The 141,121-nt window shown below is 53.2% G+C and overlaps 2 protein-coding genes and 2 long non-coding RNA genes across 12 annotated transcripts; all 4 read left to right on the top strand.

Moving 5' to 3' along the window:
* Positions 1-37,328: 37,328 nt before the first annotated feature.
* LOC113898682 lies at positions 37,329-56,217 on the top strand. Of its 5 annotated transcripts, none has more exons than XR_003512719.1 (3): positions 37,329-38,538; positions 40,417-40,525; positions 46,785-47,678. It is a non-coding gene; the product is annotated as an uncharacterized LOC113898682 (long non-coding RNA). The 5 variants fall into 5 exon arrangements; XR_003512717.1 differs by lacking the exon at positions 46,785-47,678 and adding an exon at positions 40,897-41,726 and having other exon boundaries at positions 37,330-38,538; XR_003512716.1 differs by lacking the exon at positions 46,785-47,678 and adding an exon at positions 55,937-56,217 and having other exon boundaries at positions 37,331-38,538.
* Positions 56,218-66,834: 10,617 nt separating this feature from the next.
* On the top strand, positions 66,835-74,009 carry LOC113898681. Its single transcript, XR_003512714.1, has 3 exons — positions 66,835-66,925; positions 70,547-72,191; positions 72,414-74,009. It is a non-coding gene; the product is annotated as an uncharacterized LOC113898681 (long non-coding RNA).
* An 11,767-nt stretch (positions 74,010-85,776) lies between these two features.
* On the top strand, positions 85,777-120,276 carry UNC93A (unc-93 homolog A). 5 transcript variants are annotated; one of them, XM_027552040.1, is made up of 10 exons: positions 85,778-86,036; positions 91,130-91,233; positions 98,476-98,605; positions 103,201-103,382; positions 104,435-104,664; positions 106,575-106,700; positions 108,601-108,815; positions 112,866-113,001; positions 114,010-114,141; positions 119,529-120,276. In XM_027552040.1, exons 3-10 carry the CDS (start codon positions 98,519-98,521, stop codon positions 119,792-119,794), a joined length of 1,374 nt encoding a protein of 457 aa, XP_027407841.1. In that variant the 5' UTR covers positions 85,778-86,036; positions 91,130-91,233; positions 98,476-98,518; the 3' UTR covers positions 119,795-120,276. The 5 variants fall into 5 exon arrangements, with proteins under 5 accessions (XP_027407842.1, XP_027407841.1, XP_027407844.1 ...); XM_027552041.1 differs by lacking the exon at positions 91,130-91,233 and having other exon boundaries at positions 85,777-86,036; XM_027552043.1 differs by lacking the exon at positions 85,778-86,036 and having other exon boundaries at positions 90,685-91,233; positions 103,206-103,382; positions 104,604-104,664.
* An 8,612-nt stretch (positions 120,277-128,888) lies between these two features.
* TTLL2 (tubulin tyrosine ligase like 2) lies at positions 128,889-137,733 on the top strand. The gene is made up of 2 exons (XM_027552185.1): positions 128,889-129,171; positions 136,009-137,733. The coding sequence occupies exon 2, from the start codon at positions 136,027-136,029 to the stop codon at positions 137,611-137,613; it is 1,587 nt and encodes a 528-aa protein (XP_027407986.1). The 5' UTR covers positions 128,889-129,171; positions 136,009-136,026; the 3' UTR covers positions 137,614-137,733.
* The last annotated feature ends 3,388 nt before the right edge of the window (positions 137,734-141,121 follow it).

Below are 141,121 nucleotides of genomic sequence, written 5' to 3'. Positions count from 1 at the left end.
TCTGAGGTTCGAGTTACAGGCGCGTTTGAATAGGCCACGATCACTCCTGATCCTCCCCCCGGGTCAGCACATCCTGGTTCACTGACTCACGTGCTGGGAACTTGTGGGGGGTGGGTGATGTCAGTAGGTGAGAGAGTGTCAGGCCTGGGGAGGCAGGGGGGCATCGCAGGCCAGCGCTGGACTGTCAGAGACTCCAGAGGCCCCAGGGGTGGGGGTGGTGGGGGGACCCCCGCTGGGGAGGAATGCGGCACAGCACAGCCTTTCTCGTGTTCTGGGAGGTTGAGAGTTGGAAACGATAACTTTGCAGAGACAGTTTATTACAAAGTACTTTTACATCTTCCGTCTCATGTAACCTGCGATGTAGATACTATCATTCCCGTTTTCTAGATGAGCAAATCGAGAATCAAGAGTAAGTGGCCTTACCCCAGCTCCTCCAGTGGGGCCAGTGCTGCAGGGAGATGGCCTGCGTTAGGGCTCCCCAGGGAAAGAGCCAGTGGGCTCTGGGTGTGTGCGTGTGTGCGTGTGTGCGTGCGTGCACACGAGGGGGCGGGGGCTGTGGGGCTGCCAGGCTGAAATGTGTGGGGTGGCTGCTGGGCTGCAGGCCCAGGAAGAGCAGGCATCCTGGGTGCAGTCTGAAGGGGTCTGGAGGAGAAGCCCACCTTCTCCCGGGACTCCAGTCTTTTCCTCTTAAGCTCTTCGACTGTTTGGGCGAGGCCCACGGTGTCTGGATGATCAGCCGCTCTCCTCTGCAGGTTTGACCGTTAATCACACTTTGCAGATACACTCACAGACGTGCAGACTGTTGGCCAGACTCTGGCACACGGTCTACCCGAGTGAACACACAACCCTAACCATTCAAGGGTCCCCAAGGCGGTGAAAGCAGACCAGGGAGACACAGGGCAGGAGGCTCCAAGCCGCCCCCTGCGGGGAGCCCTTCAGAGCACGGGCTTGAGCTGAGGATGTCAAGGCCGTCTGCTCACAGCAGTGTTGTGGGGCCGTCCTTCTGGAAAAGCCGCGAAAGGGTGAAGCTGTGAAGGGCGCACTGCCCCTGGACACCCTGTCCCTGCCCCCGTCTCCCCTCTTTTGAAGGTCTCGCTCGGCCTCTTCCTGGAGCTCCGGCCGCCGGCTGGCATGGGCCCGTCATTGTGCAGAGCGCGGGATGGGCAGGGGAAGGGGATAAGTACGGGGGAGGCTGTCATGACCACACGGGGTGGAAGTTTGTGGTTTCCAAGAAAGAAGGATGTCCTTTGGTTTACTCGTGGGCTTGTCTATTCATTCATTCATTTCTTCAACAAATATGACGTCTGCCACCGCCCAGGCACCGGGACCCAAATATTAGCAGGAAATGAGGGCTCCTGAAAGGATGTTTTAAAATCAACTAGAGGCTAATTGGCCAGGCGTTCCTGGGTGGGGGCAGGAAGTCTGAAGGTTACGGGGTGGGTACAGCAACAGACTCTTCCCGAAGAGCACAAGGGGTCAGGAAGGAGCCGCAGAGTCTCGGAGCAGGGAGATGCCGTGTGACTCAGGCCGGGTCTGCAGGCACACCTGGCTGAGCAGGGAGCCGCTCTGAGCACAACGGCCCAGAAGGGCCCCCGAGTCCAGCCCGGCGGCCCAAGTGGGCGGGACTGGGTCTCACGGGTCTCACGGGGGTCGACTCCTGCGGGGGCTTCAGGTGACTCGGTGCTAAAGGATCGGCCTGCAACACGGGAGGTGCGGGTTTGAACCCTGGATCAGGAAGATCTCCCGGAGAAGGAAATGACAACCCACTCCAGTATTCTTGCCTGGGAAACCCCACGGACAGAGGAGCCTGGTGTCCATGTGGTCACAAGAGCTGGACACGACTGAGCGACTAAACAATGGCAACAACGGCAGTTCAGGTGGACGAGCTCTGAAACCCTGCTGCCAGGGATCGTGGAGGACCCCGAGGACAGTCACTGCCGAGTGCTATTCACCGGGCGGCTTCAAACAGCAGACGTGGATTCGTCTCCGGTTTCGGAGGCCGGACGTCCCGCGTCAAGTTGTGGGCAGGCCGAGACCCTCTGCTCTGCCTCCTGCCCCTGGCGGGGCATCCCTCGTCCCTCTTCGGTGCTCCCTGCCTGTAGACATGCCGCTCCTGTCTCTGCCCCGTCTCATGGGGCTCCTCCCTACCTGTGTGTCTTCTCTTCTTTGGAGAACACCAGTCACACAGGCCAGAGGCCCCTCTTACGGGGGTGCGGCTCACTGTGACCTAACCAGTGACAGCTGGAATGACCCTAGTTCCAAGTGAGCCTGCAGCTGAGGTCCTGGGTGGGAGTTGGGTTCTGGGGACACTTTGGTTGGCACGTGTGTCAGCAGCGTCACTGAGGCTTATGGAGATGCCAGGAGATTCGTTTCTGCTCCTTGTGCTAAAAATGACCATGTGGGGGAGGGGCGGAAAGTCAGGGACTTGGTCCCAGAGCAGGAAGCCCCCCACCCCGCCCCGTCCTGCTGCCCGCTGGGCTGAGAGCCTGGGGGAGACTGACCGGCGGACACAGGCTGCTGTCCGCTCAGCGGCCCGTGGGGACTCACCTCCAGGAGCAAACAGGGGCTGTGGATTCATTAAAAACACCTGGAGATGGACGCTTTTTGAGTCTAAGTTTTCCAACCCATCCAGAAGCTTGACTACAATTTTTGCTTTTTTAAAAATGAAGTTTTTTGATGTCGTTGTTGTTCAGCCGCTCAGTTGGGTCTGACCCTTTGCAACCGCGTGGACTGCAGCACGCCGGACTTCCCTGTCCATTTGATTTTTAAAGTCTTTGTTGAATTTGTTATAATATCGCTTCTGTTTTGTTTTGGATTTTTGGCCACAAGGCACGTGGGATCTTCGCCCCTTGACTGTGGATTCAACCCACAGCCCCTGGACCGTAAGGCAAGGTCTTCACCATGGGACCACTGGGAAGCCCCCTATAATTTCCACATTTTACACAGAAGATTGGCACGGATGCGGGGAGAGTGGAGGCGTGGTGAAAAGGAGGCAGCCTCGGGCCGTCACGGCTGCTGGAGACGGGGTATCGAGAGCCCCGAGGACCAGAGCATGAGCTGGGGTGGCCCTCCCGGGGTCTCGGGGCCCAGGGCAGACAGACTGAGGCGGGTCCAGCGCCCTGTCTCCCTCCTGGTTCCCCAGCATCGTCCCGACGCTGCTCTTCTGAGGCCAGGCGGCGCTCCTGGAAGCTGGTCTGAACGCGGATGGCCCCATGAGCGTCCAGGCTGGGGATGCCCGCTCAGCACCCTCACCCCCTTGCTCCCTCCTGGGCACCAGCAGGGATTTCTTGGAGACTGGAGATCGCTTTGCAGCTGGCCAGAGGGCTGTCTCTGACACCGCCTCATGCTTAGCCTCTGGGTTAGCTGGGGGCACAGGTTTCTTCAGGAATGAAGCTCCCCACCTCGGCTTTTCCTGTCCCAGTAACTAATCACTGTGCCCTGAACTCTGTCACCAGCTGGACGGGTCTGTAGGAAACGGCATCGCCTTCTCCTTATAACTGGGAGCCCCCTCCTTCTGACCTACAGGTTAGAAGGTTAATTGAGATTTCTGTGTTTACAGTCTAATCTCCACGTATAAGGCGTGCTAAATCTTTATCTCTTTCAGCTGGGCAGTGCTTCATTACTTTTCCAAAGGTAAAGCCTGGTGTGTTCAGGACGAATTACAAGGCAAGAATGTCTGTGATAAACCCACGAGGGCAGAAAACAAGGATGATTTATATGGGGTGGAATGACAAAGACAGACCAGGCAAGTGCGCCTTGAATTCCAGCCTTGTCAGGACTGATTGTTTTCGTCTTTCTCAAGTACTCAGTGACTCATTTCACAAGGATTTTAGCTTCATTTTTGTGTGTGCCACTCAAGAAATCAGAAGGATTTTTAAAAGTAAACTGCTTTAGATGCAAATGGAGTTTTTCCAAAAATTAAATAATTGGAAGGGGATAAACAGCACTAGAGACATACACTGTTCATGTATTTGGAGATGTTCTTTCTACTATTACTTTCTTTTTGCCAACCTCAACAGTGGGTTCTGCTGGGAGGACTGGTGTCCAGGGAAGCAGAACAGTTAGGGATGCAGTCTTTGAAATCAGTCCAGCCCTGGCTCAAGGCCTGGAACTAACATTGACCAAAGGATGACTGTGGTCCAGTCATGAATTTCCTAAGCTTTATTACCTTATTTTTAAAAGGCCAGGTCAATGTAGAGGGTCTTTGTGAAAACCAGGTAACACAGTACATGTAAAGCATGGAGCATCAAGCCTGGCAACAGGGTGTGCTCATGCCATAGCGGGGTCCTGGTGATGGTGTTGATGGTGGTGGTGATGGTGATGATGGTGGTGATGGTGGTGATGGTGGTGGTGATGGTGGTGATGGTGATGGTGGTGGTGATGGTGGTGATGGTGGTGGTGATGGTGATGGTGGTGGTGATGGTGATGGTGATGGTGGTGGTGATGGTGGTGATGGTGGTGGTGATGGTGATGGTGGTGGTGGTGGTGATGGTGATGGTGGTGGTGATGGTGGTGGTGATGGTGATGGTGGTGGTGATGGTGATGGTGGTGGTGATGGTGGTGGTGATGGTGGTGATGGTGGTGGGTGATGGTGATGGTGGTGTGATGGTGATGGTGATGGTGGTGGTGATGGTGGTGATGGTGGTGGTGATGGTGATGGTGGTGGTGGTGATGGTGGATGGTGGTGGTGATGGTGGGTGATGGTGTGGTGATGGTGATGGTGGTGGTGGTGGTGATGGTGATGGTGGTGGTGATGGGTGGTGGTGATGGTGATGGTGGTGGTGATGGTGATGGTGGTGGGTGATGGTGGTGGTGATGGTGGTGATGGTGGTGGTGATGGTGATGGTGGTGGTGATGGTGATGGTGGTGGTGGTGGTGATGGTGGTGGTGATGGTGGTGGTGATGGTGGTGATGGGTGGTGGTGATGGTGATGGTGGTGGTGATGGTGGTGATGGTGGTGGTGATGGTGATGGTGGTGGTGGTGGTGATGGTGGTGGTGATGGTGGTGATGGTGGTGGTGATGGTGATGGTGGTGGTGGTGGTGATGGTGATGGTGGTGGTGGTGGTGGTGGTGATGGTGGTGATGGTGATGGTGATGGTGATGGTGGTGGTGATGGTGATGGTGATGGTGGTGGTGATGGTGATGGTGATGGTGGTGGTGATGGTTGGTGATGGTGGTGGTGATGGTGATGGTGGTGGTGGTGGTGATGGTGTGGTGATGGTGGTGATGGTGGGTTGGTGATGGTGATGGTGGTGGGTGATGGTGGTGATGGTCGGTGGTGATGGTGATGGTGGTGGTGTGGTGTGATGGTGGTGGTGATGGTGGATGGTGGTGGGTGAGTGGTGATGGTGGTGGTGTGGTGAGTGATGGTGGTGGTGGTGGTGATGGTGGTGATGGTGTGGTGATGGTGGTGGTGATGGGTGATGGTTGGTGGTGGTGGTGATGGTGATGGTGATGGTGGTGGTGATGGTGGTGGTGTGGTTGGTGATGGTGGTGGTGATGGTGGTGGTGATGGTGTGATGGTGGTGGTGATGGTGGTGGTGGTGGTGATGGTGGTGGTGGATGATGGGTGATGGTGGTGGTGATGGTGGTGTATGGTGGTGATGGTGGTGTGATGGTGATGGTGTGGTGTGTTGAGGTGGTGATGTGGTGGATGGTGTGATGGCTGGTGGTGATGGTGGTATGGTGGTGGTGATGTGATGGTGGGTGGTGGTGTGATGGTGGTGATGGGTGATGGTGGTGGTGATGGTGATGGTGGTGGTGGTGGTGATGTGGTGGTGATGGTGGTGATGGTGGTGGTGATGGTGATGGTGGTGGTGGTGGTGATGGGTGATGGTGGTGGTGATGGTGGTGGTGATGGTGGTGATGGTGATGGTGATGGTGATGGTGGTGGTGATGGTGATGGTGGTGGTGGTGGTGATGGTGGTGGTGATGGTGTGGGTGATGGTGGTGATGGTGGTGGTGATGGTGTGGTGGTGGTGATGGTGGTGATGGTGATGATGGTGATGGTGGTGGTGATGGTGGTGATGGTGGTGATGGTGGTGGTGATGGTGATGGTGGTGGTGGTGATGGTGGTGATGGTGATGGTGGTGGTGATGGTGGTGGTGATGGTGGTGATGGTGGTGGATGGTGATGGTGGTGGTGATGGTGGTGGTGATGGTGGTGATGGTGGTTGGTGATGGTGATGGTGGTGGTGATGGTGGTGGTGATGGTGGTGATGGTGGTGGTGATGGTGATGGTGGTGGTGATGGTGGTGATGGTGGTGGTGGTGATGGTGGTGGTGATGGTGGTGGTGATGGTGGTGATGGTGGTGGTGGTGATGGTGATGGTGGTGATGGTGGTGGTGATGGTGATGATGGTGATGGTGGTGGTGATGGTGGTGATGGTGGTGATGGTGGTGGTGATGGTGATGGTGGTGGTGGTGGTGATGGTGGTGGTGATGGTGGTGATGGTGGTGGTGATGGTGATGGTGGTGGTGGATGGTGGTGGTGATGGTGGTGATGGTGGTGGTGATGGTGGTGGTGGTGGTGATGGTGGTGGTGATGGTGGTGATGGTGGTGGTGATGGTGGTGGTGATGGTGGTGATGGTGATGGTGGTGGTGGATGGTGGTGGTGATGGTGATGGTGATGGTGGTGGTGATGGTGGTGATGGTGGTGATGGTGATGGTGGTGGTGGTGGTGATGGTGTTGGTGATGATTGTGATGGTGGTGGTGATGGTGATGGTGATGGTGGTGGTGATGGTGGTGGTGATGGTGGTGGTGATGGTGGTGGTGATGGTGGTGGTGATGGTGATGGTGGTGGTGATGGTGATGGTGGTGATGGTAGTGGTGGTGGTGATGGTGATAGTTCTGATGGTGGTGATGGTGTTGGTGATGATTGTGATGGTGGTGGTGATGGTGATGATCTTGGTAATATTGGTGGGGTGATGATTTTGACAGATTTAGCATCTATACAAGACCTTGAATTAAGCCATCTGCTGCCATTTTATTTCTGTTGTATCAGTATAAGTTTTTCTCTTTCCAATTAGTGTCGTAAGGATAGGTCACCTTTTACAGCACATTTCACACTTCCTACCACAGACAGCATCCACGTTACACAGCCCTTGTCATTTGTTGAAGAGCAGAACTCGTGCTGCTGTCCTGTTTCACTAAGCCCCTTGATTTTCCTCATTTTCCCGAATCCTACCATGCCAGAGTCTCTAAAGATAGCCCCAAGTGTGGGCCCTTTTGGGGGCATTTAATACATATTGAGGGACCCCTAGTAGGAGGCGGAAGAGGAGGGAGGGTTCCTCTGGAGGAGTCTGCTTGGCCGGTGTTTGCCTCACCGTTTTCTGAAGTTGGCCCTCTCTTGTCTAATGTGAAAGAGCTTTGACCCCGTCGGTGTCTGTGACGCCCTGGCTGAGTGGGTTCTTCTCACCCTGGTGGGTTGATGGAGACCCTCTGAAGTCAGCGGCATCACTGCAGTGAGGGCTGACCTGTCCACTGTGGAGGCCACTTGGGTTTTGCGCTGTGCTGGGGCCAAGCGCACCTTGAGCCCACAGAGTAGCCGGGGCCTGGCAGTGGGGCCTCCTCGATCTCTCCTTGTCCTTGACCCCCCGCCCTGCCCCGACCCCTGCTGTCTGCTCACCACATCCTGTGTCCTTTGCCAATATCCTGAGCCTCTGTTGTTCAGAGGCTGCTGGGATCACGGTGCTTGATTGACCGCAACCTGGGGTAAAACACATTCTCTTTCCTTTTTAAAGAAAATGATTTATCAACAATATTAAAGGAAATAGGAAGAGACAATCGCTGTTAAACAGTCTATGTTCACTCTCAGCCTACACCCCGTCTCCCATGGTAGAGAAGAGTGACCATAGCACCCAGCTGTCCCCCACCCAGGGGTCTCTCTGTGACCGCACTGGGAAGAAGCCTGCATGGGGAGGAGCAGCCTTCTCAGCCCTGCAGACCGCCCCCAACCCTGACCTTGGGGCAGGAGAGCCACTGAGAGGAGTGGAGGGACCCCCTAGCCACGGCCTGGGCGGCGCACGTCGGGACACATCCTTCCTGCTGTTGCTGCGCTCCACAGTCGCCATGCCTTCCCCCACTTTGCCACCATCTCCAGATAGAAGTGCCAGGGGTACAGGAAGAATGTGCCTAGCCTTGGGGAGAATGTATGGTGGTACGTGTCATTTTGTTTTGTGTAGGTATTATTCCTGCTCATCGTCCCAGGGAAGAGTTAAAGAGGCTTACACAAACAGACTGTGTGTGTGTGTGCTTAGTCGCTTCAGTTGTGTCTGACTCCTGCAACCTATGGACCGTAGCCCACCAGGCTCCGCTGTCCATGGATTCTCCAGGCAAGAATACTGGAGTGGGTTGCCATGCCCTCCTCCAGGGGGTCTTCCTGATCCCGGGATCTCCTGTACTGTAGGCAGATTCTTTACCGCTGAGCCACTGGGGAAGCCACATACAGATTACCATAGGGTAAAAGTGAATAACTGAGGGGAAAGGAAGCATAAAAACAGAACTAAGCCAAGGCTGAAGGCTGGATCGCTGGCCTGCATTACTGTTTCCATCACAGTAAACCTGCCTCCTCTGTGGGTTTTGTGGGAATTCCCACTGCCGATGAAATCGCTCTGAAACACCGACCTGCGGTGTGTGGGTCTCCTTGTTTCGGCGGGCAGGTGAGTCATCGCCTTTTGTCTCTTTGCTGAGAGAAGGTTCCTTGAGGGCAGAAGTTGTGCCTTGCTCTCACCCCAAGAGCCTGACAACACAGCCGGCCTGTAGGCCCTGATCACTAGTGTCTACGAGAGCAGACGGAATAAAAATCACCCTCTGACACTGCAAGTGGTTCCAGCCTCTGCTCTCCTCACTGGGCTTCCCACACTGGGTGAACAGGTGTGACGACACAAAGGCGGGCGTCAGACCCAGGCTCTGTTTCCCAGGTTTTACGCCATCGTCCCATGTCCAGGTCCCTTTCCTCTTGTGTTCAGAGGTGTGCCCCGGAATGTCTCATTCTTTTTTGCCACCACGGCCATGGGTCACAGTCCACCATTCCCGTTTTCCTGGCAGATTGCTGGGCACAGTGGTAACACCATGTCTCACCCACTTGAAGACATACATTTCCCTCAACTCTACTGTCTCCAAAATTGGATGTGTCTTATAGTCGATGGAGAGGCATTATTTAACTGACCCTTATTTTTTCCTTTCTTAGCGGTGCCCCAAATAATGGTGAGTCATGGAGCTGACAGCTGCCCGAGATCCAGAAAAACTGTTACTCATGCTTGCTGAGCGTCTATCACACATCGGCCATGGGTCTTCATGTTCTAACCGCTGGACTCCTCCTAGCAAGCCTGCATCCCACATTCGGTTACTGTCCCGGCCCTGTAGACAGTCCCAGGCAGGGAGGGGAGAAGGAAATTCCTGTCTTCACAGGTCCCCAAGCTGGGACATGTCAGGGCCAAGATTTGAACCTAAGCCATCAGGTACCAGACTGTAAGTAGTGGTTTTATTCAAAGCCACTTCACAAAGGTTTTTCTCAGGACTTTTTTGCATCCATGGCCTCACCCGTCATGTTGCAATGTTGCCTAGGCTCGATAGTGAAGTGAGAAAAAAATGCAGGTGCAACTCGGATGCAGCGAGATATTCTGCAAGTGTGTAGCTGGATTGTAAGTCTGTGCTCAGAAAACTTTGTGAGATCCAAGTCAGATGTTGAGATGGTACGGCATGCCTTGGGCTGTTCCTAAGGTGAGACAGAAGCCCCGTGGAGCTGGCAGGGAGCTGCCCTAGAAGCCGGGCTTGCCCGGATTGCAGGAGGAAGGTTCAGATTCCTGCGTGCAGGAAGCGTGAGGTCTCAGGGGCCTCGGGGAGCCTCACCCCATGTGACGTAGCTGCCTCGGATGTCACGGTGCCCTTGGTGACCATGTTTGCAGGCTCCGGGGGGACGAGCCGGGAGACCCAGGGCCGCATGGTGGCTAAGCGCCTGGACTCAGGCAGCCTGGATCCAAACCCCAAGTCTGTCGTCTGTTCCCGCACACTTCTGAGAGGATGTTGGGCCTCTCTCTGTGCCTGGGTCTCTGGGCCTGTACAGTGGGAGTGACCATGATGTCTTCCTCAAGGTCGCGGTGAGAATTCAGTGGTAAATACACCCACCGTCCTTGACTGGTCCTGGTCCAGCAAGATCTGCACGGCCATGCCCATCACCGCCCAGCCTGAACTGTGGCTCCTGCTGCCTCTCACAACATCTGCACGGCCATGATCACCACCGCCCAGCCTGAACTGTGGCTCCTGCTGCCTCTCAGACCGGAACCAACACTGTGCCGAGCCCGCCCCTGACGTCCTCAAACTCCTCGCTGGTTATCGGGTCATCTCTGTCTCCCCCTCGACCTCCTCACCGACCCCTACACCCATCCATCACTGCCGAGGGTGGGGGTGGGCATTTTCCTGATCACAGTGGGCTCTGTGGGCTAAGATAAATCCATGACATGGTGTGGTTTGGTGTTAATTTCAGATCCAGGTCCCACTCTGAGAGCTTCAATCCCAGATGATGGTTTAGTTTAACTGGGAAGAGAAGCTGCTTTTTGTTCTTACCCTCAGCAGGTGGGACATGAACGCTGCAAAAAGCAAGAACTGACTGTGTGTGTGGACAGCAGGCAGTGATGCTGTTTACAGACTGTCTTTTATCCACGAGTCACATCTGTGGGCAACAAGCCCGTGTGGAAGGTAGCCCCAAGGGGGTCATAAGGGCTCTGCTTTCTGGAAATCCAAGCCCTCCTGCCACTGTATTGGGGCTGTTCTGCGTGGTCAAGGGCAGCAGGGAGACAGGTGTGCCTGAACGCAGAGGAGCCCCCACTTTGGGCTCCTGGATCAGGTGTCCAGGGAAAGCAGATGCCATGCACAAGGCATACAGTACTGAGAAGAGCACCCAGACAGCTGCTGAGGCGGACAGACAGCCCCGCTTGCCGGCGATGAGAGGAGAGGAAATGTGTGCCAGGCTCCCTCCCCGACCCCGACAAGAGGCTCCGGAAACTCTCCGGACTTCCCGAGTGATAAGAACAGAGGGGACCTCTTCTGTTCTCATACTTGATCTTTGACCCCAGCCCCTACACAGAATTTCTAAGCCTCTTAGAATTTCCTGGGCGATGGGCGTGTCCTTTGGTCTAGGGAGGTGGCTCCAGGTGGGCATGTGGGTGGAGGCTGGTCACCAGAAAGACCCAGCCCGGACGAGAAGCTGGGAATTTTCAGCTCCCCCAACTCCTTCCCTACAGAAGGGCTGAGAACAGAGCTTGTGATCCATCGTGCCTGAGTGATGAAGCCTCCCCAAATCCCAGAAGCAGAGGGGTCAGAGAGCCCCCAAGCTGGTGAGCACGTGGAGATGTGGGGCGCAGCCCCCGGGGAAGGTGTGGGACTCTGGGCCCTTCCACACCTGCCCCACACACCTCTTCCATCCAGACGCTTCTCTGTGTCCTTATCACGTCTTTCTATAATAAACTAGGAAAGGAAGCAAATCTTTCTGGGTTCTGTGAGCTGCTTTAGAAATCAATCAGACCCAAGGTGGGGGGCGTTGGACCCTCCTGCCTAGAGCGGGTCAGTGAGAATCGCAGGCAACTGGCATCTGAAGGGGGGATGGGGGCGTGTGGCAGGGGGGCAGTCTGCAGGACGAGGACCTTCCCCTCGGGGTCTGCTGTGCTCCAGGCCATGTCAGAATCGAGTTAAACTCGGGACACCCAGCTGGTGCCAGAGACTGGCTCCTTGTTGTCGTGGGGGGAAAACCCTGCATGTGCACACACACACACGCACACACCCGTGCACACACACGCATCACACACGCATCACACACACACACGCACACACACGCACGCATGCACACACACATCACATACACTCACACACATGCGCGCACACACACATGCACACACATCACATACACTCACACACATGCACACATGCACACGCACGTACACACATCACACACGCACACACATACACACACGCACGCGCACGCATGCACACACATGCACACACATCACATACACGCACACACACGCACACACATGCACACATGCATCACATACACAGATCACATACATGCACACACATGTGCGCACACGCGCGTGCGCGCACACACGCACATCTCACACACATGCACATGCACACATACACACATGCACACGCATCACACACACGCACACACATCACATACATGCATGCACACACACGCACATGCACACGCACGCACGCGCACATGCACGTGCACACACACACACGAGAACTGGTCACAGAACCCATCCTGGGAGAGGGGCTCCCAGCCCCAAACAGCCCGTCAGATGACTACAGCCCCGCAAGCCTGAGATGAACACCCCCAGTACAGGGCCAGGCTGCTGCTGCTGGACTTCTGACTCATAGAAACTAGAGACGGTGTTCGTTTCAGTTCAGTTCAGTCGCTCAGTTCTATCTGACTCTTTGCGGTCCCGTGGACTGCAGCACGTCAGGCCTCCCTGTCCATCACCAGCTCCCAGAGTTTGCTGAAACTCATGTCCATTGAGTCAGTGATGCCATCCAACCATCCCATCTTCTGTCATCCCCTTCTCTTCCTGCCTTCAATCTTTCCCAGCATCAGGTGCTTTTCCAATGAGTCAGTTCATTGTATCAGGGGGCCAAAGTATTGGAGTTTCAGCTTCAACATCAGTCCTTCCAATAAATATTCAGGACTGATCTCCTTTAGGATGGACTGGTTGGATCTTCTTGCTGTCCAGGGGATGCTCAAGAGCTTTCTCATTTGTCCCTAGAGAAATGCAAATCAAAACTTTAGTGAGATGGTCTTTCATGAACCACCAGAATGGCTTAAAAAACAAAATCAAAACCAAATGTGGCTGAAGATGTGGAGAAACGGAAAGCTCCCTCACTGGAGGCAGGAATGTAAACAACACAGCCACTTTGGAAAACAGTTTGGCAGTTTAACAGTTAAACATAAAGTTCCTACGTGCCTGATTGTCTCCACGCTCAGGTATCGACCCAACAGAAAGGAAAACACTGCCATTAGCCATCAAGAGTGATGGATAAACAAGATGTGATGTAGTCATACAATGAACTATTGCTCAGCAATAAAAAGGATTGAGTATCCGATACATGCTATCACACGAACAAACCTCAAACATGAGGCCAAGTGAAAGCAGCCAGACACAAGACCCCACGCACTGCAGCTCCATTTAGATGAATTGTCCTGAAAAGGCAAGGGAGGCGGATGGGGGTTAACTATAAACGTATGTGAGGAATCTCGCTAGGCGATAGACAGGTTCTAAAACTAATTTATGGCAACAGCTGCATAACTTAGCAAAGTGACTCAAAAATTACTGAATCACACACTGGAAATAAGTGGATTTTATAATGTGTAGAACATGCCTTAGTAAAGTCACTGTAAGAATCTGTTCAGGGATGTCCCTGGTGGTCCAGTGGTTAAGAATCTGTCTGCGGGGGACACGGGTTCCATCCCTGGTCCAGGAACTAAGATCCCACGTACCGCAGGGCAACTAAGCCCGAACCCGGCAAGTACCGAGTCCCACCCACTCTGGAGCCCTCGGGCCGCAGCAGGAGACGCCACGGGCGCTGAGAAGCCCTCACGTGGCAGCTAGAGAAAGCTCACGAGCCTCGACGAAGGGTCAGTGCAGCCAGTGAACAAATAAATAAAATGGAAGAAACTGTTTTAAAAAGACTGGTCCCAGGGATTATGTTTCCCACTAAAAGAAGTTCAACCTAGGATCTGATCATTTCCTCCTCATTTGTGAGTACATCATGTGACATGTTGCTGCTAAGTCACTTCAGTCATGTCCGACTCTGTGTGACCCCATAGACGGCAGCCCACCAGGCTTCCCCGCCCCTGGGATTCTCCAGGCAAGAACACTGGAGTGGGTTGCCATTTCCTTCTCCAATGTGACATGTTAGTCATCATTAAAAGTAAAAACAGGACAAAAAAAAGCAGTGGGCTTCCACGCCAGGTAAGTGCCCAGTGACTCCAGGGCCTCTGTTGTCTTTGGCTGCGGGTTGGGCGGGGCCTCCAGGTGTCGGAGGGGAGCTTGGGGCCGGCTGCTCCCGGAGAACACAGATCAGGCTCCCCAGACCCGCCTTCCCTGCGGACCCCTCTGCTGGGAACTCTGGAGCCTGGAGGGTCGGGGCAGGAAGGGGGCCTTCCAGAGGGAGGGCTGTCCCCAGGCGGGTGGTGGAGACCCCGCTGGGCTGGACGCCCTGCCCCTCCCCGGGTCGTACCCCAGCAGCTCTGTCTCGTCACGGGGACCTGAGCAGAAGTGTGGTGTTAAAGAAGCAGCAGGCTGGCCTGCAAGGTTAGAGCAGCGCCTTGCCCGCTCCCCGGGGGAGTGAGGAGGGATGCGGGCCTGGGCTTCGGGCTTACCCGCCACGTTTGTTAAAACTCAGGTCTCGAGGCTCCGGTCCGTGGCTTGTCTTTGTCCATCGTCAGATCAGGAAAATGCGGGGTTTCTGCGCCAGGCAAGGTGTGGAGGTCCTGCCCTGTGCCCCGGGCCCCCGCGGCCCCGTGCCTCAGGCTCTGCTGCAAGGAGACTCGGGGGCAGACCCCTGGCCTTTGTCTTGGGGTCAGGGCTGTCTATGCAGGTCTGTGCCTGTGAGGGGGCTCCTCCTGGCTCCCCCTCCTGCCAGGACCCGCCCACCCACGGGCTGGGGATAGCGGTGACCCTGAGCTCAGAGCTCTTCACAGCCCACATCACAGCCGGGCCAGCGAGGCCCAGGACAGGGGCCTGCAGGACCCCGACGGCTGTCACTTCTCCCAGGCTGGTGAAACCTCTGCTTGGTTCAGGCTGAGGTCGAGAGCCTCGTCTCTGGGGCAGAGGCGTCCTCTGTTATAAATCCTGGGGAAATGGCTGCTGATGCGGGGTGGGAAACTCGATGACACATAGGCCAATGCAACACCAGGCTCCTGCAGCTCTGTGGGGCCGGGGTGGTTCCCGCCGGCTTCCCGAGGCCGGAGCCCCCTCTCACAGCCCTCTGAGGGCAGAGCCCAGACTTGCCGAGGCCCGAAGCCCCCTTCAGGCCCAGACTCTCTTCCTGCTGCAGGGGCAGTGGGGCCCCGAGAGAGCCGTCCATCTAACGCGGGCACCGTGCAGAGGGCTCCCTGTCACGTGGGACGGCTCGGGCTGCCTGGCAGAGTGAAAACCAATCGTAAACCAGGAGACCCACTGTCGTGAGGAACCGCAGGCCAGCCGCCCGCCTGCCTGGCCATTCGGGGGAGGGTGGCCTCCTGCCTTCGGCGCCCCTCCCGCCCTGGAGGCCCGTCTGACCCTTCGGCACCAGAGCCCATGGCTCCTGTCCTCCCAGGCCTGGCTCCGGCAGCCGCGCCTGCCTGACCCGAGTTTCTGAAGCGCCTTCTGGGCTCTGGGCCCCTGATGGCCACTCTGTGCTCACCCAACTCTCCCTACCCCATCAGCTGCCCTGGGCCCCACAACTGCACCCGGATCCACCCGGATCCACTCAGATCCAGCCTGCATGTCGTGGGCAGCCCAGACCCGAGAAGCAGCCTTTCTCAGGAAGAGCGTCCAGGGCCTGCACGGGGGGAGGGAGGGCCCCCAGCTTCGCAGGCAGGCAACCCTGGGCTCTGGGGCTTCCTGCGGGACCCCAGCCCTGACTCCTGTTCTTGAAACCAAGCCCCCAGGGACCCCCGAGGGACCCCTGGCCAGCATTATACCTACTTTGTCACTAAACCATTTGCCTAAGTTGAAATTCTTGACCTCAAAGAGAAGTGTAGGACACGTTCTCCTTTTCCTTTACTGAGAACCAAACCCAGAGCCTGCAGAACCTTCTTAGGGGCCAGTTTGCAAACTGCGTGGGCAGCACCCCTGGAGACAGAGCTTCCAGCAGCAACGTGATCTTTTCTCAGTGACGGATCTAATGACCAGCATGTTGTCCTTCAGAAATAACCGATTTGGGAAAATCTGTGGGTTATAAAAAGAAAGTGGGAGCCCCACCAGAACAAGGACAGGGAGCAGAGCCGGCCAAAGTGCCGCTCAGGTGGAAGCTGCCATTCGCTTGAGCTGACGCTTAATTAAATGGACTCAACAGCTCGGGGCTAGGTTGACGGCCCTCGTTCGTAGAGCTGCGTCGGGACAAAATGTAAGAAGCACTAACACGCTAAGCCTTCCCAGTAAGACCACCTGCATTTTTGATCCGAAAGGAGACGGATGGAATGAGCGGGTGTCCAGCACGCAGACCCGTCACCTCTGGCTGCAGCCTGCGCCATTTCTGTGGATTTCAGAATGCCCGTGTCCTTGATGACGAGACCGCTCAGCCCAGGTCTTCAAGCTCCGGCTTTAATAGCATGGGCTGAATCCCGGCAAGGGAGGGCTGGAGGCTGAGTCCCACCCTGAGCCTTGCGAAGTGTAAATCCATCTTTCAGATCCAATGGCTCTGAGGCTTCCCAGATGGCGTAGAGATCTGGTCATCTCCAGAAACAGCACTCTAAGGAGACCGCGGGGCGCTGAGTGACGAAGGCCTGGACACCCGGCGGGTCTCCCAGACTCGCCTCGAGCATCTGTGCACACACGTAACTGGCTGCCGGAAACATTCTCTTGGATTTGCAGGGATTTCAGGCAGGACTAAACCCCATGAGAGCTAGGTAAGGCCGGGGTGGAGGGGAACAGAGGTGACAGGCTAGCTCCTGGGAGCTCCACCCAGGGACTCCCCCCGACCCCTTACCTGTGGGACACTTGCAGAGAGCTGGAAGGAAGCAAAGATTAGAGGAAAAGACTTGCGGGAAATCCCCCAACAGTTACCACGCTGACCCAGACCAGTAAACACGGGAATCAACAGGCGCTCCTGGGCCCTGCCCCCACCCCCGCTCCCACCCGCAGTGGCTCATGCAGGCGTATGTGCGGGGGTCAAGCCGTGCCAGGCGCAGGGCACCGCTGCCTCCCACAGGGGGCCCAGCCGTGCCAGACGCGGGGCACCTCTCTCTCCCATGGGGGTCCAGCCATACCAGACATAGGGCACCTCTCTCCCACTGGGACCCACCTGTGCCAGACGCAGGGCACCTCTCTCTCCCACGGGGCCCCCCCTGTGCCAGACTCGGGGCACTGCTGTCTCCTGCTCCCTCAGCCCACCCCAGCCCATCCTCACCTGGCTGGCGGGTATACAGTTGCCCAGGTAAGGACATGGGTACCTGACTTCTGGTCTGCTGAGCCCATCACCCTGGTGTGTAAAGACGTGTCAAGCTCTAGAAACACCGTTAAGTGCAAATAACTATTTTTGGCTCAAGGCTGGGAAAATCTGTCATGCACGATGAACTCTCCTAAGCGTGACATCACAGGGTCACTTCAGACACGTGCCAGGGTGTGGATCCCACGCCCCACTTTTGGGTGCATGGCAGACACCCCTGCTCCCCTGACAGCGCTCTCTGCAGCGACAGCCCATCAGATGCAGACCTGAGAGGTAAGGCCTCCGGCAAATAGACGCCCAGAGTCAGGCCGCACAGCTGAGCCCTGCGGGGCAAGCACCATGGGCTCCCCGGAGTCTGGGCCATGGCAGGAGAGAGCATTCAGAGGGAAGCAGCCAGGGTGTCCCGCCCCGCTGGCAGGTGTGACGTGAGGAGCTACACAGGCCCCTGCAGCCTTCTGGACGATTCTGTGCCCACTGGTCTGCAGCCGTCCCAAGTCTCCAGAGAGCACTGAGCAAGCACCCCGCCTGGAAGTGGGAGCAGGGGGACTCATCCCTGCGCTTCCTGCCGTTGCCTGCCCTGCTACAGAGACAAAGACGTGCAGGTCCCGTCCGCCCAAAGCAGGGACACACACCCTGGCTGGGAGGGCGACGTCTGCGCCGGGTGGGAGTGGGCGCAGCAGCAGGCCAGGCCGTCGGTGGGGACCTTGAGCCTCTGAGCTGAATCGCAGAGAATGGGCTCAAGGGGCCCCATGTGGGATCGCAGCCGCTTTCCAAAATGAAAAGGTGTGTGTGTGTGTGTGTGTGTGTGTGAGTGTCTGTACACCCTCGCCTGCCTGGAAGCAGAGCAGCTGGCAAAGCACATGCCTTGGGGACCGCGGAGTGAGTGGTACGCTTTGTCTGTCGTCAAGCTTTGCTCACAGGAGGCACTGATTCAAGCGGCCTGGCTCATCTTGACCTTCCTGTTGCCATTTCAGAGGACTTCTAAGGAACTGGGTATGTTTTTAAAAGTGTGTGTGTGTGTTTCTTATTAAGAACTCATAAAATGAGTAATTTTTTTCCCAAAAAGTAAGCACTGGACCAGCCTGTGATCACTTCTGGGCTGATTCCTGAATGTGGCTCCAGCTCAGAGCCTAGTGTCTGTGAACTTAGCCTCAAAGGGCAGGTGTGCATGCTCAGTGTCCGACTGTTTGCAATCCCATGGATTTTAGCTCACCAGGCTCCTCTGCCCATGGGGTTCTCCAGGCAAGAATACTGGAGTGGTTTGCATGCCCTGACCCAGGGATTGACTTGTGTCTCTTACATCTCCTGCATTGGCAGGCAGGTTCTTTTACTCAGGCAGCCCAAAGTGCAGGAAACACCCAGAACTGCCTTCTGCAAAAGGCCACCACTCCAGGAGGGATACAGTTCACGCTGGTTAACCAGCAGTTGAATTAAAATCTTCCCTCCTACTCCCTTATTAGGGAAAAGAAAGTTTTCGAAAATATTAAGTTTTACTGATAGCCCAGAGCAGGCAGACTCTCAAGGATCCCATGGTCAGGTTTTCAGACATCTGGAGACATCTGGGGGTGTTTTCACAATAATGGGGGTGAGGCAGCCCTGGGGACCCTGGACCTCCTGCAGAGAGGGGCATGCTGCAGAGGGAGGGGTGGGCCTGCCAAACGCCCATGGAGCTCCTGATGAAAAACACCAGCATTTCATTGAAAAAAGGAGTAAGGCAGAACAGCAACAGCAACAACAAAACCAAGAAAGAAAGAAACCGTCGTCTTTCTTTCTCAGCACAGGAAGCCCTGGCAGTGAAACCGTCGTCCTTCTTTCTCAGCACAGGAAGCCCTGGCAGTGGGAGCCCTGGCAGTGGGCAAGGCCACCGTCCTCTCTGATGGGCCTGGGCTGGATTTCCCCTTCCCCACCCTTCCTGTTGGGAGCCCCGTGACAGCGCCACTGTGCGGCCACCTTCACCCAGGACACGAAAGCTCGGCCGCAGCCACTGGTGACGGCCGCAGCGACACAGCTGGACGCGAGCTGTCCTAGAAGAGCCAAGGAGACTCCACTTCTACCCGCTCCGCTCCACCAAGGCTGCAACTGAGTTGGGAACGGCGACGGGTGGTGCAGGCCCCGAAACCAAGCTCCTCCCGTGAGAAGGTGGACGGTCCCGAGCAGCCTGCTCAGCAGGTGTTCAGAGGGACGGGAGGAAGCGCAGAGAGACGAGGCAGAGACGAGCGATCTGTAGAGAAGACGAGGGAAGCGGGCGTAAAAAGGAACGAAACGATGCTGTTTGCAGCAACATGGGCAGACCCCGAGACCATCACAGGAAGCGAAGGACGTCAGACGGAGGGGAGGACTATCGCTCCGTGCCACTTACATGCGGAACAAAAAACGACACAGAGGAACTCATTTTCAAAACAGAAATAGATCCGCAGACGCGGAAAACAAACAGGGTTGCCAAAAGGGAAGGGAGGGAGGGATACATTAGAAGCTTGGGATTAACACATGTGCACTACTGGATATGAAATAATCAACAAGGACCCAGTGTATAACACAGGAAACTGTAGTCAGTGTCGTGTAATAGTCTGTAAGAGGAAAGAATCTGGAAATAGATACACGTTGGCATGTATAACTGAGTGATTTGCTGTACGGCTGAAACTAACGCAGCATTATACATCAGCTGCACTTCAATTTAGAAAGCAGACGGTGGACTGCTGACCTGTGACAGCACAGAGCGGGTGCTGCGCGAGGGTGGCCTCACAGGGGAGAGGCAGTGCCCGAGGAGAGCTCCCAGTCAGGGCGGGTCCTGGACGCCCGAGGGTTTGCTCCGAGCAACGTCCGTGGGCCGTGAGTTGTGGGCAGAATGACGGCCCGAGGAGACCAACACTCCAACCCTGAACCTGTGGCTCTGGGACCTCACCAGGCAAAGTGGGGTTTGCAGATGTAGTTAGGTCAAGGCCCCTGAGGTGGAGACATCGTCCTGGATTATCTAGAAGGGCCCATTGCCATCAAAAGGGTCCCTGTAAGCGGTGGGGAGGGTTAGAGCGAAAGGAAAAGCACAGTGTTGGATGTGAGAAGGCGGAAGGACATCAGGGTCTGTGAGCCAAGGAGTGCAGGCGACCTTCAGAAGCTGGAAAAGCAAGGCCTGCTGAAATCAAGTGCGACTCCACGCGGGAGGCTCCTTCCTAACAGGAGTGTCAGCGCTGCCCCGGAGATGAACACCGGAGAGGACATAAACGTCAGGATCTCAGTTCCCATGACTCGCGCGCCCCCAGCCCCCACCCCACCCCGCCAGTCGTTGCTGCTGTTGTGACGTCTCCCAGACACGCTTTTACTTTCTCATTTGGAAACAGTAACCAGAGGCTAGTGAATAATCTAATCACGTCCACGAATCAGCGCTTAACAGGCTCCGGGCCAGATGCCCCTCACTCCAGGGTTTGCAAGGACATCTCATCCTTTGTCTCCATGGAGTGCAGCCTGCGAGCCCAGCTCTGTACAGAGGTGCAGGTCTGTAAAAGGAGGAAGCGTGTCCTGCCCTCGGTGTCTGATCAATCGACCAGCTGAGAAGCAGGGCAGGGTGGGGTGAGGACTCAGCCAAGCGTCCTCCCGGGGTGCAGAGCTGGGGGAGAGGCAGACGCTGGAGGAGGAGGATGGTGTGAGCCGTGCAGGCAGAGGCAGCCCGACTGGGGCACAAGGGAAGCAGCAGAGGTCATGCTGGGTGGGAAGGGCTGGAGGACCCAGCCCGAGGGCAGCTCGCGGGGAACCCATGGGGGCAGTCCTGGGCTCCTAGGAAAGGATGTTCTGTTTCTCTGGCTTCCATAAACAATTGAGGCTGGTGCCTGCTGACTTGGGAGCACCCAGGAGCCTAGGACAACGCCCTTCAGAGGCTCACGTGCACTGGATCACCGGAGATCTAGGTAGAATCCAGCTGGCCTGGAGATTCTGCCTCCAACAGCATCTCGAGGCCGAGGCGGCTGATCTGTGACCCCAGAGAGTAGGCAGCCCATCGTGGCAGCCTGCTCCATGTGTCAACAAGACACTGAAGCAGGAGAAACTTCAGCCATGAGACTAAGCCACCAGAACCACCCGAGATCCCTTGAGACCCACACTTCCTGCCTCTCCAGTTGGAAGTCCCAGTTGGTGGAAGCCCCTGACCGGTGACACAGGGCCCCTTCTCGGCTCAACTCCCAAGCCTCCAAATCGCTTGAGATCCTACCCCCAGCCCTGCACCCCCTGCACCCCCTGCCCCGCCCCCGCATAAGCCTCACTGCTCTTAGGAATCAACTTCTGAGAAATTGAAAATACTAGGGAGATGTCATTTCCAGAGTTAATACACCATAGCAGCAATCAGGACTTCTCAGCCTTGGCTCCTTGCCTAGAGTCCAGTGAAATTCACGTGTTTCCTTTCTTTAATTAAGAAACTTCTAGAACTCTACAGATGAGTGCCCCAGAGGCAAACTCCAAAGGAAACACCTCTTTTGCAAAAGTAGCCGAGAGCCAGCTCGGAAGCCTGCTAGGGAGGAGGAGACACAGAGGAGGGGCCTGGAGGAGATGAGGGGCCATCTTCGTCCCCCCAGTCCCCCCTGAGTATCCTCCTGCCTCCCGCCCAGCCCACAGGGCCTTTCTGGCCAGGCCGGGCATGCAGCTGCCGCGGAGTGGCCTCTCCATGAGTCCTTGCCCACCTGTGGACAGCTCCCTCTCCCTGTTCCGCACATTAACGTGGGGTCCTGGATTTAGGTCCACCTGGGCTTCGAGCTGTGTGACCACAAGCAAAGTGCTGAACGTCTCTGAGCCTCTGTTTCCTCACTTGGAAAACGGATCTAATTTTATTCCATGCTTCATAGGATTACTGAGGGGCTTCCCTGGTAGCTCAGCTGGTAAAGAATTTGCCTGCAAGGTAGGAGACCTAGTTTGATCCCTGGGTCACGAAGATCCCCTGGAGAAGGGCATGGGGACCCACTGCAGTATTCATGCCTGGAGAGCCCCGTGGACAGAGGAGCCTGGCAGGCTACAGTCATGGGGTAACAAAGAGTCAGACACGACTGACTTAGCACAAGCACAGGCTTACTGAGAGAATGAAACTCCAGTGGAATTTAGAGGAAGCAGAGTCCTCGATCTGAGGCTAACTTTCAAGGCTTTGAGGCTCTCTGAGTCTACAGGGCAGCTAAGCTCAGCTCATTCCGTATGGAGCTTGTGACTCTCGGAGGCTCCCTTAGTGGGACCAAGAAAAGACAAACCAGAACTGGGTCCTTATACAAGGTTTCCAATATCTCTGCACTGCCATGATGGGTTTTGAGAATTCTACCTTGGAACTCAAAAACAAAGAAATTATTTCAAGTGGATCTGCCCCATAAGAGAATTATTGAGAGAAAAGATTAATGTTCTGCAGCCATCCAAAGTTATCCACCTAAAGGCTAGCAAAAAATGAAAACCGGCAGTTGAGTCAATGCGTGGTTGAAATTTATTCTTGTCAGCTCATTAGCTTAGGTTAAACATGTGTTTGGTAGATTCAGATCTTGGTGCCCAATTTGTAAAGAATGTGTACAGTTCATAAATGGCTTTTTTTTTTTTTTTTTCTTTTTACAGGACTTAGAGCCCTGGGATTTTAAATGGTGGCAAAGACTTCACAGCTTTTACCTCTTCGCCTGTTTGTTCTATTATTCGTCCTGGTCACACGTTTTGATGGTGAAGGCATAGAGAGCAGAGCCAACCCCAATTATAATTGGGTCCCGGTGGGAAAACACACCCGTCGCTGTGCTCTGCTTCATAATGAGGATTTCATTAACAGATTTGGGAATCCTGAAGCCTGTCTGGTGGAAACCAGGCCAGAGAGCCCCTCCCGCCAAATCACTGTTTTCCTGCGGTCTGGCGGGCTGGCTGTAGTGCAAAGAGCCACACCCTTTCTCTTCCCTAGTCTGCACCCCCGCCTCCCCTGCACATCCTGTCTGCCCCTAGATAGATGCTTGAGTAGGGTCAACCCAGCCGCCCTGGGCGAGTTGGTAAGATCCACTCCTTCAGCACCCAGGGGAGAGGGAGGCTCTGCAGAAAACAGGCTTTGTTCTTTTAACAAAAGCAGCAGCAAAGAATCAGTCATGAGACTGTCTGTATAACACCCCACCTCCCAGCGCCTTCCTCCTGGAACCCGCTCACCCTCAGCCCAGAACCACAGCCCAGATCCACAGTGGAGCAGGCTTCCAGGAGCCCGCTCACCCTCAGCTCAGACCTTCAGCTCAGACTCACAGCAGAGGAGGCCTGCCACCCTCCACAGACCTATAGCGGAGCAGGCTTCCTGGAGCCCACTCACCCTCAGCTCAGATCCACAGCGGAGCAGGCATCCTGGAGCCCAGTCAAGCTCAGCTCAGACCCTCAGCTCAGATCCACAGTGGAGCAAGCCTCCTGGAGCCCGCTCACCCTCAGCCCAGATCCACAGCTCAGACTCACAGCAGAGGAGGCCTGCCACCCTCCACAGACCTATAGTGGAGCAGGCTTCCTGGAGCTCGTGCACACTCAGCCCAGAACCACAGCCCCGATCCACAGCGGAGCAGATCTGGAGCCCGCTCACCCTCAGCTCAGACCCACAGCAGAGCAGGCCTGGAGCCCACTCACCCTCAGCTCAGACCCACAGCGGAGCAGGCCTGGAGCCCACTCACCCTCAGCTCAGACCCACAGCGGAGCAGGCCTGGAGCCCACTCACCCTCAGCTCAGACCCACAGCGGAGCAGGCCTGGAGCCCATTCATACTCAGCCTGGATTCACAGTGGAGCAGGCCTCCTGGAGCCCAGTCAAGCTCAGCTCAGACCCACAGCGGAGCAGGCCTGGAGCCCACTCATACTCAGCCTGGATTCACAGTGGAGCAGATCTGGAGCCTGCTCACCCTCAGCTCAGACCCACAGTGGAGCAGATCTGGAGCCCGCTCACCCTCAGCTCAGACCCACAGCGGAGCAGGCCTGGAGCCCGCTCATACTCAGCCTGGATTCACAGTGGAGCAGGCCTGGAGCCCGCTCACCCTCAGCCTGGATTGACAGCAGAGCAGAAGACTGCTTGCCCTAAAGCTGGCCTCAGCTGCCAAACACGATGTTAGGACCAAGAGCACAGGCATACAGGTGCTTCTAAAGCCAGCTTTTGCTCTTGAAAGAAGCCTTCTCTCATGCCATATAAAGTACTCAAGATGGTTCCAGAAAACAGGCTTCAAGAGTTCAGCCGTGGCCTGAAAGGGGAGCCTTCCATCTCCGAGGATTGCCTCTCCCATTGCCAACAGCGAGCAGCCTCTGCCGTGCCCTCTCGTCCACCAAAGGCAGCTGGGCCTCCCAGCCGCTCAGACTTGTTCGGCTTGTTCCCTCGTTGAGCGGACAGTGCATCAGTGTGAGCCGTTAAACCATGCATCACTCTTCGTGGCTGGCTGACTGACCAGCGCGTCACCCATTTTCCCGTCCATCCCTTCCTCCTCTGCATCTTTCTCCCCCTCCCCACCCTGCCTCGTTCTTCCATCACCCCTCCCTCCATCCTTCGGTCTGTCCATACATCCATCCGTCCATCCATCCTCTCCATTATTCCAGTAAAAACTCAAGCCGGCCTGCCAGTGTTGCTAGAACTGTTCAGACACTTGGAGAGAGGCAGAGAAAGAAGATAACAAAACAGGGCAGGGAAAAGAAAAATGGAAGAAGAAATAAAGAAAAGATAAGTGAATTTACTCCAGTTATTTTATTAGAAATTTTACTATGATGCATAGCATAGCAGTAAAAATCAATGAGCAAAGATCAGATGGTCCAAAAGATAGCTCTTCATATTTGTGAAATAAATCTAAGCTTGTTTTGTTTGTTGTTTAATCGCTAAGTCAGGTCCGACACTGCGACCCCATGGACTCTGACCCCAGGCTCCTCTGTCTGTGGGATTTCCCAGGCAGGAATATTAGAGTGGGTTGCCATTTCCTTCTCCAGGGGATCTTCCCAACCCAGGGATCGAACCCACTTCTCCTGCACTGGCAGGCGAATTCTTTACCACTGCGTCAGCAGGGAATGATGTAAGCTACAGCTTCCCTGAGATAACACAGCAGGTGACCGTGGCGCGTTAGAAGGAGCAAGCAGCAGTGCGGACCTGTAGGAACCACTGGCAGAGGTGAGCCGCCCTTGTGTCTGCACAAGGCCCCAGCTGGTGTGCTGGGTGGGGTCTCTGCTGCAACCCCCAGCCTCTCTAGCCGCCCGAGCCCGTCTGGGGAACCATCGTCTGGGAGGGCAGGGCCGTGTCCCCCCAGCTCTGGGAGTGGACACACCGCCCGCCTGCTCTGCGTGCCCTCCACCCCCAGCCTTGTGCGCGGGTGGCAAACGGTCACGTGACCGAGCCGTGCAATCTGCTTTCGCCTCGGGCCTTTGTCTGGAGCCGCCAGGAAGGAGATGAGGGAGGAACCTGGAGTCCAGGAGGGCATCCTGCGGAGGTAAGTTACTCAAGAAGAAGGAGAAACAGACCACTGGGTCATAAAGACGTCACCTGAGCTTCTGGACCCAAATTCGCCCAGACTCTCAGCTATGGAGCTGAGGTCTCCCGCTCCCTTTGCTGACGTCAGCTAAGCCGGGCTCAGCAGCTGGCAGTCCTGGTTGGTTCACACAGTGAAGGGGGGCTCCCTTGCCTCTGTCTGAGGGGGTCCCTCAGCAGTGGGGAGGGGTGCAGAGGAGGGCAGCTCTTGCCCCCCACTGCTCTGATGCAAGCCTCTGAGGTCAAATCCAGAGGTGCCCACGCCTCTAGAGAAGGGCCCTGGGACAGGAGCCCGACCACACCTAACCAGCAGGGCTTGCCACCCTCAGAGGCCCCTGCTGAGCCCTTCAGTCGCTGGTACTTTTGTGGGAGTCTCATTTGGTGCCTAAGGGACACCTGCTATTTTGTAGCCAAGCATAGTTCCAGCCCCTTAAGGTAAAAATGTCAGAGGTTAAAAAATTCACAAACCCACAAGTAAGCATGTCTCATATCTTAGCTCTGGAAGTCTTAACTGTTTGACAGCCTAGAAAACTCCACCTCCACAGAAATAACGTTTCCAATGTGCTCTTAAGCCAACGATCGATGGTAGGACTAACTGCCCTCCAGAACGGGAGAGACGGTTTTGTTTTATTTTTGGAAGCAAGATATCAGGGATTATATATACCTTATCTTAGTCACAGTGATTTAAGCAGCAATGAAACATTAATTTAATAAATAATGGAAATCCTATTTTTTACTTCCCTTTTATTCAATAGGCTGTCTAAAGTCTCTGAAAAATGTCTTCTTGGAATCTTCTCAAACTTTGTGAAATATAGCACCAACATTTTCAGAGCATTTTTCAACGTGCCAGGCATTATACTAGGCCCTTGGATTCCAATGAAAATATTGCCACTGTCTCTGCCTCCAAGGGGAAAACGGCTTAGCAGGAAAGGGGGTGGGAGGGGGCTGGACATAACGGATGTCGGTCGCTGCAGGATGGAGTGGTGGACGTCAGGGCACAGGTGGGAAGGCAGACTGTGGAGCCGGGCCATCAGGGACCTTCTGCTAAACCAGAGCCCCTCCGGTGGGACTCTTGACACAAAGTGGCCAGTGCCCCTATGAATGCCTCTGAGTCCAGAAAAGGTGATTTTTATTTCTCTCAGCTGTTAACTGAAGCTCTTCGCCTACCAGGAGGGGCCGACAATGGAGGAGTGTCCAGTTACCACCCTGGGCAGGCAACTTCCCCATCACACCTCTGCTCTGAGCTCCTGGAGAAAAGCAACTTCCTTATTTCCTGTGCCGACAGCAGGAGGCTCTGGGGGACGCGTCTGAGGGCTTTCTGGGGTGGTGAGCTAGGGGTAGGGGGACTAGAGGGCATGTATTAAAGCACCTTCGAGCCTTTGAACACAGCTGCATCTTCAAAGGCACCTGCCGAGGATCAGGGGCCCAGAACAACCACAGCTTCCCGCCGAGGAGAGAAACCCTCTTTGTACTAAAATCTACGGAGGCAGTTTCTGTGCGCCCCAAGGTGTTTCTTTCGGTGGTCCTCCTAAGTCTGGCTCTAGGATGTCTGTTTTGTGTAATAGATGATAGATTCCCCAAAGTTAAAAATAAATCTAGCCTTGATCCGTTAAAAGAGGGAATTCTTTCCTAAAGTGTCCAATTCTCTTACATCCAATTTTCAGAACTGACAGATTCAAAATCACAGCAGCAGAGCTTTGTAAAGTTGTCGACTGACATTTACGAATGGAATATTTCCGAGCTGATCACGTTCTTCCTTTGAGTTCCGAATCCTTTCTCCCACACTCAGTAAGCAATCATCGGCGGGCATTCTGACTGCTTGTCAACTCCATTTCTTCTTCGGTGGAGCAGCGGGAAATCGTCGCCAAGCAAAAGAGATCCGTCCTCACGTTAATTCACGTTGGAACTGAGTCATACACAGCTTTCCGAAGAAAATTCTGGAAATAGCTTCACTTTCATTAATTTTTATTTCAGAGAGTAGCTGATTTCCAACGCGTGTTACTTTCAGGTATACAGCAAAGTGATTCAGCTACACACGCGCTTATCCATTCTTCTTCAGATTCTTTTCCTGTAGGTTATGACGGAATATTGAGCGGAGTTCCCCGCACTGTACAGTAGGTCCTTGTTGATTATTACTTCACATATAGTAGTGAGCACCTGTTAATCCCAAACTCCTACTTTACCCCTCCTTCGCTTTTAAATAATAATATTTATTTTAAAATCCAAAGTAGCATTAAAGAGAAGTTTGTAATCTGCACGATTATTGCAAGGAAGCATGGAAAGTGCTCGAGCGGCGTGATCTGCTTTCTTTCCTTTACAACCAGGAGGGGGCATTCAGAGGGAATGTAAATTGGAAAGGCTTCTGGGTTTGCCTTGGGGTCACTTCTTATTCACCGTTGTTCCACTCTTAGCATTTACGCAGTTGACGTTCAGTAGCTTCAGGAATTAATGGATGAATGAGCCGCTCCAGAGAGGAGCAGACCAGAAATGTCAGCAAACAGAAGGCGGGCTCAGAGCGCGAGGGCATGGCTTTAACAAGGAAGTGGCGGACTAGCTCCCGACTCTGAGACCAGAGGTAGTCAAACCTGCTGTAGAGAAGACTCGACACTTACACACCAACGGGGAGAAGCCGGGGGACCTGTATGACGCAGGGTCCGACAGCTTGATGGAGAAGGATGTCTTGGCTCATGGTCATTCACCACATCACAGCTAATGGTATGTCCGACTCTGCGACCCCATGGACTGTAGCCCTCCAGGCTCCTCTGTCCAAGGGCTTCTCCAGGCAAGAATCCTGGAGTGGGTTGCGATGCCCTTCTCCAGGGGATCTTCCCGACTCAGTGACCGAACGTATGTCTCTTTTGTCTCTGGCGTTGGCAGGCGGGTTCCTTAGCGCCGGTGCCCCCTGGGAAGCCCTGACGGCTAATGGTGGTGGTCGTCATTAGGTGCTTATTTTTATACCAGATGTTAAAAATGCAAAACAAAGTAATTTTGAATTTCTGATGGATAAGACATTTTCCCTAAATGGAATCTTACATTTAGACTGTGATTGTTGAATATCATTGAGAAAGAAATATTAGCTGCCAGGCAATGGCACCCCACTCCAGTACTCTTGCCTGGAAAATCCCATGGACAGAGGAGCCTGATAGGCTGCAGTCCATGGGGTCGTGAAGGTCAGACGCGACTGAGCGACTTCCCTTTCACTTTTCACTTTCATGCATTGGAGAAGGAAATGGCAACCCACTCCAGTGTTCTTGCCTAGAGAATCCCAGGGACGGGGGAGACTGGTGGGCTGCCGTCTATGGGGTCACACAGAGTCGGACACGACTGAAGTGACTTAGCAGTAGCAAAACCTTACAGGTCTTATGAGTGAAACAGAATAATGAATTCCTGTACAGTAAGCAAGGACTCGCTGCCCATGGGCTGGCTGCTAGCTGCAGATCTAGGACGAGCACATGTGGGAAGTATTAGAAACTGGGGTGGAGACGAGTCATGGAGAAGAAGGAACATGCTGGAGGAGAATCCACGATCCACTCACTTCCTGGTCCCGGGCAGTGCAGGTACCACGCCCTGGGTTTTTGGAAGTTTTCCTTTAATGAGGATTAATCAGAGCCAAGGGGGAAGGAAAAGATTCATTTGATTTTGTCACCAAAAGATGTTTACATGAAATGTTAAACATTTGAAAATAAAAGCTCACCAACGTATTATCAGATTATCAACAGATTATCAGACCTGGGATCATCTCTACTCCCTGGAGAGATAGTGGGGAGTTCAGTGGCAATAAGGGGAGGCCCAGAAGTGTTGTGCTGGGGTGCTTTCTCCAAAGACCCTGAGAAATGGATGCACTGCATTTTAGAACTCAAATGGGTGACAAGAATGAGAAACACTTCTTCATAAAATAACTGTGATATGCTTGACTTTTCTCGTGCTACTTGGATGATTTGTGATGGTGGGTGGAGCTGAAAATGTGAACAGATGTTTACTCAATGGAGACACTGATGGTCACTGCCTTTCTAATGCGTCCATCCATTCAACCATCCACCCATTCATTAATTCATTCACCCATGCATTCACCATCCATCCATTGATTCATTCAATAGACATCAAGCACCTATTAGGAAGGACAGGCAGGTGCCTTCATTTCGGGCTTTGTCACTCTCAGCTGAGCTGACTTTAACTCTGATTGACCCTGACACAGGGTGCAGCCCACCTCCTCCAGCATCACAGCTGCTGCTGCTGCTGCTGCTAAGTCGCTTCAGTCGTGTCCGACTCTGTGCGACCCCATGGACGGCAGCCCATCAGGCTTCCCTGTCCCTGGCAAGAACACTGGAGTGGGTTGCCATTTCCTTCTCAAATGCATGAAAGTAAAAAGTGAAAGTGAAGTCGCTCAGTCGTGTCTGACTCTTAGCGACCCCATGGACTGCAGTCTACCAGGCTCCTCTGCCCATGGGACTTTCCAGGCAAGAGTACTGGAGTGGGGTGCCATTGCCTTCTCCGAGCATCACAGCAGCAGAGAGCATTGGCAGCCAGGTAAAAGGAAAGGATGCCCCCAAAGGAGTCCCTTCTTTTCTTCTGCTGGAGCCGCAGGCTAATCCCCGGGGGACAGTGTTTGCAGAAAGGGCTCCTGGCCTCCCTGTGGAAGGGTCACTTCGGGGTCCAGTGGGAGCTGTGCTCCTCCTCACTTTGACTTTTTCGTTCATTCATTCATTCATCCGTTCATTCATTCCACAAATGTTTACTAAGTCCACAACACTGTGATTTTATTTGCTGAAAATGCCAAAGTTAATAGCAATACGTTAGTTTTAAAAATAGCCCATAGCAGCTCCTGAGCAGAAGAGAGAGGCCCTGTGTGCCGAGCTAGTCAGTGTTTGGTGGACCTGGTTGGCTGGCTTATTACAGCAACCCTAGGCAACCGGAGTCCTTCTGGAACCTCGGCCGCCCTGTGCGTGGCTCGGGGGACAGGGGGACGGACAGGTCTCCTGGGGAGGGTGGGAAGGGGTCACTGCCGGCGCCGTGCCGACGTCTACCTCTGCTCGGGAGACGGGGGGCCGCTGAGAGCCAGCACCCACCACCCAGGTGACATCCGAGGAGAAAAGCCACGGTCCCGGAACGTGCTGGGAGCTCCGAGGCAGGGCTGGGGTGGAAGGAGTTTGAGGAAGGAACAGGGCTTGAAGGATCAGTTCTTTGTGTCAAGGACAGAGCACATCCGTGCTTTCTCTCATGTTCGGAGATTCTTCCTCTGGTCAGGGTTTCCAGAGAAAATATAAGACACCCAGCCAAGTGTGGATTTCAGACGGACAAGACGTAAGTGTGCACCAAACAGCCCCAAGGACATGTTCACACCAGACGTGCATTTGTTGCTTATCTGAAACTCACATTTAACTGCACGTCCCGTATTTTTCATTTGCTAAATCTGGCAGCCCCACCCTTGGTTTCACATTTATTCGACGAGTGAGAAATGCGGCACTAGGAGAATAGGAACCAGGCGGGGGTTTTTCCTGGAGGTGATTCACCATATTGTGTGGGGTTGTATTTAATTTCTGTGAGCTTTGATTTTTCAATAAATGGAAAATGGAGGCACAAAAACACGTGCCTCTAAGAAGCTCCTAAATCCATCACAAGGATGAATAGAAACAAGGTGGGTGGCGGTTCTCTGAGCACTCAGGGAAATCGCATCTTGTAATCAGAGGTGTTTGTGCCAGGAATGCCTGCAGACGCCGCGTCCCTGGAGTGTTGGCTGGCATTTTCAGCCGCCACTGCAACCACGCAGCCCTGGGAGAGCGGTTATGCCCTAACCTCCCACCCCAGGGACCGGAGCTCAGGCTCTGCTTCTGTCTGCCTTCCCCCTCGGCCCCCGGCTTTCTCCCTCTCCTCACCAGTGTGTATTTAACACTTTCATACATTGAAGGAAATCCTTGAACAAGCTGGGGAGAGACGCCACGTCAGATTTAATGTCACGCTGATGTTGCTCATCCGCGTGCACTCAGAAATGTTCAGTTCCTTGTATCCAACCACCTATTACACGTCCGTGTTTTTATGTTTCAACTCGGAGAGAATTTAATAAAAACGGCTAGTTTGGTGGACAAGTGTTCAGCTCCCTTGCTACGACTGATTCCCTCGAGGGAAGGGGCCCGTGGGCTTTGGTTGTCTGAAGCCCCTTGCTCTGGCATCTTTCTTCTCAGTTCTGTCTATCCACAGGACCTGAATTTAATCAAAGGTGGTGAGCAACAGTGGTTTCTGGTTCTCAAAGCTCAGGAAATGTATTTCATTTCCTTTGGAGGTAGATCAGTCTTACCAAAACAAGGGGTGGCTTTATGATCACCAGCCAAGCTCAGCAGTGGAATCTTAAACAAACAAGAACCTAATACGCTATGGGTCACACGGCCCACTTTTTAAAGAAGGCATTGCGGTTACAATTTTTTAAAAAGCAACTGGAATTTTTATGGTCCTTTATTCAAAACAGTAGTTACATCACCATGTCCCCTATCTGCTATTTCCTGAAGACATTTATAAGACAGTGATGAAACAGGTGATCCAACTTCTCACACGGGAGATCAGATCACATGTAGACTTTGAGTGGCAAAATTGTAAAAAAACCTTAGCGACGATCACAGATAGAGGCTACATAATTAAATCCCAGTTTCTGCTGGGATTGGTATTTAATAAGTCAACTAAAAAGTAATAATCATCGTTACTAAAACACTTTTTAGAATTACTTGTCCTTTTTTATAAAACAAATTCAAATAGACTCACTTGCCCCTCCTCCAAATTTTTTTAGTAGTGTATATCCTTTGGTTATTTTACTTGTATTTCTTCACTTCCTTCCATAGAAACAAATTTCTTGTTTAAACACCTCCATTGTTAGTAGCGACCTTTATTTCACATGTTCCAACAGTCGTTGCTGTGTTTTTGCCATTCTGAAAAATAAACCCAGAATTCCAGGAAATCAGCAGAGAAGAGAAGCCCTTCCATGCATGCAGGTCGACCTCGTTGCAGGAGGGTCTGGTTCTATACTTACAAGCTCCCAAATTTCCCTCTTTTCTTTGTAAATCAAATGATATTTTGCATATAAAGAGGTTCAGTTCTGTTCAGTCGCTCAGTCGTGTCCGACTCCTTGTTGTAAAAACCTGTAGAGGATTCTTTGGAAGAGCAAATACTCTTTTTTTTTTTTTTTAATGTGGATTTAATGTTGTTGCTGTTGTTATTCAGTCGCTCAGTCGTGTCCAGCTCTTTGTGACCCCTTGGTCTGCAGCACGCCAGGCTCCCCTGTCCTTCACTATCTCCCAGAGTTTGCTCAGATTCATGTCCTTTGAGTCAGTGATGCCACCCAACCATCTCATCCTCTGTCGCCTTCTTCTCCTCCCGCCCTCAGTCTTTCCCAACATCGGGGTCTTTTCCAATAAGTCAATTCTTCGAATCAGGTGGCCTAGGTTTTGGAGCTTCGGCTTTAGCATCACTGATTGGAAGAATATTCATTCTTCCAATGAATATTCAGGGTTGATCTCCTTTAGGATGGACTGGTTGGATCTCCATGCAGTCCAAGCGACTCTCAAGAGTCTTCTCCAGCACCACAGTTCAGAATCATTTCAGGTGCTGAGCTTTCTTTGTGACCCAGTAAAGCCACCTCTTCATTCGCCTGTGCGTGCCCTTCTGTGACGTTTCTCGTGCTCTCTGGGAAAGGAGGCACCCATGCTGGGCTTGTCCTCCTCCGTTTCCATCATCAGACGCTTCCACCGGGCAACGGTATCTTTTACAGATGCTCTTCCAAGAGTATAGTGTCCAAACCCCAAACTCCAGACTTGTGTTCGAGGATTGGTCTGAAAATAAACCAAATATTTAAAATCCAGAGGAGCTGGGATGTGAATCTCCACAAATACAGCCACAGGTGTTGCTACCTCGGGGTGAAGCATCAAGCGTAAGGTGAAGTGGTCGCGGTTTCAATGCAGTGGGAATTCTACCCTGAGACTGCGTCCCCTGAGTGTCCCACCAAACTTCTGCCCGTATTCCGTGATTTCTGAAACAGACTATGCTATGCGAAGTCACTTCAGTCGTGTCTGACTCTGTGCGACCCCATAAACGGCAGCCCACCAGGCTCCCCCGTCCCTGGGATTCTCCAGGCAAGAACATTGGAGTGGGTTGCCATTTCCTTCTCCAATGCATGAAAGTGAAAAGTGAAAGTGAAGTCGCTCAGTCCTGTCCGACCCTCAGCGACCCCATGGACTGCAGGCTTCCAGGCTCCTCCATCCATGGGACTCTCCAGGCAAGAGTACTGGAGTGGGGTGCCATCGCCTTCTCCGCTGAAACAGACTAGAGGTTCTTACTGTCACACAGTAGGCGAACGTGGTTTCTGGACAGACGTTTCTGCAGCCCATCTTTTTTGTTCTCTGGTCCCGCTGCGTCTCCTTGATTTCCATCTGGGTTCCTTGTCCTGCTCCAGCCATCATCTCTGGGGAAGCGAGGGTGTGATTGCTGACTGCTCCACGAAGCTGCAGGACGGACAGTCCCTCCCTACACAAGCCCAGGGGCCTCATGGACTTTCAGACGTTGAGAAAGCGCCTGGTATTCTTACTCGATCTGCCAAGGTCAGACCGATTCTCCTTGTGTTCTCGAAGATAAATAACCGAGGCACGACAGGTAAGCAACCTGCTCCATAAATCAAGGCTCGTTGCTGATCAATACTCCTGTTGATGCAGAATCCAGACCATCAGAAAGAGAGGGGGCGTGGCTAACTGCGGTACAAAGATGATGGTGTCGGTGAGGAGGCCCCAGAGCCGTCTGCCGTGAAGCTGGCAGGGAGGGCTTGGCCACGCCCACCTGTGGGTCTTCACAGAGCTGGCCGGACAGATGCCCCGGGCATATACACTGCACTGAGGTACATTTTTGAGATTGTGATGATGTTTCTGAATCATCGAATTCTATGAGATTAAACAATTTTTAGTGTCTTATTAGAGTATTTAACAAATCCTTACAGCTTAATTACAATGCAGGAGACCCGGGTTCGATCCCTGGGTCGGGAAGGTCCCCTGGAGAAGGAAATGGCAATCCACTCCAGTACCATTGCCTGGAAAATCCCACGGACAGAGGAGCCTGGTAGGCTACAGTCCATGGGGTCGCAAAGAGTCGGTCACGACTGAGCGACGTCACTTTCACTTCCACTTTACAGCTTCATAGTTAGGGACCCTTGCAGCATTTAGGATGACTTTTTACTCAACACCAAACTTGTTGATGCAAAATTTAACAAGGATTCAAATGAGATTTTTTTTCACTACAGGAATTACTTGAACATTCAAGTCTTAAGACTCTCAGGAGTTGTCTTTAATCCACAACTCTCCCCCACGAAAATAATTTATTTCTGAATTGAAGGAAGCTCAGTGACATTTTTGCACTTCAGTCATGGTCCACTAACTGCACCTCATGAACACGGATGCCCGCTGAGCCCGCTGGCGCCTGAAGGGCGGCTGCGTTCTTTCACGTTTATGACTTGGGATGATCCTGGATACATCAGTTATAATGATACCCAGAAAGTAGGTGCATTTATTTTGGAAACAAAATCAGTGACTCCAGATAGAACATTTACTAATTTTGACTGTCTCAAACAGAAACAAAAATTATGGGTCACCTTTAGGGTATTTTTATTGCGGCGAAACTGACCCATGAAATTGTTCGTTCAAATTACTTTATGTGTGCTGTAGAAGGGGCTTCCCAGGTGGTACTTGTGGTAAAGAACTCACCTGCCAATGCCGGAGACGTAAAAAGACACGGGTTCGATCCCTGGGTTGACAACATTCTCTGGAGGAGGGCATGGCAAATCACTCCAGTATTATTGCCTGGAGAATCCCACGGACACAGGAGCCTGGTGGTCTGCAGTCCATGGGGTCACAAAGAGCTGGATGCGACTGAGCGCAGCACAGCACGCAGTGCAGGGGACAGAATGAAAGGAGACTGTTTATGAACGAGGGCCTCATCTCAGGTTCAGAATCTCTGACAGCGATGATCTGGACACATTTCCCGGGCTGGAGGTGGGACGAGGATTCAGTAGGAGGCAGCTGGACCCCCGTGGGGCGTGGACACTGAGAAAGCTCAGAAGTCACTGCTAAGCCTCCTCTTTGCTATGGTTACAGAAAATAAGAGCCTATTTTGAGAATTACAGTAATTTGGGGGAAATGTTTAAGGTAAAGGGAAATAAATTGCCCTTCTAAAAAAGAATCTTACAGCGAATCAGGAACCAATTTACAAACCATCATAGCAGCTAACACCCAAGAGAACTTCCTCCAGCAGCGCAGCTCCATCTAAGTAGACAGAGTCATCCCGTGGGCTGGAGAGAGAAGGTTCGGGGAGGCTGAGCCGGGCTGCGAGGGGAGAGACGAGGAAGGCAGAGAGCTGAGAAATACAGGAGAGACGTAACCTGGGCAGAGGCTGAGAACGAGGGGGGCCCACTGACCTGAAAAGTCAGGTTTCTGGAGGAAGTTTGCAATGTAACACTGGAAATGGCAATTCTCCTAAAATCCATCTATCATTTTAATGAAAACCCAAGCAAACTCCCACCGGGGTATTTTGTGGGTCTTTACAAGCTGTTTCTAAGAAAAAAGAATTATGAAATATTAAAGGTCCAGGAATAGTCAACACATGCAGGGAGAGGGGCCCCGACTACCAGACACCAGTATTTATTATGAAGCTGATGAAAGGACACGACTCAGAGACTGACCGACATTGTGGGGAAGACAGTGTGGAAACTGGAAATCCACAGCTATAGGAGCTTAGGGTCCTCGTGGTTCAGAGAAAGAAGAGAGTCCTGAGCAGAGATTATTCCTGTGGAAAAACTAATGACCTTGGATCCCTAGTTTACAGGGTCTATAAAGCAATTCCAGGTGGTTTAGGACACGTCTAGAGCAAATCCTTTAAGGCTTTCGTGCAACATACAGGTGTATTTCTTTCTTCCTATCCTGGGGGTAAGGAAGAAATTCCAGGTGGTTTAGGACACGTCTAGGGCAAATCCTTTAAGGCTTTCGTGCAACACGTAGGTGTATTTCTTTCTTCCTATCCTGGGGGTAAGGAAGAAATTCTTATATAAGACTCAACAACAACAACAAAATATATTTGATTATATGAAAATTGGAAGGTCTGTTCATCTTAAAGCCACATCGAGAAAGAACACACAGACTACAAAGGAAGAAAATATTCTCTGTGCACTTGAACTGAGAATCAGTGTCAAGAATATATAAAGAACTAAAAGCAATAGTAAAATGATAACCCAGTAGGAAAAAAGTAGTGGCAAAGCTCTGCCAAGCATTTCAGAGCAGAGACAACACAACATTCAGCGAGGACATTGAGAGGTCGCCGCCCTCATTAGTGGTCAGAGAACCACACACCACAGTGTCTGATTCATGGGTGGGTGGAGGGGCAGGGGAGGGACTGCTCGAGAATTTTTGTGAGCTGCGTGAGTTCCAGGTTCCCAGCTGCTGCGGTTTAGAGACTAAACTCTAGTAAGGAGTGACTTAAAAACAGCTCTTGAAACATACAGAACACAGGCAACAAAATCGGAACCAAACATTCCTCCTCAGACACACACACACACACACACACACACACACACCCTGCTAACGCTGTTGGATGAACACATCAGGAGAACCACAGACAAGACTCAGGACAGCCTTGCCTGTAGCTGGGCAGCTGGGGGTGGAGAGCAGAGGGGTGGGGACGGGGGAACACAGATGTGAGCTGCAGTGTGGCAGTCCTCTGCTCCAGTCGTATATGTCTTGGGTGTTAATCAAATAACTAACACCAAATGAATAAATAAAATACAAGACGGCTGGAGAGACAAGCGTGAACGGAAGGCAGGAAAATGTCATGACTCAGGGGCAACGGTTAGTTCCATTGTATGAACTTGAATTCTACTTAAAAACACACCAAAGAAACAAAAACACATTGATGCCAGAATTGACAGCACGTGAAGACGTCTGCTGGCTCTCGGCAGGGTCTTGGGGAGCCAGTTCCAAGCTGGAGGCATCCAGGAACCCTGCTGGGAGATGCTGGGAGAAGCAGAGGCAAAGGCGTTTTGTATGAGCCCGGCCTGCCGTCCATCCAAGGCAAGTCACCACCCTGATCCAGTAAGGCTGATGCCCCTGTGAAAGTGGATGTCTGGACGCAGGGGGAGGACGGTGAGAAGACCCTGGGCTCTTGGACTCCAGGCCTGCAGGCTGGGAGAAGAGACATTTCAGTGTTTGAGCCCCTCCCATCCGTAGCATTTTGTCAGGCAGCAGCAGCATCCTGAGCTGACTTACACGGTCACACCTCGTGACGTCACCACAGGGGCGGGGCCTTACAGCTGGTAGTGTGAGCTCCCTGCCACCGCCCCCTGGTGACTGAAGGTGGAAGTTACCTCTTTTCAGGGATGTCAGCCCTGCGGTTTGCAGGCTGGGCCCCAGGCCACGCAGGGGCTAAGTGTCACATGGGGATCTGAGCCGGGTCTGCACCTCCAGGTCCCAGCTGGCTTCGCTCCGACAGTCTGGGGTTGTTTCCTGAGACCGGCGGGGAAGTGCTGGTGCCTGGGCAGGGGGAGGGCAGTGGGGGAGGGACGCAGAGGCAAGGCTGAGGTTCTCCTCCAGGCCCTGGTGGTCTCTCTCAGCCCAGCCACGGCTTCTGGACCCTCTGGATCCCAATTCAGAGTCCACTGCTGGTGGTCTCTGCCCCTCTCCCCCACGGCTCATCCTGGGAACCCTGTTCAGATGGACCCAAACTTCCAGGGACGGTCAGGGCCAGCCGGACCTCCGACTGTTCCCTCGGGCGGGTGAGCACAGCCTGTGACCTGTGACCTGTGACCATAGGAGCTTCCTCCCACACCGGGAAGCCCGCCTTGCTTTCCGCAGTGGAAGTTTATAGCTCTCCAGACCTTCTCTCTCAAGCTCGAGTCTCCAGACTACAATCCCCGTCTCCAGGAGGGTGAGTTAATTTAGCCTGACGCTCTCTTTTTACCTTCCTTTTTTGGTTGGCTAACTTTTTCAACTAGGTCACTGCCTCAGAAGTCATCGGGCGGATCAAATGCAGCAAAAGCCAGCAATTAGTCAGGAGCTTAACCACTGTCCTGTGAATTGTGCTAAAAATCCATTGCTTCCTTCACTGTTTTGAAGACTCTGTGTTGCTGACAATGATGTGCTCGTTGTCATCCAAGCCTGTGCTGAAAGTATATCTGAAAAAAGGTTTTCATTTGTACTAGCTTTGTTTATATAGCCCAGACGCTAAATAAAACTTTAGACTTGAAAGATCTACGTTTTTCAGTGACTTGCATATCGTGTTCTGGAATATCTGAATTGGCTCCAACCACCTTTCTGTGGACTTTGTAACTTAGCCGTGTTTGTTCATGGAATTCTTCTCTTAACTAAATTCCCCAAACCCTGGCCCTCCTCTCAAAACTGCATTTTTCCTCCTTTTGGGGCTTTAAAACACGCATCATAGCTCTGAACAGATTTTCCCTGATACCTGTAAGAACTGCTATTTTCGCAGCAGGAGGAGCCTGGACTTGGCTTCACACTCCAGCAGAGCAGGCTCCATTCCTTTCTGCCTGCTGGGCCGCCTCCTCCCTGGCCTCACCCTCTGCCTTTGAACTCCAGACGTCCTTCTGAGGCTTGGCCTCCCCGGCTGAGCCTGGGCTTCCGGTCAGGGAAGTGCAGAGCCGCACCCTTTGGGTATTTACTGCAATTCTGGTTACAAGCACAAAGAGCTAGGAAAGCCTCGACTCCGAGCCTGAGCCACGTCTTTGTACTTTGCTGGGTCTCGAATCCCTGTTACTTAGAACGGCAAGCATTTTGCTGTGAGGAACCAGCCTTCCCCTATTTAACGAGCAACGAGATGCTTCCCGGGTGGGTCAGGTGTTAAAGAATCTGCCTGCAGTGCGAGAGACCTGGGCTCGATCCCTGGGTCACGAAGATCCCCTGTAGAAGGGAATGGCCACCCACTGCAGTATTCTCGCCTGGAGAATCCCATGGACAGAGGAGCTTGGAGGGCTATGATCCATGGGGTCACAAACAGCTGGACACACGACATGAAAATAGGAATTTTTGACCTTTGCTAACATTGAACAGATGGTGCGTTCCAAAGTGAGATGACTGGGTACAGAGAAGGATGAACAAGAAAGGCAGCCAGGGGTCAGGAGTGGGGTGCCCTCCTCCTTGGGGGGAGGGTGCATCCCCTCCAGCTTCGTCCAAGGACAGCCTTAGGGAGGACCACATATTCCTTGACAGGTCACTGGGCCTCGTGTCTGATCCCATCTGGGAACTTAGGATGAGGCCAGGCAGGGCAGCAAACCTGAATGGGGGTGAAGTCACGGTTCTCGGGACAGCAGCCTTCCTGGGGCCAGCTGAGCTTTTGAGGTGCAGACTCTGGGACGCTGGGTGTGTGCTCGTGTGTCGTGCACGCCCGCGTGCGAGTGCACGCTCACATGTGTCAGTGAGGAGGGCACAGGGGTGGGAGATAGGCTCGTGGACAGGACACGGCCGCGTGACTGTGGGCCTTCCCAGCTCCCATCCAGCGTGACTGCTGCAGGGGCCCCGGGGCAGCCACAGAAGTGACCACCGTGGCGTCTTGCCACACAGTCACACCCCCCACGTCTCTGGAGGCCAGAAGTCTGAAGCCAGGGGGTGAGCAGGGCCGAGCTCCCTCCAGAGGCCCTGTGGAGGAGCCCTCTGCCTCTTGCAGGCCCTGGCGGTGGCCGCAGTCCCCGACCCAGGACGCACCCCACCCATCCCTGTCTGCATCTCCACGCACTATCTTCCCTGTGCCCCTGTGGCTTGAACTCTCCTCTCCTTTTTTTTTTTTTAACAGCCACCAGCTGCTGGATTAAGAGCCCACCCAAATCCAGGACTTCCTCTCGACATCCCTAACTTAGTGACCTCAGCGAGGGCGCCATCTCCAACTGAGGTCAGAGTCACAGGTACTGGGAGTTAAGACCTGGGCACATCTTTGGGGGAGCACGAGCCGACCTGCCGAGAATGCCTGGGGCTGAGCGAGAGGGGCGGACGAAGTCCCGGTGACTCAGGGTTCGGAACTGCCAGAGTCCGTGTGTCGCAGTGCTCAGCGCTCTGACAGCGAATCCCGTTAGTGGGCTCACAGTGGGCCCCAGGACCTGGGGGTGAGGAGGGGCCTACGGCAGCAGGTGGGGGAGGACCGAACATGGGACCCTTGGGACGCGGCCACTCCCGTGGACGCAGGGCCGCAGCTGGAGTCCTGGGCGCCGTGTTGTGCCTCCCGTGGCGGGGCCCCCCGTTCTTCCTGACTGTCTGCATCTCCACCCCTTCCTCCTAGCGCCGGCTCCCTGCTCCTGGCAGGGACTCCGCTGGGGATTCCAGTCTGAGGAAGTCACCTGGTTTTCAGGGGAAGATACACTTTGTATTCTAAACCTCAGCAGCGGCCGGACCTCACTCGGGACACCCTGGTCCTGCAGGAGCACGTGCTGCCGAGATGCCATCAGGGGCCCTGCCCTGGGACCGTGCGCCTTCTGCTGCCACCAGGCAGGGCGTGGAGGGCTGTTCTCGAGGGGAGGGTCTGGAACGCTGCCCTTGGCCGTGTGCTCATCCGCGTCTTCTCCTTCGGTCGTCCTCAGAGCAGGACACGACTGGATTCAACATGCCGCGTCTCTGTCGGCTGCCAGGGCTCTGGGGGTGTGGAGGGTGAGCACTCACGCCCAGGGTAGAAGGCACTCGAAGCGCCAGATGGGCTCTGGGCCAAGTGCCCGCTTCTGCTCTGATCCCCCCTTCTCCAGGTCGGATGACGAGACACCAGTCCTCAGTGGGCCGCCCTTCCGGCAGGCTTGGTCACAAGAGAGTCATGGGTCTGCCAGGTTTCGCTGGCATCGGGTCTCACAGAGTGCGGTCTCCTTTTCCTGCAGACACGCCAGGGCTCTCTGTCCCCACTGCTGTCGTCTGGGGGTGGCAGTGACCCATCTGTGGGGCTGGGTCTGTGCTTTTCCCAAAGTGCTTTCCCACAGAGTTCCCCAAATAACCCTCGACTGCCCTGTGAGTGCGGTAGAGCTCCTAGTGTGTTTACTTCAGTATGTAAATGTTAGAGTTCCATCCCTGGGAAGATCCCCCGGAGTAGGAAATGGCAACCCACTCCAGTGTTCTTGCCTGGAGGAGCCCGTGGATGGAGGAGCCTGGCAGGGTACGGTCCATGGGGTCATTAAGAGTGAGACGCGATTGAAGCAACTTTGCACAGATATTAGAAACTTGCTTAAATTTCCCTAGATTTCCACAGAAGTCATTCTGTTGGTCCCAGAAGCTGGGTGGATTTATTTCTGAAAAACCGGTGAATTCCTGTAACATGAGACCTTTGTACGTTTCGTTTCCTTACCGGCAGTCGTAGGAGGGGAGGAAGGCACGATGTCGCGTGGTCACGTGACGTAACCTCAGAGGAAGTGGCTCCTCCCGTGCGCAGGCTGGTGTGGGGAGCGTTTCCTGCCCCTGCGGCAGTGCCGTGAGCCACGCAGGCTGTGGTGTTATCAGCCCCGGTTCTATTAGCTGCGCCTCTAATAGAACTCAGGGAGAGAGGCGATTTGGGTTCCCATCTGTGCTGTGAAGTTAGCAGCTCTCACGGCCATGTGTTACACTATGCTCTTTTCTCCTGTGAATATATGTTCACAGATACATGTGTATGTGTGTGCATGTGTATCTACATGAACACACACATTTTCTTTCCTCAGCTTTACCACTTTCCGCTCTTTTCTTACAAAAGTTGCAATCGCTTACTGATAACGAGTCCTTTCTCTGTGAGATCTGTTCTGCGTGCTGTGTGCTTAACACGCACGCCGTCAGAACCAGTCATTTCTTTTACGCGTGATTCCACTGATCACAGCTAGGGCTGCAGGCTGCCCGAGAACATCGCAAAGTTTCCCAAGATGATAAAGCTCAGGCAGTCGAATGACCAGCCAGGGACTCCTTTCCTTGGCCCTTGCAGGGCTGGCTTCAGTTCTACACAGCCCTGCGTTCCAAGGCGTGTGCTGTGACCTCGCCTGGGTATCACGCTGACCCACAGATCCAGCTTTCCCTGGAGACCTCCTACCTCTTTCCACATCCCGCTCCCCCCCACCCCCGGCCTACCTCCTTCTCGGCAAAGTGCTGCTCTGCACGAGGACCCACGTGCCATCCCCGTGGGGGTCTCAGGGCAGGTGTGCTTGGCCTGGAACCACCAGGCCCTTCTGTTGAGATCTGGATGCCGCAGGAGGGTGTTGATTTGGAAACTCTTCTCTTAAGGCCAATCTGGTTTTTTTGTGCCTGACGATCACCGGGCCGGCTTCTCCTGCACCGGCTCAGGGATCATCATCAACAGAGCAGGGTTGGAGCGCACTCCTGGATTGCTGAGATTCTAGGAAAATGCGGGATCTGCCCATGCGATGCAATTAGTAATTCCACAGAATGATGAAAGCTGCATGAGGAAAAAGAGAACCACCAATAATTATGGTCCGAGCTGTAATCTTCAAAGATGTTGAATGGAAGCTGAAGGAGAATATCTAAGACAGCGTGTGCGGAGCAGTGAATCACAGCTGGTAGTTGGGGAAATCGTGGTAAAATATTTAAAACCAAAAGTCCCCAGGGGGCCTGTGGTCATCTAAGACATTTTGTTAAAAGCCAGTGGAAGCAACACAATACATCTAAGTACCACGTGAAGGTCCAGCTAATTTTTTTATAGGTGTGTGCCACAGAGAAGGAAACCGAACAAAATCTACCCTCAGGTTGTACAGGAGGAAAATTCGCAGAGCTTTTTTCTTCAAACACATGCCAGCACTTCTCACGTTCCAGGCTCTGTGCTGGCTGCTGGCATTAAGTCCATCCTCCGAACCAGCCATGGTCTCTGCACCTGTGAGTCCTGGATCCCACGGAGAAGATTCAACAGAAACACACGTGGAGAGGAACCCACACCATGGAGGAGGTGACACGCTGCTGAGATGTGGAGAAGAGGGTCGTTGCGGATGGCGGGGATGGTGGAGGGGAGGGCAAGAGTAAGCAGGATTCCTGAGCTCTGGAGTGAGCCCAAAGTGAAGAGAAGCTGGTTTTCTGGATACAGACAGAATGCGAGGATTTATGTTCACGACGGGAGAGGTGTGCTATCAGAGCATGACCGAAATAGACAGCGTAAGACAGCCACACGGCTCCGGCCCTCGGGAGACACCCCATGGACTGAAGAGCCGAATCCTTGAACAGGGTCAGGAAGGACTAAGAAGAACTCGTTAGCAATAGATTTATGACGACCTACTGACGACCTACCGATGGTGCTGGAGAGAGCCCGGCAGGTGCCCCAGCTCCTGAGGTCAGGGTCACGGGCCCCAAGCTTGTCCTCACCTGTGGGGCCTTAAGAGCAGGGCTCTTGGCCTCGAAGGGGGACTTGACTCTCCCCAGAGCTGGGTCTGCCTGCGGCCCTGTAGGAGGGGACATGGCTGCCCTCCCGCCTGGCGAGATCCAGCACTGCCCTCTGCCTCACCATCTAGTCAAGAACTCCCAACCACTCCACAGGCATCATGCTGCCTCAGGCAAGAGCGTGGGGCTGGTTTCAGGATCTGGTGTCCTTTGAGTGCCCGGAGGTGAGGCGATAGCTGGAAAGAGCAGAGTCTGGAAGAAGAATCCCAGCAATACCGTCACCTTTTGCAGGACAGATACTAACGGAGTTTACTCCGTGCTAGGCTGGGTGTGTAATTGTTTCCAGGCCCAAGACCATCCTCCTGCTGATCACACAACAGGCCGGTCAACAAAGACACAGGTGGTCGAGGCGAGAAATAGCAACTTCATTCGGAAAGCCAGCAGAGCAGACGGAGAAGATGGTGGACCTGTGTCCTGAAGATCCACCCTGCCTCTTTTATACTAAAAGAAGAGGGAGTTAAGTCCTGGTTCTGGGCAGCCCCTGGAGGGAATGTGTTATTAATAATTTCTTCTTCCTTCAGCTATTCACAGGTGGGCTGGTCAGGAAATTTCCTGTGAGCTAAAGATATTTTACTTCAACACCCAGGTATTGGAAGCAAGGTTCCCAGAGATGGGCCATTATGTAAAAGTTAAGCTTATAGACACCATCTGTTGAGTGTTCCCTGATGGCTCAGTGGCAAAGACTCTGACTTCAGTGCAGGAGATGCAGGAGACGCTGGTTTAGTCCCTGGGTCAGGACGATCCCCTGGAGAAGGAAATGACAACCCACTCCAGTACTCTTGCCTGGGAAATCCCGTGGCCAGAGGAGCCTGGAAGGCTGCAGTCCATAGTACCGCAGAGTCGGACACGACTGAAGGGACTTAGCCGGAGGAGGGTGTGGAGCCTCCCGCAGGCTTGAGCTGGGGTGCGTGCGGGACATGATTTCTTTGTCCTTCTGTCGACATGAGGTGCAGGGATTGTTGACAGAACGCAAGCCCTTTCCCCCCAGTGAAAATCCATCTTTCAGATTATAACAATTTTCTACCTGGTAACAAAAACGTCCACATGCCTCAAAACACGTAATGTGTGTGTTTCCTGAGCTGTTGCTTTTGTTTTTAGTCGCTCCTTCGTGTCCAACTCCTTGCGACCCACAGACTGCAGCCCGCCAGGCTCCTCTGTCCATGGGAGCTCCCAGGCAGGGATCCTGCAGTGGGTTGCCACTTCCTCCGCCAGGCGCCTGCATTAGAGGGGTGCAGAATGACTCCCCCAGCCCTTTTCTCTGACTCACTTCGTGGAGCAGACAGCCTGGTCCTCTCCTCCCCGGGGCTCAGTCAGCTATTGTTTCCCTGTCCTGAAAACACTCCCACCCCAGGCGCCGAGGGTTCCAGGCCAGGCAGGAAATAATTCATTGTCTGGTGCCTCAAAGCCACAATAATCCAAAACATGACTTGCTTTTCAATACCGACTCCGCGCCTGTCAGGAGTCGCTGTGCGTTTGGGCGCAGAGGCTGTCGGGAGGGAAGGCGGCGATGCAGGCGGGATCCTGCGTCAGGAGGTGGAGTGACGACGCAGGAAACGGGCGAGGGGCCTTCTGTCCCCGGGGGGTGGGGTGGGGGGCAGGGCTGGCAGACACAGCGGCACAGTGGTTTCTGTCTGAGCGTCAGCTCTTAAACCCTCCGCGAGGCACCCGGTGGATGCCCAGCTTCTTACCTTGCTCAACACGTATTTCCCATTTGTGTTTGTACAGCGCATATGCTTAGCTGCTGGTGGGACCCCATGACTGCATGCCATGTTTTTTTTTCCATTTATCTCACAGGCAGATTTCATGTTTTTGAAGGACTCTGCTTCCCTGTCAATTTTAACGATGTTATTGCTTCAGTCCACCGTAGCTGGTGAATCTGCAATGACTCAGGGGTTAAAACTAAGCTCATCATCCAGGGAGCGTTCAGTAACGGGGAAGGGTGCAGCATCCTTGACCTTGAAGGCGGTCCATCAGCTGCCGCCCCGCCCTCCCGGGGGATGGAGCCGCTTCCCCCCACCCCCTCCCAGACAGGAGTGCCTCCCGATGCCGCTGTCTAATCTGCCTTTTCTTACATCAGATTCACCTCCCTTGCTACCTTGTTTTCCTCTGGCTTTCCGTTGCCTAGGATACCAAATAGGGCCGTGGCAGAGGCTGAGTGAGGGCGGGGGGCTGCGTGTTCTCCGGGGCTCGCCAGGTGGAAGGGGGGGGCCGCCTCTTTATCCGACAAGAATTTCTGCAGCCGCCGGCAGCCTCATTAGGGCTTTCCCATGCCACCTCACAGAGGACGGCAGGCGCAGACAGAAGTGAGATGCTAACCCGCTGTACCCTTTGTCCAGGCCCGGCGGACCTCCTGGCTGAAGCATGCATAATTCAGAGCAGCTGGTTCAGTGCATGGTGCTCCCCTTAAAGAAAGGGTGGCCCTGGGGAGGAGGGGTCGAGGGACAGAGGCTGGTCTAATTAGGAAGACCCAGTTGGGCTTAATATTTACGTAAGGCAGAGCTAAAAATTTCTCAGGTTGTTGAGAAAGGGAGAAAGTAAGAATTTAACCTCTCAGAGCAGCAAGATAAGTGGAAGGGAAGCGCTTTTTAGTTTTCACGGCATTTCGCCTCTGAAACAGTCTTTGGCGGGTATGGTCAGAACACAGGCTTTGATGCACACGTGGGCTAAGGCTGCCTCTTTTAGAAAGATTTCTGAAATCATCAGCGCTTTTTCCCGGGACCTGGTCAGGTCGCATTATCTCATGGGATTCACAGGACCGTTTCGTCCCTGTTTTCCTGCGAGCAGACCAGGCTGATGGAGCTGTGGTCACGGCCTCCCGATCCTGCAGACCCTGCCAGGGACCCAGGCAGGCGTGCCCCTCTGTCCTGCTTCAAGCCGCTCGCCCGTCGGCTGGCCCTGGGGATGCCCACCAGAGCAAGCCAGAGGCCCGGCCGGCCTTGTCACCAGTTTCCTGCTCATCACCTTCAACCTCCGTAATTCAAAGAACCGTGCAGGAAAAGGGAAATAAGAAAAAGAATTCTGGTCCAAAATTCTGTAGTAATTCTAGTGTCATGCAACGGCAAGGATGTGTGTGTTTTCCATCTCAAGAATTCAGTGGAAGGTGGGGCTCCTCTGCTGGTCCTGTGGGTAAGAATCCACCTTGCAACGCAGGGGATTCGAGTTTGATTCCTGGTCGGGGAACTAGGACCCCACATGGCCAGGTGCAACTAAGCCCAAATGCCCCAGGTCCTGAGCCTGTGCTCTCTGGAGCCAGTCCACAGCAAAAGCTGAGCCCCGGAGCCGCAGCTGGAGAAAGAAGCCTGCCTGCCACAGCGAAGAGCCCGCCCTCAGCAGCAAAAGATCTGGCGTGCGGCAAGGGAGGGCCCGAGGGCCGCAACCAAGACCCAGGCCGCCAGATAGACACATGAAGTTGTACAAGCCACATTCCATCCAGAGAAAAAGGATGCAGCAGAAGGTGACTTTGCTCCTGGAACAGGGTGTCCCCATTTCTGATTCTTCTAGTCGTTCTTAAAACCCTCGACCCTCAGAGTCACCTGTGACTCCTGACTGCGCGGTGGGGTCTCGCCCTGCGATGGGGCCTGAGGGGGTGCTGGGGGTCAGGTACACCTGCACACGCGTGCACACACGCACACAAGCACACACACACAAGTACACACACACATAAGCACACATACACAAGTACACACACACAAGTACATACACACAAATATATACATGCAAACACAAATATACACAAAAAATACACACACACACAAGTACACACACACAAATATACACACACACACAAGTACACACACACAAATATATACATACAAATATATACATGCAAACACAAATATACACAAAAAATACACACACACACAAGTACACACACACAAATATACACATACAAACACAAATATACACAAAAAACACATACACACAAACACACACAGAAACATGCACACACACATACATACACGCGTGCTTTTTGTGTGGGGTGTGGGGTGTGGATTTCATCAAACCTATGGATCAGTTGGGAGGAATTATTAACTCATTCAACCCGTGAACACTGTCTGTTTCTATCTCTTCGTTTGTTGAAATCATCTATTGTCTCTTTCAGCTATGTACTGTATTTTCATTTTTTTAGGTCTTGCACTTATTTTGTTAAAGTTCTCCGTAAGCATGTTTTTTGTGCTTTTATGCAAGATTTTTTTTAATTTTTCCCAATTTTTACGTTGCTAATGTGTGTAAATATAATGGACTTGTGTTGGTATTGTTGGCGTCCTACAATTTTGTTCAATTACTCCATACCTCGGGAAGGTTTCTGCGGCAATTCCTTACAATTTTCTATGTACTTAGTCATGTCATTTGCAAATAAAGGCAGATTTTAGGCTGCCTTACCAGTGTGTGTAAGTTGTATTTCCATTCTTGGCTTAGCTCACTGGCTCGTGCCGCCTTGAACAGAACTGGGAGGGACACATATTCCTGCCTGGTTCACAGTCTTAGGGAGAAAAGGGTCTTCATGGTGACCCTCAGGGAAGGCCACTGGTCACCCGCCCTGTGACACTGCCCCCTCCAGGCCCGGCGCAACTCCACACCCTCGTCTGGGCTGGTGTGCAGGGCCTGGGGCTGCAAACACCACACCGCGCTCGCAGCTGGGGGGACCCCCCACACAGGTGGAGCTGGAGACGACAGGCACGCTCTATCTCAGTTGCGTCTACATGAGCTTCCATCCTGGAGACAAAGCCACGGTGAGGTGGCTGAGCAGGGCTGTGGGATGCCTGGGCATTGTGGCTGTTTGGGGGAGGTCCGCATGGGAGGCTCTGGGGGTCCAGACTCCCTCACCTGCATGCAGTCGGCCGACTCACCAGGCACCTTGAGGGATCCCTTTCCTCGCCTGTGGCCCGGCCAGGACAGCACCCCAGCAGTCTGAGGACTGAGCGACTTCCTGTGGGGACACGCCTAGGAGTGTGCACACACACGTTAGCTGTTCCTGCAAAGGAAGCACACGTGTTTCCCAAACTCATCAGACCAATACAGCCTATTTTTATGAATGTCTTCTGAAACTAATGTTTCTTGGAACGTATTTTTGAAAAATCTGTGCAGTGGAAAAACAATGGATTTTGGACTTAGACTCTAAATCTATGGGGAATTTTCTTTCATTCTTGGTGTGGGTGGTGTATTTCACTGAGTAATTTATTTGTTTTCAAACAGAGTGCATGGGAGGTAAAATATCTTTCTTTTACTCTCAAAGTTAAACAACAATTTGGCTGACTGTTAGGTTCTCATACTCTTTCCCTCGGGCTTCCCAGGTGGAGCCATAGTGGTAAAGAATCTGCCTGTCAATGCAGGAGATGTAAGAGACATGTGTTCGATCCCTAGGTCGGAAAGATCCCCTGGAGGAGGGGATGCCAATACTCTTTCTCTCAAATTCCCTATCCTAACTGCTTTTTAAACTTATTTGTTCAGTTGCTAAGATGTGTCCGACTCTTTGTGACCCCATGGACCACAGCATGCCAGGCCTCCCTGTCCATCACCAACTCCTGGAGTTTACTCAAACTCATGTCCTTTGAGTCAGTGATGCCATCCAACCATCTCATCCTCTGTCATCCCCTTCTCTTGCCTTCAATCTTTCCCAGCATCAGGGTCTTTTCCAATGAGTCAGTTCTTCGCATCAGGTGGCCAAAGTATTGGAGCTTCAGCATCAGCATCAGTCCTTCCAGTGAATATTCAGGGTTGATTTCTTTTTATGATTGACTGGTTTGATTTCCTTGTTGTTCAAGGGACTCTCAAGAGACAAATTTCCTATACTAACCACTTTTTAAATTTAGTGTCACAATAAGGGCCTTGGTCTGGAGAGGCCAGATTCTTCCTCAGTATGATTCTTCTTCATAAATCACTTTCCGCCACACAGGAATTGTAGCATTTCCTTCTACACAGTCAAGAGAATTGACCAGTTTGCATTTATATGTGTATTCTGCGCACCCCTAGTGGAGGGGTTCAGGAACGTTCCTGTTACACTTTTGGCTACGGCTCCCCAGGCCTGGCACACCTTTGTGAGTCAGTTATTTTCACGCTAACGCTTTGTAACAAGCTGCCCCGACCTCCACGGCTGCAGCCAGGCCCACGTGTTCCCCACGCACTGGTCAGCGCGGACTCCAGCTGCAGGGCTGAGGTCAGAGGGGCCTCGGCTCACGTGCTCTCCTGTGACCCGTTGCGGGGCCGTGTGCCTCTCCTCCTGGCTATGGAAGACGTTCGGAGCAGAGTGAGTCTTCCGAGCAAAAGTGACTAACAGGATGGGGACACGCTCTCCCTCTATCCGGGCAGGTCCAGAGTCCGCGCTGGGGCTGTGGGGCAGGCAGGGCAGGCACCAGCGGTGACTGGAACACTTTCCTGGTTAAAGTCACTGTGCCCCTCGCTCTGGGTTTCGAAAAATCCCTCTGTTCCTAATCTCTCTCTCCCGCCTCTCTAGCCTTAATGCTAGGCAAGTTATGTATGAGAGTCTTCTAATTCAGTAGTCTGGTTTTAAGCATAAAAGCAGGAGTAAAAATAACCTATAAACCAGGGAGAATCATTCAATGTCACTGATGATCAAAGAAATGCAAATAACAACCCACAGAATAGGACTGTCCACTGGATCCGAGGTGCTGGGGGGCCTGAGCTGCCTCCCACACTGCCGGTGGAGGTGTCGGGCCCTCAGGCTGAAGCTGAATCAGGAAGAAGGGACCCGCGTCCCTGACAGCTCCAGATGCTGGAGGCCCCACCCCGACCCCGTCCAAGCCACCGGGTCGGTGCTGCTGAACTTCCAATGCGCGGTGGCACCGAGCTTTCCCCTTTTGTGCTGAGACTCAGCTGTCCAGTGGGCCGGCCACTTGTCAGGTGAAAGCGGCTCATGCAAGCTGTGACAAACCGCGAGAGCGAAATACACACCAGGTTAGAGATACAACAACAAAAAATATCTTGTCATTAGAGTCATAGTGGTTCCATGTCGAAATGATGAGCTTTGGATATTTGAGTTACATAAAATTTGCCGTTAAAATTAATTGCAGCTATTTATTATTTTTTTAATGTGACTCCTAGGAAGTATACTATTATATATGTAGTTTGCATTAAATTTCTACCAGACCTTATATTTCTACAGCTATCTGTATTATATGCGACACTGGAGGCTACCGGACACCATATCAATACTCTACTGGACGTTACTGCCTTAAAGTCATTTAGGTTTAGACAAAGGCTTCGCCCTAAGTTTTATTGTTCTTAAAAAACAAAAATAATTGTATTATGCATATCTATTTGGCCTTTTATTTTCCTTTACTTGACCTTCTGTTGTATTTTATCTTATAATTCTTAGTCTTTTTTACAATGATGTATTTATTTTTATCTCTGGTTTATTTTAAATGGAAAAGAGGAAATTACACCTCAGAGAGAGACTGTTGGTGTTCAAAAAGGGTCGCTAGTACTTTTTAAAAATTCCTCCCGTTTCCGCCAAGGACTTTCCAGCACAGAGGGGCTGTGTCTCCTCCCGTGAGGAAGACCCCCATGTTCAGCCTCAGGGTTTTAGCACCCCAGCAAGCCCTCTGCCTGCCCGTCTCACAGGAGGACTTTGCAGGCCCTAATGGGGACTCCTAGGAAACTTGGACTGTGTCCTGACTGCTCAGCTGTGCCTCCATGCAGGAGTTCCTGGGGCTGCACCACTGCCCTCGATGGCTGGGACCCCCAGGGACCCCCGGGGGGTGGCCGAGGCTGTGCCAGGTCAGAGCAGGGAGCCTGCTTCTCCAGGCCCACCGACGTGGCTCGCATCCTCCCACCTTGCCACCCCCAGAGGCCCCCTCCTGGCTCACTGACCACCGTGGGTGGCGGGCAGTGACTCCGTTCTCAGACCCCTGGCCGACCTCCCTGTGTGGGCTGGGCCCCCACCTGGCCTCCGGCCCTAGGACAGGAGGGGTGCCATGCAGGGCAGGAAGGGCCCTGCTCCCCTGAGCTCCTTCTCGGCAGCCTGGGTGGGCCACGTGGATCCGGCACAAGCCAGGTGCTCTGGAGGGTACAGGGTCACTGGGAGCACAGGGGACTTCAGCTTCCCTGTCTCTGAGCCCAGAAATATCCAGAGGCACATCCTTTGGGACCATGAATCCCTCCTTGGGCAAGTCTAAGCCCCTGCATCATCCCAGCCTCCACTTGGCTGCAAAAGCACCTTTGGGGGAGGGTCTGCGCTCTGCCGTCGCCTCTGGGGGAGGGTCTGCGGTCTGCCGTCTCCTTTGGGGGAGGGTCTGCGCTCTGCCGACGCCTGTACGTTGGGCGGGATGGCGCTTTTGTCAGCAGGAGCTTGAGAAAAGGCCGGGGGCTCTGGGGCGGGGGACGTGGGGCCCAGGAACTGGCGAGGTTTCCACTCATTCACAACCCAGTCTCCACAGCCCTGAACACACAAAGCCAGCGGAACAACCACAATGGAACAGGACGCAACTGGGGCCCCTGTTAGATGTGCGCTAAGGATGCAAAGTCCATGCGTTTCCTTTTGATCCACGAGCGCACATTCCCCAGTCCTAGACAGGAAGGAAACCGCGTGCGGAGGCGGTCTTAGGAGAAAAGAGGGGCGGGGCACTGGCCCCAGGACAGTGGCCTGCCCACCGCTAGGGGACGGGAAGGACAGCAGCGTCCTGAGGAGACGCGTGCAGTCAGGCGTGAGCACACGAGGGGACCTCGTACTGATTGACACGGCCCCGGCACAGGTCAGTGTGGACGATGCGGTCATTGTAGGTGGGGTCAGGGAAAGAGGCGCGGAGGTGGAGAAGGAACCAGCCTCGCCCTTCCTCGGCCCATACACAGAAGGAAACGTCAGACAACCCCAGACACCAACGTGCAGGGAAATGCTCTGAGTCCTGCAGAGGGAAGAGCAGCAAGTGTTCTTGCTGGAAAGAAAAGTGAAAGTGAAGTCGCTCAGTCGTGTCTGACTCTTTGCAACCCCATGAACTGTAACCTACCCCGCTCCTCCGTCCATGGGATTTTCCAGGCAACAGTACCGTAGTGGGTTGCCATTCCCTTCTCCAGAGGATCTTCCCAACCCAGGGATCTTGGAGAGAAAAGAGATTTTACATAAGATCCCCAAGATCCAAACCACAGGCGGTAACACTGAAGGCTTGATGGCATCATAGTTACACAGGAGGCAGGGGACAGAGTTAGCACGTGGATGGCAGCAGAAGGAAAACAGCTGAGAACTAACACGTCCAGGGGAACACTTGCCAATCAGCGATATGACCATCAGCTTGAGAGAAAAATTGGCACGTTCTGCACAGTTTTAACAAAGAGGAAGCAACCTCAGCAGCCACCAGCAGGTGAGATGTTCAGTCCCTCCCACATTCAGAGAAAAGCACACGGGATGACCCATGAGCACCAGGATTGGCACAAATGCAGCTCGTTGATGGAGTCACAGCGGTGGGTCAAGACACTGTCCCCGAGACCGGCAACGCCTCCTGGCACAGACTCCGAGGGAGCCTTGTCCATCTCCGCAAGGACGCCCTCATTAGCAGGGAGCTCGGGGGGCAGAGGGGAAGTCACGGCGTCTGTGAATGACGGGCACGTTACAGGGTTCCAGGAATGGGTTACAGTAACAGGCAGCAGCACGGAGAGAGCTTTTCCAATGCATTTTATTGAAGTTGACTTATGACATGTTAGTTTCTGCTGTACAACACAGTGATTCAGTTATACATATATACGTTCTTCTTTAAAGTCTTTTCCATCACAGCGTATCCCAGGACACTGAATGTAGTTCCCTGAGCTGCCATAGGACCCTGCTGTCTACCCATCCTGTATATAATAGCGCGTATCTGCCAACCCCAGACTCCCAATCCTTCCCTCGAGAGATTTCAAAGCACAGCTTGAGTGGGAAAAAGCAAGACGCTGATTGATACTTAAAGTACAATATAATTTATGTAAATTAAAAGACCTGAAGACAAGATAGAGTGTATTACACTTTCAGGGGCCCACACGCGTCTGAAGGTATCAAGCAGAGTAGCTGGGGCCCACGACAGGGAAGGGGATGAGAGCAAGGGCAGAGTGTGGAGGAAAATAATGAAATAGCACTGCTCACAGCATGTCAGGATGATCCTGAGTGTTTTGTGGGTATTATGTTGAATTCCTATAGCTTTTACTTGGCAGGAATTATGGAAATGGGAACAGATACAGAGTTCAGTGAGAAAATGTGTTTTCCTGTAGGAAATTGTTTGAAGAACTTATTTAAATAAAAATCTTAGGTTCGTCAGAGGAGGACATTCAAAACCTTCTCAGAGGACATAAAAAACCCCTCATGCTTGGTGTGCTTGATTAAAAAGTAGGTCACGGTGGGTTTGAAGACGTTTTCGGACGTTCTCCTTTGACTGGAAGTCTCGTGGGAGTGCAGCCACCTGGGCTGTGGGGACCTGGGAGCCACGGGGAGCCAGTGGATTGGGAACACGGAGATGGAGGCAGTTCAAGGTCTTAGGCGCGGGCCGAGTGGTCACGTGGGTCCCTTAGTCGGCAGGAGGAAAGCCTCCTCTCACCTGTTTTTTAATTTTTGCTTTTGTTTTGCTTTGTTTGGACTTCCCTCGTAGCTCAGCTGGTAAAGAATCCGCCTGCAATGCAGGAGACCCCGGTTCGATTCCTGGGTTGGGAAGATCCTCTGGAGAAGGGATAGGCTACCCACTTCAGTCTTCTTGGGCTCCCCTGGTGGCTCAGCTGGTAAAGAATCCGCCTGCAGTGCAGGAGAACCTGGTTTGATCCCTAGATCAGGAAGATCCCCTGCAGAAGGGAAAGGCTACCCACTCCAGTATTCTGGCCTAGAGAATTCCATGGACTATACAGTCCACGGGGTCGCAAAGAGTCGGAGGCGACTGAGTGCCTTTCACTTTGCTTTGTTTTTTTACTGTTAAGTTAGCACAACAGTAAGAAGCTGGGACTATACTGGGAAAATAAAGACGTGAATGGAAGCAGCCGCTGATGTCCTCCTGGAAGCCCTGCTAGGAGCCTGACGTATTTGCTTTGAGACAATGTCCACTCCTAAGTAAAAATTAAGGAGGGAGGGAACAACATTCTCCACTGAAACTCGTTCCTCGTGGAGAACCACGTCTGCCTTGGCTGGAGGGACTCGGGCCCTGGGAAGAGCCCCTCCGAGGGGCTGGGGGTGTTGGAGCCAGCTCCCGGGCGGGGGCGGGGGCAGGCTGGCTCGCCAGGGGGGCGTCTGCAGGGGCCCCGTGAGGACACCAAGGCCGGGGTTCCCTCCGCGTCCGCTCTGCCCTGGAAAGCAGGAGACCCGACTGCCTCCGCCGCCCCCCGACCCCTCGACGCCACGCTCCGGTCCTGGGGCTTGGTGAGGGCCCGGGGCCTGGAGACGGGGGCCACCGTGAGGCTGCCGTAATAGAGGGACCCCGGGCTCTGACGCCCGTGGAGGGGCCGTGGCTCTGCAGCACTGCAGCGACAGGCCTCGCCCCTTACAGGCCGCCTGGGGGACCTCGCACCCTCGCCAGCCGCTCTGTCGTGGCCCCTGCGGGCCCCTCCGGGCCCGGAGCCCCCACCCCACCGGGCTGGAGAGCGCAGCGGGGGCTCACCGTCCTGTGCGGAAGCACCAGCCCCTCCCTCTCCGAGCTCGGCACCCAGGCTGCTCTCACCGGCAGGAGAGCGGGGTGCCCGCCCACCGCGCCCCCAGGCCCGCCTCCAGCGGCCCGCGGCTCCCCAGGGTCCCCCAGCCCCCGCCCCATCCCCAGCCGCTCCCCATCCCAAGAGCTCCCTCTTTAGTCCAGGGTGTGTTTCATCCCAAAACGCACCGGGAGAGAAGCCGTCAAAGGGCTTGAAAGGAGAAGGAATATGATGGCCTTTAAAACGAGAGACTTCTGGCTCTTCTTTAGGAAAAGTGGGAGCAGAGGCGCCAGCGGCGGAGTGTGGGAGGGAAGATCTGCCTGTCTTAATCCAACTCTTTGCAGCAGCCGGAGGAGCCGCCCGAAAACAGCCGGAAATGAAGACATGCAGGAGAACAGAGCAACATCTCCAGCCCACGGAAACATCCTAGAGCCTGAGTGCTGATGACCAGCAGGGAAGACGAGAACAAACACCTCTGAACAACACGTCACAGCTTCAGGCTTTTGGGAAAAGAGTTTGTGGCTTTCATCGTCTTTCCTTTGACCAAGGTGCTAGCTGGCTGCTGCTGCTGCTGCTGCTAAGTCGCTTCAGTCGTGTCCAACTCTGTGCGACCCCATAGACGGCAGCCCACCAGGCTCCCCCATCCCTGGGATTCTCCAGGCAAGAACACTGGAGTGGGTTGCCATTTCCTTCTCCAATGCATGAAAGTGAAAAGTGAAAGGGAAGTCACTCAGTCGTGTCCAACTAGTTGACTAGTAATATAATAAATGTGTGCTTTAGCGGTAAACTTCCTTGCTTTTCGCAAATGGGGCATTTTAATGAAGGCTTAAAATTAATAACAATTCAGAGCTGAAGCCAAGTTATGGATTCTGTATAAATATGAATCGTTGTAAGGAAATGTTTTCTACTTTAAAATCATATGTCAGGAATTAGAGCCTAAAGGAAATGCTGACAGTTTATATATGTTAAAACATTTCAAGTAATTGGTTCATTCTTTGTGAAGATAAAACAAAGAATGCGGTGAGTCTGTATGACTTTAAATAATCTGGCCAATTGTTTTAAATGTAACTTTCAATAATTAATACATAAGCCTCCATGTTTACAATTAGTTTTAAGAAGCTCAGAACAAGTATGCTTGTTTTATTCTGAGATCAGCCAAACAAGAACTACTATTTAAATGATGTAATTAATCATAGAATGATGTAATAATAATTCCTTTGTAAAATAAAACAATTGCTAGTATGTTAAATCAGTTACGTGCACTGGCATTTGTTTCAAGGTGTTGACATTAATAATATGGGAAAAGTAAGGGGCAGACACATCTGTCAAAACTACGTAGGGGTTTTGGAAAGAGCTTTTCATTCTCCAGGAAGATCCCCTGAAGGAGGAAACGCACTCATTTGCCTGGGAAATCCCATCAACAGAGGAGCCTGGCGGGCTGCAGTCCCTGGAGTCGCAAAGAGTCAGACACGACATAGGAGCAGTGACGAGTCGGACGCCCCGGGCCTGAGCACGGCCTTTCGCTCTCCGGTGAAGGAGCTGTTTCAGTCCGCTTGGGCAGCGGCAATGAAAACGCACAGGTTCAGGTCCCGAGTGAGGGGCCCTGAACTAGAGGCTTCTCTAGTTGGTAAAGAATCCATCTGCAATTTGGCTGCCTTTGACTGTCTGGTGGGCCCACTTGCTGGTTCGTAGCCAGGTCTTCTCACTGTGTCCTCGCGTGGGTCTCTCCTTAGGGCACTAATCCCATCAGGAGGGCTCCACCCTCCTGACCTCATCACCTCCCAAAGACCCGCCTCCTGACACCGTCACGGTGCGGGGAGGGGGTGGTTAGGGTTTCAGCGGATCGGGCAGAGGTAGTCTCAGCCCGCGGAAGGTGCTCTGAAAGTTGGTGGGGGTGCTGGGTGTGGGCTGGGACGTCCGAGGGGCGTCACTTGGGACCGTCGCCTACGGCCAGGTCGGCTGACAGGTGCCGTTCAGAACAGGTGTGTGTTTAGTCCGGTCGTGGGCACTTATGAAATGAGAAGCCTCATCACTCTTCCAGGAAAACAGCATCGGTAAGAGGTGGCGGTTGTTGCTGTTGTTGAGTCACCCAGTCGTGTCCGACTCTGTGTGACCCCACAGATTGGGACTCTCCAGGCAAGGAGACTGGCGCGGGCTGCCGTTTCCTCCTCCGGGGGATCTTCCCAACCCAAGGATCGAACCTGCATCCGCTGCATTGCAGGCGGACTCTCTGCCCCCGAGTCACCAGGGAAGCCCAGAAAGGCTGGCAGGCCTGCTCACGGGTCTCGGCAGATGGAGCCCAGAACACCTAAGCCCTGCAGCGTGTGCCCGGTGGGGGGTCGCCCCTGCTGCCCATCGAGGGAGGGGCCCCTGTGAATCTCCACATCCTCCCATCCGAGCTGGCTCAAGACAGTGAGCAACTCGAAAGCAGAGAAATCGTGAAGTGTAGAAAAACCTGTAGGAAGTGATGATCTCTGGGTAATAGTTGCCTTTTAAAATGCAATTTGCATAGTTGAAAGTTTATATAATTTCATTTTTAATAACGGTGGGGTTAAACAATAGGCTTGCCCAAATCCTGAAATTTTAACCACCATGACCACTTTGCTGTTACTATTATTTTCATATGGGGTGTGTGGAGAGGGGCTGGTAGGCATGGAGATGCAGGAAAAAAGTAATGTCTGTGACAAAACACAGCATCTTTAAGGCAAAGGGTTCTGTCGATGTCCAACGAGGGAAAGGTCTGGAATGCTTTTTCCCTGAGAAGCGGGTCTGTCTTTGCTGACAAAGGACCACAGCACGCTCAGGCCGGCCAGCCGTCGACCTGCACGCTCCGCAGGAAGACCGTCCCTGCGGCATTTCCAGTCTAGCGGATTTTAAGGCTGCAAGGAACCGGGCCAGAAATGGTTTGGGTTTGTGATCAGTCATCTTCACGAGCAGAAAATCCAAATGCCACCCGTTTCTGAAGACAGATTTGAGCCTCAGGTTGCAGGTCGTTTCCGATCACACGTCGGAAAGTTGTCACAATGAGTGGAAGGGGGTTGGCACGGATCCCAGATGGTGCTGACGGGTGGCAGCTCTTCTCTGCCCCTCGGCTGTCTGCTCCGCGGGCGGGTAGGCGCGCAGCCCCGCTCACTGCCCGGAAGGCTCCCCCGACCCCGATACAAAGCGTCTCCCCAGCTGGTCTCCAGCTGGCTCCACTCACCCTCCAGGTGTGCACACAGCGTTGCCCTGGGCCCCGAGCCCCCACCACCGTCCTCTCCCCGCTTCCCCATGTTCTTCACATGCACCACACACAGCACACACAGGCACGCACACGCACACACACCCCACTCACACACGCAGAGCACACGTCACACACGCACCACACGTCCACGACTTTGGTGAAATCTGTCTCCTCCTTTTGCAGAGGAGCAGAGCTACAGCCTACAATGTCCTGTGAGCCGAGGGCGTGAAACAGTCCATCTAGACTTTTGCACACTATGGGAAAAATATTAAGCAGGCAAATTTTATTTTCTCCCTGACTTCCCCTTTGGGGCTTCTCTAGTTGGTAAAGAATCCACCTGCAATGCAGGAGACTCCAGTTGGATTCCTGCGTCGGGAAGATCTGCTGGAGAAGGGATAGGCTACCTACTCCAGTATTCTTGGGCTTCCCCTTTAAAGACACGCCACTGGGAGTCCCAGACCCCTAGCCACCAGGCCCACATCCATCTGCCCCGGGTCCTCCTGTGTGACGCTCAGTGATCTGGTAAACGTGTGGTGGGAGAGGTCCCTGCCGACAGCTCAAACCCTGGAGAGTTAACACTCACATTTGAACAGAGGGGGACGGGATTATCAGGGCGGGTTTTTAAAAGAGGAGCGCGGTCCGAGTGATCTCAGATCATACTGACCAGAAGACCACCTGAGGACCGCCTGGGCCCTGGGCTCCCCTTCCTGGAAGGCGCCCGGCGTGGGGCTGAGACGCCGCCCAGGGAAGAGGCTAGTCTGCGGCCGCAGAGAGGGTCCCTCCGGGTCTGGAAGACGCAGCTGCAGAGGTTCATCTGGACGTGCTGGTGGCCAGTGTGGCTGTCCAAGCTGCGAGCAGGACAGTGATCACATCCCCAGCGAAGGTGGGGACTCTGCGGTCAGAGGCTCCAAACGCACTGCTGAGCGAGTCCTGCCAGGGAGTCCAGTCCGGCCGAGGGCCAGGCAGCTGGGCCAGGGGTCACTGCTGACCTCCAGGTCCCGTCTGCACACGGGGCTCCGTCTCATGGGGCGAAGGCAGAAGGGGAGCATCCAGCGGGGTTGCCACGAGGACACAGCTCCGTCACTGCCATTGCCGCGAGCCCCCCTCAGCCAGCAGGTCTGAACGTGAACAACCTCAGGGTCCAAAGCAAGCCTCCTGCCGCACTGTGGGGGAGCCACTGCTTGCGGGCGCCTCAAAAGCCTCCTGGGCAGCTCCGCCGTCCTCCCCCCGAGTCTGAGAGAGCGGCCGGGGGCAGCTGCAGGCTCACCAAGGCCGCAGGAGGGCGGGGCGGGTGCAGAGTGCGCTGGCCTCTCTGCAGGGCGGGGAGGGGGGTCAGCACTAAACACAGGGGGCCTTTGCGGCCCCAGCTTGTCGTGCCTGTCAGCTGTGGGCTCACATCGCCCTCTGCCACGAGCCGAGTGCCGTCCACCTAAACCCAGTTTCCTCCTCACACAGCTCTGTCCCACGGGACGTCCCCCTGCAGGCACGGGGGCCGGGCTGGGAGGCCGTCATCGTCTGTGAGAGCCCTCAGTGCAGATTTGGGGGTTTCTTCCACAGAGGAGAAAGTGTCGCTCAGTTGTGTCCCCCTTTTTGCGGCCCCGTGGGCGGTAGCCCTGCAGGCTCCTCTGTCCATGGGATTCTCCAGGCAAGAATACTGGAGTGGGTTGCCAGGCCCTCCTCCAGGGGATCTTCCCAACCCAGGGATCGAACCTGGGTCTCCTGCATTGCAGGCAGATTCTTTACTGTTTGAGCTACTGGGAAGCTTGTGAGGAGAAAATCTGAGTGTAAAAGCTCTGATAGGCCCGTGGGAAGAAAAACAGGGAGACGTTTACTTCTCTGCACGCCTTGGTTCCCCCAGCGGCCTCTGCCGGCCAGGCCAGCCCCTGCGTGGGCCGTGCCCCTTTTCACTCCTGAGACCCTGAGGCCAGGGAGGCCAGCAGGGATCTGCAGGGAAGGGAAGGGTTTAGAATCACAAGGAGCATCAGCCTGGCGGATGGGGTCTCCCCCCCAGGAGCCCTGGGGACCCCGCCCCTGCTGGGGCCCTGGTCCCGGTGCCCAGGGCCCACATGGGCTCTGGAGTGTCACGTCCCTCTGCCGTGTGGCCCTCTGGGTGCTGAGTTCCTCCTGTACATGGAGAGGCGGCACCACGGTGACCCTGGGAGGCACACAGCCTTGCCCGCGTGGGGACCCACATGCCAGGCGGAGGACGGTGTCTGTGTCCATGGGACTGCCGCCCGGCTGGGCCACGCTGCCCTGTGATCCAGGGCCACTCGCGGGGCTCAGGTGCAAGGGGCCAGCTGCCGGGCCGGGGCAGGCGTGGCATTCACGAGGCCTCTTCTAGGACCAGAGGGGCCAGCGGGGCCAGAGAGCGACGAGGTCCGCGTCTCAGAGGACCGTGCAGGGCCGCAGAGGTGGACGCCTGGATCTCAGAACCTGTCCCACGGCCCAGGCGTGGCTCTGACAGCCTCACGTGGTTTAACTCGCTTCATCCCCCAAACACCGAGCAGACGTCACAGCCATCACCCGCTCCCAGTGCCGGGAGCTTCCTGCCGAGCGGCTGGCTGAGCTGGGCCCGAGCCCCAGGCCTGTGTCCGGCTGGCGCCCCCAGCACCCCGCCGCAGCCGCAGGAGAGACCCCAGAGCTGGGACGGCCGTCGGGGCCGGGAGGCAGGGGCCTGGCCTCAGCTCCGCTGAACCAGAAAGAATGCCCTGGGCAGGGCCTTGTGTGCTAAGTTGCTTCAGTCGTGTCCGACTCTTTGTGGCCCCACAGACTGTAGCCGTCCAGGCTCCTCTGTCCATGGAATGCCCTGGGTCAGAACACTGGAGTGGGTTGCCATTCCCTTCTCCAGGGGACCTTCCCCACCCAGGGATCGAACCTGGGTCTCCCGCATTGAGGGCTATTTCTTTACTGTCTGAGCTACCAGGGAAGCCCTACCCCCATCCCAATGATTCTGTAAACATTCATCAGATCCCACCCTGGTGTGAAGCCCTGGGCTGGGGCCCCTCATTTTAAGGCCCGTCCCCAGGTGGCCGTGTTACCACATGCATCCCCCCTGGGAGGCAACGAGGTGACTTGCTGGTTCTGTGACACATGCTCGAATCAGAATAACTCACTTCGCTCAACAACAAGCAGTCAGTTGGGGAGGGCGTGGGATCCCGCTGGATAATGACCAGCCTGACATTTTACACGAGAAAAAATGCAAAAGGGCGCCATGTGTCAGGGGGGGTCACTGCGGGGCCTGCCGTGTATGGACTCAGGGGAGCAGGGATGGGGAGTCAGAGGCGGCCCCCACCCCACGTGTGCTCCGCCCGCTCCGTCTTCACGAGGGCCTCCTTCCCGGACCGATGCAGTCTCCATTCCCTAGCTCCCGGCTCCCTGAGCCCCAGCAGCTCGGGGAGGGGGGTTCCAGGCTAGAGGAGGGATCAGGGCCCCCTCCACTCCTGCAGCCATCCCAGCAAGCTGCCCAGAAAATCAAGGAAGGCGGGCTTGGCCGCCGCTGAAGCTGTGTGTGTTGAGCGACCTTGCTGGATGGAGGACGCTCCTGCCCTGGACTGTGGGCGCCAGGCCGCCTGTCCCCATGGTACCCCCACGCCCTTGAGCCGGGCAGCTGGGACCGGTCTCCCCGCGGGGCGTCTCTCTGGGAGAAGGGCCACGCACGCTGTGCTAAGTATCACGGAGCGCATGCTCAGGCCAGAGCCGTCCCCTAAGGCTGACGACGTCCCTGGGAACAGTACTCAGGCTGCAACATGGCTACGGGCCGCCTCTCGTGTTCTCCGCAAGGCAGCAGGTTCCCTCCCTCGCAGCTGCTGCTGTTGGGTAGATACTGGGATGGAGTGGAGCGCTGACCGTCTTTCCTGGAAGAAAATGCCATCTCCCACCCAGCGCATACGCTCACTGCAGTCCTTCCACCAAACCCGGAAGACTACCCTGGCCAAGAGGAGCTCCAGGGAGGCCCTTCCGGGCGGCACCTGGAGAGGGGCGCTCTTCAGAGAGAATTCAGCACGCAGCACCGGGCCCGGGGGGTGCGTGGTCCCTCCTGGGTCGGTGCTGGCGTCCCCTGCGCCTCCTGGCGGCCCCCGAGCTTGCAGCCTCTATTTCCCCACCTGCAGCGAGAGGCAACGCCCTGGGGACTGTGACTGTGTGAAGACCCCAGAACGAGACCCGGACAACAGCCATCGCTCCCGTGGCCCTGAGTCAGCGGAGCGTTTGAACCCAAGCTCTGAGCCCCTGTGCCCCCAAAACACAGGGTCTGGGTGTGAAACCCTGTCCCCACCCAGTGACGCCGACAACAGGCGCCCCTGGAGTTCAGAAAGGGCGGCAGGTGGGCGGAGCAGGGGCAGCCGGGCCACGGCGGGCTCTGCATGCTGCGGCGACAAGCTCGGGTGCAGAGAGGGCGCCCCGCAGCCCGCCTGCCTCGGGTGCCCAGGGCCTGCGCTGGGGCCGTGCCGTCCTCTTCGCCCAGCGACAAGGACTGGGGGTGCTCCGTGGAGGACCGTCAGAGCTCAGGGCCCAGGTCTCCACGCTGCACACAACACGGGTCTGCGGGGGGCGGGGCTGAGGCAGCGCGGAAACCCACACTGGACGCGGCGTGGTCTCCAAACTGGTCGTTGTCGGCCCAACGAGGGAACACACAGCCCCTGGACCCCGAGGGCCTCCAGGCCTTCCCCTTTGGCTCGAGACTGGACCGGCACAGACACCACTGGTCATGCGGCAAAAAGCAAGCAGAGGGCAGCATGTGGCCCCAGGAACGTCCAGTCCAGGTTTAGGAAAGCTTTCAAAGGTCATAAAAAATAGCAGGAGAAACAAGCAAGCACCCAGCAGCTGTGTGCTGGGCCGCGTGTGGGTTGCTCAACTCCTCGGGCCAAGATGCAAAGTCTCCCTTCATCAGGTAGCGTGCTGTGCGCACTCCGGCCTTCAAGACTCGCAGGTGTCCCAGCAAAGACGCTCGAACACACCGTGTTAACACTGCCCAGGGCACCAAGGCTGTGGGACGAGGGAGTGACGGGCACATCACAGCCAGCATGCCAGCAGACCGGGAATTAAGCTTTCAGAGCAGGGGTTTCAGGAATGGGCTTCCCACTTTGACCCCTAGAGTCATAGACACCGCTTTCAAGGAGCAGTGCCCTAAGCCAGCGCGGTCACAAAATGGTTCAGGTAAACTCAGAATCTCACCCTTCATAAGGTACAGAGAATACATTTCAAAGAAGCTGGAACTTATCTAACCCAAACTCCCTTACTTTATGCTTTGTCCAAAGTCCCATCAAGGAGCAAGGCTTCCAGCCCATATTCTTGAGCCCCAGGTCCATGAAGCACACGTTTTGTGTACAGATTCAACACAAATGGAATCATTCTCTCAAAGCTCTCTTTCTTGTCTCCCAGAGCATGTGAGTCCCCTTGTGGTTGCAAAAGATCTGTCTCTGCATAAACAGAAGATAGATGGGTGGGTAGACAGACACACCCACACAAGTGCAGCCTCTGCAAATGTGCTCAGGGCTGTATTAGTGCACATGTTTGGGTGTGTATCTGTGTGCCTTTATTTTATGAAAGATATTTTTTGGGGGGACAGAATGCTAGTTTCAGTAAAACGCCTAAAGTTTTGTTGAAGGGTGTAAACTATCCATGGGTCAAAGTGGGAAATTCATTTCTTAGACCCCTGCTCTTACCTCTGATTTTCTACAGATCCTATAATCATTCCAAGTATCTGGCTTCAAACGTCCTCAAATCATAGTGTTACAAAAAAAAAAACACCACCTTTCTCAGGGATATTTATATTAACTGAAATGAATTACTTAAATCCAAGAAAAACAGTGCCTAGAGTAGAAATTCCAGGGTTCATACACATATATGTGTGTGTGCTAACTCGTTTCAGTCGTGGCTGACTCTTTGAGATCCCTTGGACTGTAGCCCACCAGGCTCCTCTGTCCACGGAATTTTCTAAGCAAGGATACTGGAGTGGGTCGCCATGCCCTCCTCCAGGGGATCTTCCCAACCCAGGGATTGAACCCATACACGGATATTTTCTATCAAAAATCCACCCATCCATTTGTACCAGGAGCTCTTCTAGGTAAAGTAACGAAAGTTTCTGCCTTTAGAGGATTCGTTCCAGATGAGTGTCTTTTTTAAAGCAGATTATGAAGCACTCTCATGCTCATTGGCTTAGGAGAAGCTCACAGGAACTTCTGAGTGTATTTGTCCACAGCCATCACAGTAATGCTGAGTAATAAGCCACCCCCAAGCTCAGGGGCTCCCAGGAACACACGTTGTGTTTCATCCTCGTGAGTGTCTAGGTCACTGGTGGTTCAGTTGGTCCACACAGGGCTGGGCTGGCTGTGTGGGTGGCTTGGCTCCAAGCTATGGGTTGAATTTCTGTCTGACCCGAATGCTATTCCGGGGCCATAGCTGAAGGACAGCAGCTGACCAGCTGTTCCTTTCATGGTGGAGTGTGAGAATTAGTAAGGACCTCTAGATCCTCCTTCCAGAGCCTCCACACTGATGTCTCTACCCACATCCCTGCCAGGCAAGCTCGGTGGGCACGCCTGATGCCAATGGGCCAAGTCACATGGTCAGATCCTTCCGGGAGGCCTTGCAAAGTCACAGGGTAAAGGGCAGGTGAACACTCTTTCATAGCTAATGGAAGAGTGGGGACCAATTATCCAACCTGCCACACCTGTGGAAGTAGTGAGGTCTCCATTCCACAGAGGAGGGGGCTGGGCCTCCCAGGGGTGAGGGGCTTGTTCAAGCTCACGTCACCACTCATGGGACAGCCAGGCCTCTTGGCCCCCGCGTCCATGCCCTGTGGTTATTGCACTGTTTCAGCTGCATAACCTCTGCATCTTTCTTACACACCGATTAGGCTAGCTTACCTGCGATGCCGAAAGCTCAGCTTCTCTGCGTACTGGTGCTAAATAAAATCTCAGACACAGAGCTTTGGGAGAAGTAGAAAAGGGTGCTTTATTGCTTAGCCAGGCAAAGGGAGCCACAGCAGGCAAATGCCCTCAAATCCAAGTGGGCACACCTGGGGAGGACAGTGAGAAAGTCTATGGCAATTGTTCAAAGGGGGCGTGATCACTTGGTGGGCACTCTTCTGATGGGCTGGTGGTGGTGCCGTGAGGCGGGGTCAGCATCACCAACCTTCAGGTCAACTGGTCTGGTGTCCACATGCCTATGGGCAGCATACCTGTGACTCAATAGCTTCTCCCCCCTGGAGGGGGTTTCAGTATCTGCAAAATAGCTGAGAGATCCTGTTGTGTGCGGTCAGTGGTGGGGAAACAGAAGGTTTCCCCAAGGCTGCTCTTGACTCTTTGTTTCTCCCTGGTCTTATCAGTTCAGTCACTCATGCATGTCTGACTCTGCGACTCCATGGACTGCAGCATGCCAGGCCTCCCTGTCCATCACCAGCTCCCGGAGTTCACTCAAATTCATGTCCATCGAGTCAGTGATGCCATTCAACCATCTCATCCTCTGTGGTCGCCTTCTCCTGCCCCCAATCTTTCCCAGCATCAGGGGCTTTTCCAATGAGTCAGTTCTTCGTATCAGGTGACCAAAATATTGGAGTTTCAGCTTCAACATCAGTCCTTCCAATGAACACCCAGGACTGATCTCCTTCAGAATGGACTGGTTGGATCTCCTTGCAGTCCAAGGGACTCTCAAGAGTCTTCTCCAACACCACAGTTCAAAAGCATTAATTCTTCTGCACTCAACTTTCTTTATGGTCCAACTCTCACATCCATACATGACCAATGGAAAAACCATAGCTTTGACTAGACATACCTTTGTTGGCAGAGGTGCTAAAAACCCAAAATACTCTCCTTTATGCTGTAATCTTTTAGAAAAGACCAGGGCATCTCTCAAGAGACATTAACCTTAAAACACAGCAGCCTCGAGGAAGTCATTAAAATGCTTCTCTCTCAGTAGGCTTGTTGGTACCCTGGCTGCGCAGGCCCGCGGGGAGGAGGTGGTTCTGCTGATGCTGGTGCTCTGCTTCGGCCCTGAACTCCACCTCTCTTTTTGCTCTTGACAGAGAGGCCGGGTCGCATGTCTCTGGTCGGAGAACAGGGTCCCTGGACTCGGTGCGCCCACTCCCCGCCTGCGTGATTACCCAGCTGCCCTGCAGGTCTGTCTCCCCTTCCCCCTCCTTTCTGTGCCAGGCCTCACAGGCTGCCTTCCTCATAGGTGTCAAGGATGTTTTCTGTTGTACTGCCAATTATAAACAACCTTTAAAATGCCATTAAATATAAATCCATTCATGAGTAAGATCTGATCCATCCATTCTGCAGACCAATTTTCAACTTCAGCCAGGAAGACAAGAATGCAGCTTTAAACACTGAAACCAGCCCTGCAAGCACGTGGGGAGCAGGCTCCTTTAAAGGCAGCAAGCCGATGCGCTGCCCCTTCCTGTGTGGAGTTCATGGCCCCACACAGAACACGACGGCATTTTCTCAATTCTCTGATTGTATAGTTTCTTCTGGTCTCCAAGCAGACTGCCCTTGCACTTGATTTCCGAAGATGTGCTAATTACTTGACATAATTAGCTTCTTATAATTTTATGCTGTCTACATAAACCAGAAAGCTTTAATTATTCAAATTTCAACTCGATTGACTTTCACATTTGCCTTTCAAATGTGGCCTTGCCTTGGTCCGATCATTTTAAGGACTGGCATGTTGTCTTTGGGCTTCCCTGAAGGCTCAGCAGCAGAGTCATCCTGCAACGCAGGACACTTGCAGGAGATGCAGTGACCCCTGGGTTGGGAAGCTCCCCTGGAGAAGGAAATGGCAACCCACTCCAGTGTTCTTGCCTGGAGAATCCCATGGACAGAGGAGCCTGGGGGGCTGCAGTCCGTGGGGTCACAATACGTGGGACACGATTGAGGGACTAAACAAGTGTTGTCTTTGGCAGGTTAGCAAGTGAGCTGAGTTATGATTTAATTTTTTGCTGAAAGACATGCATTTATCTGTATGAATAGGACTGTGGGAAATGTAAATAGAGTAGATAGGGCATTTATGAGAGCACATTCTTTGCCAAAGCCACTCAGAACATTTGCACAATTACATGCCTTATCAAATGCTTGATTAAGTTATAGGGCATGATTAAAAACCCAGATCAGTTTTGACTCCAAGAATGACACCCTACCCCCCCAAAATGGCAGAGGCTTAGTTTATTCTCTTTCTAGAATCAACCATGTCATTTTGATAGTTATGAGAATTGTTTTAACATTAGAAACCAAGCTATATTATTTCTCAGGCCCATTTCCTAAAATAAAGCACAATTTATAGGTGTGGGCTGTAGAAGCTTTGATACTCAGATACAATTAGGAATTGTAGACACTTGGAAAATGAACCGGCCTCTATTCTGAAATAACCAAACAAATCTTTATTTAAGGATTTAGAATGCAATGAAACAAAGACTTCCAAATACCCAAAATTGATCAATAAGGACTCTGGGGATATCCGTTTCCTGAATATTTCAAGGGCTAGGAAAATCTTACTTTGTAGTTTAAACCAAGGATGTGTTGTCTCAAGGTCTAGTTCCTAATCCCCTAACCTGGTTTATTCATGAAATAGCAAGAAGCCTAACGCTTGAATTCACACGCTATAGCCAGGTCTCGCTCAGCTTTTTCCTGAAAGGTAATTACACTAAGAATGAAAAAAAATTCTATAGCAGGGTTTTCAAGAAAGGTGCTATTTTAAAGCGCGTTCGCACCTCTTGATGTGAGCTGGACACTGTGATTCGCTTTCCACGGGTGGAGCACGGTGGACGTGACTCATATCACTCCCCTGCAGATCACCAAGGCAGGTGGCTCCTCCTCACGCTCCCTGGGAGCCCTCGCTGGGGACAGGCCAGCACTGTGTATTGAAGGCAGCCAGCATCCCTTTAGGAGGCCGTGCGCGAGGTGTGGAGGCCACGGGAGGTGCCACTGAGGAAGGCCAGCCTTCAGATGGCCTCCAGAGTCCTCACCCGCCGACTCAGAGACACACACTGAGATATATTTACGTGTGTGTGTATACATATGCATATACATACATACATACACACGTATATACACATGTATATATATGCATATATACATAAACATACACACATACACATATTTGCATATACATACACAATGAAAGGAAATGGTTCACATGGTTACAGAGGCTGAGAAGCCCCACCACATGCCATCTGCAAGCTGAGACCAGAGGATGGTGCAGGGTAGTTTGGTCTGAAAGCCTGAGAACCAGCAGAGCGGAAGGTGTAAACCCCAGCCAGGGGCAGGAGAAGCTGAATGAGCCAGCCAAGCGTGTCAATGAGCAGGAGAAATGGGGGATCCTCCTCCCTGCACCTTTTTCCTATTGGGGTCCCAGCTGACTGGACGCTGCCCACTCACAACGGGCGGGGCCCAGGGATTTACTGAGTCCACCTATTCAAATGCTAATCTCATCTGGAAACACTCTCACACACACTCAGAGTCCTGTCTAATCTGGGAACGTGTGTGCTAAATTGTTCAGTCATGTCCAACTCTTAGCAATCCTGGGGACTGTAGCCTGCCAGGCTCCTCTGTCCATGGGATTCTCCAGCAAGAATACAGGAATGGGCTGCCAGTTCCTTCTCCGGCAGATCTTCTTGACCCAGGGATCGAACCCAAGTCTGTGAGTCTCCTGCGCTGGCAGGCAGATTCTCTACCAACTATGCCATCTAGAAAGTCAGCTAAAGGCCTTAAGATAAGCTGTGTCTGGTGGGGAGATTTCATAAACTATAACAGAGAAAGAGTCAGGGACAGGTGGGGGATTTTCTGGTGGCCCTGAAATCATAGCTCACAGATGGCTTCTGGATTCTGCCTTTTGCAACCAAAATGCCATGTTAATAAGCTGAGTCCAGGCTTACTGAGTCTGAAATAATGATGATTTTTGAGCCAAGCACGGGATTAAAGCCATGATCACTGGGCCTGAGGGAACTGCCCCAGGCTCAGGCCCTTCGCCGGGCAGGGAACGGTGTGTCCCTGACCACAGGCCAGAGGCTTCCTGGCTGTCCCTGGCTGGCCTCCAGCCATACAGGCTCTGCCTTCAGAGTCTCTTTTCTCTGGGTCCTCACTGCTGAGTGGGCGAACTCAGAGGCCAGAGCATGGCCCATGGCCTGCAGGCCCTTCCTTTACTTCCCACCGCCGACATCTCAACACTGACTCTGCATTCGAGAGCCTCGTGCTAGATTTGAGCCTCGTGGAGACACTGAAGTCTGACCTGGGGGTCTTGAAGCTGTTCACCGCCCCCTCCTTCCTCCACAGCATCCCGGGGCCCAGCCAGGAGGGAGGGGAGCATGGCTTCCCCTGCAGCCCATGAAGTCGGGGAGCTAAGACCATCCCTGGGGCTCCAGGAAATGACCTGTTCTCTCCAAGTTCACTGGGGTAGGAATGATAACCCAGAGCAGCCACTTACCCTGCTTCCGCCAGTCAAGCCACTGCTCCCACTCTTTGCTTTTCTTTTTGGGGTAAATTGAAGAAAGGGAGAGAAACAGAAATATTCAAACCTACAATGGCTGCTTCCAGGATCCTCTTGGAGAGCTGGACGATCCGGAGCCCTTGCACGTGGGTGTGAAGGGAACCCCGGGCATTTCTGGGGACTCCAACATCAGAGGAAGGCATTCCCGGCCACGGCCACTGAGGAGTTTGGTTTCTGAAAGCTGCAGCCTTGAAGCTGTGTTACGGTTGCTTACTGCTCACTTGCATACGGGAACTTTATATTCTTTTCTCTGTTCCAGGTTTTCCTGCTCAGTTAGTAAAACTCCCTTTTCATTTGCTGCCACCTCCGGTTCTGCCCTGGATTTCAAAGGACACCTCACCAAACGGCCTGGCTGGCATGAGGTTGGATGCCTGCTCCTGCTGGGGGCGGGGTGGCGGCAACAGGAGGAGCGGCTCTTGTCTGGTGAGGATCCTGGTCCCCAGGGCGAAGGATGGAGCAGCCACAGCCCTTTCTCGTCATGCCCCTTCCACAGTGGTCTTCTTTTTCATTCTGGAATGGTCCCCACTCTGTGGGGGAGGCCCCTGGTTTTCAGAAACCTTAAGTCCAAGAGAAAGCACGGCTTGGAGTCTGGCTGACAGAGGTTGGTGGGGACCTTGACGGCCTGGCCAGGTTTGCTGAGCCCAGGACTCTGCCGCCCACGACCCCACTCCCAACCACCCCCGGTGGGCCGGCCATGTGGCCGATTCTGCCCGGGGAGGGCATGGATGAGCCCGGGGACCCTGGCAGCCTGGCTCTGGAAGCCTCCTCCCTCTTCTTTCTCTGGCTGAATGGGGAGACCTCATGGCCTCCAGAGGCAAAATGGTGCCGGAACCAGGGGCCCGCATGACCACAGAGAAGGTCACTCACCCTCCAGGAACTTGGCGATGAATGTTTTCTAAGCAAAAATTAGCTTTCTGAAATTCAGCTATAGAACTGGGGTGTCCGGTGAGTCAGTATGCCCTGAGAAACACGGGCCAGTGGCCCCCACTCACGCCCAGCCCTGGATGTCTCATCCACCCAGTGAGGAATGATACTCCTTGCCTCGCTGTGTTCAAGCCAGGATCGCAGGACAGGAAATCCGGGGGCTACTCGACCAGGGTCTACTCTCAGCAGGTCCTCGATCAATACCTGTGTTCCTGCTTTTCAGACCGGCTCTCTCTGCCCTGAGTCTCCCTGCTGCCCGTCTCTGAAGCTCCATCCCTTCATCCATCTGTGACATAGGGGTCCTCAAATTGCCCGTGACAGTCGGTGAGGGGGGCGCCCTCACTCAGCAGTCTTCAGCCATCGGGGTCGGCATTCCTGCCGAGTAACAACCCCCACCCCGCCCCGTTTCCTTGGCTGCAGTGAATGGGACAAAATCAGAGACCAGGACTTGAGGGTCTGTCCATCAAACAGCCACCTGATCCCAGGAGGGCTCGGGTCCCTCAGCTGGGACGGTGGAGGCCCTCCTGGTTGGAACCAAGTGGAACGGCTCTCTGATAGCTCGTAATTACACATCAGCCGGCTGCACGCACCGGCGCGGCCCGGGAAGGAAGCGGGGGCCCGCCAGGGGTTCTGGTCCTCAGCTCAGCCCTCAGCCTGGGTCTGGGGCCAGACGCCAGCCTCTCCCCATGTCCTGGTCCTCCTTTTAAGAAGCTGATTTATTCTGCCCAGCTTGTTTGAGGTAAACGTGACAAATGGAAATTGCTTCTGAAGGTGTGTGGTGCGGTGTTCTGCATACGTGTGACATGTTTCCCACACCAGGTCCATTGACGCGTCCAGCATGCCCACAGACACCTTTTATTCCTCATGATGAGAACACTTACATCTCCTCTCTGAGCACGTTCCAAGCAGACGCAAGAGCGTTACCAACTGCAGGCGCCAGGCTGGCATCGATCCAGAGCATCTTCGCCTTCTACCTGGAGGTCTGCATCCTCTGAGGAACACCTCCCCGCCCCCACTCCACTTCACCCCCCGCCCCCGCCCCCAGAGACCACCACTCTGCTCTGGTTCTGGGAGTCTGGCTGGTTTTAAGGTCACGCAGTGTCTGTCTTTCTGTGTCTGGCTCATTTCAGCCAGCTGGCTTTCTGTCTGTCCGTGTGTCTGTCTGATGGAGTGTGGCCTCCTCACACCCCTCCATTTTCCAGGTGAGTCTCACGGTCGCCCAGAGAACGCAGGCGTCTCAGGGACAAGCTGCAGACGTGGACTCTCCTGACACCTGGCGGCCACTCGTTGTCTCCAGGGCGCCTCAGTTCTCTCCTGTCTCAGGGGCACAGATGGGGGCCGCAGAGGAGGCTCACTTGAGACAGATGGACGGGAGAAAAACAACAGGAGCTTCTAAGGCGTGCACGGCGCATCTACAGGAGACCTCAGTGGCACGGCACCGGGGTGCTGGGCACGACAGCTTCCACAGCGTCCCAGCAGAAGAACAAGGGGCTGGGAGAGAAAGGACACGACAGAGGCCTGGGACTCGAGCCCCCTGAGATAGCGAAGACGGGCTGGCACAGGCTGATGGAGGCAAAAGTGTTTCAGCAGGGTTTGCGATCAGAGTCCTAGGTGCCGACTGTGGGCTGAGAACAGTCTAGAACTGCCAAATAATTAAGAATCGTCCAGCCCTTACTGACAGGGGGTGGGGCAGAGTTTATCTTGTATTTCCTTTGTCTCACTGTTTCAGCTCAGAAGCCTCCCTGTGCAGAGTGGTGTGCTTGGGGTGGCATCTTCCAGCCCCTCGAGAAGCCAGACCTAGGGGCTGCAGCCCAGGGCTTTCGGGGCCTGGCTGTTCACCGTCTGGAGAGGTGGCTTTCGGGTGCGTCTGTGCATGTGTGGTCGGTCTCAGGCTCCCCGGAGCGGCAAGCCCGCCAGGCCGGTGGTTTCCTCCCCGGCTCCTTCCCCAGCAGAGCCTGGGCGCAGCTGGGACGTCCCACCGGGTCAGTCCCTCTCGGCGACACTTTGCCCCTCCTGGAGGATGCGCTCTGGGATCCCAAGAGTGAGTCATTCCTTGGATTCGGATCTGAGCTGGATTCTCCAGAATTAGCGAAAGCAACGAGTATGGGCTCTGGTGTTGGGGTTAGAACGTAACAGTATCGGTTGTAGGGAAGATAAAACCTTTAGGACTTTCGCCAGCTGTTCTCTACCAATTAGCCTTGAGGTGAGATGCTTGGGGTTTTGTGACCCAACATTTATTCCCCTCTCAAGGGGATACTGAACTCTGAAAAAAAGTTGGGTTTATCAATACAGCCAACACTGGGAAGCAAAGTAATTTTTTTTTTTTAATATACTGGTTTGACTTTTAAAAATTCAACTCCTTAGCAGTTCCTACTTGCTCTGGCTCTGGTGGGGACTTCTGAAGAAAGTGAGCACCTGAGGGCCTCTCCTTTAGCTTTCTCTGAAAGGATGGTGAAAACTTTCTTTCTCCCTGACACATCATGGTTTCCCTTTCTCTGCAAACAGCCTCTCAGATAGAACACACAGATGCCTGCACAGAATGTGCTGGGGATGAAGAATGGTTAGGACTCTAGACTCTCACTGCTGAGGGCCCAGGTTCAGTCTCCGGTCAGGGAACAAAGATCCCACAAGCAGAGAATGGCCAGAGGAAAAGAAAGACAGAAAAGAAAAATGTTGCCATGTCGTAAACAAAGGATGCTGAGGCCCTCAATCCATCAGCCACTACAGCAGCAAATAGATGCGGAAACGGTGACAGATTTTCTTGGGCTCCAATATCACTGGGGATGGTGACTGCAGCCATGAAATTAAAAGATGCTTGCTCCTTGGAAGAAAAGCTATGACAAACCCAGACAGCATGTTAAAAAGCAGAGACATCACTTTCCTGACAAAGGTCTGTTTAGTCAAAGCTATGGGTTTTATAGTAGTCATGCACAGATGTGAGAGTTGGACCATAAAGAAGGCTGAGTGTTAAAAGTTGATGCTTTTGAATTGTGGTGCTGGAGAAGACTCTTGAGAGTCCCTTGGACTGACAGATATCAAGCATGTCAATCCTAAAGGAAATTAATCTTGAAAAATCATTGGAAGGACTGTTGCTGAAGCTGAAGCTCCAATACTTTGACCACCTGATGTGAAAGCCATTCATTGGAAAAAACCATGATGCTGAGAAAGATTGAAGACAGTGAAGAAGGGGGTGGCAGAGGATGAGATGATTAGGTGGCATCACTGACTTGATGGGCATGAATTTGAACAAACTCTGAGAGATGATGGAGGACAGAGGAGCCTGGGGTGCCACTGTCCGTGGGGTCACGAAGAGAGGGACATGACTTAGCGACTGAACAAGGGCATCTGCCAGTAACTGAACAACAACCAGGGCATTTGCCACCTGCCTCCGTGGGGACCGAGTCCTGAGCTGCTGCAGATGTTGATCTTCAACCTGCCCTGAAGGGAGTTCTAGGTGGAAAATAGGAATGAGCTATCTTGTGCTTCAGAAAACTGGTGGAACAGGCCTTTAGATAATTACAGATTTTCAGGAACTGATTTTATGAGTCCAATCCTGGCATCTCCTCATATCCAGGCAAGCACTGAATCGTGGTGACATCAGCTTCTCGTGACTAGCAGAAAACCTTTTGCAAAGAGAAGCGCCTGACGGTATGACCTTCCCGTTCAACAGAGTCGCCTCTGCTGGCCTTGGCCCTGCCTCTCTGGAGAAGTTTCTCAGAGCTCTGGCTGCTGTCCTCATTTGGCCCAAATAAAACTGAACTTGAAACTCTCACATGTGTGTGTGTGTGTCTTTAAGTTGACAGGTGTGTAAACAGGGGAAATCTGTCTACAGCATTTTGTGTTGTTGCTATTATTATTTGGGCAAAGAATAGCAACTGTATTCAGAAAGCCAGCAAACCAAGAGAACAATGGACTCATGTCCCAAAGAAGCATCTTGCCTGAGTTAGAGTTCAGGCTTCTTTTATACTAAAACAGGAGGAAATAAAGTCAGACATTCCCTCGCTGTGGGCAGCCTCCAGAGGGGAGGTATCCTTTCTCCTCCCCGAAGTCGTTCACACGGAGCTATACTCGGTTATATCCATGGTTATCCTCAGGATGGCTTTGCTAAAATTCCCCTCTATGCCCCATTGTTTCTGCTGGCCAAAAGAACACTAATTTACCCAACATTTGTTTTTCTATTGTCAACTAAAAAATGCACAATGTGAGAGTTTCGAATCAAGTTTTATTTGCGGCAAATGAGGACTGCAGCCCGGGAGACAGCACCTCACACAGCTCTGAGTCTGCTCTAAAGAGGCAGTGCGGGGAGGTCAATATGTAAGATTTTATTGAAGGGGGAGTTCAGTGCGGTCAAGCGCTTACTTTACAAGAGGCGTGCTGCTAGTCACCAGGAGCTGGGGGATTCGGTGCTCTTGTAGACATGATGCAATGCAAGGACTGGGATCATGAAATCAGTTCCTGAAAATCTCTTTCTTTAGAAGTTCCGCAGTTTCCTCAGAGCATGGAGTGCCTCCTTCTCCACCCTGAATTCCCTTTGGGGGCTGCTGTAGGCTGGCAGCCGTAGTGACACAAGGTTCGATCTCTGCGGGGCCAGATGGCAAATGCCCCGGTTGTTGTTCAGTTACTGGCAGATGCTCTTGGCAAGTGCCAGTTTCTAGTTGACACTATCTCCATGTGAATTGCCTTGCTCCCTTCATAAGTCTCAAATACCCAACATCATCTTTTGCATTTAGCTGAAAATGGTATTTGAGGTGAGGACTCTGGCAATTTTGGTGAATTACTCAGTTTTCTTGTGTTTCTCCCATCTGGCTCAATGGTAAAGAATTCGCCAGTCAATGCAGGAGCCACAGGAGACGTCGGTTTGATCCCTGGGCTGGGAAGACCCCCTGGAGAAGGAAATGGCAACCGACTCCAGTATTCTTGCCTGGATAATTCCATGGGCAGAGGACCCTGCAGAAGTCTGTGGGGTCACAAAGAGTCTGCCATGACTGAGTAACTAATTAGACATGAAAGTGAAAGAGAGTGAAAAAGCCGACTTAAAACTAAACATTCAAAAGATTAAGATCATGGCATCCATGGTCCCATCACTTCACGGCAAATAGATGGGAAACAATGGAAAGAGCGGTGGACTTCTTTTCTTGGCTCCAGAATCACTGCAGCTGTGACTGCAGCCTGGAAATTAAGACACTGCTCCTTGGAAGAAAATCTATGACCAACCTAGACAGCATTTTAAAAAGCAGAGGCATTACTTTGCCAACAAAGGTCAGGGAGTCAAAGCTATGGTTTTCCATGAGTCATATATGGATGTGAGAGTTGGACCATAAAGAAAGCTGAGCACTGAAGAATTGATGCTTTTGAACTGTGGTGTTGGAGAAGACTCCTGAGAGTCCCTTGGACTACAAGGAGATCCAACCAGTCCACCCTAAAGGAGATCAGTCCTGGGTGTTCATTGGAAGGACTGATGCTGAAGCTGAATCTCCAATACTTTGGCCACCTTTTGCAAAGAACTGACTCATTGGAAAAGCCCCTGATGCTGGGAAAGATTGAAGGCGGGAGGAGAAGGGGATGACAGAGGATGAGATGGTTGGATGGCATCACTGACTCAATGGACATGAGTTTGAGTAAACTCTGGGAGTTGGTGATGGACAGGGAAGCCTATCGTGCTGCAGTCCATGGGGTTACAAAGAATCGGACACAACTGAGTGACTGAACTGAACTGACTGATGTATACACATTATGTAAATGTGTGATTTTCTCCGATTGATCTGTCTCGTGTTAATTCTTAGATTAGCCAAATGAACCTAAAAGGGCAGAGGACAACTTCTTCCTCCACAGCAGTTGGCCGTGTGGGTGGCTGAATTCAACTTACTGATGGAATATTCCTTGCCCCATAGCTGATGGGGCTCAGAGAGCCTGAAACTCCTGATAAAAGAAGGCATGAGGTAAGCATTTTTATGGTCAGTCAGCGTCTTCACGACCAAGATAATCACGATGGTGTGATCACTAACCTAGAGCCAGACATCCTGGAATGTGAAGTCAAGTGGGCCTTAGAAAGCATCACTACAAGCAAAGCTAGTGGAGGTGATGGAATTGCAGGTGAGCTCTTTCAAATCCTGAAAGATGATGCTGTGAAAGTGCTGCACTCAATATGCCAGCAAATTTGGAAAACTCAGCCGTGGCCACAGGACTGGAAAAGGTCAGTTTTCATTCCAATCCCAAGAAAGGCAATGCCAAAGAATGCTCAAACTACCGCACAATTGCACTCATCTCACACGCTAGTAAAGTAATGCTCAAAATTCTCCAAGCCAGGCTTCAGCAATATGTGAACCGTGAACTTCCAGATGTTCAACCTGGTTTTAGAAAAGGCAGAGGAACCAGAGATCAAATTGCCAACATCTGCTGGATCATCAAAAAAGCAAGACAGTTCCAGAAAAACATCTCTTTCTGCTTTATTGACTATGCCAAAGCCTTTGACTGTGTGGATCACAATACACTGTGGAAAATTCTGAGAGACAGGAATACCAGACCACCTGACCTGCCTCTTGAGAAATTTGTATGCAGGTCAGGAAGCAACAGTTAGAACTGGACATGGAACAACAGACTGGTTCCAAATAGGAAAAGGAGTACGTCGAGGCTATATATTGTCACTCTGTTTATTTAACTTATATGCAGAATACATCATGAGAAATGCTGGGCTGGAAGAAACACAAGCTGGAATCAAGATTGCCGGGAGAAATATCAATAACCTCAGATATGCAGATGACACCACCCTTATGGCAGAAAGTGAAGAGGAACTAAAAAGCCTCTTGATGAAAGTGAAAGAGGAGAGTGAAAAAGTTGGCTTAAAGCTCAACATTCAGAAAACGAAGATCATGGCATCTGGTCCCATCACTTCGTGGCAAATAGATGGGGAAACAGTGGAAACAGTGTCAGACTTTATTTTTCTGGGCTCCAAAATCACTGCAGATGGTGATTGCAGCCATGAATTAAAAGACACTTACTCCTTGGAAGAAAAGTTATGACCAACCTAGATAGCATATTGAAAAGCAGAGACCTTACTTTGCCAACATAGGTCCATCTAGTCAAGGCTATGGTTTTTCCTGTGGTCATGTATGGATGTGAGAGTTGGACTGTGAAAAAGGCTGAGCGCTGAAGAATTGATGCTTTCGAACTGTGGTGCTGGAGAAGACTCTTGAGAGTCCCTTGGACTGCAGGAAGATCCAACCAGTCCATCCTAAAGGAGATCAGTCCTGGGTGTTCTTTGGAAGGAATGATGCTAAAGCTGAAATGAAACTCTAGTATTTTGGCCACCTCATGTGAAGAGTTGACTCATTGGAAAAGACTGTGATGCTGGGAGGGATTGGGGGCAGGAGGAAAAGGGGACGACAGAGGATGAGATGGCTGGATGGCATCACCGACTCGATGGACGTGAGTTTGAGTGAACTCCGGGAGTTGGTGATGGACAGGGAGGCCTGGCGTGCTGCGATTCATGGGGTCGCAAAGAGTCGGACACGACTGAGCGACTGAACGGCACTGAGCATCTTGAAGCTCTGCCTGCAGGGTCTGGTGGAAACTGAGTAGTAAGAGTCCTTTATCTCTTTTCTAAAGTCATATTAGCAGGAGAAAGCATGGTGCTAATTTCTTGGCTCAATGACTCAGGGGACATTTGGTAAATTACTCTCAGTTTGCAGATTCTCTCCTCCCAGAGGTGGCAGTTGTTTGTCTGTTATCCATTTTTCACAAGGAAAAAGAACTTTGGTCTGGTTGGTCTTCCCCCTGTCTTGTTCTGAGTCTTGAGAGCTTAAGGGAGCACAGAGGTGGGGAGAGTTCTCCCTGACCAGACCTGGAAGGGATGGGATGGAGGAAAGGCAGGGGCAGGGGAAGGACTACTGTGCTGGGCTGCAGCTGAGAGCCTTGCTGGCTGGCTGTGCTCAGCTTCTCTTAGAACCTAGATTCTGTATGCCACAACCAAAAAAAAAAAAAAAAACCTTGCATGCCTCAGCCAAAGACCCTGCATGCTGCAACTAAGACCCAGCACAGCCAAACGAATAAATAAATATAAATATTAAAAGAAAAGGGAAGGAGAAGGAAATAGCGACCCACTCCAGTGTTCTTGTCAGGATGTCTTGTGGACAGAGGAACCGAGCGGGCTTCAGTCCACGGGGTCGTGTCCGAGAGTCTGCTCCAAAGCGGAGTGGGGGACGGCCAGTGTATAAGGTTTTGGTGAAGGGAGAGTTTGCTGCCATGAAGCATTCATTTTACAAAAGGATTTTTGATCCTTAGTCATGAGGATCTTCTCTAGATATGAGGAGATTTAAGGATTGAGACCATAAGATCTATTCCTAAAAACATCCAACTATCTAAAGACCTGTCCCACCTGATTTCCTGGAGCACTGAGTGCCTCCCTCGGCCCTGAACTCCCTCAGGGGCTGTTGAAGGTCAACGGCTATCGAAACACGGGGTTCAGTCTCCATAGAGGCAGATGGCAAATGCCTTTGTTATTCAATCTTTTATGATGCAGTCAAGGATAAGAGCCAATTTGCAGTTGGCCGTTGCATAGAGTCGTACACGATTTAGCGACTAAACAACAACTGCTCAGCACAGGGAACATAGTCAACATTCTGTCATAAACCATAATGGGAAAGAGTATTTTTAAAAGAATACTGTATATATGTATGTATGTATCTGAATCACTTTGCTGTACAGCAGAAATTAACATGGCATTATGCATCAACTATATTTCAATAAAATTAAAAAAAAGAATTAATCAAATTGAGGTATTTCTCTCTGGGAAATTTCAAAGTCAATCTGAGGTCTAAAGATTCCATTTAGAATCTGATTTGGGGAAGTTGTCCAAAATGTCAACAGTTTTGAACATTTGATGAAATAGGATCATAGATCATTGGTAAATAATGTTTAATTATCTGTTGGAACAAGGTGACAATATGAGATTTTAAAGGCAAATACAGAAGTTTGGGGGGTTTCCCAGGTTACTCAGAAGGAAAAGAATCTGCCTGCAATGCAAGAGACAAGAGTTCAACCCCTGGGTCAGGAAGATCCCCTGGAGAAGGAAATGGCAACCCACTCCAATATTCTTGCCTCAAGAATTCCATGGACAGAGGAGCCTGGTGGGCTACAGATAGGGTCACAAAGAGTCGGACAGGACTAAAATAACTTAGCACGCACAAAAGTGTATATAATTATGAATAAAACTTAGCTCTTTTAATACGGAGAAGACTCAATTCTCCCAAGTAATCAAAGACCCAAGAAAGACACAAAGCATAGGAGATTTTTATGGGATGCAAAACCTTTGCTTTCCAGGCAGATAACCCGAAATGTAAAGAAGAACTCTTCACAATCTCTTATCAAGAGCAGAACAATAGTCGAAGAAAATCTTGTTGTTTCTAACAAAGAGAAAACTAAATTCTGATTTTGCACCAGATTGCACTCGTACAGTTATCAGAAGCTGCTCTGTGACTTGAAAGTTGGAAGGCCAAGGGCATCTGAAGGACGATGAGAGCAGCTCAGAGACTGGCCGAGGGTATGATGTGCTGGGAAGGGCAGGGCCCTGGTGTCAGGGGCAGAGTCTGTCCCCCTACCTTAAGTTCAAGGGCACACCCCACCTGTGTCCTTGGGTCTCATTCGTGCAAAGTGGACACTATAAAGTGTTTCGCAAAACACGAAATGCCACAGAAACAAGAGTGAGGAGCAGATCGTGAGAGTGAACTGAATTCACGGATGCAGAGCTTTTACCATGGAGACTGGCATGTACTGGATGAGCAGTGAGGAGAGAGCGCCACTCTCGGTGACAAACCCCATTGTTGCTCAGTGATGGACAACAGGCTCACCGTTACAACGCTGGGAGAAAGAACACACAAGGCCTGCTCGGGCTGCAAGAGCTGGAGACGCTTTGAGAGGAGGAACGGGACCTGCTGCTGCCCACCTCTCTCTGCCTGGCAAACTTTCATTTAGAATCTAAGCTCTGGCGGAAAATAAATGTTCATCTAGAATTATATGCCCAGTGCCATAAATACAGTTTGAGATTAAAACAAACAAACAAACAAAAACTGGGAGGTTTTACCACCCTAGAACTCACTAAAGCAAATTCTATAGAACAAACTTCCAGAAAAGGGAAGTTATCCTGTAGGAAGGGCTGACACTTAAGACGGAATGATGAGCAAAGACACTGTTGAGCATACAGGGAAATGCAAACTAATATAGTCTGCCGGGGTCCAGCCTTGGCTGATCCTAAGCGGGGACGGCGTCGGTGAGGATCAGGATACAATAGCTTCAATTAGATATTAATTAGAGATGTAAAGAGTAATAGAATGAGGATATTTCAGTAGGAAAATTCAGTGGAGAAAAGAGGCTGAGTAGCTTGGTTTACGCGGGAGACCAATAAAACTTCAAGACAAGAAGTTTGCACCACTTATGGAGGCCGCAGGCGTCCTTCCATTCTCCTGAAGGAGAGGAGACACTGAGGCCTCCCCGGTCGGATCTTAGAAGCCCAGGCATAATTAGTAAGCATGGCGGGTTCCGCGCTCCAGATGGAGACTCAGCCAGAGTTTGAGAGAGAGAGCGACATGGGGAGACCAGGATTTCGAGGAACTGATCCCAATTCTTTATTTTCCATGGTCTACTTTTATACACTGAGATGTTACGCAAAAGTCCCGCGGGGTCAGCAGTCCTGACTTTTATCAAAGTCAGGTGCTTCATACAAATGTATACAGAGGTCTTAGGGGTGTTACATCATCTTCTGGCCAGGGGGCCTGCTGACAATTTATGACCCTCTCCTTGTGACAGCGGTCAGTCAACCAGGACACTTATTTCTCCAGGGGTGATTATTCTTAAAACAGATGCCACCCAAATAAAGGTACATTCCTACAGGGTGAGGGTGTAGTGGGTTTTAGTTAAGGAAAGAATTTACTTAGCCTAAGGTCTAATGTGATTAATATCAAAGGTTAATACTTATTTCTTCTATATATTCATTAATGTGTGTAAGGGCAGGGGATGTGGAGACTTAGCAACAAACATTGGCTCAACAAATGAAAAACCCTTCACCAATACAATTTCTAATCAGCCCATTATACTTATACTAATAGCTTTCTAACTTCTCTAAAGAACCTGTTTTTAGAAGGTTTAAAGCATCTTGTGCCTCTCACGGTTGGGAGGCTGTGAGCAATCACATGTGGCTGGACAAGCCTGTCAGGCAGGCTAGAGAACCTTCAGAGGAGTTTGTAGGTTAAAACACTCTTGTCACGCCCAAGAGTTTTTATTGACTGGAGCTCTAAGTTAACTCTTTCTCCAAAAGAGGTGGTGGGGAACAGCACCCTGTAAAGTCAGAGGTGTAGGTGAGAGCACAAAGTAGCAAAGTAGGCAGGCTCAGGTTATGGGGGTAGATGCTCGAGGATTTCCAGGGGGACTCCTGAGGCTCGATCCCACCTTTGCATATGTCGAGCCTCCTTCCTCATGACCTTTGCCAGGGGCGGAGTGCCTCACTCTGGCCCCCAACAATTGTCTATGGAAAAAAAGTTTAATTTGGGAGATTAAATTGAGAACAGTTAATACAAAACAGCAACATATAAATTGGGAAGGATGTTCTTAAATTCTTATTATTCAAATGGAAAGTTTAAGACATTCATTAACTTAAGGTAAGTTAAAAGTCAAGGATCACCATTAAAGGAGTAGAAAAAGAATACGTAACATCTAAAATAGAGAGAAAATGGAGTATGAAAACAGGTATTCAGTTCAGCTCAGTTCAGTTGCTCAGTCGTGTCCGACTCTTTGTGACCCCATGAACCGCAGCACGCCAGGCCTCCCTGTCCATCACCAACTCCTGGAGTTTACTCAGAATCATGTGCATCAAGTCGGTGATGCCATCCAACCATCTCATCCTCTGTCATCCCCTTCTCCTCCCGCCCTCAATCTTTCCCAGCATCAGGGTCTTTTCCAATGAGTCAGCTCTTCGCATCAGGTGGCCAAAGTATTGGAGTTTCAGCTTCAACATCAGTCTTTCCAATGAATATTCAGGACTGAGTTCCTTCAGGATGGACTGGTTGGATCTCCTTGCAGTCCAAGGGACTCTCAAGAGTCTTCTCCAACACCACAATTCAAAAGCATCAATTCTTCGGCGCTCAGCTTTCTTTATAGTCCAACTCTCAAGATCTCAGGTGAATCCAGGCAGTGGTGCCAGAGGGCGGGGGAGGGCCCTGCCAGCCTCACACAGCAGGGGGCGTGGCTTCGGGGCCGGGACTCTCAGGGCCACCAGGCCCAGGGACCACACCTGCCCTGCTCCTCCCTGCCCCATCCCAGGGATGGCCTCGCGCCCACCGGCGTCCTCTGGACTCCTGCCCCACCCCTGTGCATGGGTGAACCAGACCAGCAAGTGTGGTGGGTGTCCCTCTGGAGTGGGCCCCAACCTTCTGCCTTCCTGCCCAAGAACTTTGCTTTGGCGCTCTCGGAGTCGGGGCCATCTTTTCCAGGAGTGGGACTGAAGGAAGACATGTAAAAGTGGGTCTTGGTTGTGAAGGAGGCGGAGCAGTGATCGAACCCGGCGAGCTGCCCAGGCAAGGCTGGTCCCACGAGCGCCCTTCAGCAGGCCTTCCCGGGGCTCCTGTGACAGAGGGGACACAAACGACCTCCGGTCTCAGCAGCATGAGGCTCAAGTCCTCGTTCCTCGGTAGCGGGTCTGCAGGACCAGAGACCCCTCACAGGGAAAGAGACGTTACAACCGTGGTCGCAGGAAGGAACTTCCAACGAGCAATGTCAGCGTCACTTAGGAGGCCAAAGGTAACAGTCATTTGCAAACCTTTCAACCATCTCGGTCTCTTCTGGACCCCAGGGCACTTCAGGAAATGATTCTGTAGAGTCAGAATCTCCCAGAGTGTCCTGGGGGTGTGATACCCACAAGTCAGGCATCATCTTGTTTGGTAGAGTCTGTCTGTTTTACTAAATCCAAAAATAGGTAGCAAAGGCTGAGTGCAAAGCGTGGAGAGCAATGCCCGTCAGTCCTAGGGATGCGGCTACAGATGGATGGATGGACAGCTGTGGTCCCCGGCCTCAGAGGCCCCCCAGCAACACACCTCAAGCTCCCCTAACCCCAAGGTGGGGGTGAGACTCGGTGGGTGTCCTGTGACCTCTGCGAACCCATGTACCCCTTCTCCTGCAGCCCAAGGAGCCGCTGTCCGTGTAGTTTTCTGCTGAGGCCCCTGGACCACGCCCCCACCCCCCCCAGCCTCCCAGGCACAGTGAGATGCTCAGCAGAGTTCATAACCAGCTCTTAAGACACAGGGTTCTCAGCTCCTAGGAAATAAAGGAACTTCAGTGTGAGCACCATGAAGGAAAGCTGTTGAGAACAGGCCTGACGCATCTATGCTGGGGAGGGGCAGAGGAGAGGTGGAGACGAGAGGTGCTCGTCGCACCACCCCATCCCTACTCTAGCCGTCCAGGTGAGCGGCGCTTCCCAAGCCGTGGGTCAGACACAGTGAAACGTCACACCGTTATTCAGCTGCACCCAGAGTTTAAGAAGCAGGATGTTTTGGATTCCCTGGAGAATCCTGCCTTTGCCTGTGGTGCCCACGTCCAGACCCTTCCCCAGGAGGAGCTCGGGTCCTGGTGCAGAGTCCCATCCCGGCTTGGACGGCCATTGATGCAGTGGGCATGTTGCTGCCTCTTGGCCATGAAAGACTGTTCAGGAGAGATGCCAGCCATGGAGGCTCTGCGAACCCCCAGCTGGCTGTCCCTCTTCGGGGGCACTGGACACTCGGCTCACCCAGACCGCAGAGGCCAGGGCTGTGAGCGGCTCACTGTCTGCACAGAACTCTCCCGCCTTGTGACTCACAATCCCGTCCAGTTCTCAGAGCTCGTCATCAACCTGCCCTCGCCTGGCCTGAGCAGGAGTGCCCCTCCCCGGCCTGCTGCCACCCCCGGGAGGACGGGAAGTGACTAGACTGCTCAAGATGAGCAGGTACGTGGCGATGCCCTAGAGACAGGCAGCTCTGTCTGGGGGCCGAGGGAGGGATGCCCAGTCCAGCTCTCTCTGGGGCAGAGGGAGGGCCATCTGGTCCAGCTCTCTCTGAGGCAGAGAGAGGGCTGTCAGTCCTGCTGGCCGGGCCCTCAGCGCCATGATTCCCGGCTGGGAGGCAGCCCTGCTTCTCCTGTGCGTCCAGGCCCCTGCAGCCCATGCAGAGTGCAGCCCCAGGAAAGTTTGCTGGACGTGGGGAGGCCGTCTGCACCTCTGTCTGCCAGCCTCTCCAGGGCCCCACCACATCTCTTGCTTCTTTCCAGCCGCCTTTAGACAGGCGAGGCCTCAGGGAGTTGTCGGTCCAGTGGGCAGGCAGCAGGAAGATCGATGCCCAGGGTGGGGCGGTGGGACCACTTCACCCCGGAAGGCCGGCCCGTGCGTTGGTGGGGCTCAGGGAAGGCGGGGCTCGTCGGGGAGCTCAGGAGGGTATGAGCGGCCAATGATTTCCTGCCATTTTTATTTAGAACCCACACAATCATTTTCAGTAGCAATCTTTACACAATGTTCTCATTTAATCACCCCCAGTCTCTCTGTAGTCTCTCTACATCTTGCCAGCAAGTTTTTTTTCCCAAAGAGTTCAGAAGTTTCCAGGTCAGCAGCTGCCAGGGGCTCTGCAATTTACAAACAGGTCCTGCCTCTTACTGGAGCGAAAACAAGCATTACAACACACCTGCCCACGGTACCATTGAAAAGAGCCATTCCCTTTGCAACCAGAAGCCAACCAGGGAAGCATCTCAGGGTTCAGACACTCTCCAAGGGTAAGAAGCCGTGTGCTGCGATGGAACTGAGGAGGCCACGGAACTAGGTAAAATCAATGGAGGGTGGCGTTATTTAGTTTGGGGGCAAGATTCAAATTGTACGGATGTTTGTGCGCTGTGGAGCAGAGGCGTGCAGTCATCTTTGGAGATCTCCCCATGTGCCGTTGCCCGTCGCGGCCTGGCCTGCAGAGAAAACGCGCCATCAGCATCGCCACCCTTGCCTGCATCTGGGCTTCGGGAGCCCGTGGGCGCTGGGCCCTTGCTGTCCAGCTGTGGCGTCCGGCTCCTCGGCTCCTCGGCACTCTGCCTGCCTTGCCAGGGCCGCCTGCTCTCCTCCGCGGGGCTCGCCGAGCCGGTCTGTGAACGGCAGACCTGGGGCTGTGGGTTTCCACCCAGAGAAATCTGCCTGGGTTTGTATCCGGGGAGCTGAGCGGCTGTATCAGGGGCTTGCAGTTACTTGGCCAGCTTCATGGAGACGTGGGGGTGGGATCCTGGTGGGACACGTGCCCAGGCTTTCGGCCAGGCTCCCTGCTCTGTTTGGGGGATGACACGCACGTCTCCCCTGCCTTTTTCTGATTTCTCTCTTTGCCTAGTTGTCTATTTCCCGTTCCTCCTCTAGGACAGGGGCTCTCACCATGCCAGCAGTGCGGGGACCCGGCTCCTGGGGGGCACCTGGCGTGGGATGGGCACCCAGCAGGCATGTGGGAGATTGTGAAAGCAGTTCTCTGTCTAAGGCAGCAGAGGGCGCCTTGGGCGGGGAGAAAGGTTATGCCTTTGGGAAAGGAAAGGTGTGCATGCGTGTGTACATGGCGTGTGTGTGTGTGCGCGCGTGTGTACATGTCTGTGTGTGCATTAGTGTGTCCTGCTCCAGCAGCGCCCATCACAGTGCCCCCGCTGACCCATTCTGTTGCACGCCTGTCACGGCAGATGTGAGGCGTGTCAGAAGTGCTTGCCCTGCCCTGCCGGCCTCCTCCACTCTGGTTCCGAAACCGCCCTCCTCTGGATGACCTCCAACCCACAGTGTCTGGCTTCCGGGGGGACTTGAACTCAACTCCTCAGCTGGGACTCGAACCCACAATCTTCTAACTGAAGTCATACATTTTGTTTCAGGACTTAACGCTCAGGTTCTTTATGTCTCAGCCCAGAAGGAATACAGCGAGAGGCAAAGTGATATGTGAGAAGTAGGTGTGTTAATATAGGACACTGGGAGGGGTACAAGCAGGCAGGTAAGGGGGCTCTGTCCGGAGAAATAAGTGGGCTACGCTTTTATAATGACAGGGAGAACGAGAGAGAAGGGAAAGGCCGTCTTCTCCCTCTTCCTTTGTGAAGATGGTGCAGGACGATGGGGCCTGAGAGGATGCTCTCATCGCAGGCCTTGGCTGAGCCCCGGGACGGGCTGCCATGAGGGTCCTTGGCTCCCAGCCGGGAAGAATTCAAGAGCGGGCCGCAGTAAAGGGAAAGCAGGTCACCGAGGGAGGGGCTCAGGCCATAGACAGAATGTGTTCCCTCTGACAAGGCGGGAGTGCCCGAGGTGTGGGGTGGTTCGATTCTACGAGCTGGGCAATTTCATAGGCTAATGACTGGGGGCTCTGCCCTCTGTTTTGGGGAAGGGGTCCCACTGCCCACTTTCTGACCTTTCATGATCAGCCCGGGAATGGGATGCTGCCTGTGGGTGTGTCATTTAGCTGATGTGTCAGAGAGAATGAATAGTGAGGCTCAAGGACCGCGGGAAGCTGAGTCTTCCGCCATCGCGGGCCCAGTCGGTCCCACCCGCTCACGCGGTGTCCTCGATGGCCGTGTCGGTCCTCTGAGGTCCCCTCTCCCTGCTGCCTCCGTCCAGCGTGGGGGTGGCCTCTCCAGTGCTGCAGGCCAGGGCCTCTGCAGTTCCCCTGGAAGGTTCTGGCTGTGCAGTCAGGCGGCCCAGATGGACCTGGTGGAAATGGATGCTAAGAATCCAGAGGGCAGAGGAGAGCCGGAATCTCGCGAGGGCGGGGCGCTGCTCCCATCGCGAGTGCTGTGAGGGCGAAAGCATTTGGGCTGTTTCTCGTCTTCTTCTGCCCCGTGTCAGCAGAGGCCCCGGCTTGGCAGAGGCGGGGCTGGACCCAGGAGAGGCCCCTGCCAGCCCCGTGTCATCGTCCCCGTGGCCCAGACCATCTCAACGTGGGGCCAGCAGGAGGGCCTGCTGCTCTAAAGGTTTAGCTGCTTTGGAAGACGTGCTCTGAGAAGATGAAACCGTTTCCCTCAGACTGGGGCTTGAACCCGGCCAAACCCCACAGTCTTCCAACCGAGAGCACACGCCTGGTTTCAGACTTGATGAAACTCAGGTTCCTGATGTCTCATCTCAGAAAGAATTCCGTGGAAGACAGTGAGAGGCAAGAAGTGGGTTTATTCAGAGAGAAGCACACCGCACAGCCCAGAGAGTGGGCTGCCACAGAGGGCAAACGCAGCCTCGACACGAGGTGTGGTAGCTTGTATGGGCTGCGTAACTTCGTAGGCTGATGGGTGGGAGGATTATTCCAATTATTTGGGGGAAGGGGTGGAAATTTCTAGGCATTGGGCCACTGCTCACGTTTTGGTTTTGATGGCCCACCTTGCAACCGTCATGGCACTTCTGAGTCATCTTGCTTGCTGAGGTGCTGAGAGAACCCCATGAACAGTAAGAAAAGTCAAAAAGATATGACACTGGAAGATGAGCCCCCCAGGTCAGCAGGCATCCAGTATGCTGCTGGGGAAGAGCTGAGGCCAATTACTGATAACCCCAGAAAGAAGGAAGCGGCTGGGCCAACGGGGAAAACACTGCGCTGTGGATGTGTCTGGTGGTGAAAGTAAAGCCCGATGGTGTAAAGAACAATGTTGCATGGGACCCGGGAACACTAGGAACCAGACGTGGCTCAAGCAGGAGATGGCGAGACTGGACATTGACATCTTGGGAATCAGTGAGCTGAAATGGACGGGAATGGGTGAATTTAACTCAGACGACCATTGTATCTACCACTGTGGGCAAGAATCCCTTAGAGGAAATGGAATAGCCCTCATAGTCAACAGAAGAGCCTGAAATGCAGTACTTGGGCGCAACCTCAAAATGCCAGAACGATCTCCGTTCCTTTCCAAGGCAAACCGCTTGGTATCACAGCAATCCAAGTCTATGCCCCGACCAGTAATGCCAAAGAAGCTGAAGTTGAATGGTTCTATGGTGACCTACAAGACCTTCTAGAACTAACACCAAAAAAAAAAAAAAAAAGTCCTTTTCATTGTAGGGGACTGGAATGCAAAAGAAGGACGTCAAGAGATTCCTGGAGTGACAGGCGAGAGTGGCCTTGGAGCACAGTGAGCGTAATATTGCTGACTCTGCCACCTTGGACCCATTTGAGTCTAATCAGTTCCTGTTGAGTCCCCGGGCCCTGTCATTATTTCAAAGGTTGTACCCCACCCCCTTCCCTCCTGTTTCAAAAACACTTTCTAAAGTTAGAGTTGTGCTAACATAAATTGCTTTTCTTTTTTCTTAAAAAAAAAGCACTAAGTACATTTATTTCCAAAGTGTAAGAATTTAACTTAGGCAATAATTTGTTTCAGGCCCTACATATACATTTTTAATTCTTTATGTAGATTAAAGTCTAATTAACGAATAGGACAAATGCAAATTTATTTGGTTCTGTTTTTATTAACAAAGATGTCAGATTTAAATGTCAAAAAAGTTGATATAAATTTCCTTACATAAACAAATCCTTTAAAAGAGCAAATCATTGATTAGACTTCCCTTGAATTCAGAGCAATGTTTAGCTTCTTAGCAGAAAGTCTGCTCATTTAAAATGTGATTCTTGGACTTCCTGGGTGACGCAATGGATAAGAATCCATCTGCCAACGCAGGGAACACAGGTTCCATCCCTGATCCGGGAGTATCCCTCACGCCTCGGAGCAACTAGGCCCGAGAGCCACAACTCCTGAGGATGGTGCTGCAGCTGTGAGGCCCGAGCGCTCTAGAGCCCGTGTTCCCGTCAAGAGAAGCCACTGAGCGAGACGCTCAGACGCGGCTAAATGATAGCCCCCGCTCTCCACAACTAGAGAACGCAGCAACAAAGACCAAGCACAGCCAAAAGTAAATACATAAAATTTAAAATGTGGCTCTTTAGCTCTCAAGCCCTAGTTGCTTTTGGTGAACTTGGGCAGCAGAAGGTTTCCCAGGTGGCTCAGTGGTAAAGAACCTGCCTGCCAAGCAGGAGACGCGGAGACTGGGGTTCGATCCCCTGGAGTAGACAATGGCAACCCACTCCAGTATTCTTGCCTGGAGAATCCCATGGGCAGAGGGCCCTGGGGAGCTGCAGTCCCTGGGGTCGCACAGAGTTGGACGGGACAGAGCGCGCCCACACAGGCAGCCAAACAGTGACACCTAGTGACTGGTGGAATCACACCAGCGTCGGCCATCACCCAGTTCTCTAGAACATTCCATCACTTTTATATCTAGCAAGTGATCACAAACATTTAAGCAGGTCTGCAAAATCATCCTTTTTCTGCACAGTGGCAATGCTCAGTCATGTCTGACTCTGTGTGACCCCATGGACTGTAGCCCGCCAGGCTTCTCTGCCCATGGGATTCTCCAGGCCAGAATTCTGGAGCCGGTTGCCATGCCCTCCTCCAGGAGATCGTCCCAACCCAGGGATCGAACCTGCATCTCCTGCATTGCTGGCAGATGCTTCACACCTGAGCCCCTGGGGAAGCTAATCAAAGGGTCTGGTATTGATGTTAACACTGGGAGTGAAACGATGGCTGATATCTTCTGAGTCACTTACACCGCATCTCTTTAGCCACTTGACGTTTGCCCCGTCCTGGGGTTCAGGTTCACGATTCTGCCAACACATCACTGTTGCTGCTGAAAGGTCGAGACAGCTTTCCTTTCAGTTCCGGAAATTCCCCTGCCCTGCCCGTCGCCACCACACGTCTGCAAGTAGGCATGAGTTGGTAGGGACACACCTCTGAGCCCGGGCCCCTCTGATCGTGGGGAAAGTGTCACATGACTGCCTTCCTCACAGTAACAGTTTGGAAGCCCTCCTGGCGGATGTCTCTTCTAAGAAGTATTTTGGGAGAGTGATGTCACCACGATGGTGACACAGGTCCTTCCTGACTTCGCTCCCTTCACAAGCAGGGCAACTGACCACCTTGGAGAGCGGGACAACACTGAGCAAGCCCTGGAAGTCTGCGCAGAGGCTACAGCGCCCTGACCCCAGGGACCGGGAGACCGTGCGCCGGGTAAGAAAGTGGCCACAGGCTCTCGCGCTGCCCCTCCCCCCGCTGGCACCACGTGAAGGGGCCCCTTCGAGCCTCCAGACCCCCGAGTGGGACAAGACCTGGGGTGGGGGCAGCCTCCCCCCACCCGCCCCCAGCACTGTGCGCCGCTTTGCTGGGTGTGGTTTCGCCTGATTTAGATCCTCAGACTGGAGTTTTGCTGACCTAAGAGCTGTTTGCCCAGGTCCAGGCAGGAGCTGAGTCACGGCCCCGCCCGCTAACAGGCAGCCGGCCAGCCCTGTCTGACCAGGAGGCTGGCAAGACTCCTGCAAGCTGTGCACCCAGCTGCGCTCAAGCTGGGAGGCAGGCAGGCAGAGCAGGTGGCCCCCAGAGCAAAGCTGGGGACCAGTGTGGCCTGCCCCCTGCTGCCCATAGGCAGGGGACAAACTCAGGGCCAAGGTTGACGGTAGCTCCTTGCATCTCCAGGCTGGAGAGCCGACTAGGAAACTGAAGGTAGCCAGGAGCAGCCCCTCCCCTCCCGCCCAGGCAAGGGAGCTGGGCATACCCCCACCCACGTGCAGGGTGCCTCCCAGCCCCATCTGACTGGAGGACCAGCAAGGGCTCCTGGAAGTTGTGTGGCCCAGCAGGCCTTGAATGAGAGGTGGGTGGGGCTGATGGTTTGCCAGTGACTGATCAGGAAGCTCGGGGTGCACGTCGGCTTCAGTTAAGAAAGCCCAGCCCTTTCCTGGCCTTAGAGCTGCTTTTCCAGCTGAGCCAGGGCAGGGACCCAGAGGCCTGCTCATCACTGAATACAGGCTTCAGCCTGAGCGACCAGAGACCCACCCAGAGCACCCGGGAGCCACAAAGCCCATTCAACAGCCCCACGTGCAGGGGTCTTGGACATAGAGCACAGCCTGTAGCTTCACCTGTCGGCAGACCAGAGAGCTCAGTGCATGCTCAGACCTGACTTGGGTCCCCAGGCTCACAGCAAGCATCATACTCAACGGTGAAAGGTTGAGAACTTCTCTAAGATTAGGAATAAGGCAAGCCTACTCTTCCCACTCCTATTCAACATAGTGTTAGGAGTCCTAGCAGATCAATCAGGCAAGAAAAAGAAGCAAAGTGCATCAGAATTGTAAAGGGGAAAGAAAAACTGTCCTTATTTATATTTGATTTTATGTAAAGAAAATTCTAATGACTCAACCAAAAAAATTTAAGATTTCAGTAAAATTGCAGGATACAAACAAATAACATATAAAAATCAGCAGTGTTTCTATACACTGACAACAAATTTTCTGAAAGAGAAATAAAGAAATTGATCTCAAAATAGCATCAAAAACAAAATCATTGGAAACAAATTTTACTAAGAAAGCAAAGGATCTCTACTCTGAAATCTACAAGACATCAACGAGAGAAATTAAAGACACTAATAAATGGAAAGGTATTCTGTGTTCATGGATTAGAAGAATTAATTTTGTTAAAATAGCAATATTATCAAAATCTACCTATAGATTCAACGCAATCCCTATCAAGATTCCAATGACATTTTTTTTTTACAGAAGTAGAAAAAACACCTCTAAAATTTATGTGAAACCACAAAAGGCCTTGAAGAGCCTAAGAAATCCTGAGAAAGAAGAACAAAGCAAGGGGACTCACACGTCCTGATTTCAAGCTATACTACAAAGCTATAGTCATCAAAATAGTGTGGAGCCAACATAATAACAGACAATTAGACCAATAGAACAGACAGCCCAGAAATAAACCAAATCATATACGGTCAATATTTGACAAGGAAACCAAGAATACTCAATAGATGGTGCTGGAATCATTAGATATTCCCAGGTAAAAGAATGACATAGGATCTATGTTTTACACCATTTCCCAAAATTAACTCAAGGGAGATTAAAAACTAATGGAAGTTCTGAAACTACAGAACTCCTAGAAGAAAACATGGGAAAATTCTCCCAGATGTGGATCTGGGCAATGATTTTTTGGACATGCCAAGGGAGGCACAAGCAGCAAAATAAAAATTAAGCAAGTGGGAGGACGTTAATCTAACAAGCTTCTGCACAGCAAAAGAAACCATCAACGAAGTGAAATGCCGACCAAGTGGGAGGACGTTAATCTAACAAGCTTCTGCACAGCAAAAGAAACCATCAACGAAGTGAAATGCCGACCAACTGGGAGGACGCTAATCTAACAAGCTTCTGCACAGCAAAAGAAACCATCAACGAAGTGAAATGCCGACCAAGTGGGAGGACGTTAATCTAACAAGCTTCTGCACAGCAAAAGAAACCATCAACGAAGTGAAATGCCGGCCTACGTGATGGGAAAGTACATTTGCAAACCATATATCTGATAAAAGGCTAATATTCAAAATATATAAAGAACCCATATAAATTCAACAGTAGAAAATAAAATAACTCAATTAAAAAATGGGCAAAGGAACTGAGCACTCCTCCAGAGAAGATGCACGAAAAGTGTTCATCATCACTAGTGTTACGGAAATTCAAAACCACTGAAAGGTTGTTGCTGAACCATAAAAGACGCCGGGATTCTTGCCCTCTGGAGGAGAATTCAATCCGGGGCCAGAGACGAGGCTTGATCACTCAGAGCTTTTGTGTAATAGAGTTTTATTAAAGTATAAAAGAGATGGAGAAAGCTTCTGACACAGACATCAGAAGGGGGATGGAGAGTGCCCCCTAGCTAGTGTTAGCAACGGAGTTATATACCTTTTAATTAGTTATTACAATGAATCAAAAGAATGTCTGGAGGTTGTAAAGATCTTACTAGACCTACTCCCATAATTTACATTTTAAGATAACAGGTTTAGCCAGAAGGTTTTTTCCAGAAACTGTCCTCAAGCAGGATACATTATTGTTATATAATACTAAGGAATGTAGAGGGGGAAAAAAAAGGTTTTCCTTTCTTCCTCCTTGAGAATTCCAGACCCCTCTCTCCTTGGGGACCCCTGGACTTCTTATCCACCTGCCTAGGAATTGACTCTCTCCCCATGAAGCAATATCAGCTCACACCTGTTAGAACCACCATCACCATCAAGACAGGAGGTGGCAAACACCGGCAAGAACATGAGGAGGAGGGAAGCTTCGTGCACTGAGGGTTTTGAACTGGGGCAGCCACCATGGAACACAGAGCAGGTTCTCAGAAAATCATGAGCAGAGCTGCCCTTTGGTCCAGAGATTCCACTCCTGGGTATTTACACGAAGAAAACGAAAACACTGACTTAGAAAGATGCCTGCACCCTCAGGTGCCCAGCAGCGTGATTTACCATAGCCAGGAAGTCAAGGTACGTTTTTACCAACAGACAGATGAGTGAAGTTGTGGTATATATAATATGCATGTACATATATATACCTGGAGAAGGCAATGGCAACCCACTCCAGTATTCTTGCCTGGAGAATTCCATGGACAGAGGAGCCTGGTGGGCTACAGTCCATGCGGTCACAGAGTCGGACACGACTGAGTGACTAGCACAAACACACTACACATTTATATAACATATATACACGATTAATATAATGTCATACGCAACGTGAAAAGCAAGCAGACCCTACGGTTTGTGACAGCGTGGACGGACCTTGCCCTCAATTATGCTAAGTGAAGTCACGGAGAGAGGAAATACTGTATGAACTCACTTACATTGGGAATCTTTTTAGAAAAATTTAAAACCAAACTCATGAAAAAGAGGTCAGACTTATGATTACCAGAGGCAGAAGGTGGAGGGGGGAAGGACGGGAGAAAGGTGGTCTAAAAGTTCAAGCTTCCATCTACAAGATAAGTGAGTACTGTGATGTAACGTACGTGATGACTCTAGTTTTCACTGCTACTTGATAGAAAGGAGTGTTATTAAGAGAATGAATCTTTGGGATCTCATTATGAGGAAACCTTTAATTTTTTTCGTTTCTCTTTTCTTCTTATTGTATCCATATGAGAAGACGGGTGTTAGATGAACCTATTGTGACCATAATTTCACAATAGATGTAAATCAGACTGCACACCATCAGCTTAGACAGTGATGTGTGTCAATTATTTATCAATAAAACTGGAGGGGAAAAAAGAAACATTTTTGTCTTGCTAGAGAGCAAGGTTGATTGCAAACCATCTGTTTCATTTTAAAAATCCCTCTTAAGACAAAGGGGAAACACCAAGAGGGAGACTGAAAAAAAAACCTGATAAAGCAATGATTTCAGTGATTGATTCCTGATTAGAAGAGGACAGTTAGGGGACGGGGTGGAAGAGAGCAGAAGCAGACCCCCGACGTGCCTCTGCACAGACTCACAGCTCCTCGGGAGACCCTGGTTGAGGGTGAAACGGCTGGATCGGCAGCTACTTGGAGGTGCGCATGGAGCCAGTTAGAAAGTCCAGAAGGTCATTCTGGTAACTTTGAACAGCGAGTAGCAGAAGAAAACCCTAGGAAGGTCTTCTGATATCAAAAGATAAGTCTTTCATGGCTAAAGACAGATCGGAATAGAAGTAAGCTAGAGTTGCTGACGAATAAAAAGGATGTCAGATAATTGATAATAAGATTGGTGTGAAAAGTCCATGTTTTGCTAGGTATGACATTTTAAAAGACTTATTGGAGTGTAGTTGCTTACATCAGTTTCTACCACCCAGTGAAGTGAAGCAGCTATGCTGTGTTCAGTTGCCCAGTCGTGTCTGACCCTTGGCAACCTCATGGACTGCAGCGCACCAGGCTTCCCTGTCCTTCACTTTGTTCCAAAGTTTGGGTAAACTCACGTTAACTGAGTCGGTGATGCCATCCAACCATCTCATCCTCTGCCGCCTGCTTCTCCTCCTGTCTTCCATCTTTCCCAGCATCCCAGGGTCTTTTCAAATGAGTCAGTTCTTCTCCTCAGGTGGCCAATGCATTGGAGCTTCAGCTCTGGCGTCAGTCTTTCCAATCAATATTCGGGACTGATCTCCTTTAGGACTGACTGGTTTGATCTCCTTGCAGACCAAGGGACTCTCAAGAGTCCTTGCCAGTACCACAATTCAAAAGCATCGATTCTTTGGTGTTCAGGCTTTTTTATGGTTCAAATCTCACATCCGTGCATGACTACTGGAAAATTGACTATTACATATAGCCCCTCTTTTGGGAATTTCCTTCTGATTTAGGTTACCACAGAGCACTGTGTAGGAGAAGGCCATGGCACCCCACTCCAGTACTCTTGCCTGGAAAATCCCATGGATGGAGGAGCCTTGTGGGCTGCAGTCCATGGGGTCACTAGGAGTCAGACACAACTGAGCGACTTCACTTTCACTTTTCACTTTCATACATTGGAGAAGGAAATGGCAACCCACTCCAGTGTTCTTGCCTGGAGAATCCCAGGGACGGGGGAGCCTGGTGGGCTGCCGTCTATGGGGTCACACAGAGTCGGACACGACTGAAGCGACTTAGCAGCAGGGCACTGTGTATGTTCCCTGAGCCATAGGGTATGTTCTCATCAGTTATCTATTTCATACGTAATGTCACTAGCTTATACGTGAGACATTTCTTGGAATATTGTCCCCACTGATATCTTCAGTGAAAGTTGACATGTCATCTTAGCCAGTTAACATTCACTGGTGATCTGTGTCAAGGCTGCTCCAAGGGCTTTCCCAGTGATTAGCTTCTTGAACTTCTGCAACCCTCCTTTTTCAAGAGGAAACGGAGATTTGAGGAGTCAGTGATCCGTCTGAGATGGTCCGGCTGAGAAGTTACAGGATCAGGGTCAGACCCTCAGACCTCTCTCGTCTCTGTCGCCACCATCGCTTTTCGTAGACCTTGCTGCTCTCACGTCTTTGTGGGTGTGATAGTTCATGCTCAGTCAGTCCCCAGAACTGTCATTTTCTGCAAAATGTTACTTCCATAAGAATAAGTTAAGCTGCAAGGAGAAGAACTTCATCATGCTGTTCATATGGTATGACTTGCTTCCCTGAACTGGGTCACCACCCCGGGTAACACTTACCTTCACTGTAAGGTTTGCCTTATTAATCCAAACTAGATTAAAATAACTGTCTGCACAGAGCTTTCAAAACAGTCTTCAAACTCCAAGTTTTACTAATAATTGAGTAGAATGACGCACAATCAGAAAGCAAGCGATTTTGCTTGCTTATTGGCTGTGAGATATGAGATAAGCTCTTTAAACTCTAGACTGACCCTGTTCTATACGATCACACTGGCCACATGTGGCCATTTAAATTTCTATTTTAATCAATTAAAATGAAATGCAACTATGGATTCACTTCCTCAGTTGCAATAACCATGTGACTTTCAAGCACATAAAACATGGCTAGTGCCACTGAGGGGAGAAGGCAATGGCACCCCACTCCAGTACTCTTGCCTGGAAAATCCCATGGATGGAGGAGCCTGGCGGGCTGCAGTCCATGAGGTTGCTAAGAGTCGGACACGACTGAAGCGACTTTTCACTTTCATGCATTGGAGAAGGAAATGGCAACCCACTCCAGTGTTCTTGCCTGGAGAATCCCAGGGAGGGGGAGTCTGGTGGGCTGCCGACTATGGGTCTCACAGAGTCGGACACGACTGAAGCGACGTAGCAGTCACTAAGGAAGTGTACTCACAGCTGCATTTAATCTTAATTGATTAAAATAGAAATTTAAATGGCTGCTACATTGGATGGTGCAGAAAGTTCTCTAAGACAGCACTGGTCTAAATCTGAAATTCAAACCCCTCAAAGTCTTCTGATGCTGTTCCCTGTCTGGTAATGGGTCTAAGATCTGATGATAATTATCACTGTACCGTAAGTAAGACAGCGTATAAAAGGCTTTGCAAGCTATAAAGTGTTATATAAATTCTGTTACCTTATTGCAGTGCTATAAAGTCATTTAGTCTTTGACATACTAATACTTTGGCCCTTGGGTCTTACAATCATGTCAGCTCTTTTTCAGAAGTTGAATTATGGATCTTGAAGCTGACATGTATACTTTGTTCTTTAAGATATTCACATATATCTAATTATGTAATGTAGGCAATTATACCATGTGATATGAAAATCATCACTTTCCAACATGGACATATCTACTGGAAATTAACAGAAAAAAGTTCTGGTGCACACAAGCTGATGAGAGTCCTAAGTGTTGCCTGGTTAACAATACCAGTGCTGGGTGCCTCGTGGAGTCGGCGGTTATCAAGCTCATCAGCTCTCAGCAGCCTGGGTGACTATCGCACGCCTCACTCGCACTCCAGGACAGAACGTGACTTCTGCGTACCGGCTGCTCTCCCTGAGCCGGGCTGGTGTCTTTCAGGGAACTGCAGAGCTGCTCGGGCGTGACGCTTTCGGCCGGCGCCATGGAAGGGAACCTGAAGAACGTGCTCGTGCTGTCCTTTGGGTTTCTGCTGCTCTTCACTGCCTACGGAGGGCTGCAGAGCCTGCAGGTAGGTGTGCGACGGCCGCCTGACCTCCCCTTCGGGACAGCGAGGAACGTGGGGTGTCTGTCCAGGTCACCCTCCCCAGTCCTCTACACAGACGGTGGCTCTACATGCAGCCTCCGCTCCCAGTTCAGCGGGATTGCACAACTGCTGGTGTCTGACCCTTGGACGAGGAGAGCTGGACTCGGGTGAGGGCTTTGATAAGGTCTGCCTTACCTTTTGTGGGTGAGAGGAGACAAGACTAATCACTGTGAGTCTGTGGTCAGGGCAGTAATGCGAACTCATCGGAGGTCCACACGGATTCCTGCTTGATCTGCCCCGGGTAGTTCCAATTTAAGTCTGACTTTTCACCGTGAATGAAGCCTCAAGGAACAGCCAGGGCTGGGCAGGAAGGGGCCGGTCATCATGCCCCTGGCGCCGCCTCCAGCAGCTCTGTGCCTTGGGTGCTGCCCCCAGTGAAGCGTTTGTAAGGTTTCTGATGACACGTAGCGTGGTCTCGCAAGGTCTGTCGGTCATGGACAAGGAGTAGGCAGCTCTGAGCGTGCGGTATTGAACCAGAATAGCACACCGAAGGGGCTCCGAATCGGAGGGTCAAGACAGGAGTAGAGATTCAAACCTGTTCTCATTGTTAAGGCGCAAACTCTGGACTTGTGGTTGATGAGGAAGCTCAAATTCAGCCCTGAACCCCAAGTTCCTGTTTCCTCATCTGGTCTCTATTCTGCTTAAGCTCGCAGAGAGTGAAATTTCAGCCCGGGTGATGCCCAGAGTCAAGTTGAAGGGGAGGCACAGTCCCTTTCTTGCCAGGATCATCCGTGACTTTGCAGACATTGCTCAGAGCTCTGGGATGTTGTAAAGTGCTAGTATGTATGAACTGCCTGCGTTTTTGTGCTGCACTGAGCCCGTGTCGGTTGTGGTGAGTGGCGTCTGGAAGGAGAGCTTAGCGAGAGTGTAGACCCATCGGTGCCACCATCTGCATAGGAGGAAGTCGCCCAGGCCACTCTCCTTGGGTGCTGGCATGGGCTGATGGGGTCAGAATTCTCAGGGAGCAGCTGTGGTCCCAGTGACAGCCGATTGGCCCCTGGACTTAGCAGCCAGGCAGAGAGGGGGACATGCCTCAGGGTGTGCCAGGACTCCTAGCTCTCGGGCTGGGACCGCGAGACTAGAGAATACACGCGATCTGAGGGCCTCCCCAGGAGCCTGTTGGAAAGGCCTCTGTGTGGGGAGAGCGTGCAGTTGAGGGGAGGCCACGCTGGCCTCCCCATCTTCCCCAGGGTGCCTGCTGGGGGCCCGCTGTCACTGGTGTGGCCTCCTCCTCCTCAGAAGACCAGAGATGTTGGAGAACCAGACCTCCGACGTGTCATGGGAGGAGCCCACCTACCCCCAACCCCGCCTGTCCCTGCTAATCGGGCCGTATCTCCTCACCCACTGATCCAGAGCATGTCGTGTCTGAACGCTTGCAGCTGGGCCTGGCTTAAGAACAGCATGTAAGGACAGCAGGGATGTGGCCTTCGGGGTGGCTGACTCCCACGTTGGAGGGGTCTGCCTGCCTCCATCACCTCCTTCTGCTTTCATCTGCTTGGCGTCATTCTCGGGCCCCAGAGAGGTACCAGAGGCGGCTGTGAGCATGCTGGCGTCCCAGCCCTGGTCTGGATGTGGTCGTGAGCTTGCCGGGTTTCCTGACACAGGTCTGCACTGCCTCCCACATGAGCAGTCAGTCTCCTGTTTATCGTTCAGGTTGCAGTGTGAATGTCACCTTTCTCCTCCTCCTTCCCCGTGCCTGGGGTCCCATGTCTGGGAGAGGCAGCCCTGTGTGTGCACCCGGGGTCCTGCGGTCCACCCTGCACTGTGTGTGAATTCCATGAGGCCGGGCCCCCCCACCACTGTGCCACTGGGTCCCTGCCTCAGAGAGCACTCAGCACGCCTGATGGCCATTTGAGGAGTGAAGTCGTTGATATGTGCTCATCTGCTTAAGCCCCCTCTGGGGTGCTCCACGGGCTTACAGATCCACTCCAGGTCCCCAGGACGGGGTCTGGGTCTCCCGCGGGTCTAGTCGTCCAGCCACATCTCCCTGGAAGAGAGCTTAGTGGCTCTGGCTGAAGCATCTGACTCTTCTGGGGTCTCTCCTCTCAGGATGGGGCCTCTGTAACCCACCCCCTAAACATCCACCCCCCCTACACCTCCTGACATTTCCCTGGTCACCCCCACGTCCTGCAGGTCTCACGCCTTCCAGAAAGTCTTCTGGCACGAGAAGGCCTGGCCTTCGTGTCCTCCTAGGAGCTTGGCCCCCGAGTCTCCCCGGCAGGGCTCACTGTCCCCTGCTGTGGCCTTTCGGGACGTCACTGACATCTGACACCCATGCAGCTGTTGTCGTTTCCTTGAGCAGCCCTCCACGGTCCACGCTTGTGACTGATCAATCACCCGATCGACTTGCAGATCGAGCTGAGCGACCATTCTTGCTGTTGAGTACGGGTCACTCCCACGGGCTTTTTCTTGGGCATGTATGTTGCAAGTTGGTTCTCCTCACATTTGCAAAGAAGGCCTTTGAATATGGTCACTCATTAAGAGAGAGGGATTTGCTTTTGAACATCATTTCCCGTGTTGAATGTTGAGATCCAGCTTCCTCCCCAGAGGTGGGCAATGGAGTGCTGTGGTCAACAACAGACATATTTGCTGATTGGCCGTGGGGCTGTGGGGGGGAGGACATTCTAATGCAGAGCCCTGCTGCCAGCTTCTCATTTGCACACGAAGGGGAAAGCTCACCAGTCAGGAGGCGTCAGGCTCAAGTGTTAAGCAAGTAAGGGGCCCTCGCCGAGCCTGTTCTCTCTCTCCATGCTCCAGGAGACTAGTTATGAGCAGAAATTTCCAGGTAACCCTCACTTCACAGCAGACTATGCGACTTCTGACTTCCAACCAGATTTAGAATTTTAATGGGTTCTTATTTTCAGTGTCAGTTACTTGACCAACACGATTAAGTACCTACTGGGAGCAAGGCACTTGGGGAGATTCAGAAAAAGCTCACCCCGCCTTGAACTCAAGACCCTCGAAGACCCTTGACCTGCGCTTGGACAAAGGGCACCACCTGGACAGAGGCGGATGGTCAGAGGGCGGGGCGGCTACCCTGAGGAAAAGAGCCCGTCCTGGAGTGAGAGCTCAGCCTGCGGGCCTGCAGTCTGCGGGGGGCTTCAGAGGCCTGTGGGTGGGTGGGGCCTCTGCTGTCTGTCTCTCGGGGGACCTGGTGGGAAGGAAGGTGAGCAGGGCTGCTGTTCACGTCCCGGTTTAGGGTTGTCTGGACTCGTTAGCCAGGTGTGCGACTCACACGGTGCGCGTGTTTCCCGAGGAGGCAGGGCCACTGACACTCCGGCGGGGGCCGGAGGAGAAGGAACCCGGGGGCTCTCAGCTCAGTGTCTGCCCGCTGCTGACACTCAGGCCGAGGCAGTTTCCTGAGTCTGGGGCTCTGGCTTCTGCGGGGGTGGGACCCTGTCGGGGTCACGTTTCTCCTCTGCTGTCTGGTCAGTGGCCTGGAGCCCAGCAGGCGTCCCTCCATGAATGACCGCAGGGTCGGGCTGAGTAGGACATGGAGGAGGAGGAAACAGGGCCGGGAGGACCCTCGAGAGGGATGGTCTGGCTGCCGGGGGAGCCCTTGTCTTCTTCCCCCTCCTCCCCTCCTCTCTCCCCTCCCCCTCCTTTTCCTCCCTCCTCCTTCCCTCCTCCCCAGCCCCTCCCCCTCCTCCCATTCCCCATCCCTCCCTCTCCTCCCCCACCTCCTCCCCACCTCCTCCCCCTCCTCCCCACCTCCTCCCCCTCCTCCCATTCCCCATCCCCCCCCTCTTCTCTCCCCTCCTCCCATTCCCCATCCCTCCCTCTCCTCCCCCTCCTCCTCCCCACCTCCTCCCCCTCTTCCCCACAGCCTCCCCCTCCTCCCATTCCCCATCCTCCCTCTCCCCTCCTCCTCCTTTTTTCTCCCTCTTCCTCTCCCCCTCCCCTTCTCCCCTCCTTTCCTTTTATAAGTGAAATAAATAGAAGAAGCAATCGGGCTGGTTCTTCTTTCACAGCAAAAACCAAACGTCACCCCTGCCATGGCCCTTGCCAAGTGGGTCTGGTACCTATCTGACCTTTCGGCCCCTTCACACTCAGCTCGCTAGGCACTCAAGTGAAAAACGACAGCACTGAGAAGCCTGCATCTGTGTCCACACAACTTCCGACCAGAGCTCCTAGCTCAGACGCGATGCTCATCTCCCGAGTAGCCTGGGGCCACCAGGGCTGCCGGCGCCTGGACGCCCTCTCCCCTCTCACCAGGGGGCGGGGTTGGGGGTCGGGGTGTGGGGGAAGTGCTGTGGAAGCCTAGGCCCCACCCCGGCTGGGTGGGGGGTCAGGGGTGGGGGAGTGGGGGGTCGGGGGTGGGAGGTGCTGCGGAAGCCTAAGGCCCCCTACCCCGGCCGCCCCGCGGTCTCTGGGCTGCCAGTCCCTAACCCACTGCCATCTGCTCTGCCCCTGCCCCTCGGCTGGAGGAGAGGAAGCCAGCCGCTGGGCCTCAGGGGTGGGGGGCGGCCCCGAGTGCCTGGCCCCGGCCTCGGACGCTAACGGCCGGTCGTGTCCCGCAGAGCAGCCTGTACAGCGAGGAGGGCCTGGGCGTGGCAGCGCTCAGCACGCTCTACGGCGGCATGCTGCTGTCCTCCATGTTCCTGCCGCCCGTCCTCATCGGGAAGCTCGGCTGCAAGTGGACCCTCGTGCTCGCCATGTGCTGCTACGTGGCCTTCTCGCTGGGCAACTTCTACGCCAGCTGGTACGCCCGCTCCCACCCACTGCCCGCACCCTGCCCCGCGCCTGGGGCAGGCCGTGGCCGCGTCCCCCGCTTTCCCCTCTGCTAGGCCGTGCTCCCCTGACCGCCACCCCCCTCCCCGCCTGATCTCTCCTCGGGCCCCCAGCTTCCCTCCTGGGCCAGGGAGGGCACTTTCATGGCCCCAGCAATGAGAGGGAGAAGCTGCCTAAGCTGTGGAGGGTGAATTTCAGGGAGACCGAGCAGAGTGTGACCTGGGCCAGACCTCACACGCTCACCCCATCACAGAGAGCGCATGTGGCAGGGCTGGAGCCGGTGTCCCGGGCTGCACCTGAGCTCTGCCTGCTCCAGGATGGACAGGGACCCTCAAGGGACCCTTGTTCCCAGGGGCACGCTGCTCAAGCGTCTCCTAGAGGGACACCCCTTGTCATCCAGGATGTACTCACGTGCTGTGACGTCATGTCCCACTCTTTGAGACCCTGTGGACTGCACCCCACCAGGCTCGTCTGTCCGTGGGATTCTCCAGGCAAGAATACTGAAGTGGGTTGTCACTGCCTACTCCAGGGGGTCTTCCCAACCCAGGGATCAGACCCACTTCTCCTGCACTGCAGGTAGAGTCTTTACCGCTGAGCCGTCAGAGCAGCACATGGATATGATGCCTTCACATTATTCCTTCTCTTGTTACCAGAGTTCTCAGACGGGATCCTTACTGCAGAGAGTGACAGACAGGGAGATGGGTGGATAGATGGATAATAAACCAGGTTTAATCTTCTGCCATTAGAATATCTAGAACCCGCCCAGTATTATCTGTGGTGCCAGCTCGCTGTAGCTGCATCCAAGCACAAAAACACTGACACCAAATTTCACTCTTGCAAATGATCCTGAACCAGAAAACTGTCTGATTTTCTCATTCATCTGAGTCTGAGGACGACTCAGTCAAGCTGATCAACCCAACAACACAGTGACACTTACCTGGGCCGGGCGAGGAGCTTCCTCCTCCTCGGACAGAGGGAGGGAGGAAAGGGCCAAGGCAGCCCAGGTCCACTTTCGTCTCTCAGGTACACTTTGATCCCCGCCTCCGTCCTGGTGGGGCTCGGAGCCGCCGCCCTGTGGTCGGCACAGGGCACCTACCTCACCATCGTGGGGAACATGCAGGCGCGGAAGACGGGACAAGTCGGCAAAGACGTGGTCAGCCAGTACTTCGGCATCTTCTTTCTCATATTCCAGTCATCTGGCGTGTGGGGCAACCTGATCTCGTCTCTCGTGTTCGGCCAGATGCCCACTCAAGGTAATAGGAAGTGGGGACCACCCAGGGCCCCTGGTCCCTCCCCTGATGTCCTCATTCAGGACATGAGCAGTTGTCACGTGGGGCCCCAAGACCTGGTTCTCAGACTGTCTGGACCCTGGATCCTCCCTGGACAGTCTGGGTGGGTCTGAGGGCCCATCTGGTCCCCGGGTGCCTTGGCCGCCACTCCTTGGGGAGGGGTGCCCTGGGGAAACTGAGGGTCACTGCCTGTGGAATGCAAATTCATGGAGTCCTTCAGTCCAGTTCGGTTCGGTTCAGTTCAGTGGCTCAGTCGTGTCCGACTCTTCGCAACCCCATGGACTGCAGCATGCCAGGCCTCGCTGTCCATCACCAACTCCCAGAGTTTACTCAAACTCATGTCCATTCAGTTGGTGATGCCATCCAACCATCTCATCCTCTGTCGTCCCCTTCTCCTCCCGCCTTCAATCTTTCCCAGCATCAGGATCTTTTCAAGTGAATCAGTTCTTCACATCAGGTGGCCAAAGTATTGGAGTTTCAGCTTCAGCATCAGTCCTTCCAACGAATATTCAAGACTGATTTCCTTTAGGATGGACTGGTTGGATCTCTTTGCAGTCCAAGGGACTCTCAAGAGTCTTTTCCAACACCACAGTTTAAAAGCATCAATTCCTTGGTGCTCAGCTTTCTTTATGGTCCGACTCTCACATCCATACACATCCATGGAGTCCTTGCTATCCTCTAGACTAAGAATGGTTTCCGTGAATTTATTTTCTCGCTGAATCGATTCATTCACCAGCGTTTTCAGTATTACACAAAAGACCACTATCCCCAGCAGATTTGAACACTTGGTGACCAGGGTCTTAACTTTTCTCTCTGCCCGGCCTCACCCAGACAGAGTTACAGACTGTGTGTCTGTTTTACACCTGCACACTTTGCTGTCTGAAGACTTCAACCAAGGGCAGAGGAAATGCATGTCTTCAGTTCTCACAGGAAGCTTTATTAGAGGGGAAGAAGTGCTAACTCTCCTGTTATCAGGAATCTGTCTCTCTGCCTTGATCCTCTGTACTGCTCATCCACTCAAGTCCCAGCTTTCGGAAATAAGAATCTTTCCTCCCTTTTTGCTCACATGATGTCATCCTTGCTGAGTACATCCGCAGAGGGAAATCACAGGGTTGAGAGACACCAATCATTACTCAGAATTGCCAGAACCGGCAGCAATTGACCAACGGAACCATGTTCAGGCTCTGACATGACTGGTGTGGGGCGTAAACAGGTTCACTTTTAAAGATATGCAGACAAGTAAGCTTAATCTCTCACTGGTCACTGGACACAGAATTTGAGGGCTGGAAGGCCCGCTGGGAGCCTTGCGAGGCTTCTCCACCTCCCTGTGCCTCCAGCCTCCAGGCTGCCACCTTGTCCCCAGCTACACACCTCCCGAGCCACAGGGATGCTGCGGCATCTCGTGCGCTGAGATCAGTATTATGGGAATGATGAGACCCCGAGGACGCTTGTCTGTGACATGTGTCCCCTTTCTTCAGAGATTTGATGTAGGTCTACTGAGTCACTGATAGCTCACATGTCATTCTTTTTACAGCTAAGAAAACAACATTCAGAGAAAACACGAACGAACCTGCCCACAGTGACGGGTCTCTTTACAGATGAGTCTGAGAACCCAGTGGGCCTGACACCCAGTCTAACATACCCTATTTATAATTCTGAAAAGTGGGAAACTTTTAATGAAGTTAGCAACGCAGTATAACCAGTAGCCAGTATTTAAGTGTCTGACACTGGATGGAACAACCCCCGTGGTTGGCTCTGACCTGTGGTGGGTCTTACGCTCCACGTGGCCACACTCTCCCCAGCGCCTCCTTCCGCGTGTCCCGTCTCCTGTCGCGAGTTCCCCGTGTCCTCAGTTGGCCTCTCTGCTTCCACAGGGACCATCCCGGAGGAGCAGCTGCAGGCCTGCGGGGCCAGCGACTGCCTGATGGCCACGGTGTTCACCAACAGCACGAAGCGGCCCTCCCAGGACCTCATCTACACGCTCCTGGGCATCTACACGGGTACGTGCCGGCCCCAGGAACCCGGGCAAAGCAAGAGCTTCCCAGGGCTCCGATGAGCTGAGCTTATCTGCACACGCCCCTCAGAATGCGCTCAGCTGGGTGGTGCCCGGGGCCTTCCCACATGAAACCCAGGGCAGCAGCCTCTGCTGTCGGAGGTCTCGCTTGATGATGGAACCAGCCCCACGTCTGCACCGTCCAGGCCCACGGTTATCACGCGTGCTTACTGAAATTCTAATTAACGAAAGTAAGATAACTCTTCCGAGGTCACACAGCAGCCACATTCCAAGTGCTCAGTGGCCACTCGGGGCTGTGGCCGCCCTGTTGGGTGGCACCGAGATGGCCCACAGCCTTGGTGAATCAGCTACTTGTAGGGCTTCCTTGGAGGCTCAGATGGCAATGAATCTGCCTGTAATGCGGGAGACCCAGGTTCAATGCCTGGGCCAAGAAGATCCCCTGGAGGAAGGCATGGCAACCTACTCCGGTGTTCTTGCCTGGAGAATCCCATGGACAGAGGAGCCTGGTGGGTACAGTCCATGGGGTCACAGTCAGACATGACTGAGTGAATGTCACACTTCATACTTCAACTACATCTGGTTGGATTTGGAAGTCCCAAATCTTGGGCTTATCACCTTTTTCTGAAGCATATACTTAAATGACTTCTTCTGAGAGGCTGGGGTTGGGCGGGCATCTCCCAGTGCCCACCCTTGGGTATCTGTGAAGCCTTGTGGCTCCCACTGCTGGTCACAGGGCAGCAGAAGGTGTTGGACACTGGAAATTTGTGAAGAGATGGCTACCCAAGGGGAGTGAGTTCCTATGATGGCTCTTATCCTTGCTGTTCAGACAATTAGTCGTGTCTGACTCTTTGCGACCCCACAGACTGCAGCACGCCAGGCTTCCCTGTCCTTCTTCATCTTCTGGAGCTTGCTCAAACTCATGTTCATTGAGTCGGTGATGCCACCCAACCATCTCATCCTCTGTTGTCCCCTTCTCCTTTTGCCTTCAATCTTTCCCAGCATCAGGGTCTTTTCCAACGAGTCAGCTCTTCGCATCAGGTGATCAAAGTATTGTAGTTTCAGCTTCAGCATCAATCCTTCCAATGAATATTCAGGGTTGACTTCCTTTAGGATTGACTGGTTTGATCTCTTATCCTTAGACGCTTATTTGAATGAAAAATTTCTAAAGGACGCCACTACTTTGGGCGTACCTTTAGATCAGGTGTTTTGGGGTTTTTTTGGTGTCCATTTGAAGAAAATTTAAGGATATTCTTTATCATTCTTGAATTTTGGAATCTGTGAAGGTCTTGGATTGTGTCCTTCTTAATGACCATGAGTCTGATAAGAGTCAGATTTGATGGGACTGAGTGCAGATGCCACTGGGAATCAAAGGCCAAGAGGCCACGTGCACGGTCGGCTTGTCTCCACGGTGAGGTCAGCTGCCACCAATACTCCGGTCTCTTTCACAGTCACTTCCACATCAGAGGCACCAAGGGGACCCTTTACATTGACAAACCAGAATGAGGACTAGAGGTGGGGCCCAGAAACCAGGCAGATGAGGTCCTGACTGTTGGTGACCTTAGAGGCCAGATGTGCATTCAACTAATTGAAATTAGTTGAACAGGATGAGAGTTTTGAACAAAGCTCTCAGTTGAGGAGTAGTTACATCTTCTTGGGAAATTGGGTTCTAGGGCAGCTCTGATGGGGAGGTGGTATCCAAGCCAGGTACTGAAGGATGAGTAGGAGTTTACCAGGCAGACAAGGAGAGATGAGTGGGCGCTGAAGGCAGAGAAGCCCCAGAGGGAGCCAGCGGGGCTGGAGGCCAGACGGCAAGGCGGGGAGCCTGCGTGCGTGTGCGGGGCCCCTGGAGCCCCGCACGGCAGCCTGTCCCCTCCCTGTCCTTTCAGGGTGCGGTTTCCTGGCGGTCCTGCTCATGGCCGTGTTTCTGGAACCCGTAAGAGATGCTCAGCCGGAAGGTGAGGGCGGGAAGCAGGCGCCCCCTTTCTGGTCCACTTTGCTGTCGACGTTTAAGCTGCTCAGAGACAAGCGCCTGCGTCTCCTGATCCTGCTGCCGATGCTCAGTGGGTTCGAGCAAGCCTTCCTGTCGGGCGACTACACGCGGGTAAGAGAGGGGCTGGCTGGCGGGCGGCTCGGGGCTCCCCGGGCTGCACGCTGCCCTTCCGGCCTCGGGGGAGCTGCCCATGGGGCTGGATGTGAGCTCACCTGGCCTGGGACCTTCCCAGGGACGCCTCTCGCTTGAGATGTGTCTCCAGGTAAAGGACCAAAGCCGCTCGGCAGTCATCGCAGTGACCCTTATTTACCTGCATCTCGCCCTGTGTCCTTGTCTTGGAGTGGAAAATAGAGAAAACACTGAAATTCCTTACTACCTAGCTTTTAAAAATTTTTTATTCTAAAGTCTAGTTGATTTACAGTGCTGTGTTACTCTTGGGTGTAGAGCGGAGGGGTTCAGTTATACATCTATATGTGTACATTCTTTCTCAAACTCTTTTCCCATTTATGTTATTGCAGAATCTTGAGCAGAGGTCCCTGTGCTGTGCAGGAGGTCCTTGTTGGTTATCCACTTTAAATGTAGCGGTGTGCACATGTCCACCCCAGACTCCCTAACTGTCCCTTCTCCCCATTCTTCCCCTGCTGGTTACCAGAAGTTCGTTCTCTAAGTCTCTGAGTCTGTTTCTGTTTTGTGAATGAGTTCATGTGTATCATTTATCATGTGATACTTGTCTTTCTCTGGCCAACTTCACATAGTATTATAATGTCTAGTCGCATCCATGTTGCTACCAATGATGTTATTTCATCCTTTTTACGGTTGAGTAATATTCCATCTATTTCTGCTTTATTGACGATGCCAAAGCCTTTGACTGTGTGGATCACAATACACTGTGGAAGATTCTGAAAGAGATGGGAATACCAGACCACCTGACCTGCCTCTTGAGAAATTTGTATGCAGGTCAGGAAGCAACAGTTAGAACTGGACATGGAACAACAGACTGGTTCCAAATAGGAGAAGGAGTACATCAAGGCTGCATATTGTCACCCTGCTTATTTAACTTCTATGCATCATGAGAAATGCTGGACTGGAAGAAGCACAAGCTGGAATCAAGATTGCCGGGAGAAATAGCAATAACCTCAGATATGCAGATGACACCACCCTTATGGCAGAAAGTGAAGAGGAACTAAAGAGTCTCTTGATGAAAGTGAAAGAGGAGAGTGAAAAACTTGGCTTAAAGCTCAACATTCAGAAAACGAAGATCATGGCATCCGGTCCCATCACTTCATGGCAAATAGATGGGGAAACAGTGGAAACAGTGGCTTTATTTTTTGGGGCTCCAAAATCACTGCAGATGGTGATTGCAGCCATGAAATTAAGACACTTACTCCTTGGAAGGAAAGTTATGACCAACCTAGATAGCATATTCAAAAGCAGAGACATTACTTTGCCAACAAAGGTCTGTCTAGTCAAGGCTGTGGTTTTTCCAGTGGTCATGTATGGGTGTGAGAGTTGGACTGTGAAGAAAGCTGAGTGCTGAAGAATTGATGCTTTTGAACTGTGATGTTGGAGAAGACTCTTGAGAGTCCCTTGGACTGCAAGGAGATCCAACCAGTCCATTCTGAAGATCAGCCCTGGGATTTCTTTGGTAGGAATGAGGCTAAAGCTGAAACTCCAGTACTTTGGCCACCTCATGCGAAGAGTTGACTCATTGGAAAAGACTCTGAAGCTGGGAGGGATTGAGGGCAGGAGGAGAAGGGGACGACAGAGGATGAGATGGCTGGATGGCATCACTGACTCGATGGATGTGAGTCTGAGTGAACTCCGGGAGATGGTGATGGACAGGGAGGCCTGAAGTGCTGTGATTCATGGGGGTCGCAAAGAGTCAGACACGACTGAGCTACTGAACTGAACTGAACTGAGTAATTAGCGATGTTGAGCATCTTTTCACGTGCCTCTTGCTCCTCTGTATGTCCTCTCTGGAGAAAGGTCTATTTGGGTCCTTATCTAGTTTTCGAATATTGAGTTACAATCTAGAAACGGAGGTGGCTCAGCATGGATGCCCTGGCTACTCAGATGACCTTTACCTGGATGCCCACCTGACCCCTGCACTGTCTGCCCACTTTGTTCCTAGAGGGGGTCCTTCTTTAGGCGTGGCTGGAGCAGAGCCCCTTGTCTGGCTGGCCACCTTTATCGAGGGTCTCTCCCCGAGCCCCTGTCTCTGGAGCCCCTGCCCAGGTGCTGTCCTGGAGACCCCGGTGGGATGCTGTAGAAGGGATGTCACAGACAAGGATGGTAGGGAGAAGGTTTTTGCCCAGAAAGTGTGGGAGAGGAGCTGGGCGTTGGAGGGAGACAGCCAGGGCCAAGGCTGGACCCTCTGGCCTGTCTCGAGAGGCTGCCCCCAGGACCCCCACTCTTCCCCGGGAACTCCCACTCTAGCCCCGCTACGGCTCCTTCCCAGGACGGGCTGCCAAACTGGCAGGAGAAAAGGCAGGGTACGGATTTGAGTTCCAGATAAACCGCAAACTCCCCTTGGTGTACAGCCCTGCAAGTTCGGGCACCTGGGGCTGCCTGTGGCCTCCGCTCTGAAGACTGTCCCGTTGGAGACCTGGAGTTTCCAACAAGCGGGATGTAGCAGAGTCCCTGGGTCTGGATGCAGCCACTCCCCTCAGACTTGTCACAGACCACCGCCCATGAGCTTAAGCACGGCCCGCACCATCCGGGAGCCAGGGGCCTCCTGATGCGTCTGTCCTGATTGTGTGGGGACCCGCACCATCCGGGAGCCGGGGGCCTCCTGATGCGTCTGTCCTGATTGTGTGGGGACCCGCACCATCCGGGAGCCGGGGGCCTCCTGATGCGTCTGTCCTGATTGTGCGGGGACCCGCACCATCCGGGAGCCAGGGGCCTCCTGATGCGTCTGTCCTGATTGTGCGGGGACCCACACCATCCGGGAGCCGGGGCCTCCTGATGCATCTGTCCTGATTGTGCGGGGACCCGCAGCATGCGGGAGCCGGGGGTCTCCTGATGCGTCTGCCCTGATTGTGCGGGGACCCGCACCATCCGGGAGCCGGGGGCCTCCTGATGTGTCTGTCCTGATTGTGCGGGGACCCGCACCATCCGGGAGCCGGGGCCTCCTGATGCGTCTGCCCTGATTGTGCGGGGACCCGCACCATCCGGGAGCCGGGGCCTCCTGATGAGTCTGTCCTGATTGTGCGGGGACCCGCACCATCCGGGAGCCGGGGCCTCCTGATGAGTCTGTCCTGATTGTGCAGGGACGGGGACGGGGACGGTGTGAGAGCTGCAGCCCTTGAGCCCTGGTCCCCCTGGGCCCCTCCGCCCCCCACCTCCGGGGCCTGGGGCAGGAAGTCTCTCTGTTCTTCTCATCTCTACGGAGATTCCTTCCCTGCTTCTTCCATCTTCTTTTTCATTAAGACCTTATTTTTTAGAGCAGTTTCAGGTTCACGGCAAAACTGAGCAGAAATTACAGGGATTTCCTGTACCCGCCCCCCCGACCCCACCTGGCCACGGCCCCCCCACTGTCTACAGTCCACCTGTCCATTGTCACAACTGGCGCGCCCACAGGGGCACGTTCTCGTCACCCCGCGTCCAGCGTCTGCCTGGGGGCTCGCTCTTGGTGTGGGTGTTCTCGGGGTTTGGACGCAGGCATGACGACATGAATGCATCATGACGGTACCATTCAGAGCAGCCTGAAGGCCCTAAAGCCCCCCGAGCCCCCTGCTCACCCCCAGGTCTGTCCTCAGCCAGCCGCCCACAGGCAGGAGGGCACGGCCCACGCCAGGAGAAGACTTCAGACTCGGAAGGCGAGTGCACCACGCCTGCGGGGCAGGGACACGGGGAGGAGGTCTGTCCAGACCGTCCCGTCAGCTCTCGCTCAAAAGCGGCGCCAGCACTGTCCTCGCCCTGGGGACGGAAGGCCCGTCGCCCTGGGGACGGAAGGCCCGCCAGCTCAGCAGGCCAGCCGTCACACTGCAGACGGCGTTATAGCACAGCCTGGACTCCCTGACTCGGATGAGCCCCCAGAGCACTGCGGCTTCCGCGCCGGCCCCGAGTGGGGCGAGGCTGAGCCCCCAGAGCGCTGCAGCTTCCGCGCCGGCCCTGAGTGGGGCGAGGCTGGCACGGGTGACCGTCTGTCCTCTCCCACAGTCCTACACCACCTGTGCTCTGGGGATCCAGTTCGTGGGCTATGTGATGATCTGCTTCGGGGCCGCCGACGCCCTGTGCTCCGTGCTCTTCGGGAGGCTGGCCCGGCACACTGGCAGAACCGTGCTCTTCGCGCTGGGTAGGCGGGTGCTGGGCACGGCCTGGGGAGGGTCCGCTGCACTCTGGGCGGTCGCAGCCTGTGTGAAGAGGGCCAGGGTTGGGGTGAGGAGGGGGGTCGCTGGAGGCACACCAACTGGGGGGATGGAGGTCAGGCGGGAGGCAGGGGGCCTCCCAGAAGGAGGAGATATTGGTTCAGGCGCCGGATGAAGCTGGTTGTCTAAACACACACCCCCTTCTGCTTCCCCTGGGGGACCAAGAAGCAGCAGAGACAAGGTGAGAAATGAGGGTGTTCAAGGAAAGAGCTAGCTGACAGTGACAGTCCCGAGGGTCTGTGGTGACGCAGGGAGAGGGAGGGGAAGCCATGACATAGTGCCAGCCGAGGCCCGAGTCATTCGCTTCTTACTGAGGAACAGAGACGCCTAGTAACTCGCCCAGGGTCACGCAGCCCCAGGAAACCCCGGAGGCACCTGCTCCACGTGCTCCTCGGCCGCCCCGGAGGGTCACAGGCTGCTCTGTCCCCCAGGTTGGGGGGCATCACAGGGCCTGCAGACTCACGAAGCCGAGACCTCGGGCCATGAGGACAAAGCCGGGAGGAGCGAGGAGGCCCTGCCCCCAGCCCCTGCTCCCCGTCCTGCTTGGAAGGCCGCTCCCAGGCTGGGGCACCCTCCTCCCCTCCCCTCCCATGCCCCCCACTCAGTGAGAGAAGCAGGGGTCCCCACTAATGAAGAAGCCCAGTGTCTCCCACCCTGGGCCCCACAAGCTGGGCCCTCCTCTGCCTAGCAAGATGACACTTTGCTCTAAGACGCAGAGGTGCGTCACCCCAAGGCTCCCCCGCCATTGCCCCTGTGGAGGCCAGAGGCGGACAGAGTCCCATACCTGCCAGGGGTGCCCCTGGCAGCCGGCACGGGTCAGGTCAAAGGCACCGGAGAAGGCGGGCGGCAGTGGTCTAGGGAGCAGGGGCTCGGAGGCTCGGCCCGCGGCTCCGAGGGTCTCAGAGGAGCCCCCTGTCCCCCGCCCCCACCCCCAGGGGCCGTGACCCAGCTGGCCTGCATCATCGCCCTCCTGCTGTGGAAGCCGCACCCCAGCCAGCTGCCCGTGTTCTTCGTGTTCCCCAGCCTCTGGGGCATGGCCGACGCGGTCTGGCAGACACAGAACAATGGTGAGTGTCTGGCGCACAGCCGGCCTGCTCAGGGGACCCCAGCTTGGCCGGCTGTGCAGGGCTCAGGGCCGCTAAGGGAGATGGGGAGACACGCGTCAAGGAGCAGGGGCCGGAGGGCGGGCCCCACTTCCTCCTGTGGAATTGGATCCACGATGCCCGGGAGAAAAGGCAGTGGAGCGCGCAGCTGTCCATGCTAACGTGACCGTCCCGTCGTGGCACCCCCTGGACAAGCTCCTCTGGGCAGAGCGATGTCCTGCCCGTCTGTCTGGGCAGAAGGGCTTCTGTCTGCTCTCAGTGGAGGTGTGGGGAGGAGCCAAAGCTTACAGGTTACCATGACAACATCCCTCAGTGGACGGGGAGAACTGAGTTGGGGGTGGGAGGGGTCAGTTTCACTTCATCTTGGGGTTCACCCCCAAATCCCATCCTGTCTGATTGTCCTCTGCAGCGGGGAGCCTGGAGCAGGCCGGAAGGGAGCCGTCTCTAACAGCATCCCGCAGAGCGGGGTGGGGCTTGTAAACAAGACATGTACTGCTCAGGGTTCTGGGGCTGGGTGTCCAGGATGAAGGCACCACGGATTCGGGGTCTGAAGGACCTGCCTCCTGGCTCATAAACATCTCACTGAGTCCTCGGTGGACACAGGGGCAAGGGGGCAATTGGGGGTCCCCTTTACAAGGGCACTCTAACCCCGAGAGCTCCCCCCACCACCTCATCGCTTCCAGAGACCACCTCCCAACACCGTCACCTGGGGTTTTAGCCTCTGTATTTAGGGGGAACTGTGAGGCCAGGCTGGCCGCAGTGCTGAAGGCGAGGGCGGCGGCTGGCCCGATCTGGGGCCGACCTGCCTGGTGAAGAGGCCGGGTTCACCCAGCACCCGAGGAAGCAGCAGCAGGGGTTTACAGCTGGGGACGGGGGTAGGGCGAGCTGCTGCCGCAACACAGGGGGATGTGGGGACGTGCAGGGTGTGCCGCGCAGAGGGCCGTGGTGAGAAGGGGCTGAGTGGCAGAGCTGCTGGACACAGGGAGGAAAGGAAGCCAGGACAGGCCAGGACCTGGCGGTCCCGGGGCCGGGCTGGACATCGGGACTCCCGGGCTGCAGGTGGCTGGCAAGCCCCCAGACAGCAGGGTTGGAGGCGTCCACTGAAAGGCTTGGCTTGGGCTTGAATAGGACAGAGGACCCCGATCAGGGGGACCCAGCCCTGAGAGGGGTTGCCCTGGGCTTGTGTGGCAGTAATGTTGTTGTTGTTATTGTTCAGTCGCTCAATCACGTTCGACTCTTTGCGACCCCATGAACTGCAGCACACCAGGCCTCCCTGTCCCTCATCGTCTCCCAAAGTTTGCCCAAGTTCATATCCACTGAATCAGTGATGCCATCCAACCATCTCATCCTCTGTCATCCCCTTTTCCTGCCACTGCCAATCTTTCCCAGCATCAGGGTCTTTTCCAATGAGTCAGCTCTTCCCATCAGGTGGCCAAACTATTGGAGCTTCAGCTTTATCATCAGTCCTTCCAATGAATATTCAGGACTGATTTCCTTTAGGATTGACTGGTTTGATCTCCTCACAGTCCAAGGGACTCTCGAGTCTTCTCCAACATCACAGTTCAAAAGCGTCAATTCTTCAGCACTCAGCTTTCTTTATGGTCCAACTCTCAAATCCATACATGACCACTGGAAAAACCATAGCCTTGATGAGACGGACCTTTGTGGGCAAAGTGATGTCTCTGCTTTTTAATGTGCTGTCTAGGTTTGTCACAGCCTTTCTCCCAAGAAGCAAGCATCTTCTAATTTCATGGCTACAGTCACCATCCACAGAGATTTTGGAGCAAGAGAAAATCTGATTATTAATCTTCGATGCCAAGTGAAGGGCTGTGAGGAGAGGACAAAGGGGCGCAGGGGGCAGAGGGCAGCTGAGAGGCGGGGAGGGCGCCCATCGGGGGCAGGTGGGGACAGGGGCCTGAGGGCCTCCAGGCCGGGAGGGGAGGGGTCCCCTTTCTTTGGAAAGTGTGGGAAGGCAGTCAGCATGAAGGACAGGAAGACTATCACTCTGGGAAAAGGAGTTGAGTTCAGGCCTGAGAGTCCTGGCTTCCTGGAGGAGCCACAGCCAGGACGCCCTAGCGTGACAGAGGGCACTGACTGTGGGCCGGTGGGTTGATCCCGTGAGGATTCACTCACGATGCGGCCCGGCGGGTGGCGTCACCCCCACAGCACCTCACCCAGCAGAAGGGCAGTGCCTGAAGAGGTCTGGGCTGGAGCAGCAAGGGGCTCAGGAGGGCAGGGTCTCCCAGGATCCACCGACGGCCCTGGCTGGGGGGGCGGGAGTGCCGAGGCCCCAGGAGGTGAGCCATCTCTGCAGCCAACAAGCCACCGAGGGGTAAGCCGGGGCCCCAGGGGCAGATCCGGCTCAGGAGGGAGCTTCTTCCCTTGGAAACACCACCCACTGTCCAGCCCTCATCAGGGAAGCACCTGGGACTGGAAAGTAGGTCAGGCCCAGCCACAAACAAGCCAGCAGCAGCCATTTCCGGGGACGGGGGCCTGGCTGCTGTCCCTGCATCCAGGGGTGTCACACACGTGGCCTCGGCATTCCAGGACGGCCCCTCCTTAGCATCTGAGTCGGTGCTGGCCTGTGAAACAGCTGAGGAAACATCCCCGAGTAAACCCAAGGCCGTTGGAATCAAGGGGTTTGGCTTTCACAGCCTTTCTCCTGCCTCCACAATGCAGGACGTGCTCCTGGAGTTCTGAGCCAGATGACAGAGGTCTGCTCGGCTCAGCACAGACTGCTGTGTTTGGACAAAGGGCAGCTGGTGGAAGCGGTGACAGATTAGCCGCAGGTGGGTCTGTTGCTCAACAGAGGAAATGCCTGAGTCGGTAGAGGAGACAAACAGAAACCACGCTTGCTTTTCTTGGCAGTCCGGACTGTAAGTCTGTGAGCGGTCCTGACAGCCCAGGAGGACTCTTAGGCTCATCAGGAGAGAGCGCTTCCATGTCCCCGTGGACAGGCGAGGGGGCCCCACTGTTTATATCCCAGTGCTTCTGCTGACTTGCTCTCTCATTAACTGACTTCCCTGAGCTCAGCTGAACTTTTTGAAGTGTTTACACGAGGAATTGATGCTTTTGAACTGTGGTGTTGGAGAAGACTCTTGAGAGTCCCTTGGACTGCAAGGAGATCCAACCAGTCCATTCTGAAGGAGATCAGCCCTGGGATTTCTTTGGAAGGAATGATGCTAAAGCTGAAAGTCCAGTACTTTGGCCACCTCATGCGAAGAGTTGACTCATTGGAAAAGACCCTGATGCTGGGAAAGATTGAGGGCAGGAGGAGAAGGGGACGACAGAGGATGAGATGGTTGGATGGCATCACCGACTCAATGGACATAGGTTTGGGTGGACTCCGGGAGTTGGTGATGGACAGAGAGGCCTGGCGTGCTGCGGTCCATGGGGTCGCAAGGAATCAGACAGGACTGAGTGACTGAACTGAACTGAACTGAACACTTAGAAGTCAGGTCAGGGCCTGGGGTGCACAGCCGTATGCATACAACAATTCCCAGGTGTTTGGAAGGCTCACAGTAAACCTGTTTGGTTTTTCTGTCCCTGAGACATCGGAATAACTGCCCCAACTCTTCCTTCCTTTCCATGGACACAAGAGACTACCAGGCTGAGCCTTCGTCAAGTTGAGCAGCTACATGAAGTCCAGTGAATGACTTGGGTTAGGTCCTTCTTGAATAAGAATATCAATTTAAAATGAACTATCTCTGTCTTTTTGTTCAAATTAAGTCTTTTTGAGTAACACTCAGTTCTTGGGGGGAAACTGTTCTTCCCATCTGTGGTTTGTGACTTTCGCAACCGTCTTGCCCAGGAGGGCTGTTTTAACAACAGAGCTCCCTGCGGGCTCCCCTCCCTGCAGTGTGATCCATCCGTACTGTCTCTGTGTTTTCAAAAACTGCACATTTTGTGTGGCTTTTCCACCTACCAAGACCAGCAATCTCACTTCTGCTGTCTCAATAGCAAGATGGATTTCTAATGCTATTCTCCCAGAATGTGTCTCCCTGTTAAGAAAAGACGTGAGTCACGTACATTCCTAGTTATGTACATTCCTAGTTAATGAGACAATACAATTGAGTACAGTGTAACCCTCCTTTGCAGTCACCACTTCTCAATGGAAAAGCTGATTGCTACACCTGGGCGGACCATCCCAGCCCTTCCTTCCTGGGGCAGAATCCTGCCTCTCCCTGCTCAGGGTTCCCACTGGGCTCCGGGGAGTCCTCTCGCTTCTGGAGCCATTCATCTTGGCTACTCTCTGTTTATCCGCCCTGACAGTCCTGTTGCCATGGCAACACTTGCAGGCCAGTGCCTGAATCTGAGACAACTTGGAATGCCTGGCCTTGAAATACCCTTTTGCCTCATCAGCCACAAAAGGGGCTGCTTCCAGGCTGATAGATTCAGAAGATCTGTCCTTTCTTATGTGCCCAGTTCATGCATCCTGTCGTTTCCAACCAAAGACTTGACCTCATCCTGGCATCGGAGGTCAGGGGTTTGCATCCGGTCCCTTTCACCTGGTGTGATGGCCAGGCCGGACTGCGAGCAGGCTTTTCTTCTTTTTGTTTTATAATAATTTAAGATCGACGGAAAAGTAGCCAATAGAGTGCAGAATTCCCACATACTGTCCACTCTGTTTCTTCAATTCTAACATCTTACAGACCTGTGGTACATTTGTCAAAACCAAGGAATTAACACTGCGAAATAACGGAACTTCCGATTTTATTCTGTTTTTCCAGCTTTCCCCCCCTTTCTCTGTGAGCTCCGAGACCCCAGGCAGGAGGCCACGTTACATGCAGCCACCGCGCCTGCCTTGTTGGTCTGTGCCAGCTTCTCTTTCTCTCTGCTTTGATGACCGTGGCCCTTTTGGAGAATACTGGTCAGGGGTTGTGTAGACCGTCCCTTAATTCAGGTTCATCTGATGTCTTCTCATAATTGGGCTGGAGCTATGGTTTCGGGGAGGAAGACCCCAGAGTGCAGGGCCTTTCTTGTCATGTTGACCAGGGGGACAGTACACGGCCGGCCCACCTGTGGACCCTGCAGAGGGGGCCCCTCGCCCTCATCTACTCAGGTCCTGTCTCCCAACCTTGCTTTCCTGACCCGCGAGGTACGGGGCTGGCTCACGGCCCCTCCGGCGGTGACTCTCCTCTGCTCTGTTTCTCGTCTACGCGATGGTGCTTCCTTCGCAGCAAGAGGCCCACTCACCGGACTGGTCATCGTCCACAACGTGAAAGCCTTCTGATTTCCAGACAGGAAGGTCCTGGGTGGTTACCTGGGCCTCGGGGAAGCGGCAGCGTTTTCTGCAGGAATCAGGAGGGCTGTCTGCTGTCTCACAGCCACGTTTCCGCCTCTCCCCGCAGCTCTCTTCGGGGTTCTGTTTGAGAAGAACAAGGAGGCCGCCTTCGCCAACTACCGCCTCTGGGAGGCCCTGGGCTTCGTCATCGCCTTCGGATACAGCACGTTCCTGTGTGTCAGCGTCAAGCTCTACGTCCTCCTGGGTGTCCTGAGCGCCGCCATGGCCGCCTACGGGGCCGTCGAGTACACGGAGTCCAGGAAGGCGGACGGGCCGCTGGCCGCAGGGCGGACAAAGCCCGCCGAGGACGGGGCGACACAGACGAAACTGTGAAGTGACAAAGCCCGTGGTGGGTGGGCCCAGGGCGGACCCAGAGCAGGGGGCCTTACCCGGAGCCGCCGCGGAGCCTCCAGGTGATTCTTTACGACCGCTTCAATGAGGTTTCACTGTTATGTCACGTTTTCTGTATGTTATCAGATTCTTCAGTCCTCCATCTCTTCAGTGGAGATGCAGAGTGTACATGGAGGAATCAGTTCATTCAGATACAAAAGAAATCAGCTCAGGGTACCACTAGGGACATGCCTAGAGTCACGGGTCAGGAGCCTAGGCTTGTTTGGGGGTGGTGGTTAAGAACTAGAAAGTTGCTGAAAAGACGCAGCCCAACGCCAGCACTTTACAGACGGGCACACTGACGTCCAGGCAAGTCAGTGACTGCCTCCTAGAGTCAGTGAGGGACGAAGCCAGACTAGGCTCTCTGTGTCCTGAAGCTTTTGGGTATGAGTTTCTAAATAAATGCAATCATATTATGGACCTAACTCTCGTCCACATACTTTACTCACTCACCTGGATCACACACACAAACGTCATCACATTGGCTTGTCGGAGGCCACTGACGACGAGAGACACGAGTTGCTTCCAGCGGGACTTGACACGTGGGGCTGATGACACATGAACCCGGACGCGGGCCCACCCGCCTCCTGCCCTCCGCCCGCCTCTCAGGCAGGTACGATCATCCTGCTCCTTCCTCCTCGTCTGACGCCCAGTAATGCAGGCACGGCCGTTCTCTGACCCCAACTGTCTTTTTCAGACACCCCACCCTGGAACCTCCTGGGCAGGGCTCCCCATGTCTCCTCTTTTCTCCTTTCACCCCACCTCGCCTCCTCCTCCCCACCTCAGTCCCTGCTCTTCTCCAAGCTTCTTTCCACGCGTCCTGTGGCAGGGCACCTGCCTGCCCTCCTCCAGCCCTGAAGCCAACCTGTCTGCCAGACCCTGTGATCCTCCCAAGGCCAAGTTTCCGAGTTGTGTCCTGCAGCCCAGCCCAGGGCCTTCCACCTTCCAGGGGGCTGCCCGGCCCCTCTCAAGGGCACTGTGGCCTCTAGAGCTTTGCTTACGGGCCTCCTCAACCTTGAGCACCCTCCTGCCCTCAACACAGACCCCTCGGGCCTGTCCGGGCTGTGCTTGTGCTGCGTGAGCGGGACACACACTTCCTGAGGCTGGCTTTTGTGTGCGCCCCCTGCTCAGTACTGTGGCTGGTGGTGCTCGGTCCTCCTGAGCCTGAGTGCTGGAGCTGGGGGACACTCTGCTTGCAGAGACCCAGCGGACTCACAGAAATGTGCAAATGTGGGCAGAGGGGCCCGGCCGGGAACATCAGGCCCACAGCCGCCCCTTCTCCTGACTCCAGGCTGAGATGCCGCGGGAGGCCCCTGCATCTCCGTGAGATTCGGGGTCAGAGGCCAAGGCACCACAGGCTCTGGCGGAAGGCTGAGCTCCTTGCTGTTTGTGGCTGTTGCTGCTCAATGGAAAATGTGCAGGAGCCCCAGCCCCTCGGGCGACGGGAGGGCTCCAGGTCCAGGGGATGAGGGCCTGGGTCTGGCAACCGTCTGGAGAGTGGCTGCTGGGGCCACTGAAGGCTCCCACTGGATGGCACGCTCCTGCCTGCCAGCCGGCTGCTCCCAGAAGGTGGCCCGTGGCACTCAGGCCTTTTCTTTCCTGCTCATCCTCTGAACTTGGCCTGCGCCCTTTAACCTGGGTGTGTGTTCGGGTACCTTGATGGGGGCACGGAGACAGAACTACCAGGGCTCTCGCTTCCTCCTGGGCCTCGGGCTGGGGCGGGGGGTGAGCGGGGGGTCCCTGGGTCATGTCAGTGTTGCTCTGGGAAGGCTGAATTGTAGCAGAAAGTGAGGGACTTAATCTTGAGCGTAGTACTCCATTTGCTAAATGGGAATGTTCCTCCTCCATAAGGAATCATTGAGACAAGACATTATTCAAAGGGGAAAAGCAGAGGAGAGATAAATTAGGAGGTTGAGAACAACACATACACACGGTTACATAGGGAGTGGATGGACAGCAAGAGCCTACTGTACAGCACAGGGAAATAGACTCGGTATTTCATAATAACCTATAAGGAAAAGAATCTGAAAAAGAAAAAAGAAAAATAAAATATATATATATATATAATGCTTATAATTTTTTTAAAAAAACACTGTGGGTTATAAAACACTGACAAGCACTGTACAGATTTCCCAAGTGGCTCAGCGGTAGAGAACCTGCCTGCCGATGCAGGAGACACTGGTTCAGTCCCTGGGTCGGGAAGAGCCCCTGGAGAAGGGAATGACAACCCACTCCAGTGTTCTAGCCTGGAGAATCCCATGGACAGAGGAGCCTGGCGGGTACAGTCCATGGGTCACAGAGTGGACACAATTCGAGTGACTGAGCACACACAGAGTACTGTGCACAGTGAAATGAGAATGAACACCACAGACTAAGGTTAAAGGCAATGCTCTGTCCATCTCTAACCCCCAGCAGGGCTGTTATGAGCCTCGGTTAGACTGGATCCAACAACCGTAAGTCTCTCGTCCCCTCCCAGGGCTCAGTAACAAAGGCACAGTCTTCCTCTTGCTCAGAGTCACTCACCAGGGAAGGATTTTCAGAAATAAAAAGTACCAATGCAGGTCACAGTGTACTGTTAAACTTTTCCTAAAAGTTAAATGTGTATCTAAAATAAACGCTAAGTGTAAAAATGAAGTTAAGAGCACATAATACTAAAGAGAAAGTGGCGTGGTAGGAATCTAGGCTCACGGCTGCAGGAGTCACCATCATTGTCTGAAACGAGTCCTGAGTTTACTGGCGGCCCAGCCAAGAAGAAAGAACACAGACAGCCTAACGGCCGCTATTTGATGGAAGGGGGCTCGCCAGTGCTTTAAAAGAGAACAGCTCTCCAGGTCCTGAGATGTAAACCAGCACCCTCGGGTCACTGGTGAGGAGCACAGACGAGCCCACAGACACCGCCCTGATCAACGGCCAGGTGTTTTCCCCGGGTTGGTCCTGGAGACAGTGACGGCTCAGGGATGCCACCGGATGGTCGTTCTGTGGACGGGCCGGGGGCCCCAGGAAGCCAGGAGGGCGGCCTTCAGTGAGAAAGGCCCGTCACTTCACACCACACCCTCCAGGAGCCCAGAAACTTCTACTCAAGTAGAAGCATTGGGCCTTGGGAGACCCTTGCCCTCACCCTGGCTCCGACCAGGTTTATGCAGTCGGTGAGTGAGGCAGGCTAACTAGTCTAGTCAGAGAGGGCGACAATGTAAGTCACATGCAGTGAGAGGGTTAAAAAGCACTCAGTGGTTTGGCAGCCTTTTCTAGTTTCACGTCCAAATCAGAAACGGAGATTTTTTTTTTCCTCCTGAGACCCTTTCCAGGCCCAGGTCACGCTTCTCCACATCTCTGAGCTCCCCCTCCAGCCTCTGCCAAACAGGCTCTCAGAACCTCCATCCCCAGCTGCACAACCCTTTCCTGCGTCCCGCCCCACCTCCCGCCCCATAATCTGTGCTCATTTCCCGTCTCCCTGCCCCTTTAATCGCCTCCCTTCAGCTCCTGGGGCCCAGGCTTCCTGGTTTTCTCTTTCAAATACTGGGACTAAAAGTCCGACACATTCATCTACCTGCAAAGTCTGTCTCCATGGCTTCCTCTCAGCTCACGGGCAGGTCTCCGCCCGTCCGTCTGCAGGGAGGTGAGGTTTGCAGACGGAAAAGGCAGGACGAGTTCTCGGGTGGTGCTGCATCCGCCGCCTCCAGACTTCTGGCCAAGCGTCGGGGTGACCCAGCTACCGGGGGAGAGCCTTGTGGGCCGCAGGGTAGCCCCTAGTCCCGGGGACGTGGTGGGCCCTCCACAGGGCCGTCACCAGTGCCGCGCTGGGTCCATGACCAGTTACATGGCTTCCTCATCCCGTCCTCATGGCTGGGTCACTGGGTTTATCTTTCCTGACCTCTGACCCAGGGGTTCAGCCTGAGGTGGGGCCTGGTCATCCGCATTTTGGAGAGCTCCCCAGCGTTGGAATGTGTAGCTGGCGGGAGTCGAGCACTGGTTTTAAAGTCATGTCACATAGCGGCTCTTGCAGCAGCTCGCCCACTTAGCTGGCTAACAGCATATAAAGTACATTTTTGAAAAGAATTTGTAGGAGTAAGCCTCACTTATTGTCGTCACTGCAGCTCATGACAAGTGACATCACGGGATCCCACTGTCCCCTGGACGCCATGAAGCAACACGAAAATAGTAGCAGCTCCACTGACACTCGGCCAAACAGCCGAGTGAAGCGCCGGCCGCTGTCTGCACCGCTCGGCCCAGAGCTCCGGGGGAAAGGCCTTGGCCTTCACTGTCCTCACATTTCCTGGTGGCGGCGCAGCCAAGCCCTCCGCGGGTCCACTGACCCTTTCCCTGTCCCATACCCGCCCCCCTCCACCCCTCAGTCTCCAGCACCCCGCCCCAGGGGCCTGGCCTCCCCTGCAGGCCTCTGCCCTCTGATGCCTGCAGACAGCGCCTGTGGCTGCCAAGGACTGTGCCCCGGCTCTCAGCTGTCACTCACCCGCCCCTGGACAGGCCTGTGTCTCCAGCATCACCTCCCATGGGGAGCAGCCCCCGCCTCCACGCACCTGCCGGCTGCCCCGGACTAACCCGTGCCCAGCCGCCACTTCCAACAGGCACCCGCCCCTGGACAGGGCTCTGTGTCCAGCATCACCTCCCATGGGGAGCAACCCCTGCCTCCACACACCCGCCGGCTGCCCCGGCCTAACCCGCGCCCGGCCACAGCCTCTGACAGGCACTGGCCCCATTGGCCTTGCTTCCGGGACGTCTTCCAGCCCTGCGCTCTCTGTGGCCTCCTGTGGCTCTTGACCTGACAACCATCCTTCAGAGAGTCAGACTCACACGCTGCTTCCTCTACTCACGACTGGCCAGCTCTGGCCACTGTTTTTTCAACACCTTAGCCGGGCATGCTGGACCCTTGGTGAGGCAGTCCCGACTCATCCTTGCCCTCACCCCTTCTCTCCCCAAAATACAATATAAAGTTCCCCAGTACAACATAAATTTATAAACATATTGCATATAAATATAATCTCTGCGCCTCAGCAGTGATCGCTGGCTTTATCAAAAGTCCTTTCCTCCCCCTGTGCTCAAAATTCACCTCAGATGCCTTTTCTCAGGGGCACTCTTTCAAAACTGCCTTGCTCCCCCCCAGGCAGAGACCCTTCCGCAGAGGGTCCAGCGCTTCCTCCCACGCAGGCACGCGAACCGCCGCCCGTTTCACCAGTCTGTCTGTCTCCTCTCCAGCCGGGACAGTGGGGATGGAGGCAGATCCCACAGCAGGAGGAGCCTGGGTCTGTGGCAGCAGTCAGCAGTTCGCCTGTTCCCCGTCTCCCTCGCCGGGGCTCAGCGCCCCGGGCCCGGAGAGGCGGGCAAGAAGGAGGCGCCTGTCTGTGCCGTCTGTCCGTCTGGGGCCGGGGACCAGCGTGCTAGCATCACCTGGACCACGGAGGCCGAGCGGCTGAACGGCGCCCCCTGGCGGGCGGGGCGGGCGCCGACCCGCACCTGAGCTCCCCAAGAGATGCTCCCGCCGCAGGTGACGCCCACCTCCCTCTGGCTCCAGGAACCGCGTGTTATTTCTGTCAGAACATCTGTCCGACTGTCATGCAGCGCTCCTTCACCTCTGCTCCCTCATTTCCTTACAAAAAATAAAACAAAAAACCTGCAAGAGGGCTTCCCCGGTGGCTCAGACAGTAAAGAATCTGCCTGCAGTGCAGGAGACCTAGGTTCTATCTGGCTCACGAGTGAGTGGCTGGAGGAAAGCAAAGATCTGAGGTCTCAACACTGGCATTTTCCAAGGTTTAAACATCAGGATGAGGACGAGGAGCTGGGGGAGTGACCAGGGAGGCTGGCTGAGCGGGGCTGCAGGGTCCAGACGGAGACCCGGCGTTGGTGGGACGAGGGCGAGGCGGCCGCTGACTTGGCGGTCTTGAGGCTGCTGGTGTCCATGATCGCAGAGACTGGGCGGACTTGGAGATGGAGATGGGAGCACAGTGGCTCAAAGAGAAGAGAAGTGTAGACGATGGGGTCTCCAGCCCCACTCAGAAGTTTTCTCCAGAGGAGAGGCCACGGCTCCAGCATGGCCCTGGGCACAAGGGTCATTATGTCACCAAAACTGAGGTCCAGCTGCTCGTGGGTCAAAAATCAGAAAACAGACAAGGTTGGTGAAAAGGAAAGTCTCCTTTATTCTGGATGCTGGAAACCAGGGGGGAGTGTGACTCCTGTCCAAAGGCCAGCTCCCACTCCTACTGACGGTCAGTGGGCAAGAGCTTCTAAGGCGGAGTTTCAGGGTGTATAGATGGAAGGAGGAGGCTACATGCAGAACAGCACAGTCAGCTCTGGCAGTCACTGGTGGTCTGAGCAGCAGCATCTTGACTGTTTTAAGAACAATTAATCTTCAGTACAGGATTCCCTAACGGCTCAGTGGTAAAGAATCTCCCTGCCAAGCATAAGACGTGGGTTCGATCCCGGGGTTGGGAAGATCCCCAGAGAAGGAAATAACAGCCCACTCCAGTATTCTTGCCTAGGGAATTCCATGGACAGAGGAGCCTGGCAGGCAGAGTCAGATACAAGCTACTTGGGGGTGGGGACCATAACGTTGAAATATTTGGGGGTTGGGAAGGACAGGACTTTAGATGATTCTAGATCGAATTCCTCCTGTGCAATTGATGAGAAAAGCAGGACTAGACAGCAAGGTTAGTGATTAGTCCTGGACCACACAGCTGGTTAATTGAGGAAACGGTACTATAACCTGGCTTCGTAAGTTACGGTTGAGGATGTTTTTCTACTAAAAGGCAAGAGAGTGATAAATAATTCCCAATGCTCTCCAACTAAGATAGATGCTAAATGTTTAGAACTTTTTATTGAACTGCAACATAAAGACAGAAAAGGTACAATTATATGTGTACAGTTTGGTGAATTTTCACAAACTGAACACACCGACGTAACCAGCACCCAGACCAAGAAACAAACCACCGCCAGCGTGGCCCCGGGGATGCATTGCCATCACCTCCTCCAAGGGCGACAGCTCCCAAACCATAGGCTGATTTTATGTGCTTGCTCACATGTGATTCTCTGAAGTTTTTCTTACAAGAGTATCTTGTTCATGTAAGTTCTTCAACAGTACTTAAGTGATGATGGTAATTAACAGCAGTCCATTCTCAATAAATGCTTACCATCCTTCCAATGAGCCAGGCAGTACCCAAGTTTCGATTTCCCATGCATTTTAACTGGCAAAGTGTCAGCAGTGTGGTTACTGGTTGGCACGTTCTTTGGGGTCCAGGAAAGACTTCCACATTCCCATAATCATGCTGCTTTCCCTGCCTGCCTCCCTCAGGCTTGGTAGATGGGGTTGCTTTTCTATTGACCACCTCGGGCAAGGGTCTTGGGGATGGAACTGGGGTATAACAAAATAGTGAAAATTCTATTACGGATTCAGAGTTTCCTTGGACTCCGTGAAAATTCTAGATTTTAAACATCATAATGCATCCAGCTTCCTCCTGATCCTCTCAGAGGGCAGAATGTACAATAAGACTGTCTGGTTGCAGAGAACAGACTTGCGAGCTTGAGGGTGAGTTTAGCAGACGCTGTAAACAGTGGATGCTTGTGAGGTCCACGAAACTGGTGAGAGAAAGCCTCAAAGGGTTTGGCGTGGAGCTGGGCAGACGGCAGTCCTGGATCAGCCCTGCCCTGGAGCGCGGACACCCCTCTGAGTCGGTTTTGCATGTGGGCAGTGACCAGGAGGCACTCACTGAGCCATCCTGAAGCCTTCCCATGTCTGAGGAGGCCCAGGGTCCTCTGGAGAACTCAAGCCATGGAGAAAACTGAGCCCAGTGAGAAATGATCAAAAGGAGGCCAAACGTGGAAAAGACAGTTTGGAGAAACGCATGTTCTCATTTGGAAAAGGACAATCATTGTCATCAGATAAGTGCCCCCTGCATTTTCCTTGCTGTTCATGGGTCCTTAGCAACCACCTCTCATCGGAACCATCACCTCCTTTCCCAGCCCCGACACTCAGCGGGGCACTCAGCATGAAACTCTAGAAGCTCAAGTGACCATCTCGAACTGAACGGAACATCTGCAACTGTTGATCCAACTCAGACAATTCAGGTCCAGACGCCTTCACTCCAGCCCAGAGGCCTCCCCCGGCATGCACGTCCCTGACATCCTCCCAGGCCTGCCCTCGCCTGCTGTGCCTCAAGACAGTCAGCCGAAGGACTTAATTACTCTTGGTTTTTAGAAAACTTACCAAGTGGGTGGCTGGAGGACGGTAATGAATAATAACAAGTGAACACAACAAATCGAAAAAGAAAGATGCCTTCTAGGCTCCATACAATGACCGATTTTATTCTTGATTCGCCAACTAGAAAATCTGCAGTGATTCCCTTTTGCTTGACACCACTCAGCTGACGTCTTCAGCTGCCGGGTTGTGCAGCGTTTATACAGTTATGCGAAGCAGTTTATTGGTCCTGAGTGGTTATAACCGGGCCTGTAATGAGGTAGATGATGGGGAAACTGTACACATTAACAGTGAGGTGATAACAAGCCGGAACCTGAAGGGGCTGAGTAGAGAGTTTCTGTGCGAGGCCCCGGCTTCGAGACGGCTCTCTCGGGTTGAGGGCTAGAGTCCACAGGCCTGGCCCACAGGCCCCAGAAAACGGGGCGAGACTCTGGGGCAGCGTTCAGCCTTCCTGGAGGGTGCGTCCACCTGGAGTCTACTGTGGCTTCAGTGGATAAAAAAAGCTTACTTTGGAAATGCAGATGTTTTATGTAGAAATAATATTTGTTGTGGTCCCACTAGAGTAACGCCCAGGAGAGCCCCAGGGGCCTACCAGAGGCGCCCACCGCCTCTTCTCTGAGTCCTCAGGAGTGTCATCGATGGGACCACTCGGCCTCGGCCTTCATGGTCTCCTGCAGGGAAGGAAGCCCTCCAGAGTGCGGGTGAAGGAAGCTGGGGGCCCACACCCTGACCAGGCCCTGAGCCCTCGGCCTGCGTGGTCTGGAGGGAGGGAAGCCTGGGGCCCACACCCTGACCAGGCCCCCAGGGTTTGTGAGGAGAGCAAGCCGCATCACCAGTGACCCACACACCAGCGTCCGGTCCTGCACCTCTCAGCTGGGCTCTGCAGCTGCCAAGGGAAGACCCCAAACCCACCCCCGGATCAGGGCCTGACGACACAGCGTTCCGTTCCCACTTGGTGCCCAGCGTTTATATGCAGCCAGTTCAGGGGCCATCACACCCACACCTGGACATCGCAGCCACGCCTGGACATCAGCCACGCCTGGAGGGTGGCCCCTAAGTGCGCCGGCACCCAGGACCTGTCCTCCTCGAGGTGCTGGGTCCAGGGTCACTAGGATCGGTGAGCAGACATCCTGTCCTGCTGGCATAGCAGGCGGATTCTTTACTGTCTGAGCCACCAGGGAAGCCTGGGACATGGTAGAATTTCCATTTCCAGTCTGTCCCCTTCCAGCAGCATTTATGAACCATGAACACATTCTAGGGAGGCTGGGCCCAAGAGGTGTTTGGAAGTGGCCTTTGCTTTCAGGAAACTGAAGGATTTAATGATAAAATAGACTTCCTTACAATTAACACCAAAACTGGCACATGGGTGCTGTTTGAGAATAATGAAAAATTGTTCTGGGTTTAAACGATGCCAACTTTTCCTGAAAAGAACATGTACGTATGTAGTACATAGGAACTCTTTTAAAAAGCTATTATTGAAGTATAGTTGATTAACAATATCAGTTTCAAGTGTAAGAAGGAACTCTTAAGTTGGCTGACTTAAAACATAGGACAAATCAGGGACTTCCCTGGTGGTGCAGTGGTTAAGCCTTCACCTTCCAACACAGAGGTTAGGATTCAGTCCCTGGTTGGGGAGTTAAAATCCTACATGCCTTGGGGCCAGTAAACCAAAACATAAAAGAGAAGGAATATTGTAGCAAATTCAATAGACTTAAAAGAGTAGGGCAGGTAATATATAGGGAATTTGTTTAGTGTGAGAGGCACTCCGTGTTTCTATAAACTATAAACCATGACTGAAGTCTGTAGACTAAGCATCAGGAAAGGGGGATAAACAGGATGGTGACGTCTCTAAGACAAACGGTTGAGGTTGACTCGCCCCCATAAACTGGCTTCTCCATCCAGAAAAATTACGCTGGAGCCTCCAGCTAGTGCTCATTCCTGTTTGATAAAAATGGAAGTTTTTTTAAAGTTTAACTAACTTCTCAACTTGAAAATCGCTGTGCTAAGCCGTGTGAAGTGTCAGCTGTGGGTAGAGATTCTACCTGCACACCAAGGTGGCATTTTAAAATATACTGACTGTGACTAATGCTAAGCCGTGTGAAATATCATCTGTGGGTACAGATTCTACCTGCACGCCAAGGTGGCATTTTAAAATACACTGACTGTGTGACTGAAGGTAATGCTATTAATAATAAGAAAGAAAAGGAAATCCCATTGTCTTAAGAGACGCATGAAAGTGAAGGCTTTGTAAAGGAACTCTCCAGTAATTCCCAAAAAAGGCGGGGAAAAGATTTTGGATTTAACTTTTCAAATTGAAGTTTCAAGGCCTTTCTGCAGAAATACAGTTTTATGACTTGCATCTCGTGCACATACACGCTGTAAACAGGCTCGTCGGTCATGTCCACTGACCGACGTTTCTTATGGAACCAGACTCTCCACTTGGGTGAATCAGGGTCGCCTGAGAAGGTCCCTCTCCCCGCCCCCACACCTTCCCTCTCTCAGTTCATTGGCGAATGAAGGGCATGGTGTTAATTAGATGGTTTAATAATTTAGTGGGATCTCGTTCCCATGGAAGCAGCCCCGGGAGCAATTTGTCCTTTAAGCAGTGAAAGTGCTAAAAAAACTGTGGGGTGGGGGAAAACTAACTCCCAGTTCTTCGCTAAGGGTCTACTTTGGGAGGAAGGCAGCATGAGAGCTGGCAGTCTGACGGGCCCGGGGGGCCAGCCCTTCCTAGGAATGCTTGTGCAGAGACCGGTCTTTCGGGAGAAGCAGTGGGCCCACAGGGGCATCCCGGGAGCTGTGATTCCGGCCATGACAGAAGTGCTGTCTGGCTGATTCCCATCCCCAGAACCCATTGTGTGCTGGGATATCAAGGTCTGGGAAAGAGAAGCTTCCTTTATGGCCAGGACTATGTGTGACCAGGGCTAAAAGTGAAAGTCGCTCAGTCGTGTCAGACTCTTTGCGACCCCATGGACTATACAGTCCACTTCTCCAGGCCACAGTACTGGAGTGGGCAGCCTTTCCCTTCTCCAGGGGATCTTCCCAACCCACAGATGGAACCCAGATCTCCCACATTGCAGTAGATTCTTTACCAGCTGAGCCACCAGGGAAGCCCAAGAATACTGGAGTGGGCAGCCTTTCCCTTCTCCAGGGGATCTTCCCATCCAGGACTCGGGCCGGGGTCTCTTGTGCTGCAGGCAGATTCTTTATGAGCTGAGCTGTGACATCATGAGGCTGTAATTACGCTCACGACCTCCTGAGCTGTGACATCACGAGGCTGGAATTCCGCTCACGACCTCCTGAGCTGTGACATCACGAGGCTGGAATTACGCTCACGACCTCCTCTGTGTCTGGAATCGTCTTGCTCCTGGGCCAGCTCGTGCTCTGACAAAGTCAGCGTGTTACCTCCCACGGAAGACGTGGGACTCGGCGTGTCTGAAACGTCAGTCTCGGGGAGCCTGTTCCAAGGTTCCCTAGGCCTTGAGGCGCTCTAGTTCACACAGCTGAGTTCACGGCTGGTTCCGGCCCTGTGTGCTCGATCGTCCGTCCAGATGAGGGCTTTTCATCTCAGGGACCGGGCAGCAGTGGCGTGGGGCACACACAGAGGACGCTGGCCTTGGCTGCTGCAGGATCTGCGGAGCTCACAGCTCCCCAGAGCTGAGGGGGCTGCTGCCCGCCTCCTCCTCCAGGGACAGAGACCCACCCCTGGCTTCCATCCTCGGGGCCGGGACCCCTCTGCTTGGGGTTGCTGGCTTGGGAGCATTCCAGGATGTACCAGTCTCCAAGGGACTCTCTATGACCCACGTCCCTCCTCCCACAGAAGGGCCTCAGAGTTTGTCTCCAACCTGTTTTTCTTATTTAAATTAGAGTCTAGTTGATTTACAGTATGGTGTTAGTTTCAGGTGTACAGTGAAGTGATTCGATTATATACACACACATATATATATCCACTCATTTTCAGATGCTTTTCCCACATAGGTCGCTGCAGAGCATTGAGCAGAGTTCCCTGAGTGGAGCAGTACGTTCCTATCGGTCGTCTATTTCATATGTAGTAGCGTGTGTATGTTAACCTCAGCCCCCAGATTACCGCTCCCTCCACCGTAACCATGTCTGTTTCTACATCTGTGGCTACTTCTGTTTTGTAAATAAGTTCCTTTGCACCGTCTTATTTAGATTCCACATGTAAATGACATTATATGGTATTTGTCCTTCTTTTTCTGGCTTGTTTCGCTGAGTGTGACAGTCTCTAGGTATACCTGTTACTACAAATAGCACAATTGAGTTTCCTCCCACGGATGAGTAATGCTCCACTGTATGTATGTATCACATCTTTGTCTGTTGATGCGCATCCAGGCTGCTCCCATGTCTTGGCTATTATAGGCAGCGCTGCAGTGAACACTGGGGGTGCACGCACCTTTTCAAGTTAGGGTTTTCTCTGGAACTCTGCCCAGGAGTGGGACTGTGAGATCATATGGTCACTCTATATTTCACTTTTTAAGGAACCTGTTCTCCACAATGGTTTCACCAATTTGCATTCCAACTAACAGTGTACCTTTCTCCAAACACACCCTCTCCAGGATTTACTGTTTGTAGATTCTTTGATAATGGTCCAACCTATTTTTAATCCCTACACACATACCCTACACATATTTTTTTTAAATTCAACTATTTGCTGCTGTCAGCACCTGTGAAAACAAGGCAGGATAAACACATTTCAAGAAGCTCCAGAAGGACTTTTATTCAGGAGAAAAAGCTAAAATATGCATTTAGTTTCTCAGTGAAATTTTAGTAGAAAAGTGGATGCTTAACTGAAACGGGGTCCGAGACAGTGTGTGCACCCCCTGGGCAGCCTGCCAGGACTCGGCCTCCTTAGACGACGTTCCCCCAATCACCCCACCCCAGGATGAGCCATGGCCTCCTGGGCTCCCCGGTGGGAGCAGACCCAGGCTGACAGAGCTGCCTGGGAGCAGCGTTTCTCATTTCTGTTCTCCAGCTTCTCTGACCACCCCCTGCACAGGCTGGGGAAGGCTGGCTCCAGCCTCTGAGCCCTGATTCCAGGTGAAGTGGGCTCTGGTCAGAACACACCTTCCTCTCTCGAGCCTCTGAGAGGTTTACTCCCAAGGTGGGAGAAGGCGGAGCTGCCAGAACGTGGACACCAGCCCAGCTGGTTTGTCTGACTTGGTTTTCTTACGCCAGTTTTGTGAGATGCTACCATTAGCACGGCACACACAGCTGAAGAGGGCATCCTGCTCAATAACGGCAACTTTCTCGGAGATAGAAAAGAAGCATTTTCAACTTTGTTTAATCCAGCTTCCATCATTATTTGAGCCAGCCTCACCCCTGCCATGCACGCACACAAGTGTACACACAGTTACACACACACACGGCTTGAAATACGTATTAATACCATTGAACACAGTTTGAGAACATCACAATCAGTTCCAAAGACTGAATTCTGTACCAGCCACCACGGTACATGAATTCTACACGTTCCAGGTCAAAGCAGCAACGGTGCTGAAGGCACGCACGCTCGTTTTGTTGACTCTGCTCTGTTCACAAGTCTTTTGCACCCTCGTTTGGAAGCCCCTTCCTAGCCGGTTGCAGCCTTGATAGCAGAGGCAACCCACGCCCTACAGGTGGCTTCAGTTCCGAAACAAGGTCACTTGGCAACAAGCATCTCCTTTCCTCCTCGACAACTTCTCGCAGCTTCAAATACGGAGAAGAAGGTGGGTGGGCAAGTCGAGTCTCCCCACCCCTTCCTTCCTTCCCTCCCTCCTTCCATCCTTCTTTTTTTCCTTCTTTTGTTGATGAAAATTCAATTAACCATCAAGTTAGGAAGAAGAAGAAAGGGAACCTTTTTGGAGCCGAATTGAGGACTATAACCCAAGAAGTAGAGGCTCAGAATGCTCAGAGAACCAAGGCACAGTCGTGTGTATTTGAGACAAGAATTGTACATCATGACAACACACTGCTACTTTACATAAAGTTCACCAAGGAGCCACAGTCCAAGTAAACATACAGGGCACACAGCAAGTCTCCATGGCCCTCGACAGAGCTGGGAAAGAACACTCTGCTTTTATGAAGTTTCACTGCTAATGTCAGAAGGAAGTACTTTTATGAAGTTTCACTGCTAACGTCAGAAGGAAGGAAAAACTGACCTTTCTGGTTGCCCGGGCCCTCCCGTCTTTGAGGAGCTCTGGTTAACATGTAATGCGATGCACACGGCCCAGACACACACACGCACGGAATTTTATGCTTAATGTTTTTCTTGTCCTGCCTTAAAATAATAAATCTTATTTTATCACTTTCTTTCTTCTTCCCTTCTTGCCTTCCTTCCTTTCTTGTCCAGACTGGCTGCCCTGAAAATAGAGTGCATGTCACATTTACTCCTGTTCCATCAATCGGAATCTCCCAAACGCCACAGAATTTCCAGCAAATAAATTTTTGTCACTTTACATGATTAATTATGCATGAGTGATACAAATATGGTCAAAGAAACGTCAAAGTGGCCTGAACTTGGAATTTTTGGTGAGAACATAGGACTTTGGAATACTGACGTTTTCTCCCAGAGGCTGTGACTATTTTCACCTTTTTTCTAGGTCATACCAAAGCCTCAAGCTTCATCATCAGTTTTGGTTTTTCTCATAAATGATCCTTTTCTCTTTCTTTGAAAGTTTAGAAAAATGCTGAATCTTCACTTTCTGTTTCTCTTGTAAAATGTGAGGTGCAATCCTCAGACAACCATTGCTATCACAGAATGAGTTTTTTAAAACTCCAATTTTCTTTCTCAACTCTTTCTTGCAAATGAGCTGATATTTGAACAAACCGGGGGCCTCTGAAACACTGCCAGGCCCTGGCAGTATGAGGTGGGCCCTAGGAGATGGTCAAAGGGGCCCGGCCCAAGTTCCTGAAACTTCTCAGGCCAAGACCCTGGCTAATCTCATAACACCACTGTTCCCAGCTTTTTACACATGCTCAGATTCACTTAACTGTAGAAACTTGGCCATTTTTGCTCTGAAGAGTGCTCGCTTTGTAGCCAACAGGGTCCACCGTGGCTCTGTGGAAGTGTGGCGGTGTCCCTGAAAGCACATTTAACTAGTTCTCGTAGAAAGAGGTGCGCCAGTGAGCTCCGAGGAGAAGAGCGTGGGGACAGGTGGGGCTGGGTCTGTAGGCAGCAGAGACGGACGCGTTTGTGCAGAGGCAAGTGTCAGCAAGAGTGGATGACGTCCCGGAGGGTACAGACCACAGGTGACCTCCGGACCCGGACTCCTGGGTGAAATCTCCACCAGGTGGCCATCAGTCCACCCAACCTCCTTTCTAACAGTATATTTTATTTTTTATTATTGACGTATAGTTGCTTTACTTCCTTCCCTGAAGTTGGGGCTTCCCTCATAGCTCAGTTGGTAAAGAATCTGCCTGCCATGCAGGAGACCCCAGTTCAATTTCTGGGTTGGGAAGATCCACTGGAGAAGGGATAGGCTACCCACTCCAGGATTCTTGGGCTTCTCTGGTGGCTCAGCTGGTAAAGAATCTGCCCACAATATGGGAGACCTGGGTTTGATCCCTGGGTTGGGAAATCCCCTGGAGAAGGGAAAGGCTATACCCACTCCAGTATTCTGGCCTGGAGAATTCCATGAACTGTATAGTCCATGGGGTCACAAAGAGTCGGACACAACTGAGCGACTTTCACTTCACTTTATAATTGCTTTACAATGTTGAGTTTCTGCTGCACAGCAAAGTGACTCAGTTATGTGTGTGTGTGTGAGTCGCTTCAGTCGTGTCAGACTCTGCAAGTGCATGGACTGTAGCCCGCCAGGCTCCTCTGTCCATGGGATTCTCCAGGCAAGAATACTGGAGTGGGTTGCCATTTATGTATGTTTGTTAATCCCAAACTCCCTCTCCATCCCTTCCATTATTCCCTTCCTCTAACACTTTTCTGGTCATCCATTTCTAGAAAAGAAAACCTTATCAGATGGCCGAAGATGAGCCTCCAGGGGCCAGTCTGAAGCCCCTGGTGTTCCGGGTGGACGAGACCACCCCCGAGGTGGTGCAGAGTGTCCTCCTGGAGCGCGGCTGGAGCAAGTTTGACCAGCAAGAGCGGAACATGGAGGACTGGAACCTCTACTGGAGGACCTCCTCCTTCCGGATGGCCGAGCACGTCAATGTCAAGCCCTGGCAGTGCCTGAACCACCACCCGGGCACCACCAGGCTCACCAGGAAGGACCTCCTGGCCAAACACCTGCAGCACATGGAGAGGCTGTACGGCGCCCCGCTGTATGAGTTCCTCCCCCCCACGTTCGTCATGCCCCACGACTACAGCAAGTTCGTGGCTGAGTACTTCAAGGAGAAGCAGGCGCTGGACGCCAAGCTCAGCTATTGGATTTGCAAGCCCGCAGAGCTCTCTCGAGGACGTGGAATCATCATTTTCAGTGACATTAAAAACCTGATCTTTGCCGACACGTGCATCATACAGAAATACATCTGCAACCCTCTACTTGTCGGGAGATACAAGTGTGACCTCCGCGTCTACGTGTGCGTCACTGGCTTCAAGCCGTTGACCATCTACATTTATCAGGAAGGCCTGGTGCGCTTTGCCACAGAAAAGTTTGACCTCGGCAATCTGCAGAACAGCTATGCTCACTTGACCAACAGCAGCATCAACAGGTCGGGGGCCTCGTATGAGAAGATCAAAGAGGTGGTGGGCAGCGGCTGCAAGTGGACCCTCAGCCGCTTCTTCTCGTACCTGCGGAGCTGGGACGTGGACGACCTGCTCCTCTGGCAGAAGATCAACCGCGTGGTGATTCTCACCGTGCTGGCCATCGCGCCCTCCGTGCCCTTTGCGGCCAACTGCTTCGAGCTCTTAGGATTCGACATCCTCATCGACGACAACTTGAAGCCGTGGCTGTTGGAGGTCAACTACAGCCCGGGCCTGTCCCTCGACTGTTCGGCGGACGTGTCCGTGAAGAGGAGGCTCATCCACGACACCATCGAGCTGATGCACTTACACAGTCTCAGAAATGAGCGGAAGGAGAGCTGTAGTGCTGCAAACGGAAGTCCCGGCGTCTCCCTCGCTCGGAAAGACAGAGGTCGGGGCCGCGACCTTCCTCACGAGTCCTTCTCGCAACCCGGGAGCAGAAGAGCGTTCAGTAAGGACGGAACTCCTGGGGAGAAAGGGGTCACAGCGTGCCCTGAAAACCAGCACACCTGCCAGCCCCAAGCAGTGCTGAGCAGGCAGGAGGTACGTCCGCCGACGAGGGAGCCTCCCAAAGCCAAGCCGAAGGCCAGGGCCAGGCACCCGGCCCTCAAGACGCTCATCCCCCGCGTGTCGCTCATCCAGGCCCGCGGCCGGGAGAAGGGCCTCTCCGTGTGCGTGCAGCCGGACAGTAGCTGGGTGCCCGGTCCCCAGGCAGGCAACTTTGTTCTCATTTTTCCTTTCAACGAAGCTACTTTTGGAGCGTCTAGGAACGGACTCAATGTCAGGAGGATAATTCAAGAGCTCCAGAAACTAACGCATAAGCAGTGTTCTCAAGCGGCAGAAGAGAAAACAAAAAGAAAATAGCATGACTTCTTGAAAAGCAAGAATTCCTCTGCTGGGGAAGGCGAGTGGTTCTGTGCCCACCTCAGTTACTTCCCTGGGATTAGAGCTGTCGATTCGTACATAAATATAAAACTCACAGCAGAGCACGCGCGGGTGTGGTTCCGTTCCATCACATCACCGGTCTCTGCTCGAATCTCTCAGAAGAACCACACGACCCTTACCTGTACTTGGAAATGCCTTATTACAGTTATACTGTGCATTTTTAACATGAAAAAACATTGTCTTTAAAAAGGTTCTTTGGTGAAAACAGTATAAGAAAGGCCAAGGGTTAGCTCTTTCTTTCTTAATAGACCATATTTTGTTCACAATTAGTCTTGTGAATGATCAAACATTCATCTAGAGTGACTTACTGAAAGCTTCCCCACAAACAGTCAAATGACTGTTCTTTCTGGATCTTAGGCCCTAAATCAGACACTGTACCAAACATCTTCCCACCAGGGACGTCCATCAGCCATATTTGAAAAGTGTCCCCTCTCTGCTGGCTTTACTGCTGTTGGATTCCCCTCCAGCCCTGCAAAGTCCAAAACCTGCAGATTAGGCAAGTTACCATTCCTGCCCGATAGGAGAGACATAAAGCTCCAGTATTTACTGTAAACGCTGTGCTGAGGAGCCAGACACGAAGATCTCGTGCTGCATGATTCCATTTACACGAAATGCCCAGAGCTGGCAAATCCACAGAAATAGAAAGTAGGCTGGTGGTTCCCAGGAGTTGCTGGGGGCGGGGAATGACAGCTAAATGACCGAGTTTCCTTTTGGGACAAAAATTTCCAGAAGTAGAGCAGTGATGGTTGCACAACATGTGTAAATGTTTATAAATGTGCTGAATGTCCCTCATGGTAAATTGCATCTTGTGCTTGTTTTACCACAATAAAAAAAGTTAAAGCAGGAAAAAAAAGAGACAAGATTAAATTATTGAGAGTCGGGATGCATAGCGCGTGCTGCAAGTATCGAGAGCCAAATGCAAGGAAGGACGGACTCGGGGCTTTCCTGGCGGCCCAGCGGTGAAGACTCCACACTTGCGGTGCAGGGGACACAGATTCGATATCTGGTCAGGGAACTAAGATTTCACATGCCTCGCAGCTGGGCTTAAAAAGGAAGTGAGAAGCGTCCATTTCGAGGTAACGATGACTTCCTGTCTTGGGTGCGCGTGGAGGGGCTTCTGAAACGACCAATAACATTTTATTACTTCACCTGGACGGTTGAGAGGAAAAGGCTGAAGGAAGGGAAAAAAATTACAGCAGGGTTAGTCCCGACGCTGCGACGCATCTCTTATTCACTGCCTGATTTCAGGCATCTGTCCTTTATTGCCCCCGCCTTGTTCCAGGAAAGATCGGAAGGAGTCGAGAAGATAAGTGCATCAAGGTGGTTTTGAGCTACATGTCAGCCAGGCTTCCCGGGTGGTGCTAGTGGTGAAGAACACTGCCCCCCACGCCCGCCGATGCAGGAGATAGGAGAGACATGGGTTCAATCCCTGAGTCAAGAAGACACCCTGGAGAAGGGAATGGCTGCCCACTCCAGTGTTCTTGCTTAGAGAATCCCATGGACAGAGGAGCCTGGCGGGCTGCAGTCCATAGGGTCACAGAGTGAGACATGACTGAAGTGACTTAGCATTCCTCAGCCGGGCTCCTATATTACGTCTGGCAAATAAAGACAGGAGCCTTTTCCGCAAATGTCCAGGTCATCTGATGAGACCAAAGCATGCAACATCCATCACTCAAAAACCAGACATCTCAGTCTCCCTCAGTGTTTGAAATGCTGGCTTCTCTATTACAAGCCAGGTTTTAACGACTCTTTAGAAGTGAACACTAATCTTACACAGGTGAGCAGAGCAAGTGTTATTAATGAAAGATGCTCTTGTTTGTCGGAGAAGGCAATGGCACCCCACTCCAGTGCTCTTGCCTGGAGAATCCCGGGGATGGAGGAGCCTGGTGGGCTGCAGTCCATGGGGTCACTAAGAGTTGGACACGACTGAGCGACTTCACTTTCACTCTTCACTTTCCTGCATTGGAGAAGGAAACGGCAGCCCACTCCAGTGTTCTTGCCTGGAGGATCCCAGGGACGGGGCAGCCTGCTGGGCTGCCGTCTGTGGGGTCGCACAGAGTCGGACGCGACTGAAGTGACGCAGCAGCAGCACAGCTCTTGCTGGTGCATTCGGAGTTTTTCGGGCTAGAATAGCCTTGGGCCATTCAAAAATCCCAAACCTGGGCTGTACGTATCTTATAGTAAAGGGTAGGCCAATTAAACTGAAATAGTAACAGACTAAGAATTTCAAAAGAGATAGGAGATGTTTTTGCTCATTTCCTAGAATAGGCATCAGGAGCACAATGTCGGGTGGGGTGGGGGTGGGGGGTATGGGAGGAGAGAACACAGCATCTTGCTCAAGTGGAACAGCCAGGCCCAAGTCAGGAGACTGAGGAGTTCTCTAGAAATACATGGGCCTCCACTTTCCGAGCAGGAAGCAGGCGTGCATTTCCCTGTTTCTTCACGACGGACATCTGCAAACCTTGAGCAGAGCACGTATGTCGGGCAGGGGAGCCCCTGAAAGGTGGGAAGGAGGCAGCCCACCAAGGACCCAGGAAACCCTGCGTGGGGGATGTCGGGGGTTCTTTTTGGCCTCATAGCCCCAAAACAACACACCAAAGGAGCGGGCAACCCAGAGAGGGAAGTGGACGCGGACCGAGGAGGCCCAGGCCTGCTCTCCAACCCGGGGACCGGTGACCGAGCAACTGCAAGAACTGTCAGTCACAGAGTCCGGGAAACAGACTGGGATCTTTGGTTCTGAGAGCCCTCCGGGGCCTGGAAGAGTCTTACCGCTGAAAGGCAAGGTTCTTGGTTCTTCTTTCGTTTCAAAACTGGATTGACTTGGGCTTAGAGGGAACCAGCAGAGAGGGAACAGGAAATCAGGATCAGGATCTTCTAGAAGGAATGAGGAACAAAGGGGTTTGTTCCCATGACCCCGAGGTCACTCTGGGCTGTGTGGGACGCCCACCTGCCAGACTCCCCTGAGCAGAGCCTCTGCGGGCACACTCCCGCCACTGCTGGACCGCAGGTGGGGAGGCCGCGGGGGCCCAGGGCTCAGAGCCCCAGGCCCGGTGCATGGACAGTGGACCGCTGCTGCCGTCATGGCCGCGCGGGGTCCTCTGCCCACCTGTCTCCTCACGCCTCGCCCTCTTGCTGTTCCCCCGCTGGCTGCTGACATAGCGGCCGTGGAGGCGGGGGAGGATGCTGGGCTGGGCTTCTCAGCTCCCCGAGGGGAGGACCAGCCCGGGAAGTGTTAGTTGAGCCACCCTGCCCCGCCCCCCTGCTCCTGAGATGCGGAGAAGCTGATGTCCCGCCTGAACAGGGAGCAGTTGAAGGGCCCACCATCAGCCCTCCACCCTTCCCTGGAATCCATCAGAGACCGCAGCAGGACCATGTATTGGACCCTGTAAGTGACGCAGACTCACCTGGCCATAGGGCAGGGACACCT

This window comes from Bos indicus x Bos taurus, chromosome 9 (genome assembly GCF_003369695.1).
Source record: "Bos indicus x Bos taurus breed Angus x Brahman F1 hybrid chromosome 9, Bos_hybrid_MaternalHap_v2.0, whole genome shotgun sequence".
Lineage (NCBI taxonomy): Eukaryota > Metazoa > Chordata > Mammalia > Artiodactyla > Bovidae > Bos > Bos indicus x Bos taurus.
Note: the sequence above shows the minus strand (reverse complement) of the source record. Positions and strands in the feature narration are given on the sequence as shown.

Excerpts from the sequence above, each read along its gene's own strand:
- UNC93A (XM_027552041.1), top strand. The coding sequence starts at position 98,519 with ATGGAAGGGAACCTGAAGAACGTGCTCGTGCTGTCCTTTGGGTTTCTG. Across the intron at positions 104,665-106,574 it reads CGGCCAGATGCCCACTCAAG|GGACCATCCCGGAGGAGCAG; the intron begins GTAATAGGAAGT and ends CTGCTTCCACAG. Across the intron at positions 114,142-119,528 it reads CTGGCAGACACAGAACAATG|CTCTCTTCGGGGTTCTGTTT; the intron begins GTGAGTGTCTGG and ends CTCTCCCCGCAG.
- TTLL2 (XM_027552185.1), top strand. The coding sequence starts at position 136,027 with ATGGCCGAAGATGAGCCTCCAGGGGCCAGTCTGAAGCCCCTGGTGTTC.